The 144179-nt window shown below is 42.4% G+C and overlaps 1 protein-coding gene across 13 annotated transcripts; it reads left to right on the top strand.

Annotated features, from left to right (window-relative positions):
• Nucleotides 1-42198: 42198 nt before the first annotated feature.
• LOC119652845 (ankycorbin) lies at nucleotides 42199-143823 on the top strand. Of its 13 annotated transcripts, none has more exons than XM_038057190.1 (8): nucleotides 63936-64085; nucleotides 65318-65624; nucleotides 90004-90262; nucleotides 99934-100246; nucleotides 100307-103066; nucleotides 104125-104404; nucleotides 104488-104608; nucleotides 142409-143823. In XM_038057190.1, exons 2-8 carry the CDS (start codon nucleotides 65439-65441, stop codon nucleotides 142705-142707), a joined length of 4218 nt encoding a protein of 1405 aa, XP_037913118.1. In that variant the 5' UTR covers nucleotides 63936-64085; nucleotides 65318-65438; the 3' UTR covers nucleotides 142708-143823. The 13 variants fall into 13 exon arrangements, with proteins under 13 accessions (XP_037913123.1, XP_037913118.1, XP_037913119.1 ...); XM_038057191.1 differs by having other exon boundaries at nucleotides 65277-65624; XM_038057189.1 differs by having other exon boundaries at nucleotides 65250-65624.
• Nucleotides 143824-144179: the final 356 nt, after the last annotated feature.

The raw sequence follows: 144179 nt of genomic DNA, 5'->3' as shown, positions 1-144179 counted from the left end.
ATCCAACTCAGTCAACAGTATTCCATTAAGAAGGAACTCTCAGGGTGTACCACGTTGAAGTGGAGATTGTATTCGGTAGTAGAACTGTAGGTGTTGGCTAAGCAGTCTTTTCCGAGGTTTTATGCCCGCTCGAACATACCAATCTACATTTTTGCTCTGGGATCTGTATTGGCTTTTGACCGCCCTCTGTAGGAATATGTTACTTTTATACGCTAGCAACAATAGAGCAGGTATGATATTTTTCCAACTCTGCCCTTACGAGTGTGGCGCGAGCTGTTCCAGTAGATAATAAGTAGATATGCTATTACGTAATTGAATCACATTTCTTGCTTACTACTCACGAACCCTGTACTTACTTATATGTACATATTACTTACTTACGATCACCCAACTCTTTGATAGATAGACACCGGGTAGTCAATATTCTCTGCTATTGGTAGAAAGCCATGCAAACTCTCACGTGCACCCTAATTGCATACATGTGCTCATGTTTGATGCCACATGGCGTCCTGCTACGCTTTTAAATACAATTAATTTAATTAGCATACTTCATTAAGCTAGTGTTTGATGCAAACTTGCTCAGCTTCGAGAGCTGCAGCATAGTTTATAATCCATTAAAACGTAAATGCGCAAGCATTGATGAAGGGGGTTTTGGACATTTATTTGCTTTCCTGAAATCTGTTCAGGGGAGATTAGTTCACAGATAGAAACTCCATTAGCTGACAAAATCCAATGCTAAAGGCGTGGATTAACTCGCTTTCGATGATGTTTGCCACTTGTGTAGCGTAAACATGTTACTCGGGAAAAGTACCTAATTAGGGGCGTAATAACATTTTGCTTAGTTACATGTTGGAGAGTTCGAGGTGCACCAATGAAACTGTAGAAAATGGGAACTCGAATAAATTGCTCCCAAACGGTATTTTATGAAAAAGGTGCTCCACTGCAAGTAGAATGGATAAAACACATTCTTATGTGGAATAACCCGACAAGCAACAGGACGCTAAGAGGTGCTCACGTTCATAATTTCCACTTTCTATGGAGTATTAGATGTTGTTTGCACAACTTCCACGCGAGGATGATTTCCCAAAAATTTATCCAAAATGAGGAATATTCTAGAGGCTAATCTGCCTTAATGCTTCCAGCTCTGCGAATGATCCCTTTGAAAATTTCCACTTCGTCTCTGAGTATTTAACGGTAGTGGCTTATAGGGGGTAATCCCACATAATTCTGGATAATACATGCTCTATAATATTACCTAACGCCAATATCCATTGACCAGAATATTGTTCATAAATTGTGATGCTGTGTCGAATTGAGGTTTACGTACGGATAAGGCTAAGCTAGTTAGCATGCCTTATTGTGTCTTATATTTGAGCGTGATCCACAGCTGCCTATTGGATATTTAACACTAAGTCCATTCAGATATTAATTGAGGAAGTGCTGTCGATTTGAAAAAAAGTTAAAAAATGTTTCAGTTCAAAATCTTCTACCTCAAAAGAAGTCAAACAGTCCAGCTCCTGGCCAACTTTAGATAAATTGTTGTCTGAATTCGAAATTAACCTTTATAATTAGTTCAATGATCAACAAAACGGAAGATAACACGATTTTAAAAACGATTTCCCCCAGCGACAAATTCACATGAACCGGCGTACAAAGTATTCTGATATGTATTCCTCCATTGTCTGCTTGCATATCCGTGCAGGAAGTTGTGAAATGAAATTTTCCGTGTTGGAAAATTGCGTATCATCCTCAGAATCTCAGTTGAACGAGAAAATGCAGTGATGCAGTCTCTGTAGCTTTAATTTGGGGATTGGAGATATAACCAGGAGGGCTCCAGTGCTAATAAACAATCGAACGGATATATATCCTTCCGCTTTTTGGTAGCCACAAAACCTGATTTATTAGGGTGAAACTTGAAATCAGTATTCCCCGTAGAATGTTAATTTTTGTTGTTGTTTTATCAATGATGATACTAAAAGGTTCTGTGGAAATGCAAATATTAAGGCTTACTGCTTTTAGATTGAATTATTTTCCGCCTTTTTCATTTTTTCATTTTTACTATTTGAAGGAAATTTTACAAGTTTTATTTTTTGTTGATTTAAATTAATTAATTTAAAATTAAAATTAATTTTTGAGTATTCTATTTGTTGGTTCATTGTCAAAATTAAGAACCACATATGCTCAAAACAAAAATATATGGAAAATGCTTAGAAATACCAACTATATAATAAATATACTTAAGGCAAATTTGGGATATGAGTATGTTTATAAGAACAGCGGGTTCTTAGTAAGCTAATTAGGGTTTTCTAAATGAAATTGGAAAGCTTCAAAAATTACCGTTTCCTCCTAACAGATGGTCTTACTCTCTAAAACCACCTCCTGCTCCTTCCAGTCTTTAGACAGAACTGCTATATGCTATGATATTATGTCGCGGAGCTGGCTCAGAATTTATCCTGCACAGACATCTACGTTCATATTTCTCCTCCTCGATCCTTCCCTTTGTGGTGTTTCGTTATCGATTCATCTCGGAATATCCATTCCGTATATCGCAGGACCCTCTTTTGACCCGTTTGACCTTTCCCACAGCTCACCAATAGTTAGTCCCTCGTCAGAATATCAATTAGAATTGTCCCTGCTGTCACGCAGACGTCAACTACTGTTCAGAAAGCAACTAACTCGGAGTCCACTTATTTGATATGTCTACTCATCTTCTTTTCCAGTGCTTCTTCCAACGTTGCGGCTGCATATTGCAGGATCAAGCTGAGCGCCCTTGAAACTAGGAGGTGAGGGCTTGGCTTTGGGCCACCAGTTTGGTATCACTTTCGAGATCACTACTCCGGCGTTATATGCCTTGGTTCCAGTCGATCATTACGATATCATCCTTTAGTCGAAAAATGCATGATTTATGTTCCAGCTTTATTCTTGATAAGTTTGCATCCGTTTAGGGATAAGTACTAAGCAAAAGATGAAAGATTTATTCGACATTGAAAAGAAGCCAAAGTGGACGCAGCGTGAATTGATACTCACGGTGACTCGGATCATATCTCGTTCGCATGGTATTATGCGCTCGAATTACAAAACCGCCTGCAATCCCCTCTGGTAATCAGGTGATAGTTAACAATGAAGCCATCCATATTAAATGCCTCCGTAACGCCAATAAGGGGAAAATTATGCGGCAGCAACCACGGTCAACAGAAGTCTTGGAGATGAAGCATCAACAAATGATCATCACAACCACCTGAAGAATGCTATCATTAATACGGCTAGAGCATATTCGGCGCCAGCCGCAAAACAAGTCCCAACGGATGGTTGGATGATGGATAAGCAGCAACGGAACGGGAAAATACCGCATACCGAGCAATGTTGCATTCTCAAAGAACGCGGGCACGCCCGGAGGTTTATCACGAATTCCGTCGAACGCTAGGCGCGAGTTAGTTATTGGAAGGAGAAACTCCAAAAAAATATAGTTATTAATTTATTTGGACAACGTTCCACGGCTACAATATAATTACAACTCCGCTCTTACGTGCTAAAGTTACAATTTTATATTTTCTAAATCTGCTTACACAGGTGGGTCAGGTAAAATGCATATCCGGCATGTGTCGTTGGAATTAGCTCGAATCGTTGGTTCGATGATCTGCACATTTTGCTGAGTGGGTGGTTATAATGTTTGGCTGATTCGATGGCATGTGTTGCATTGTCGGAAGGTTTTAGATGTTAAGGGGTGATCCCGTAACTTCTCCCCCCTTAAGAGATGACGACGGCCAGGGGAACTGGATCTTTGGAGGTTCACTGGCAGGAGATACAATGCGTGAATTTTGCAGAAAATATTCTTTGTTTCCGGTAAAGGGTTAATGCACAGATAGCCAAGATGATATGCCCGATATAATGGTAAGTGTTGTAAGGAACTGGTCCTGGCTGATGTAAGTTTCGCGGGTGGCGTAATTCCTTCTGGTGAATTGGTAGTTTCTTAATTCGTCTAGATGGATGTTGTCGGTGTTGACAGTTGTGAAGTTGACTTCGGAAAACAGGGTAGGAATGATATGGATTTCGTCCCAATAAACCGTTTGTTGGGCTCGATATGTAACGCCATTTGTGGTGATTTCACAGTTGTTATATCTCATGAGGATAGTTCCTTCGATTTTAAATTCGTCTTGTCACAGGTTGTAGTGATGGTGGTGGCAGGTACGTTTATAAATAGAAGATGATTAGGTTCCGGCTCGTAGATATCCATTTCGAATTCTCGGTCGTGTAGTTCGCAGTGTGTTGGTATGTTTTTGATGATGTTTGCGGCGCAATTTGATTGATTTGTTTCTCTCAGCGTTATTTTAGAGCAGTAGAATGTATTTTCAATGCTTTGACATTTTTCGTCGAGATTTTGTGTGTTATTAGGGCTTAAAAGGAGATAGGGTTTAGCTAGGATGATTTTGGTTTTGCCTATAGGGAGAGGGATTATATGATATAGGGAGAAATTTTCTTTCAGAGTGATAGGGACCTGAATGTTAAAGATTATGTTAGAGTTATTGTAGTAGGCTTGCAGGCTTAACAATTCATAGATATTTTCGTTAGATTTTATTTGTATTTGCTGATTTTCTAAAATAGAATAAATTTCGGATAGTTCCAGTGGACTCAGGATAGTTTTTGATCATCATCATCAACGGCGCAACAACCGGTATCCGGTCTAGGCCTGCCTTAATAAGGAACTCCAGACATCCCGGTTTTGTGCCGAGGTCCACCAATTCGATATCCCTAAAAGCTGTCTGGCGTCCTGGCCTACGCCGTCGCTCCATCTTAGGCAGGGTCTGCCTCGTCTTCTTTTCCTACCATAGATATTGCCCTTATAGACTTTCCGGGTGGGATCATCTTCATCCATACGGATTAAGTGACCCGCCCACCGTAACCTATTGAGCCGGATTTTATCCACAACCGGACGGTCATGGTATCGCTCATAGATTTCGTCATTGTGTAGGCTACGGAATCGTCCATCCTCATGTAGGGGGCCAAAAATTCTTCGGAGGATTCTTCTCTCGAACGCGGCCAAGAGTTCGCAATTTTTCTTGCTAAGAACCCAAGTTTCCGAGGAATACATGAGGACTGGCAAGATCATAGTCTTATACAGTAAGAGCTTTGACCCTATGGTGAGACGTTTCGAGCGGAACAGTCTTTGTAAGCTGAAGTAGGCTCTGTTGGCTGACAACAACCGTGCGGGGATTTCATCATCGTAGTTGTTATCGGTTGTGATTTTCGACCCTAGATAGGAGAAATTGTCAACGGTCTCAAAGTTGTATTCCCCTATCCTTATTCTTGTTCGTGTTTGTGTTTGACCAGTGCGGTTTGATGTTGTTGGTTGATTCGTCTTCGGTGCTGACGTTGCCACCATGTATTTTGTCTTGCCTTCATTGATGTGCAGCCCAAGATCTCGCGCCAATTGCCGTCTGCTCGATCTGGATGAAGGCAGTTTGAACGTCTCGGGTGGTTCTTCCCATGATGTCGATATCGTCAGCATAGGCCAGTAGTTGGGTGGACTTGAAGAGGATCGTACCTCTTGCGTTCACCTCAGCATCACGGATCACCTTCTCGAGGGCCAGGTTAAAGAGGACGCATGATAGCGCATTCCCTTGTCGTAGACCGTTGTTGATGTCGAATGGTCTTGAGAGTGATCCTGCTGCTTTTATCTGGCCTCGCACATTGGTCAGGGTCAGCCTAGTCAGTCTTATTAATTTCTTCGGGATACCGAATTCCCTCATGGCCGTGTACAGTTTTACCCTGGCTATGCTATCATAGGCGGCTTTAAAGTCGATGAACAGATGGTGCAACTGTTGTCCATATTCCAACAGTTTTTCCATCGCCTGCCGCACAGAGAAAATCTGATCTGTTGCTGATTTGCCTGGAGTGAAGCCTCTTTGGTATGGGCCAATGATGTTCTGGGCGTATGGGGCTATCCGGCCTAGCAAGATAGTGGAGAATATCTTATAGATGGTACTCAGCAACGTGATACCTCTATAATTGCTGCACTGTGTGATATCTCCCTTTTTATGTATGAGACAGATTATGCCTCGTTGCCAATCGTCAGGCATTGATTCGCTGTCCCATACCTTGAGCACAAGTTGATGAACCATTTGGTGTAACTGGTCGCCTCCATATTTAACCAATTCGGCTGTAATTCCATCGGCTCCTGGCGACTTATAATTTTTTAGCCGATGAATTGCACGGACTGTTTCTCCTAAACTTGGTGGTGGCAGTATTTGTCCGTCGTCTTCAGTTGGCGGGACCTCCAACTCGCCGATGTTCTGCTTGTTCTGTAGCTCATCAAAGTACTCAACCCATCGCTCTAATATGCCCATTCTGTCGGAAATCAGATTTCCCTCTTTGTCTCGGCAGGATGAGCATCGAGGTGTATAAGGCTTCATCCTGCTGACTTGTTGGTAAAACTTCCGCGCCTGGTGCGGTTGCTCCCTGTACTTTTCTAGTTCACAGACTTGTTGGTTCTCCCAGGCCTCCTTTTTCCGTCTGTGAAGTCGCTTCTCCGCTCGACGGAGTTCGTGATAAGTCTCTGCGCGTGCCCGCGTTCTTTGAGAATGCAACATTACTCGGTATGCGGCATTCTTCCGTTCCGTTGCTAGCTTACATTCATCGTCAAACCAGCCGTTCCGACTCCTTTTGCGGCTGGGGCCAAGTATATTTGTGGCCGTATCCATGATAACGTTCTTCAGGTGGTTGTGAAGATCATTAGTTGATGCTTCATCTCCAGGTCCTCTATTGACTGCGGTTATTGCGGCATCCATTTCCCTCTTATAGGTGTCGCGGAGGGTTGTGTTGTGGATGGCTTCAGTGTTCACTCTCACCTGATTGTCAGAGGGGATTCTAGGTGGTATTGTTATTCGAGCTCGGAGCACCATGCCAACGAGATAGTGATCCGAGTCTATATTGGCCCCCCTATATGTTCTGACATTCATCAAGGCTGAGAGGTGGCGGCGTTCGATCAACACGTGGTCAATTTGGTTGAAAGTGGTCCCATCTGGAGAGGCCCACGTATGTTTGTGGACCGCTTTCCGCGCAAACCAGGTACTTCCAACAACCATTTCGTGTGACCCTGCTAATTGAATAGTCCGCAGTCCGTTATCATTTGTTTTTTCGTGTAAGCTATGGGAGCCAACATATCGCCTGAATACAAGCTCCTTCCCTACTTGGCTGTTAAAATCCCCAAGTATGATTTTGATATCATATCTGGGACAGGCTTCGAGGGTTCTTTCTACTGCCTCGTAGAAGGTATCCTTCTCCGACTCTGCAGTCTCCTCTGTAGGGGCGTGAACGTTTATGAGGCTTATATTTCTAAACTTGCCTCGCAAGCGCAGAGTGCATAGCCGTTCGCTTATACTTTCAAAGCCGATAACAGCAGGTTTCATTTTTTGGCTGACTAAGAAACCTACTCCGAGCACATGGTTTACTGGATGGCCGCTATAATATATGGTGTAGTGGCTCTTCTCCAGGAAACCGGTCCCTGTCCATCGCATCTCTTGCAACGCTGTTACATCAGCCCTATATTGGGACAGGGTATCGGCTAGCTGCTTATCAGCTTCATCTCTGTACAGGGAGCGCACGTTCCATGAGAAAATGCGCAAATCGTTGTTCCTTTGTCGTTGCCGGGTCCGTCGTTTTAATATCCGTCCTATCCGAGGCTCCTGTTGTGGCTTCGTAACGGTTGTTTTCCGTGTAGGGTTGTCAGCCCTACCCAACCCCCAACCTGGAGGACCAGTTGGTACAATTTGTCCCGTTTTTAGGCGCGGGAGACTCGCCTTCATCCTTCTCCGTCTGCAGCTTTTCGTCAAGAAAGAGCTCCCAGCGGTCACCACGTGGAGGTGGAGATAGGGTTTGGTAGTAGAGCTGTTGGTGTTGGTTCAGCAGGCATTTCCCAGATTTTATGCTCCATCGGGGGTACCAATCCACGTTTCGCCCCGGGACCTATACTACCCTTTGACCACCAGTTTTTGATATCAGATTCAATTTTGAAAGGATAATCGCTTCTGAAATACTACTAATATGATCGTTAAGTAGGTCGATATTGTAATTAACTTGGTTTAAGAATTGTGCGTATTTCAAGATTCGATTACCATTTAAAATTTGATTTTTAGAATTTTCATTAATGTAATTAAGGTAATCAGTAATAGATTTGTTGGTTAGTATGATTTGTGATATTATCGAATCGGTTGATCATTTGCTCGTTTAATTTGGTTTGTTGGTCAAGGTTATTGTTTATAATTTTTTCGTTAACAAGTAGTTGGTTAATTTTGTTGTTTAGGTTGATAGCGTCATTCGCATCTAGGTTCGCTGTTATGGTTTTTATAATTGTGTCGAGTCCGTTAATTAGTCCTCATTCGGTTTTTTGGCATAAGGTTTAAGAGTTCTTCTTCTTTAGTTTGCATTTATGAATTTTTTGATTTTTGTCAGAAATTATCGTTGCATGATTATCTTCTTTCACCTTATGTTTTGAAAATCTACGATTTAGTTTATTACGTCGACATTCCTTTCTATATGCTACTGATCCTACGTTATAATTTTCGGGGTCTTCCCTGGTAGAATTTAATTTTTCACATCGTTTTTTTAACCTGGTCTTCTAATAGTTGTTTGATTTCTGGATACAATTTAGATTGAAATTTTGAAAGTTTCTCAAGATATTCGTGGCTGTTACTAGATGTTATACTATTGTTGAATTTGTAAGTTCTACCATAGAACAATTCATAGGGCGTGTGTTTTGTAGTGAAATGGATGGAATTATTATAGGTGAGTATAACTTCATTTAGAATGTCCTCTAGGTCGTTGCTGCGATTCTTCTCATAAACTATCCTATAAGTTTCCGTTAGTGTCGAGTGGAGTCTTTCTCCTGGAGCATTACTACTAGTCTGTTGATATGATGTTGTTGAATGTTTAATACCGAACTGTTTGCAAAAATCATGGAATAATGTGGAAGTGAATTCCGATCCCTGGTCAGTTATTAAATTTTGAGGAATGCCATGTAAGCTGATGTAGTGTTTTAACGACTTGATTATTGATAGGCTATTTCTGGCAGGCAGTGTATATGCTGCTGCAAATTTCGAGAACTTCTCGATGATCGTTAGAATGTATTGTTTGTTTATGGTATAGATATCTGAATGAAGGATTTCCAAAGGTTTACTAGGTGTTTCGGGTGCTTGAAATATAGGTTTCGGAGGGTTCCTTTCGTATTTAAGGAGTTGACATTTTTCGCAGTTGTTTATAATCTGGGTTATCTTGCTTTTTAAATAGGGGAAATAGTAATCTCTCTTAAGGTGTGCTAAGGTCTCGTTAATCCCACGGTGGTTGCTATTTATGTGGTAACTGTTTATGAGAGCGTCCTGTTCATCACTTTCCGTAATTTCTTTAAGCCGCACAGTACATCTGACTAATTTATAGCATCCAGACTGTGAAAAGTGTTTTGTATATACATTCTGAATTGTCCTGAAGATGTCGTCAGAGGAAAAGATTGCTGTAGTTTTATTAGGGGGAATGTATTTCTTGAAAATTTCAGTTAATGTAGGTTCGGAAAAATCTTGCAAGATTGTTCGTCTTTGTTTCTTCTGAAGGGTTGTTTCGACGGATGTTGAGGGCTGTCTGTTCGTCCTTTCAATGATTATTTGAAGTGAGAACTCATTTAATGGCCTTTCTGCAATTGGGATGCCAGTATTCATGTTTTTTTCTGCTGAGTGTACTGTGGTACCTCTCGTACCTTGTGCTGAATCGTTCGAGGGAGAGGGTGCGTTCTCGTTAGCGTGAATTTCTATTTTTTCCGTCCTGGTGTAGTTTGGGTTTTTTATCCTACTCAGGGCGTTAGCGTTGCTGTTTTGGCTCCCCTTTTTATAAATAACCTCATAATCAAACTCCTCTAATTTGAGCTTCCACCGGATTAATCTGGAATTCGGGTCTTTCAGACTCATCATCCAGGTTAACGGCTTGTGGTCAGTTATGATTTTAAATTTCCTCCCAAACAGGTATGGGCGGAAATATTTGGTGGCTCAGACTGTTGCCAAGAGTTTTTTCTCTATTGTAGAGTAGTTTGTTTCTGATTCACTTAAGGTCCTGCTTGCGAAGCAAATGGGACGGTCGCTACCAATAGGGCCTTGTGATAAGACGGCTCCTATTTCAAAGTTCCTAGCATCCGTAGTTAAAACAAACGGCTTGTTAAAATCAGGATGTTGCAAAACTGGATCATTCATAAGGAGTTTTTTACAATCCTGGAATGCTCGTACATAACGGTCGTTTAAATTAATGGTACGTCCTTTCTTTAAACACTCCGTCAGTGGTTTTGTCAGTTTTGCAAAATCCATGAATAAATTTGCGATAGTATCCCAAGAGACCTAGGAAGGATTTTATTTCCTTTTGTGTCTTTGGTATGGGATAGTCAATAATCGCTTGCACCTTGTCCTGGTTTGGTTTTATTCCCTCAGTTGTCACAATGTGACCGAGAAATGCTATTTCTTTTTTCATGAATTCCGATTTATCAAGTTGTACTTTTAGGTTTGTTTCACGCAACTTCTGAATTACTTTCCTCAAATTTTCGCCGTGTTCCTGCAAGGATATGGCAAAGATGATGATATCATCTAAGTACACCAAGCAGGCTTTGCCCTGAATATCTTTTAGAACATTATCCATTACGCGTTGAAACGTAGCAGGGGCATTTTTCAAGCCGAAAGGCATTCGCACATACTCATAGTGGCCGCCTTCGACTGTAAATGCTGTTCTCGCAATGTCCCTCGGATCCATTTCGATTTGGTGGAAACCAGACGCAAGATCCAATGTCGAGAAGTACATGGATTTCCCTAATTTGTCTAATATTTCATTAATATTAGGAAGTGGATACCTATCGGAGGTGGTTTTTTCATTGAGTTTCCTGTAATCTATTACAAGTCTCCACTTTTGTTTCCCACTAGCGTCCATCTTCTTGGGAATTATCCAGAGGGGAGAGCTCCAAGGCGAGTGCTAGGGCGGATAATTTCTTGTTTGAGCATGTCCTCAATTTGCTTTTGGACTTCCTGTTTATGGATGTAGGGGTACCTATACGATTTAGTATAGATAGGTAAGTCACCGATGGTATTGATTTTATGTTTGACTTGGTTAGTAAATGTCAAATCTTGGTTGTCTTTGTGGAAAATGTCGTTGTATTGCCGGCAAATTTTGAATAGTATTGTTTTTTCCTCGTTGTTAAGGTGGGAAACTCTCAGTAAATCGAGATCATTAGAGTTAGTGAATGGTGAACTTTGTTCATAATTTACTTCGACATTATTAACTTGTTCATAATTACCGGAAAGTGGTTCAACCATTAGGGGTTGTTCTACAAAAAGGACCTGCTCGCTTCCAGATACGTTGGTTACTTCGATTGGAGCGTACCAATCGGTGGTATAGATGCCTTCAGAGACAAGCAATTCTGGTGTTAGCTTAATGGGTTTTACTAAAATGTCCCCGTGTTGTTCGTCTACTGGTAGTTTAGCGACAAATTTCGAGTGTGGTGGAATAGTGTACCTTTTAGACATGAAATTTGGCTTGAAATTGAGCGGAATGGATGCGTTATCAGTTACTAGTAAATTTCTCATTAAATCGACAATTAGGTTAGTGCATCCACACCTAAAAGGCCATCGAAATAGTCGTGAAATTTAAAGATAAGAAATCTTATGTTCCCTTGTTTGTTGAATTCAACAAAGTTAGGAAGTGTAACTTCTTCTTTCACTTCATGTTTTGTTAGAATCGTTATAATCGAAATGGGTTTTGTGGGTTTTACATCGCGAGGGTCGATGTATTCAATGTTAATAAAGGAAGAAGATGCGCCAGTGTCAATCAGGAATTTTAGCGGTCTTTCAAAAGGCGAAGATATTTCGATGTAAGGAAGTGTGTGCTTATTCACATCTAGGTATCCGATTGGTCTGTTGAGGCACTCGATTGAACATTTTCGTCATCAACTTCAACGTTTGTGATATAGGGGTTAGACTCAGGATTAGAACTGAGAGGTTCGCAAGGATACTCGATAATTTGGCTAGAGTGATCCATAGGGGAACACTCCTGTAGTGGAGCTTGATAGTATGGTTGAAATTGTAGTTGTTCTTCAGGGTAAATAACTCTGGACGAATAATCGTTTTCAGGATTTTGTTCAGTGATATTGAACAGTTCCTGTGCAGTGTATCTTGGTGTTGGTTGGGGGTTGAAGAACCTATTGATTTGCGGTGTTAGTTGGCTTTGGGTTCTCCTAGTTATTCACGAGGTTTCCATTGGTTCAGGTTTTGGCTGAGTGTTATTAAAGGACCTGCCAACTGTGGGTTGTCTAAACTGGGGATTAAATGAATTTTTAAATGTGGTTGGCCTAAAGTTGTTATTAATAGGATTCATAAATTGTCCACGGTTTGCATTTTGATTTGAGTTATTAAATCGTTGGCTGTTATTTATGAATGCGGGCTGTGCTTGAGGATTTGTCAAGAAGGGTTTTTGTGGAAAAAATGTACATGGCTGGTAAGTTGGTCTTGGGTTGCTAACACTTGGTTGTATACGAAATTGTGGTAGCATTGATCTTGCAACAATAGGTTCACTATTTTGGGGACGCGGTTTTGAGTTATTAAATGGGTTTAGATTCGAAAATTGTTTATTAGGACCAGATTTGGTATAGAATATATTTTGTTCTTGTATACAGCAAGCGTATGCTGCTGCGAGGGTTACTGGTTTCATGGCCCGAATTGTTGAACCAAGAGGTTCCTTGAGCCCTGATAGGAATGTGTTGAGACACATTTCTGCAAATAGGGACTTCTTAGCTGCTATTACGTTTGGGTCCACTTCGTGAATTTTTACGTGGGTGGTCATACTGGATAATAGTTCGATAATATTACTATAAAATTTTTGCACTGTGTCGTTATTCTGACGTAGACCGTGGAGGTCTCGGATAAGGGAAGTCTCGTTCCTTTTATCAGAATAGTGTAATATAAGATTTTGTCTTATTTGCTCCCAATCTAATGGTGTTCCGTACATATTAAGTACTTCGTTGGCTTCTCCAACGATTTTGTTCCGTATGGCTCTTAGGAGTAGTTGGCCATATGGTGTACCATCTGTGACACTTATAATTGACAAAATTTCTTTCACATTACCCAGAAAATCAAAAAGAAGACGCGGGTTCCCGTCGAACCTCGGTAGGTCTTTTATAGCATCCGGAACGCGAAGAGAATTGAATAGATCAGTGGTGGTCAATATTACATTGTTTTCGTTCGTGCCATATTATAATTACTTTCACTTTCACTTTCCGAAATTTGATTCACTCTTATGTTTTCTATTGAAGTTGTAAATTGATTTTCTTTAATATTTTCACTTTCTAATACACTAGGATTTTCTATTTCTGTGATTGGTTCTAAATCTAACTGCCTAAGTATATTTAGTTGCCTTAGCCTACGCGGGAGGATGGTATAGGGGGCGGATTTCCTTTTGGGTGGAATGGGTGGAGGTGGCATAGGAACAAAATCTCAACTTACCAGAAAATTAGTTTCCACATGCCTGGGAAGATTTTCCAATCGATGCCCTTGCTGCCACAATACACCAATAACACACTTAATAACACTTTGATACCGAACAGGATAAACCGTCGTACTGCGGGATCTGCGTTATACACCGATGAACCTTCGGAAGAATTTAGGAATCTGTCCGCCGCCTAAGTGCCGACTGCGCCAGTTAACGTCATTGGAAGGAGAAACTTCAAAAAAATATAGTTATTAATTTATTTGGACAATGTTCCACGGCTACAATATAATTACAACTCCGCTCTTACGTGATAAAGTTACAATTTTATATTTTCTAAATCTGCTTACACAGGTGGGTCAGGTAAAATGCATATCCGGCATGTGTCGTTGGAATTAGCTCGAATCGTTGGTTCGATGATCTGCACATTTTGCTGAGTGGGTGGTTATAATGTTTGGCTGATTCGATGGCATGTGTTGCATTGTCGGAAGGTTTTAGATGATAAGGGGTGATCCCGTAACTCGCGCGGGTTTTACCAACAAGTCAGCAAGATGAAGCCTTATACACCTCAATTCTCATACTGCCGAGACAAAGATGGAAATCTGATTTCCGACAGAATGGGCATATTGGAGCGAAGGGTTGAATGTTTTGGTGAACTGCTTAACAACGAGAACATCGGCCAGTTGGAGGTCCTGCCAAATGAAGACGATGGACAAATTCTGCTACCATCATTTACCCGCTTAAAAATCATAAGCTGCCAGGAGCCGATAGAATTACAGCCGAATTGGTTAAAGACGGAGGCGACCGATTGCACCAAGCGGCTTATCAACTTATGCTGAAGGTGTGGCGATGGGCGATTATTTGTCCCATACATAAAAAGGGAGATAACATGCAGTGCCGTCAGATACGTGAGATATCACGTTGCTGAGTATTCTCCGTTATCTTGTCAGGTCGAATAAGCCCATACCCCAGAATATCCATATATGGCCCATACCAAAGAGGCTTCACTCCAGATCAGATTTTTTCTCTGCGACGAGCGGTGGAAAAACTGTTGGAAAATGAACGCCAGTTGCACTATCTTTCCGTTGACTTCAAGGTCGATAACACTGACTGACTAGGCTGATCCTGGCCAATGTGCACGACCAGATAAAAGCAGTTGGATCACACAAGATAAAGGGATGCCTTATCGTGCACCCTTTTTATTCTGGCCCTGGAAAAAGTGATCCATGATGCTGAGGTAAGTGCGAGAGGGGTGTGTGTTGCCATTGGGCAGCGTCTGTCATAGGTGCCTTCGGAAATCCAAATTGATCTTTAGGGAGACTGCTTTGCTCCCAGGAAGTAATCTTAGTATGAGTAACTTGCCAGAACTGCTACTAGAAGACATGTTACAAAGCATGACGAGGGACCTCCGTGCAGGACGTTGGTCTTTGATTTTTGACATCATCGTTTCATAAACGCAGCCCTGTGGCTTAAAATTTTAGTATTTTTTATGATAGTCATGTGCGATTTATTCCGCGTTTCATTATATTGCTCATGTAACTGTTCGTTTTGAAATCGGTTTCCCTTTTCCTGACTACTTCGTCCACCTTGCGGTATTTCTCGATTTCATAGTTCCATCAAATGTGCGGAACACGTGTGTGGAAAGCAATTCTCCTCAATAGTGTCTATTTGTAAAGCGCCTTATCACTTTCGTTTCTACCTATCATTGCATTTTATGAAACAACTTTGAAATTCTCCTCATCTAACTTGCTGACAGCGCATCTTACATCTTTTGTTCTTGTGAAACTATGGCCCAGCAGTTCGTTATTTTTCCTCTGGCTCCATATCCGCATGCTTATATCACCGTTTTTCATCTCCGATCCGTAATCCACGCTCCACTGTGTAGATCTTTATGCTGCTCGCAGTCAATAGCGAAGCTAATTTTCTGTTGCACTGTCTGCAAGATAAGATCATCAGTTACTTGGCGATGGTTCAGGCTTAGTGGTGTCCTGTGCGGAGTTGCCAAATCTCCCATCAGGCGCGTCCCTTCGTGCGGATAAGGGAATGCTCGGCGAATGTGTCATGGGCATGCACATGCACGCATCCGGAGATGTGCGTGTATGGGCATGCTTATGCGCAGGCCGGGTAGGTGGGAAGTAAACGCCCACCCGTGGATAAAAATTGGCTATGGGAAGGACACCCAGAAATTAAACCAAATATGGAAGGGGAGAAAAGTAGTTTTTTTACGGTGCAGGGCTTCGGAAACCCAGTGCCGGCGGTTTTTGGGAGTGAGCAAGCGGGCTCCCGGCCGTCGATATCCAACGACCGCAGTGCCTCAGTAGTGGAAAACTTGGCTACTGTGGCATCTAATGCTACAAGAGATAATGCTGGAGTGGAAATTAGGTCCACACCGGATCCTTTTAGGAGGAGTTCGAAGCTTGGGAGATCACCACCGAGAACAATGGTTCTTTTTGGTAGTCGAGATTCGTCGCGGGACTCTGAAAGAAATACGAATAGTCCCTTAATCGAGATCATTCCTTGTGGCGCAAGGCGCGAAAGCAAACGGGAACATACCGGAATGGCGTTCGTTACACTCGGGGAACGAATAAATGAACTGTGCGAGTTCATCAAGGAGAGGCGGAATATCCACCAGAATATTCGAGCCTTGATAAGAGGCATTAAATTGTCTTATATCAAGGCACTCGAAGAAAAGAATTCCCAAGCGTCAGTTGGCAAGGTTACAAGAGAAACGCAGGACGCCGTGATAAAGCAGCGGGAAGACAGGAAAACGGGCTAGAGACCGTACCAGCGAGCCTCTTGGACCACAGCAAGTCCCGAAGAAGAAAAAAGCCTCTTCACCAAAGAAGGCGGAGCCGGCGAGAGTACCCGCGAAAGTCGGTAATCTCACGATTGCAGCCACAACACCTACAAAAGTGGAAGAAACCAACGCTCGGAGGCCCGAACAATGGACTATGGTGAGCAACAAGAGGAAAAAGGACAAAAAGAAGCTCCTCCCGGAAATAATTATATAATTATATATATATTATATATATAATTATTTCCAAGAAGGGAAATATGTCCTATGCCGACATGCTCCGAAAGGTGAAGTCAGATGCGGAATTGAAGGATTTGGGGGATAGTGTGAGCCGTATCAGGCGAACACAGAGAGGGGATCTGATGCTGGAGTTAAGTTAATCCGCCGACAAGTCGGCCGATAACTTCCGCGGGAAGGTGGAAAGTGTACTTGGAGAGGAAGCTGAGGTAAGAGCTCGGAAACAGGAGATAGTGGTTGAATGCAAGGACCTAGATGAAGTCACCTCACGGGAGGACATCTGTGCTGCGCTAAAGCAGCAGTTCAACCTTGGCGATATAGACCAGAGTGCCATAAAAAGGATGAAGAAGGCATATGGTGGCACACAGACCGCTATTATTAGTTTGCCGGCGGAATCAGCTATTAAGTTAATTACCGCGGGCAAGGTAAGAGTTGGTTGGGTCGTGTCCAGGCTCAGGGAGCAAATATCTCTAAAGAGGAGATCCACGGTGTATGTTATGTAGTGGGAAAGAGGGCGTGGACGGCCGGCATATTGCGGGAAGCAGCAGATTTCCGGTATATAGGAGGGAGCTGAACCGCACAGGCAAATGAGATTGATACAAATCAATCTCAATTACTGTGAGGCAGCTCAGGACCTGCTCTCGCAAACCATTCGAGAGTCGAATGTCGATGTCGCGATTATTTGCGAGCCGTACAGAAACTACGGCGTTGCGACTTGGGCGGTGGATGCATCTGGCAACGCCGCAATCTGGGCGTGCGGAAGACAGGCCATTCAGGAAGTCATGGCCCCCCCGGCAACCGGTTTTATAAGGACGAAGGTCAACGGTGTCCATATTTACAGCTGCTACGCCCCTCCTAGTGCAACCTTAGCACAATATGAGGAGATGTTAGACAATCTGGTGTTGGACGCTAGAGACCGCAGCCCTAAAATCATTGCGGGCGATTTCAACGCGTGGGCCCTAGAGTGGGGAAACCGATCGACGAACACCAGAGGTCAAATTCTGTTGGTGTCATTTGCGGAGCTGGACATCGTGCTGGCCAACGTTGGATGCGTGCCCACCTTTCGAGGAAGAGGGTCGGGTTCGATCGTTGACCTGACATTTGTTAGCACTTCACTGGTGAGGGAGATGGCTTGGCAAGTGAGTGAGCACTACACCCACAGTGACCACGAAGCCATCTTCCCCCGCATTGGGAACCGGGAAAGCAGTCAACAACGCTCTGGAGGTGGAAAGGCTAAGGCGGTTGGCTGGTCTATCGGAGCTTTCGACGAGGAGACATTCCTGGCTGCATTGAAGGGAGCCATGATCCGGATGGAACAGCGGTGGAAAGGGTCACACAATTGTCTCAGCGTGTAACCGAAGCATGCGACGCTACGATGCCACGACGACGTTTGCACCACGGCAAGAGGCCAAACTACTGGTGGAACACGGAGATTGCTGCCTTGAGATCCTGTTGTCTCCGAGCGAGGAGACTTTCCCACAGGACAAGGGGAAGGCCGGAGCACCAGGAGCGTGAGGAGGAATACAGGGATCTGCGAAGCAACCTTAAGAAGGCCATTCGGAGAAGCAAGCGGGAATGCTACCAGAAGCTCTGCATGGAGGCTAATACGAATCCGTGGGGTACAGCCTACCAAGTTGTAATGAAGAAGATCCGCGGGCGAAAATCACCTCAGGTGACATGCCCACGGCTCTTGTTGCAAATAATTACAACTCTTTTCCCGCAGCAGGAGCAGGACGAAAGAGAACCCCAACTGGCAGCTCAGCAGGACGTCTTCTCGATCCCTGATGTTACCGAAGAGGAACTTTGGGAAATCTGCAGACGTATTGGGGACAGCAAGGCTCCGGGATTGGACGGAATTCCGAACAGGGCTCTGAAGGTGGCGGTCAAGGCCAGACCAAGGTGGTTCGCAAGCACATTCGAATCGTGCATGGCGGAAGGAGTGTTTCCCGCCTAATGGAAGAGGCAGAAGCTGGTGTTGCTACCGAGGCCCCGAAAACCACCCGGCGTGCCCTCTTCATATCGCCCTATTTGTCTCTTAGACACCATGGGGAAGATGTTGGAGAGGGTGATATACAACAGGCTGCTCCCGTTCATCGAGCTTGCGGGCGATCTACGGTCGATGCAGTTGCAAAGGTCGTGGAATTGGCTCGAAATTCAATGGCCATGAGCAAATGCTGTGCTCTGGTGACGCTGGACGTCAAAAATGCTTTTAACTCAGCCAACTGGGGCTGGATTAAGGGCGCTTTGGCCAAACTGGGTGTTCCTAGCTACTTGGCTCGGCTCATCGAGAGTTACTTTTCGGACAGACTTCTCTGGTACGGGACGGACGACTGGCCGAAGGACTAAATTGTGACAGCAGGTGTGCCTCAAGGTTCTGTATTGGGACCGCTGCTGTGGAACATAATGTACGACGGAGTGCTTGGCCTTCGCGTGCCGGAGGAGACAACGCTGCTTGGTTTTGCGGACGACCTGGCGGTAGTCGCAATTGCAAAGCATCCCGAGGACGTGGAGCTTTATGCAAATGAAGCCATTCATACCATCAAGTCATGGTTACGAATGGCTAAGCTGGACCTGGCGGACGAAAAGACGGAGGCGGTCCTCATTACCAACCGTAGGAAGAACAGCACGGTTACCATCCGGGTTGGTAATCGTGAGGTCGTCTCAAAATCGGTTGTCAAATACCTGGGTGATGATCGATGCCAAGCTGAGTTTCAAGGGACACTTGGATTATGCGCGAGAGAAGGCAGCAAATGCCAGCTCATCCCTTGCAAGGATGATGCCTAACGTGGGAGGGCCGAAGTATAGTCGCAGGCTACTCATCGCGGGGGTGGTGAGGTCGATCCTGCTATACGCAGCCCTTGTCTGGGCGGGGGCGTTGAACCACGCTGTCACCCGGAGGAAGATAAGTTCGGCATACCGGCCAATTGCGCTAAGGGTGTGCAGCGCATTTAGGACGGCGTCGGCGGAGGCAGTGTGTGTTATCGCAGGAATGATCCCTATAGATCTTCTAGCGAGCGAGGCACACTGGCTCTACGAAAAACGGAAGGCAAATCCAGCCAAATTGACCACGTGTTGATCGAACGCCGCCACCTCTCAGCCTTGATGAATGTCAGAACATATAGGGGGGCCAATATAGACTCGGATCACTATCTCGTTGGCATGGTGCTCCGAGCTCGAATAACAATACCACCTAGAATCCCCTCTGACAATCAGGTGAGAGTGAACACTGAAACCATCCACAACACAACCCTCCGCGACACCTATAAGAGGGAAATGGATGCCGCAATAACCGCAGTCAACAGAGGACCTGGAGATGAAGCATCAACAAATGATCTTCACAATCACCTGAAGAACGTTATCATGGATACGGCCACAAATATACTTGGCCCGAGCCGCAAAAGGAGTCGGAACGGCTGGTTTGACGATGAATGTAAGCTAGCAACGAAACGGAAGAATGCCGCATACCAAGTAATGTTGCATTCTCAAAGAACTCGGGCACGCGCACGAACACGGTCGAGCGGAGAAGCGACTTCACAGACGGAAAAAGGAAGCCTGGGAGAACCAACAGTCTGTGAAGTAGAAAAGTACAGGGAGCAACCGCACCAGGCGCGGAGGTTTTACCAACAAGTCAGCAGGATGAAGCCTTATACACCTCGATGCTCATCCTGCCGAGACAAAGAGGGAAATCTGATTTCCGACAGAATGGGCATATTAGAGCGATCGGTTGAGTATTTTGATGAGCTACTGAACAACCAGAACATCGGCGAGTTGGAGGTCCCGCCAACTGGAGAGGACGGACAAATACTGCCACCACCAAGTTTAGTAGAAACAGTCCGTGCAATTCATCGGCTAAAAAATCATAAGTCGCCAGGAGCCGATGGAATTACAGCCGAATTGGTTACACCAAGTGGTTCATCAACTTGTGCTCAAGGTATGGGACAGCGAATCAATGCCTGACGATTGGCAACGAGACATTATCTGTCTCATACATAAAAAGGGAGATATAACACAGTGTAGCAATTATAGAGGTATCACGTTGCTGAGTACCATCTATAAGATATTCTCCACTATCTTGCTAGCCCGGATAGCCCCATACGCCCAGAACATCATTGGCCCATACCAAAGAGGCTTCACTCCAGGCAAATCAGCAACAGATCAGATTTTCTCTGTGCGACAAGCGATGGAAAAACTGTTGGAATATGGAATAGCCAGGGTAAAACTGTACACGGCCATGAGAGAATTCGGTATCCCGACGAAATTAATAAGACTGACTAGGCTGACCCTGACCAATGTGCGAGGCCAGATAAAAGCAGCAGGATCGCTCTCAAGACCATTCGACATCAACAATGGTCTACGACAAGGGGATGCCCTATCATGGGTCCTCTTTAACCTGGCCTTTCGAGAAAGTGATCCGTGATGCTGAGGTGAATGCAAGAGGTACGATCCTCTTCAAGTCCACCCACCTACTGGCCTATGCTGACGATATCGACATCATGGGAAGAACCACCTGAGACGTACAAACTGCCTTCATCCAGATCGAGGAGTCGGAAATTGGCGCGAGATCTTGGGCTGCACATCAATGAAGGCAAGACAAAATATATGGTGGCAACGTCAGCACCGAAGACGAATCAATCAACAACATCAAACCGCACTGGTCAAACACAAAGAAGAATAAGGATAGGAGAATACAACTTTGAGACCGTTGACAATTTCTCCTATCTATGGTCGAAAATCACAACCGATCACAACTACGATGATGAAATCCGCGCACGGTTGTTGTCAGCCAACAGAGCCCATTTCAGCTTACAAAAACTGTTCCGCTCGAAATGTCTCACCATAGGGTTAAAGCTCTTACTGTACAAGACTATGATCTTGCGAGTCCTCATGTATTCCTCGGAAACTTGGGTTCTTAGCAAGAAAAATTGCGAACTCTCCGGCTCAATAGGTTACGGTGGGCAGGTCACTTAATCCGTATGGATGAGGATGATCCCACCCAGAAAGTCTATAAGGGCAATATCTATATTAGAAAAGGAAGACGAAGCAGACCCTGCCTAAGATGGAGCGATGGCGTGGGCCAGGACGCCAGACAGCTTTTAGGGATATCGAATTGGGGGACCTCCGCGCAAAAGCGGGATGTCTGGAGTTCCTTATTATGGCAGGCCTAGACCGGATACCGGTTATTGCGCCGTTGATGATAATGATGAAATCCAGCGGAGGTGAATGCGGATTTCCGAAAAGCCATCAGGAGAGAGTTGTGTGGCAAGTGGCAACAACGATAGGAGAAGTCCGACAAGGGCAGGTGGACCCACACATTGATCCCGTGTATCGAGAAATGGGTCAACCGAAAGCACGGAGAATTGAATTACCACCTGACACAGTTCCTTACGGAACACGGTGGCTATAGGAAGTACTTGCATCGCTTCGAGTTGGACGAGTCTCCCAACTGTCCTGAATGCGGTGCTACACTCGAGGACCCGGAGCACGTTATGTTCCATTGTCCCACATTTCTGCAGCAGAAAAGGAGGTTGAACAGCATCTTAGGGGCGGACATCGAGCCCTCCAACCTAGTGGAAGAGATGTTGAAGTTGGAGGAAAACTGGATGGCGGTAAATGAGGCAGTAGCCGTGGTGCAGACAAAACTCCTGGAGTTGGATCGAGCTCGGAAGGCGGCGCGACGGAGACGTGACATGGACGAGCTGGTATAGCGAACCAGAGCCTCCCCCGCGAAGTAATACTTCACGGAGGTCCCGCGGGGAGGGGCGGAAGAGTGGGGGTGGTTTTAGTGGGTGTGAATCCCACACCCTGCTGCAACCTGGCGCAGCAGGGTCTTTCTAAGGTTTCCACCTCCATCCATAAAAAAAAAGGCTGATTGGTGTGAACCTCATTTCTATATAATGTTGATCTCTTTGGCAAACGCCTGTTATGTGGGTACAATAACTGTCAGTGGTTTTCCTGCAGAACAGATAATTGAATTCACGACAGGAGGTGCATGCTGTTTATACTGATTTCTCCAAAGCCTTTGACACCGTTGACCTTAAAATTCTCCTCTCTAAATTTTCTTCGCTAGACTCCCCTCCTTCGGTCATCTCCTGGCTTTCCTCCTATCTCTCATACCGTTCCTGCAAAGTTTCTTTTCATGGTCACTCATCTTGTTCCCTCTCTCCTTCCTCTGGTGATCCCCAAGGCTCTATACTTGGCCCCCTACTCTTCCTGTTTTTTATCAATGACCTCGCCTCCATCCTCACCTGTCCGTATTTGCTTTACGCAGACGACCTTAAATTGTTTGCCTCCGTTTCGTCTCTATTGGGCTGTGCTCTCTTACAATCCAACCTTGATAATTTAGCCCGTTGGTGTTCGGTCAACAGGCTAACACTGAATGTCAACAAATGCCACTGGATGCGCTATTCCCTGAAACCCTCCCCATCATCCTTTTCCTATTCTCTCAGTGGTCAACCCCTTTCACTAATGACCTCCTTCAAAGACCTGGGTGTAATATTCGACGATAAACTTCGTTTCAATTCCAACTTCGTTGACATCATCAATAGAGCTTCCAAAATGTCTGGTTTTATCCTACGTTCCTCGTCCGACTTTACCTCAATCCAGCCCTCCTTAACACTCTTCAATTCCCTTGTCAAAAACATCCTTGAATATTGCTGTGTCTGGTCCCCCTACCGCATCCGTGACAGCCTCGCTCTTGAAGCTGTACAACGCAAATTCACCCGGACCCTCTTTTACAAAAAGAACCTTCCACGGGTTGATTATCCGTCACGACCCGTTAATCTCCCCACCCTACAGCAACGCCGTATCTTCCTTGATATGTGTACTCTTTTCAAACTCTGCAATGGTCTGATGGACTGCTCCGCCAACTCGGATATTGCTCTCCGTATCGCCTCGTCTCATAACACACGTAATGCAGACATTTTTGATGTACCCTTCGCCTAGCTCGAGATTTATTTTCACTCTCCGATCCCGAGGTTTTGCCGGTCCTACAATGCCCTACAGCTTGGTTCCTTTGACTCTATGTCGCTCTCTAGCTTTAAGCGCAAAATATGCCATTTACTTGCTCCTCCCTCTGAGGACAATATGTAATAAGAAATTTGCTTTCTGTGTATTGTCCTCATTAAATAAATAAATAAATAAATAAATTGGGTCCTTCATCACAACCCTTAGAAAGTGGTTTTTCTTCTGAAGTTGTACCTAAAGTGTTTTCCTTGAGAGATTTGCTATGGCAGGCGGCAGTAAAGCTAATCGATCCAGACTTTGCAAACACCTCTTTTCGCGGTTCAACCAGTAGACTTATTGACATGGCTTATATGCCGCCTTAGCAGTAAGCTTGTTCTGCATTGACTGGGCTGAATTCAAGCAATAGGTCGCCGTTATGACTTCACCTTATACGGCTCAAATTTTCACCTAGACGAATATCTCTGCCTTTACCTTCCAGTTGCCCTGGTCGTTTTTCAAGTGGCTGCTTCCTTGCTTCCCTGTGGGATTTTTTGCCTTTTCGTTTCTGGCTTTGTAATGAAAATTCTTCCTTCTCGTTAGACTCTCTCAGTCTTTTATACGATAGACTTTACGCTGCTGAATCTGTAAGAGTGCCTGATCTTCTTTAAATGAGAACGGTCTTGCCATTGATTTTACTACTGCAGTCTCTACCTATTATCGTTTATTATCCGGTTTTGGCGTTTCTCATGAATCAATATAAAACTTTAAGGACACATACTTGACCCTTGATTCCATTATGCATATTATGCTGAGTGGTGACATCATTCAATTATTGTGACTAGCCCCTAACCGTCTAGAGTTGAATTTTCACGTCCTTCGCCGACCGGCATCGGCGGATTTGGTGTTGTAGGCGATCACACTACTTTTGTATTCTTCCTAAATTAATCACTGACAAAATTCCCCCTGGCAGCTTCTTACTGACAGTCTCGTTAGCTGGAAGCCCGCTGAAGGTCGCACAGATTGTCAGTATCAAAGAAACTGAACAGTGTGGCCAACTTAATTGCTAATAATACACCAAAGGATCAACAAATACTGCACCACTGATAATATCCAACATCAAATCGGTGGAAATTAGTGGTATCCTAGATAAAAGGGTCATTTGATTTAAAACACACAGCCTGGCATAATAATCTGTCGGGATGAAAAGCTTGCCAACAATGCTGTCGTATCTAAACAGTGGGTGTACAAATGTGTAATACCTAATTTTTTGTGAAATTAATTTGTTTATTAGCCGTAAATAAGACTCTATCGTATTGCCTATCAGAGCACATTCTACTATCCAAACTTAGTGGTAGGATCAATTCTATTCAGCTCCACATTATCCGCATTATAGGAATATATGGTTGCTATTCACCCCTTGGTAGGGTATGGCGCGTCAACCATAACTACGTGTCATCATTCACGGTTACCTGAAATGTACATCTGCTGTTCATACGAGTTTGTGCGACGCCCGTACTTCCAACAACATAGGAAGGACACTTGCACAAAAGATTCACTCGCTTGATCTTGCGATAACTGCATTTCCAGATTTGAGACAAGGCAGCGAAAGCAAATCGAGCGCTGTTAATGCGTCAGGCAACACTAGTTTGGTTCCATGATAGGCAGTTGGAACAAATGGTAGTTAGATTGCTCCATGAGAAACCTTTTAGTTTTTTGGAATCATTTTTATTTTTAAGAAATAGGTAACAATAGTATATAGACTGGAAAAATGAACAATAAAAAAACAATCTTTTAAAATAACAAAAATAACTTAAATCTAATGGCCACTGTGGGCTCTCAAAGTCTTCGAATAACAATTTACAGGCAGAAAAGAGAAACAGTAAGGAATGAAGCCTGTCGTGAGAGTTTTCTCAAAATACCCATCATTTGGGTAGAACGGCTGCGAAACCCAAGGGTTCTCACTATGCGAAGCAGATCGCAATATATGATTCCGAATCAATCTGACGATAACTGTGTCGATTCTTGGCACAGCAGCAGTTGCATACATTACTTCATTAGTTACATAGTGCTCATAGTTTGACGAAGCAGTCCTATTAAGCCCGTGCAAGCACGCAGAGATTTCCTTTCAAAGATCCTTATTTTCTCCATTTGGCTAGCACTCAAATTAAACCACGCAACCGTAGGTGAGCACCGGTCTAACCAAAGTAAGATAGCAAATAATCTTATCCTTCGGGCTAAGTTGTGGAGCATAAAAGAGTCTTCGAAGAGAGCACTTTCTAGCGCTACTTTAACGTGCTCGTTAAATTGGAGACGCTAGTCAAGACGCACACTCAGATATCTACGCACTTCTTATGATGAATGCGCTCAGAACTATCCTCGTTCGCGACAATGTGGAAATCTCTCTTATTCCTTTTTAAGTTCCTACTGGCGTACGTCAAAGAATTTCGAAACAGAATCGTTTAACACTTTTGCGCATCGATTTTCATCCGCCAACTGTTCGTGAAGAACTTAATATCATTGAACATCTTCCGAAGTTCAACTTGCACCTCAGTTACAAGAAGGTAACTGTGTAGGCTAGCAGATCGTCAGCAAAAGCAAACAACGACCTTTTAGGAGATTTATTAAAATCGAAAGAGTTGAGTAATTCGCCGGCAAATACCGCAGAAAGTGTAGGCGTAGTCACTGTCCCTTGCTGTAATCTATTCAGAACATGAAATTCTCTGCTAGTAGTGAGATTTCCGTCCATAATGGGAAAGTACTTGCCATACAGCATACTACACATCATCGCTACGAGGTGGCTGGGAAACTCATTCTTCAGGAGCTTGAAAATCAGTCCATCCAACCAGACGGTATCAAAGGCTTTCTCCATGTCTATAAGGCAAGCGCCTACGCACTCACCATTGTCAATCCGCCAGCAAATATCATACGCTACTTTCGTTATTGCATGTATTGTCAAATGTCCAGATCGAAATCCGAATTGCGCGTTCGTCTTTTTAAGCTCCGCGCTCCCATTAAGTAGACTGGCAAAATGTCTACCACCTGATTCATAAACATTAATGGGGGGCACCCTTTCCCCCTTTTTTTATTTCGGGTGCTAATTGCATCCCCAGTCGGACCGTTTTTTTAATTTTCACTTGTACTTGCATTATTTTTTACATTAATTAACATTTTTTCTTCTCTAATTTTTTAGAAACATAAAGCAAGAACTCACCCCATTTTTCCTCTTCACTACTAAAACTTGCCTGGTGAGCACCCTCTTCTGGGACATTTCCATCGCCACCGTTGTCGCTGTCTCTCGTATCGTCAGCTTTATTGTTTTCTATGTCCTCCATACGGACAGATTCGCTACCGAAAACTTGTTCGCCCTCAAGGCAGCCCGGTTCCTCCATGGCTGCAGAAGTAGTCGAAGAAAGCTTCACTTTTTTCCTGGCTACCTTTGGAGACGGCGGGCCCGCCTCCCCAGCCATTAGCTGCTCCGTAAGCTTTCCATTTTTCTGGATAAATATTGTCATTTGATTTTTCAAATCTGGGAGTGTCTTCGCCAGCTCGCCATTTCTTCTTTCAAGATTGGCTATCCTTACTTTGGCTCTTTTCAAGTCTGGATTCTCCTCGTTGCGGACACCACGACCGATCCGAGTGCCCCTAGGCCTTATGGTGGGGGGGCCGGTCTGATCCGTTACCCGTCGCGACGGGTGACGCGTCGGTGGCGGTGGTCATTTCCGCCAAGCCAAAAAACGAATTTTTTCTCAAAATTTTTTAGATAAAAAATCAAAAGTAAATTAGTTTCAATTAAGTTCTAAATTATATATTATTAATTAAGTAATATAAATATATTTTTATATTCTTGATAAAAGTTAATTTAATTTCAACTTTAAATTCCTTTTATTAATAATATTAATTTGTGGACACGTCCGTTCTCTACAAATGTCAGCCTACTTTTCATGAGAAACCAAGTTGCAAGTTGAACGTTCAAAAGATTACAGATAGGACTGAATTGGTCTAAATCTGACTGAAGGGAATGAAAATGAAAAACGTGACGTGGTAAATCACAAATGAAAATTTTAAATAAGAGAGGGCCAACACTAAATTATCTTGGAAGGGGGAATCACATCTTCATGCACTCAGGTCTTTTATTATACCCATTGTACTGTCGATGAAGAAATCTTTTCGGGGGTATCTCATCTAAGTTTGAGGGTTCTGTATAGCTGCATGATGCTATCTCCTTCCATTGCTTATGTTAATGCCGAGACCATTGCTTGGAGCTAATGAAACCCCAAATTGAACCCCGATCAACCATTCCTAAGGTCTCCAGAGAAGTTCGGCATCGTGTAGGGCGATTACTTGGTATAGAAGAGATCTTACCCCCTCGCTCCATGTTCCGTATTTGGTTTGTATTTCCCCGTTTATATTATTTTATATTTTGTTACTGTTCAGTTTAAACTAGGTGTAAGTTTATTACTTAACATAAAAAACACACATCGAAATAAATCAAGAGTTTAGTTTTATATTGAACATTTTGAATTTGCAACCTTTTTCAAGAACCTGCATTAAACAATACACATTACTCGCTTTATTTTTCTATCGTGAAAGATTGGTGAAACATATATCTAAATATATTTTAGGTGCATAAAACAATGTAAATTAACATTTATTTAAAGATTACAGGGATCAAATAAGTTGGACTATCGTTGTAATCCAACGGCCTAGTGGTTAGCCCTCCCTCCCTCCACTTTTTTTCATTTCATCCCTTGGGTAAGTGACTTAGATCAATCAACAATTTTCCATGAAGCTCATGCGCGATAAAAAGAATAATAAGTCGGAGCCTGGACGCTTCGGGTATGAAGGTTTTGTTTTCTTGTGTCTGTGTGCGAAATTTCCTATTCATGTTTCCCCATTTGCAAATACCTCCGCCATTCATATGAGTTCACTTTATATGATGATGGCGTCATACACATGTGATAAAGGTTGATAGTTGGAATTTCCAAATTATGCATTATGTTATCACTTATCTATTATAGGATAAACTTCAGGATGTTTTTCGGGTAAATTTCTAAAATCTGGTATTATAATATTATCAACTTGATTTAAGCAGGTGCCGGAATGGCATGTATTTTGAGACCTAGACCTCGTATGGATGCATCATTGTGATATTTTTCAGATTTTTCGGTTAGTTATGTGGTCAGCATTTTATTTGCATTGCGTTAGATGTAGTAAATTCGCGGGAAATTGATAAGTTTGAACTGCTATAACTTTGACATTAATGGCCGGATTTCCATGGATGAACCTAAGGGTTCCTTTAGTAAATTCTTAAAAGTTGATAATATACTATTAGTAAGTGTATTTGAACAGATATCAGAATGGGACATACTTTGAGGTCTAGATTTCATATATGGAAGGTATGTGGTTTTTATCAAATTTTTGGGTTGGGAAGTTTTCGAAGTCCTGTTGCTCTCCAAGTATGCACATTTCGACACCTCACTCGCGCACTTCACAATTCCCGTCAAGATACAAATACGAATTCACCATAGATTTATTAATATCTTGAACGTGCATAATAATTTTTTCAGCCTGATCACATAGTTCGTTATTGAAATACAGAGCAATTTATGCACCTATCTCCAAAAAAAAGGTGTTTCTGCTGCCACGCTAGAGGGCGCTGCGATCATCTTACAGAAAAAAAGTAAACGGCATTTAAACGTGCAGACTTAACTACAGTCCGGAAACTAAGATTATTAAAAAATATTAAAAACTAAATTTTTGGTGCCTTGTTAGAGTTTTTTTGAATTTTGGTGTTTTTTTACGGCTTCTTCAATGAATAAAAAAAAACTACTGAATCAATCTGGGATGTGACTTATCACGTGTTTAACACTATAATTTCCGAACGAGTCCGAACATCAAAAAATCACTTTGCCCATATATTCTACACTATATCTAGACACCAAAAAAACTTCGATTCCGCGGATCCGACGCACGAGGTGACCCCCTTAAACTCCACGTAAGTTTAAGTTACTCACCGTATGCGTGGGATTTCATAGTTCCCATATGTCCACCAGATTTCGTTCATATAACAAACAGACAAACAGTGGTTTTTTTCTACACAAAACACAATGTATTTGCGCGTATACCTCCACCAAACTTCCTACAGAGGTATTTTGAAGCATCATTCGCTCAATGATTCCATAAAACTCAATTGCCATTAATCCTCCAGAAAGCTTTGGTTTCAACTGGATTGCAATCGTGTTGAGCCGCGTTAATACTAGCTACAGAGAGATTACGCGTTTGCCGCGAGTTGCGGTTGCAGCGAGATTGCACATTTGTGGATTGGTCGATCAGGTTGAGGCAACTGCAACTTACCCGCATAGTGCAATTCCGTGCCACCCGCAACTTGCTCGACGGTTGCACGTCTCTGGCTAGTGCAACGCACTTGCACACTACGACTATATTGATACGCAAAATCACGATAAGTATTTGTTGAAAGTTTGGAATTTGCGGCAAGTGGCGAGTATGTAATTGTAGCATCATAATTTTCCTTCCCCACTTGCGATGTTCTCCTCTTAGTATTGCAGGTTCTGGTGGGGTCCCAACACAATTGATTAAGGAACACATTTCCCAGCTTGGCTACGAGGGAAGGATATGCATGTCGACAAAACTTCAGTAGATCTGCGTTGGGAAGCTGGGGGTTTGCACGGCCTACTTCGCTACCTTTCCTCTAGGATATCTCTGTCCTCTTGGTTGACCCTGCAAAAAATTGCATATAACATGTTTCTTTGTTTTAACAAAAAACCATATGTTGTCTACTAGTTATGTTTTTTTATTTTATCATCACCACTTCGAAACATTTAAGGGGGTCATCCCGTGTGTCGGATCCGCGGAATTGTACTTTTTTTTTACTATCAATTGTATCTACATAAAGTGTAGAATATATGTGGTGGCAGTATTTGTCTGCCACCACCAAGTTTAGGAGAAACAGTCCGTACAATTCATCGGCTAAAAAATCATAAGTCCCCAGGAGCCGATGGAATTACAGCCGAATTGGTTAAATATGGAGGCAACCAGTTACACCAAGTGGTTCATCAACTTGTGCTCAAGGTATGGGACAGCGAATCAATACCTGACGATTGGGAACGAGACATTATCTGTCTCATACATAAAAAGGGAGATATCAGACAGTACAGCAATTATAGAGGTATCACGCTGTTGAGTACCATCTATAAGATATTCTCCGCTATCTTGCTAGCCCGGATAGTCCCATACGCCCAGAACATCATTGGCCCATACCGAAGAGGCTTCACTCCAGGCAAATCAACAACAGATCAGGTTTTCTCTCTAGGGAAAGCGATGGCAAAAATGTTGGAATATGGACAACAGTTGTACCATCTATTCATCGACTTTAGAGCCGCCTATGATAGCATAGCCAGGGTAAAACTGCACACGGCCATGAGAGAAGTCGGTATCCCGACGAAACTAATAAGACTGACTAGGCTGACCCTGACCAATGTGCGACGCCAAATAAAAGTAGCAGGATCACTCTCAAGACCATTCGACATCAACAACGGTCTTCGACAAGGGGATGCCCTATCATGGGTCCTCTTTAACCTGGCCCTCGAGAAAGTGATCCGTGATGCTGAGGTAAATGCAAGAGGTACGATCCTCTTTAAGTCCACCCAACTACTGGCCTATGCTGACGATATCGACATCATGGGAAGAACCACCCGAGACGTACAAACTACCTTCATCCAGATCGAGCAGGCGGCGCGAGATCTTGGTCTGCACATCAATGAAGGCAAGACAAAATATGTGGTGGCAACGTCAGCACCGAAGACGAACCAACCAATAACATCAAATTGCACTGATCAAACAGGAAGAATAAGGATAGGAGAATACAACTTTGAGACTGTTGACAATTTCTCCTATCTAGGGTCGAAAATCACAACAGATAACAACTACGATGATGAAATCCGCGCACGGTTGTTGTCAGCCAACTGTTCCGCTCGAAACGTCTCACCATAGAGTCAAAGCTCTTACTGTACAAGACTATGATCTAGCCACTTCCCATGTATTCCTCGGAAACTTGGATTCTTAGCAGGAAAACTTGCGAACTCTTGGCCGCATTCGAGAGAAGAATCCTTCGAAGAATTTTTGGCCCCCTACATGAGGATGGACAATTCCGTAGCCTACACAATGACGAAATCTATGAGGGATACCATTATCGTCCGGTTGTGGATAAAATCCGGCTGAATAGGTTACGGTGGGCGGGTCACTTAATCCGTATGGATGAGGATGATCTCACCCGGAAAGTCAATAAGGGCAATATCTATGGTAGAAAAAGAAGACGAGGCAGACCCTGCCTAAGATGGAGCGATGGCGTAGGCCAGGACACCAGACAGCTTTTAGGGATATCGAATTGGTGGACCTCGGCGCAAAACCGGGATGTCTTGAGTTCCTGATTAAGGCAGGCCTAGACCGGATACCGGTTGTTGCGCCGTTGATGATTACGATGATATGGGCAGAGTGATTTTTTGATATTCGGAGTCGTTCAGAAATTACAGTGTTAAACAGGTAATATACCACATGCCAGATTTATGTCGATCGCCGTAATAAAGCGCGTATTTATCTATCCGAATGATGTTCGAATAACTTGGCTAAAATGTCAATAATTGAAGCCTAGGCTGTACATGTGTTTCTTGAAGAAACTTAAGGTTTATGGATTAGGTATAGCAGGTTAATGGTCAGGTAAGATTTTATGACTAAAAATCGCATTCTACTTTTTAAATGCGTTTTTCTCGAAACCGCATGCTGAAAATCGCCACCGTAGCCCAAAATCGATTCAACGAAATTCGTTGAAATTTTCGCGACTTATTCAGAACATATTTCTACGATCCGCAAACTAGGATAATTGCGATCCATTCAGTTGTTTTTAAGGTTTTGTGTAAAACAAAACCTTATTAAAATCGATTCAATGTCTGTCTATCTGTCACACGCATTTTTCTCTAAAACGACTAAACCGATCCGAACGAAATTTGGTGGACAGATGGGAGCTACGAAATCCCACGCATACAGCGAATGGCATAAATTTAGGTGGAGTTTAAAGGGGGGCTCCCGATACATGCAAAGGAGGATTCAAAATTTTTGTTCACCGGATAAAGTTGCGTAGGATATCAAATGAAAGGTCTCGATTTGTACTTTCCGAAACTGGCATTAGTTTTGGCATAAATTGCAAAGTGCGTGAGTAAGGAGTCAAAACGTACGCACTTGAAGTGAGACAGGACTCATTCTCGGAAACTACCCAACCTAAAAATCCGAAGAAAATCAGATGAAATCTAGGCCTCACAATATGTCCCATTCCGATATCTGCTCAAATAAACTTACTAATAGTATATTACTACTTTTCAGAAATTTACTAAAAAAACCCCCTTAGATTCAGCCTAGGACTTGCGGACTTTGTACCAGCATAGAGGACAATATTTTGTATATACGTGGTAAATTTCGTGGAAATCTTGCAATTAACACCAAAGTTATAGCAGTTCAAACTTAGCAATTTCGCGGGAATTTATTGCTTCCAAAGCCATGCAAATCAGATGCTGACGTCATAATTAACCGGAATAAGATTTGTGTAAAACAATAATGTGAAATCTAATCTTTGAGAGATGCCCCCTTCCGGTATCTTCTCAAATAAATTTTTCGAATAGTATATTATAAACTTTTAGAAATTGACTAAAAAACTCCCCTTAAGTTCATCCTAGGTGTACGAAATAGAGGACCGTCTCGTGCATATACAAGCCAACTTCCATGAAAATCCAACTGTTAGTGTCAAAGTTATAGAAGTTCAAACTTATCAATTTCGTGCTAATTAACAGCATCCTAAGCCATACAAATAAGATGCTGACGTCATAATTAACGAGAATAATTGAAATTCCAGTGAAATATTAAAATTCCATTTTTAAGGTTTTGTGTGAAACAAAACCTTATTAGAATCGATTCGATGTCTGTCTGTCCGTCTGTCTGTCTGTCTGTCTGTCTGTCTGTCTGTCTGTCACACCCGATTTATTCAGAAACGGCTGAACCGATTGTCACGAAAATTGGTAGGAGTATGTAATCTGCCGTTCCCTTTACATGCAGCAACTGACGCCATTTTGTGTTAAGTTTAAGGGGGGGCTCCCCATACATGTGAAAGGAGGGTGCAAAAATTTTTTTCATAAAATGTGGCCATGTGGGGTATCAAATGAAAGGTCCCAATTAGTACTTTTCGAAACTGGTTCAATATTTGATATTGGGTGAAACATAGGGGAGTGAGGGCTCAAAATATGACCCCTAAAAAGTGTAACAGGTCTCGTTCTCAGAACTTATCCAACCGAAAAATCTGAAAAAAATCTCAATAGTGCATCTCTACGAAATCTAGGCCTCAAAATATATCCGGTTCCGATATCTGCACAAATAAAGTTAATAATAGTATATTTCCACATTTTAGAAATTTACCCAGCAACCCCCCTTATATTCATCCCAGAAGTACAAAATTTGGCATGCATATAATAAAGAACATAGTGCACAAGCTAGTCAAGTTTGAAGAAAATCCAACTATTATTGACAAAGTTATAGGGGGTAAAACTTTACCATTTTTTTGTGAATTTCGGGCACTCTTCATGGATGACTGCATGACGTCATCATCACATATCAATTCGTCAATACCACAACCAAATGAGTTCTTAAGAATGGGGTCCCAAAGAATTATTTAGTTTTAGTTTTTTAGTCATTTGTATATGAATATCAATTGTATATGTAGGTATATAGTATATGCCTGCTAATGAACTTTGCTGGTCGTGACTATTCAGATAGATATAAGAAGTAAATCGGAAATATGGGTACGATCAATTTATATATGTGTACGGTATTCGGAAATAGGCAGTTTGTTTGTTTAAGGTGAGCGTAATATCTATGGCTGTAATATGTACGTATGTCTCATAGTTTGGAAAAATATGAGGCAATATGTTGGGTTTGTAGCTATATACGGATAGAAAAATGTGCGTTGAAATTTCTTACATATGATGAACACAAAACCTTTATACCCGAAGCGCGAGCTTCCGGTATTCCGACTTGTTTATATTTGATGTTGGTTAAATTGTTGGCATTTTCTAATAATATCAAACTCAGAGTGTGAAGCGTATGAGGTTGACCATTACCAACACAGGGCTTTCCATCAAACGATTTATTTAAATCGCTAGAATCGCTAGAAAATAGAGGGCACTGGAATTTTTAGCTATATTACACGGAGCTGTCGTGCACTCGTCGCTCCTCGCATCTTTTTCTTTTTCTTCAGCCTTCAGTTCACAAGCGGGGTCGGCTAGTGGTGATCGGTTTCGTCATTTCATTTTATCAAATGCCTGATCAGGATGTAATCTTGAGACCTTTAAATCCCTATCCAGGGTATTCAAGCCATCATTGTTTCGGCCGGCTTTTTGGTTGCTTACCATTAGTTTCGATGTTCTGACCAATACTGGTTGTTGAATTCTTAGCGTGAATTACGCGACCACACCATCGAAAACACCTCTCTTGCAGTTTTTCCTCGATCGGTGCAAACCCATATGGATCGGAGATATTCTCATTTCAGACGTAAGCAAAACGTGTCACGCCACCAGTGCAATGCAACATCTTCGTCCGCATTATCGCAAGACGCCGTTCATTGTCCTTTATAGTCGGCCAACACTCAGAAGTATAGAGAGCGGCAGACGGACAACATTGCAGTAAATTTTAGAAGTGGGACGTGCGCTGATACGTCTATCACAAAGAACACCAGTTGGGGAATGCCACTTCATCCAGGTTGCATTAATGCGTGAAATAATTTCATTACGCAGTTCTCCATTGGCTGATAGCATTGACTCGAGATATTTAAATCGCTGAGTTCTGGCAATGGCAGTAACTTGCCCAGAACTGAGCGATTTCAATATCTCGGGTCAATGCTTTAAGCCAATGGAGAACTACGTTATGCTCCTCACATAGGGAAACACAAAACCTTTTATACCTGAAGCGTTAAGCTTCCGGTTTCCCGACTTGTTTATTCATTGAAGAAGCCGTAAAAAAACACCAAAATTCAAAAAAAAAGTTTAACAAGGCACCAAAAATTTAGTTTTTAATATTTGTCAATAATCCTAGTTTGCGGACTGTAGTTAAGCCTGTACGTTAAAATGTTACTTTTCTTTCCTAGATCGTAGCGCCCTCTATCGTGGCAGCAGATAAACACCTTTTTTGGAGAAGGTGTATAAATTGCTCTGGATTTCAATAACGAACTATGCAATTGGGCTGAAAAAATTACTAGGCACCCTCAAGATATTAGTCAATCATGGTGACAAATTCATTTTTGTATCTTGCTCCAGTTCTTCACAAAAAATTTCAGAAAAAAAAACGGCCTTCACACGAGATGACCCCCTTAAAATGGAAGCTTTCTAAATATTTAATTAAAATTTTCCAAAAAGCTGGTTAAATAACATTTAGGCTTTTAAAGGAAGAATGAGTAGAGTCGACAAAATCACTATAAAATCATCAGCTAAATGCATGGGTATATAAGGTAACAAAACATGCGGTCCTAAATTCAAACAAGGAAAAGAAAATAAGATGCAAAAATTATGTATTTCAATATCAGTCGATGAGATAGGAAAAACCTATATTAGCCTTACACTCTGCCTGCACAGAAAGGCCAATCTGTAAAGTTATCATTTTTGCTTTTTGTGGTGGGGGTGCAATCAACTCGAACCGCATATTGCTGGCATCATTGCTAGCATCTAACGCCTGTTTTCCTCAAGTAAAGGCAAACAATTTTTATAGCAGTCGAAACAGGGAAACGAGCCCCTCGCATAAAGGACGCAGCCTATATGCACTCAATTTCGTCATGGCCAAATCAAAATGTTATCGCCATATGGAGGCAACACAAACAGGATACTTTGTACATTGTCCATAGACCACACGACCTTATTGCAATTTTGTTTAACAACTCGCACAACGACGCCGGCCGCCGCCATTCTTGTCGCGAATACCAGAACACCAGTTTAATCGCAATTTTCAAGAGTCGTTTTGACTGTCCGCACCTCTATGCAGGCAGAACTAGGACATTGTCTTGATTTATGACCTTTTAAATGACCCCGCGGTATTCTAAAATATTGTTGAATAGGACAAAGTTTGCTGGCTGCTTCCCGCGATGCTTGCGGATTAGAAGGATTATTGCTTTCGGCGTGTAATTTACCAGCCATATTTTAAGGAAATATTTATTTAAGAACTTTAGTTATGCGATTGTGGTTTTAATCTTGCATAATTTAGTCCGCGGGATTTGAGCGATAAATGTGATAAATACACACGACCGCAATTAAATGCTGGTCATTCTAAGTTTGGTTTTGAGTCAGATAACAGTATTCCTACTAAATTTCTCTAGATAGAAATAAATAGATTAGTTTGCCAAATTTATGAGGCAGCTGAATTGGGTATTGAAAAGTAACCAATTGCAAACACAATAGGGATCATCGAATTTTAGAAGTCCTGAAAAGAATCTCTGGGTCCACCATTGCTCCATTGTACACAGTTCATAACATATTTACATTGATAAGGTTTCCAAAATGTTATGCCTGAGGGATCAGTAATCTCACGCTAAATGTACAAAGCTGACTCTGATCCACGAAGTCTGGTCAGTAATGTCTTTACTAAATAATAAACGCTCATTCTGCCTGTCACTTGTCCTAAGTTGTTACAAAACAGAGTGAACACACTGAACAATGGAAGCTACAAAAGCTATTGTTCATTCCGAAGTCAGGTAAACCATTAGATAACCCTTCCTCATATATACTTATATGTCTGATCAATGCTAGACTGCTCTCTATTGCGGAAAAGGGAAAAGACCCTTTGGCAGGCAATGCCGATCTCATAAAGCCAAATCCTGGTGACGCGATCAATGAAGTAACTGGCTGGTGCAGTGATAACCCTAAATGTAAAGCGTGCGTTCAATTCTGCAAAATGGAAAAAAATAATCAAGGCCCTAGTCGACCTACAGGTTCCGATATACCTTGTACGAATTGTTGTCGAATTTCTCCTGGGGAGAAGACTGAAAACGCATGGGAAATTATCCAGTCAGCTAATGGTGTGTCACAGGGTTCAGTCCTAGGTGATTAATTATGGATGATGGAAGCTAGCAGTACGCAGTACGATTTCAAGAATACGACCAGGACAACCCCGACGTCTTCTTGTTTCAAGGGTAGTTGATTTTGTGCCCATCTCCAGTATGGGGAACTGCGTTGGAAAGTAAGTTAAACTGCAGACAACTACGAATTGCATTTTGGCTGAGTGTACGAATACATATAAGGGATATAAATAATTTAAAAATCAGAAGGTCGTAACCAACTCTGTCGTGAAAATGAATTGAGAATAACTGGCGGTAACATATAACGGATGAAGCCACATAACGTGGTTCACCTGAAGCCTACACGGGTTTTGCAATAGATCGGCAATAGACTGATGAATGCTATCTTTTCTTCGTAATATAAACTACTATGCATAAAAACTCGTAGTTTGTAAAAGAGCCAGATACCTACCATGTAAGGATATCCTCACCGCCCTCTTCAGACGGGGATTAATTTGTGACAACAATCATAGCCCCGCCATGCCTATCACAGCGCTACTGGTTTATAACGATTGCAGGCTGAGTATTCATACCAGTGGATGCAAGGCCCATACTACACATACTGCAACTAAGCGGTACGGCGCTCGAATTGTACAGCATAACTTTAGCCCACAAGAAACTCTGGCTGCGATATGGACACATTCAAACCACACTCAAACTCCCTCAAGGGGGCCCAACGCAAATATCCGGCCAAAAGCATATTAACTAGAAGAACTCTTCGTTCAGAGGTCTATTTTGTAATTTACCTGTATCTAATGGGAACAACAATTGACGAACTAATGGACAAATATGGTAGTTTAGGGAAAACATTATCATCACATTGGTGAAAAATGGAATTAAGGGAAAACCAAATGATAGGCAGGGAACAGAGACTCACACTTTAAGATCATCAGATTTCGGATATAATAGAATAACAGTATACTCCTTGCCACAGGGACCGAAAGACCGAAAGGTTATCAAAAATTCTTCCGACCATTTTTTTCTTGAACGCCGCTTAGAGTTCCTAATTTCCCTTGCTATGAACCCAAATGTCCGAAGAACACATGAAGACTGGAAGTTACGGCGTAAGCCGGAGCTAGTATAGAGGGCGTGCATTAAATAACAGCTTTCAAACGCGTTTTTCCAAAACCCCATTTTTTTAATGAAACAAAACCTTATTAAAATACATGAACTTGATTTACTCGGAAATGGTTGAACCGATTGTCACGAAATTTGGTGAGAAAGTTTGATCGGCCCATGTATATTGGCATGGTATAGAGCGGAAAAGTGCGCCCCAAAAAGTGAAGCAGGTCTCATTTTAAAAACCTATCCAACCGAAAAATCTGATAAAAAATCAATATCTGGACAAATAGTTAATAACAGTATCTTACCATATTTTAGAAATTTCCCCGGAGACTTCCTTAACTTCATGCTGAAAGTACAAAATTTGGCCCCAGTATAAGTACATATAATATAGGACATAATTCTGAAAAAATTAAATTACAATCCAGCTATTACTAGCCAAGTTAAATAAGGTCATAGTTTTCATTTGACGTAATTTCATTGCACTCTAAGCGCTTGCCGAAAACAGGGCATTTTCCCAGCTTGTTGGAAGCTAGGGAGGCTTGCACTAATCAGCAAACGGAAAGGCGACCCCAATTTGCCATCTTCATACCGTCCACTTCTTACGTTTGACACTGCTGGAAAAGTGCTCGAAAAGCTCATCTGAAGTAGATTCACTGAAGCGATACGCGCTGCCGGAGATTTATCTCTACCGCAGTTTGGTTTTAGAGCAGGGATGCTGTCATGCAATTCGTGCGTGCCATAATCGCCGAACTCGTCGGGTGGTGCTCCTCGTAACGCTTGATCCCTGCAATTCCGTAAGATGGAAAGGCATTCTAGGCACACTAGACAATAATTTCCATATGCCCAACTATCTCTTACGGATATTGAGCGACCATCTAAGGAACCGCTCCCTGTTCTACGAAGCGCTAGAGGATCAGAGGAGAATGGAAGTCACTTCGGGGATAGCGCATGGATCCAGTCTAGAACCGGACCTCTGGAAGGCTACCTATGATAGTCTACTTAAACTATGATAGTCACAAGAGTCGCGTCTGATCGGATTTGCAGATGGTGCCGCGACGCTTGTTGCTGGACGAATTGTCGAACAGGCGCAAGGCAGATTTGATGACCACTTGATGCAAAGGGTAAGCGGATGGATGACTACTCATGGTTTGAACTTTGCACTGGAGAAAACCGAAGTAGTCATCCTGACTAAAAAGAGAATTCCAACCCTGCATCCCATATCGTTCGGTGGAGTCAAAACCAGCGGTAAAGTACCTCGGGCTGACTTTTGACTGAAAGATGAGCTTTTTTGAGCAAATCAAAGGAACAGCGACAAGCGTAATATTGACCACATTGCCTCCTACAGTGTACTGTAGAATACCGTTACGGTCTGGAATAAATTCCTCTAACACACTTCTAGCCCTGATCCAATATAGATTGTTGCGTCAACGATTGTTATTATTATTAAAGCAATAGCAAACGAGACTGCAGCTAGAGTTTCGGCGTTAAATTAATATTGGGAGTCCTACGTCTAGCAGGCTCAGGCTCAGGATCACCCTGATCTACGGTGCAGAGGTATGGGCTGACGCTCTTGGCAAGGAGGTATATTGTAAGCGTCTCGCGCAAGTATAGAGACAGGAGCTTTGCGGGTGTCGTCTGCGTACCGCACTGCCTCTGAACCCGCCGTGATGGTGTCCGCGGGAGTGGCCCCGGTTACCCTTCTTGCTAAGGGGCGTCAAGCCGTGTACAAACGCAAGGGAGGAGAGCCAAGGGAGGTGGTTGCTCGTAAAGAACTGCAATATACCTTAGGTGAGTGGCAACTCTCTTGGCAAAATGAAACTAGGGGAAAACGGACTGCGCCGCTCACTATCAACTTAGATGCGTGGCTGAATCACTACTACTTATACTGTACTTATTATTTCCTGTACTGTTTTTAAATTAAATGGTATTATTTTCATTCTGAGACACAATTTTATTCGACATTTGTCAAACTTCATAACAGCGACTTTAGCAGAAACAGAAGCCCCATCAATATCTTTCGAATCACAGGGCAGCAATGCCCAGACTTCTGTCTCTTCCGTTTGTTGTTAGAAAGCTTATGGTCCGTATCGTGTTCTTCATTGAGGCTAAACTGCCCTTGACGAAGGGATCTACTGTCACCGATACTATTTCTTCTGTTTTTCTGTTAACCCCTTCACGCGGCCCTCCATGAAGGGCAAAAGTTCAATATACTAAATATAACGTCGGTCCACAAATCCCCTTTTTCAATAAATATTTCTACCTATTAAGCTGACATTTTTATGCGCCTTGTGAAACTAAAGATTGCAATCATTTATATTGTTTACACGTGTTACCCAAGAAATTTGTTTTTACGCAAAAAGGATTTTTCATTATAATTTCTGTAATAATAAATTACACAATAATCAGTTTTGGTATTATATAGAAGCACCCGTATTTAAGTGTGGACGTAACTTAGTAAGAAAAATATAATTTTCGCAAATCCTTGAATATTTCTGTGGCTCCATTAATATCCGTCATTCATATAATCACTTAATAAGAGAGCTTCAATCACCCCATTCCTTCCATCCAAGGTGAATGCGAATTTCCAGCAGACTTTACTTTAGCGAGGGCTTGGAAAGATTAACGTGAAGGATATACTATCTTCTGAAGGCCATCGAATTAATTCGCGCAAAATAAATTGGGCAATGAAAAAGCCACTACTCAAAATCATGCCCTCGGCGTTATGAATCAGAATTGCTAAAGATTATTAGTTAACAGCGAATAAGGCCAAATGTTTAGATGCAAACAGTGCAAACAGTAAGCGATGGTACTCGTTGAAACGGTTGGCAGCTAAAGGTCAGTAAGAAGGTACTAAGCATGTAAGGATGTCATGCACTATACTATACTGCTAAATTGCACCAAAAATAAGGGAATTCGGTTTTAGATTTTCAGACCCAATTTCAGATCTGAACTTTGAAAATATAGAACATGTGCTCCAATCCCAGGTGTGTGAACCAATGAATCCAGTGGATACGAAGTTTTCCGGTGCAGTTTCATTCTTAAATTCTTTGAATGGTAAATTTGCTGAAGGGCAGGGAGATTAGGTCACAAGAACCAAAGTATGGACATTTTCTCGTGTGCCTGTGCGCTTGCTAGCTTACTCAAGAAATATTTGCGTGTGCCCCGATTCCGTGGAGCCGATTTTGGGGTGAGCGTTGAGTATAAGACTCCCTCGTGTACTTGAGTAGTTAGCACTTTCTTGAGGGTATATATGTGTATGCAAATCCTGACACCGAAACATGCCCCAGAATGACCATATGACTGACCATAGCGGCCAATAGGGTGTAAAACCGCGCAAGCTCTACTAACCCACTTAAGGAACAGCCCCGTTTTAATTTGTTGAATAATAAAGACCGAAATACGACTCAAAGTCAGTCCGACTCGATTGCTGGATACTATTGCAACCGATTTTTGAAATTCTTTTTTCAATCAGTTAACGTGCCGCCCGTCCAACGAAGCGTATCGAATTCAGGACGTTCTTAAAATGTGTGTTTCGGACGTTTGTTGCTGAAGTTTCGAAGAAGAAAAGTGTTAACTGAAGTTTTTAAAAGTAAAGTTCTCTGCAGTCAGGATAGCCGCATAGATCACCCTTTGAGATTTATCACGAAAAGTTTCCGTGAATGATTTGTGACTTGCTTCATACTTGTCGAAGTTTCCGCTGAATTCTTCATTGTCCTTGTGAGCTGAGCTGAACAAGTAGGTGAGAAAGGAATAAGTTTGTCTAGCCATTCCTCCAGTTGCTTTTCTACCATGCCAACTATAGGTGAAGTATTTTAAAGTCTGCTGATTCTACCTGGATACTTCAGAATGTTGGGGAAAAACCTGGATTTGGACCATGTTTTGTCCATATGGACAAACATACGTATCCAAGTTCATATTTTTCTATTAGGTCCTGAATGGCGTGATATATGCGTGCGACTTCCATTGAGTTGGACTAAACTTTTCGCATTTTTCATCCCATTCCTCTTGCTGAATAATAACGTTTCACAAATTTCATCCCTTCATGATTGCGTAGCCTGCATACTTGTATTGTTAGTGTGACCTATTTATGCCAATCAGCAGCGGACGGTTGTTGCTGACTAATGAATAGCAATGTGTCCGATGGGCATTGTTGGCTGAAAGCAAGAACTGCATCCGTAAAGACCTGACCTTTGGATGAGGAAGTATAAGAGCTCCGATTAATTATAATTGGACTAGAACTGACTTGTTGTCAATTACAGCTTTTATACAATGGTTTAGCCTCTGCCTTTATGCAGTTTGGAAGTCGAATAAATTTTGCTTCATTATATTTCTCAATTTCGGGACAATCAAATGTTAACCATTTTGAAAAGAAAACATAACAAAGATATTGTGTTTCAAATATTATTATTTCAGTTAAATTTATATTGGTTGTGGTGAAATTTGAAGAAACACTGCATTTTCAGGTAGGATATGGATGCATGTTTCCAAAAATTTGCAAGATAGTAATGCTGCCATGTTTAAATTCATTAAACCATTGAACTTAAAAACCGAAGTTATTTTCACAACTTCATTTGCTAAATCATTGAATTTCCATGGAATATATCAATCAACATCATAGAAACACGTATCTGACGGCCTATTGAAAAACCTGAGGCGAAAGTTTCACGACCTTTTTAAGGTTTTGTTTGCAAAACAAATTAAAATTGGTTCAATGTCTGTCTGTGTGTCCGTCTGTCTGTCTGTCTGTCACAAGCACTTTTCTCAGAAACAGATGTACCGATTGACACGAAATTTGGTGAGAAGGTGGGAACTGTGGATGCTCAGACATGCAGTGAGTGATATCCTTCTACGTTCAGATTTACGGGGAGTCCCCATACATGTAAACCGGGGGTGTAAAAATGTTTTTCGCCGAATGTAGTCTTGTGATGATATCAAACGGAAGGCCTCGATTAGTATTTTTCGAAGCCGGTATTAGTTTTGAGATTTGTTAGAAAGATGGGGAGTGGGAGGGGTGGAAAGTGCTGATTTCTTTAACGGACCCATTCTCGAAAACTACCCAACCGAAAAATCTGAAAAAAAAATCACGAGGGATCTATATTGTGCCCAGGCCTCAAAATACTCTCCATAGCAATATCTGTTCAAATTAAGTTAATAATAGTATATAACCATATTTTTGGGGAAATTGAGTAAAATCCCCCTTAAATCTATCCCAGAGTTATAAAAGGTGGTAGTGGTATAAAATATGATATGAAACATATTATCTCCAAGTCAAAATCATGCTATTAGTAACAAAGTTACAGTAACTCAAAGTTGACTTTACCGTGTAAATTTACTGCAACTAAATATCAATATCACACTAAAGTGGGTAGTCAGACGTGCTAAATGCATATACATAACGGGCTACATACAAATGGAATAGTTCTACATTCAAATATACACACACGCCCAGCTTACGGTTTTTGTATAAAATTTAAAAGAAAAGAAAATAGTTGATTTTCACAGTTTCAATATAAAGGACAAGTATTGGGTTACATAAAATGGAAATTATAAAGATTCCAATTTTTGTGGAGTGCAACATTTGCTTTCCGAAACTTTTCATAAATCCTCCGCCGAAATTGCGTACCACTCATTTTGTAGTTATTCAATCAAATACTGCCCTTTTTTGGGTTTGGGCTTCGTAAGTACACTCTTTTTCAACCTACATTACACGTTTTCTGTTGCCAGGCCAATATGTCCAACCATCACTTCCTAGGTTATCAAAGCTGAATACGGTCGAATTCCATTCTGCGTTCAAATCGGCCCCTCTCTGCCCAAGAATTCATGGACATTATTGAGGCATTGTGAAAGGACATTCTGCCTTAACTAACACTCTTTCCTCGACAAAGTCTAGTTGGTTTATTCCACGACTACTATCAATCATGTATCTAGATTGCTCAAGAGGTTAGAGCGCTGGGACTGTTGTTGAGGAAGATGGTGGTTCCAATTTCACTGGCGCAAAGGGATTTGTTATCGTGACTGGATGTGGGATAGTAATGGACCCAGCTGCGGATGACCTGAGACCTGAGTTAAATAAGGGTAATGATCTCGGGTGAGCGCAATGCTGACCACATTGCCTCATACGCTGTAGTGTACCGTTACGTCCTTGAATTAAGTACTCTAGCACACTTCAAGGCCCTGATACAATATAGATTGTTGCGCCAATGACTTTTAATTTTATTACTCTGTATCATGATTTTATGTCGAATATGGGGAACTATATTCGTTTTGTGGGAATACTCCCTGAATCGCTTATTCTCAGTGTTCTCTTTAGTTGATTAGGAGTGGGTATAATTGTTGTTTTTAAGGTTTTGTGGGGAAGAAACCCTATTAAAATCAGTTAATTTTATGTCTGTCCATCTGTCTTCGAGACTTAATTCGAAATGCTGAATCTATCTTCACGAAATTTTATGAGAACATATGGTCTATGAACCGTAACATGAGCACCGAGTTTCATCATTTTCGATCTAGTCCCCATATATGCGAATGGGGGGGAAGCAACATGTCTTTTTGTAAAATATGTTAATGTAGGATATCAAATTAAAGGACTCAAATAACACATTTCAAAAATGCTCACTTCTGATATCGGGTTAAATGCAGGGAAGTAAGGTCTCAAAATATCTCCCCAAAAGGAGAATCAGGTCTCATTCTCAAAAACTATCCAACCGAAAAATCTGAAAAAAATCACGATGGTGTATTTATACACAATTTAGGTCCCAAAATAAACCCCAACGATATCTGCTCAAATGAAGTGAATAGTTACATATTAATCCTTAAGTTCATCCTAGAAGAACAAAATTTTTCATTGGTAGAAAGGACATAATTCTGGAAACTGAAACTGATGGATTTTTTTTTTTTTGGTTTTAGCCAGGTGTATTGAAATTACACATAAGATTCCGGACTCTTGTTTCTTCTATCCATCTCCCTCTTTTTCGCTCTAAGAATGCCACTCAGCTGCACGTGTCCTCACCCTGCAGCATGGCCTCAATTATGGTATTAGGGAGGAAATATGCCCTTCCATCGAAAGGTAATAGCGATGGCGCTCTACCTTTTGCAGAAGAAAAAGATATGGCAGGCATCATCCACCGCATCCTTACAATAAATGCAATCGGACGACAGTGATTTCCCGATTGTGTCCTGGTAAGGTTGAAAATACCCATGTCCGTGGAGCAGTTGGTTTACGAAATAGTCAATCTCAACGTGCTTTCGATCGGGTCACGGCCACACCTCACTTATGAGATGCGCGGTACATCGATTCTGTTTCCCAATATTGTTGCCATGTGCAGAGGGTACTGACTCTCCCTCCAAAAGCTACAGCTTCTTCAGGATAGCAGCTATGACGATGAAATCCGCGCAAGGTCGTTGGCTGCCAACACAGCCTATTTCAGCTTAAAAAAACTGTTTCGCTCGAAACGTCTCACCATAGGGTCAAAGCTCTTACTGTACAAGACTATGACCTTGCCAGTCCTTATTTATTCCTCGGAAGCCTTGAATTGTGAACTGTTGGCCGCGTTCGAGAGAAGAATAATCCGAAGAATTTTTGGCCCCCTACATGAGGATGGACGATTTCGTAATCTACATAAAGACGAAATCTATGAGCGAGCGCACAGTTGTTGGCAGCCAACACAGCCTATTTTAGCTTACAGAACCTGTTTCGTTCGAAACGTCTCACCATAGGGTGAAAGCTCTTGCTGTACAAGACTATGTGTGACCTTGCCAATCTTTTTCTCGGAGACTTGGGTTCTTAACAAAAAAGATCGCAAACTCTTGGCTCCGTTTCAGAGAAGAATCCTCCGGAGAAATTTTGGCCCCCTACATAAGGATGGACGATTCCATAGCCGATGGCGTAGGTCAGGACGCCAGATAGCTTTTAGGGATATTGAATTGGTGGACCTCGGCCCAAAACCGGGAAGTATGGAGTTCCTTACTAAGGTAGGCCTACACTGGATACCGGTTGTTGCGCCGTTGATGATGATTTTGTAAGGTATATAAGCCGGAATAACTCCCGCTATTACCATGGGTGCAGTGTATAGAAAGTTTTTTGCACTGATTAACACAAAACCTTTATATCCGAAACGTCTAGCTTCTGCTATTTCGACCTGTTCCAATGTTCATGTGCCTACTCTTGCATTATTGTCGGACACCGTCCGGTAAACTCTTTTCGATCCTAAGGAAAGTGTCGGTGGCCATACACTTTTTTTTCTATCCTCCTTTTTCCTTCTCAGAAAATCCATTTTTAAGGTTTTGTTCAAAACGGGTCGATTTGTGGGTGGGGTTGTGCCGTTACTTCAACCACCCCTTTGCCTCTGATGCCACATGGAGGACTTTGGACGTATCCCCCAACCCCGCAAAAAACTTAGTTTCGAACAATGTTAGAGGTATAGATAGCATTGATTAGCCAGGTTTGTGGACCGGGTGTTCAACATGCTAAGGTTCATCCCAATATTTCATTGCTTCCGTTACCACAAACTGCACTGTCAGGAAGCCCTTTAGGGATTCGTTGAGCGATCTCAAAAAACGCGTGGTTCCTCGCGTACGTTGCATTCTGGACACTTCTGAATTCGCAACCGCCTGCATACGATAAAAAGTTTCTGCTTTAGTGTGTCGAGAATTTCAACTATGCGTGGCTCACTGTCTGTTGGCATTGTAATGGGATTTGTTTTAGTTACACCTGGATAAGCACGATTTACTGCTTAGAGCCGCATGGAGCGCTTAGCTTTCGCCACGTGTCGTGATAAAGGCTAGATCGGGGGCGAGCAACTAAATAGCTTTGGCTCGGCTTCCAGTGCAGCGTGGACTCTACAACACTGTGGTCACTTTCGATGTGCTACTCCCTTTTAGCAATACAGAAAATAGACTAACACAGAACAGTCTCAACTTGTTTTTGGTGATAACTGCATTTTCAGAATTTAGAAAAGGTGGCAAAAACGGATCTAACGCGGTTAAGGGGGTCATCCCGTGTGTCGGATCCGTGGAATCGGTTTTTTTTGGCATCAATTGTATCCAGATATTGTGTAGAATATATTAGCGAAGCGATTTTTTGATATTCGGAGTCGTTCGGAAATTATAATGTTAAACACGCAATAAGTCACAAACCAGGTTTATGTCAATCGCCGTAATAAAGCGCGTATTTATCGATCCGAATGACGTTCGAATGACTTGGCTAAAAGGACAAGAATTGAAGCCAAGACTGTACCCGTGTTTCTTAGCGAAACCTAAAGTTTATGAACTAGATATAGCAGATTAATGATCAGTTTAAATTGTATGGCTAAAAACCGTATCCTACTTTTTAAATGCGTTTTTCTCGAAATTGTATATTGAAATCTGCTGCCACCATAGCCCACAATCTATCCAATGGAATTCTTTGAAATTTTCACAACTTATTCAGAATATATTTCTACGGTCCGCAAACTAGGATAATTGCGATTGATATTCAGAAGATTTTTGTTTTTTTCATGAAAGAAACCTGGAAAAAACATCAAAATTCACAAAAAAAAGTTTAAGACGGCATCAAAAATTTAGTTTTTAATATTTTTTAATCATCCTAGTTTACGGACTGTAGTTAAGTCTGCACGTTAACTTTTTTCTTCAAGATGATCGCGGCGCCCTCTTGCGTGGCAGCACGAAAACACCTTTTTTTGAGATGGGTGTATAAATTGCTCTGTATTTCAATAATGAACTATGCTATCGGGCTGGAAAAATTACTGCGCATGCCCAAGATATTAGATAGTTAATAAATATGTGGTGATTCGTATTTGTATCTTTATTCAGCCAGCTTTATCGAAACCGATGACGAGAAGGTGAAACGGAGAAATATTTTGGCTATTATATTTGGCACCGCAGGGAGCATGCAGATACCCATCCAATTGTCATGGATGCGCTTTTAGAACTTTGGCGATCATCTACTTCTTCCACTCCTTTGGAGAGTCTCAGATTCCCGAGATTTCCGTACGGGTGGAAGTAACAGATTTGTACTAGCTGCAGGTTCAGCCATGAATACGTTAAGCCCAGCGGCTTTATTCCATTTGGCCGAAATGACTTCGCTGGTTTGCCATTTCTTCCACAAGAGAAGGAACCTCACCGGATGTGATACGATGAAGAACGGTGGTGAAGTGTTGTTTCCACATCGTTAGTTGCTCTTCATTGTAGAGGAGAAGTCGACCGTTAACGTCCTTCACAGGTCCATCAAATGCTTTGCGAACGCATGCAGACTCTTTCGTCACGCGGTATAGACTTCTGAAATCACTGCGTTCTTGCGGCATCTTCCACTTTTTTGGCCAGGGCAATAGCAAACTTCTTTTTGTCACGGCGCACAAACGCTAAACTTTCCGGCATTTGCCCGCCATCACTCTCAAAGGTCCCTTCCGTTCATCGATTCGCTTTCAGGATTCCGCAACCAGTGAGATTTTATGACGCGCCATCGGAACGTGTCCGACCACCTGTGTAGCACCCGAAGAAGGAGAAGTCTCCTGCCGCCCGATCAGTAAGACAGCTCTCCCATTGTCTTGCGACAGCTGGGTCATACAAGCGGTTGACATTGAATTTAGTGGATCGCGACTCCCCAACCCTTCGAGAAGTGGCGGATGAGACCAATGTAAGTACCGCTCTTATTACGTGCATATAGGAGACAGCTCCCAAATCTATTGCTGATCGCAAAGTGGTCGATTTGATTGTCCGCAGAGCGTTGGTCAGTTGAAACCCAACTGACCTTAAGGAAACTTCTGCGCTCGAACAATGTGCCACCAATGACGAGGCGGTGGAAGCTGCAGAATTACACATTATCGTTACGGTCGGTGAGATCGTGTTGCCTCATCACATGTTCGAAAAAGGTGTTGTCACAACCCACATTGGCAGTCAGATCACCCATCACGATCAAAGTGTAACATATAGAAAGCCTCCCCTGAACTGCATATAATCGTTCGTAGAAGGTATCTTTTTCCATTAAATCGAAAGTCTCGATTGCATGGTACTGTGGAATTGTGATGCTCCGTAACGTGGAGTGAAATTTCGCAGTCAGGTATCTCAAAGGAACTGACACCTAAGCCAAAAGAGCACGTTTTGCGGTAGTCGTCAGAAACAACCAGACACTGGATTCGCGTCTGGTCAGAATATCTAGGTTATGTGATTAGAATTCCGGCATGAGTTAGAGAAAGCGAGCATTCTGAGGATCCTCGATACTGTTGTCCAGGAGCGTGGGCATATTCCAGAAACCAATCTTAGTTTCTTCTTGGGAGCAAAAGGTCTTCGTCGTGAAGGCAGTCCCTTTTTGGGGCATTGTTGAACTCCGATAGCAAGTAAGCTCAGTTAAATATCCGAAAGTTAATCTAAAGAGGATACCCACATGGAACATCTTTATCTGACGAACCAGAACCTGTATTATGTATATACTAGAAACTTTGTCTACTTTTATGTAGAAACTTGAAATTAAGTCTGGAAAGGGAGCTACTGCTCTATGAACCATAATTAAACCAACCTGACAACGTGCATTACGACTGTGGGTTCCAGTGAAAAAGTCCAATTTAGCAATCATCTAAAGGGGCGAAAAAAAGGTACTATAATCAATGCTAGATGCTTCGAAATGTGTCAACAATAAAATTATATATACAGAAAGACACTAATTAGACTAGGGTTGTGAAAAAAGCCGCATAGCTCAGCAAAAATTACGATAAACCATTAAGCCACCACCAGCTAATCTACTAAACAGGAAAGCAAGACAAATTTTGCTTACAAAATCTTTTGCCAGGTTAAAAAGAACTGACCTACTTCGGTTGCGTGCCCAATAGTACTTAAACTGAAAACTGATAAGTTACGAAGCGGTTCAATTCTTAACCATTACCAACCTAATAATTATACCTACAAAATGGGGAGGCTCTCAATCTCCACTGCCAGACATGACCCCAAGTGTAACTAACCCTGCATTAGCTATCCTGAAATTCAAAACAGTTCTCATTCAAGAGGATGAGGATGCCGACGAATGGCTTAATACATGTAGAGAGGTACCAAGAAACAGATAATTATATGCTATCAGCAGAATAACTACAAATAACATAAACAATGTAGGGAACATATCGAAAGAATTGTGCACCCATTTATGTAACAACCTGCCGTATATCCATATGAATGGATGAATTATGAACTATTTTTTTAATACCATTCAATTTCATGTAACTTGCTGGAAATTAGGTTAAACCGGAAAACCCTTAATTTAATGTTTGTAATAACAAATGTAGTTTCGGATGTAAGAATTGAGAAAAGTTAGGCCTTGGCTCAAAACCGGCATTCAAATTTACAGGCTAGGGCATTTCTGGAGATGATTTCCTTAATTTAAGTGGGGAAACCACATCAGTATAGCAAAAAGTAATAAGCTGATTATTACGAAATTTATAAAAATTATATTTTATAAAATTACTAAGATTATAACATCCATTTGGTATGATATCATATTTTCAAGGATCATCATCATCAACGGTGCAACAACCGGTATCCGGTCTAGGCCTGCCTTAATAAGGAAGTCCAAACACGCCAGTTTCGCGCCGAGGTCCACCAATTCGATATCCCTAAAACGGTCTGGCGTCCTGACCTACGCCATCGCTCCATCTTAGGCAGGGTGTACCTTGTTTTCTTTTTCTACCATAGCCCTTATAGACTTTCCGGGCTGGATCATCCTCATCCATACGGATTAAGTAACCCGCCCAGCGTAACCTGTTGAGCCAGATTTTATCCACAACCAGACGGTGGTATCGCTCATAGATTTCGTCGTTATGTCGGCTACTGAATCGTCCATCCTCATGTAGGGGGGACAAAAATTCTTCGGAAGATTCTTCTCTCGAACGAGGCCAAGAGTTCACAGTTTTTTTGCTAAAAACCCAGGTCTCCGCGTAATACATAAGGACTGGCACGATCATGGTCTTGTGCAGCTTTGGCTTTGCGCAGATTTTATCGTCATAGCTGTTATCGGTTGTGATTTTCGACCGTAGATAGGAAAAATTTTCAAAGGTCTATAGTCTCGTATCTTCATTGTTTTCGTTTGACTAGTGTGATTTGATGTTGTTCGTTCTTTCGTTTTGGTTATGGCGCTGACGTCGTCACCATACAATTGGTCTTGCCTTCATTAATGTGCAGCCCAAGATCTCGCGCCGCCTGCTCGATCTGGATGAAGGTAGACTGTATATCTCGGGTTGTTCTTTCCATGATGTCAATATCGTCAGCGTAGGCCAGTAGTTGGGTGGACTTGAAGAGGATGGTGCTTTTCGCATTTGCATCGGCATCGCGAGTCACTTTCTCCAGGGCCAGGCTAAAGACGATGCACCGAAAGAGAAGAATGGTCGACAAACGTCTTTCCAGATTAGAAGCAATCTTCACCGACGGGTCAGTCATGCAGGGTGGATCGGGCGCAGGGGTGTTCTCGGAGAATCCGATTATAGAACTGGTTCGACCCCTCGGCAGAATGACGACCATACTCAAGGCGGAGATATATGCCAGTTCATTGGTAGCAGAAGAATGTCTGCGACAAAAATGGAGGGGTTCCACCATTTGAATCGATTCCGACAGTCCGGCGGCATTATCACCACTAACTAGCAAAGACATATCAAGCCAGTTGGTGTGGAGTTGTCATCAGGTGCTGCTGAAACTTGGCCGACTGAACGAAACATTCCTGATGTGGGTGCCGGGGCACTCTTTTTTCTTTTTTTTTGGGAGTACACAGTGGTGGAAAATCTTAGAAAAACACGTACGCCGCAACTCCGCCGCCCGAACGCCGGAACTACAGCGGACGCGTGTGGGATTCACACCCACTAAAAACCACCCCCGGTCTCTCCAGCCCCAGCCCCGCGGGACCACCATTGAGGAATTACGTCGCGGGGTAGGTTTGCTCTTAGGCACTCATCCTTCCCCTATTTGCAGCTTTCCTCCTTCTTTATTCCTTCAGCAACTCCTCCTGCATTTAGATGATTGCGGAGCCAACCGCAAGCCACTTCTCCTCGGACTCCAGCATCTCAGTAACCAAGCTCTCCGGGGTCCCGCTCCTGCCCAGCACCTGGTTTAAGCTCCTTCTCTCCATCACAAATCGTGGCCAGTGAAACATCACGTGCTCTGGATCCTCCGGTATGCCATCGCATCTGGGACAGTTCGGAGAATCATCCAACCCAAAGCGGTGCAGATACTACCTGTAGCAACCACCGTGTCCCGTGAGGAACTGGGTAATGTGATAGTTGGTCTTCCCATATTTTCGCTCAAGCCACACCCTAATGTTGGGAATGAGCCTGCGCGTCCACCGACCTTTCGCAGACTCGTCCCATCTGTGTTGCCAAAGATCAAGCGACTCTGACCTTGCCGCATTTCTACGCTGTGCATGCCCCTCCATACGTCTTGCATTGTACAGGACACTCATTTCATTGGCCAGAATGTCAACCGGGATCATGCCTGCCACCACCAATATTGCCTCATCTGATGTGGTTCTAAAAGCACTTCAAACCCTCAAAGCCATCCGCCGGTAAACCGAGTTCACCTGCTTCCGTCTCTGAGAGTTTGGAGGCGCCTCTGCCCACACAGGCGACGAGTAGAGCAGGATGGAGCGCACCACTCCGGCTAGCACCAACCTCCGGCAATGTTCGGTGGTGGCACTGGCTGCCTTTTGGTATGCATACTCTAGGTGTTCCCTAAAACTCAATTTGGTGTCAATTATTACCCCCAGGTATTTGATAGCCGGCTTTGATACGACCGTTTGTCCACCGACCTCCACTTTTACAGTGTTATTTTTCCTACGGTTCGTTATTAAGACCGCTTCCGTTTTCGTGTCCGCCAAGGTCAACCCCGCCTTTTCTAGCCAGGACTTTACCGCTCTCACTGTTTCTGTTGCGTAAACCTCCACATCTTCTGGGTGTTTTGCTGCAATAACCACAGCTAGGTCATCAGCAAAACCGACAATCATAGTCCCCTCTGGGACAGGAAGAGCAAGCACCCCATTATACATGATATTCCACAACAGGGGACCAAGCACCGATCCTTGTGGTACCCCGGTTGTGACAATGTAGTGTTTGGGGCCCTCATCCGTCCCGTACCAGAGAGTCCTCTCTGAGAGGTAGTTTTCCACCAAATTCGCTAAGTATCCGGGGACACCTATGTCAGCCAACGCCCATTTAATTCTATTCCAGTTGGCCGAGTTGAATGCGTTTTTCACATCCAATGCCACCACGACACAGCAGCCGCCAGAAATCAGTGCACCTTTTGCCAGGTTTACCACCATGCCAATTGCGTCCACCGTAGAGTGGGCGCGTCGGAAACCAAACTGGCGTTCCGACAAACCATTGCTGGCTTCGACGATGGCCAGGAGTTTGTTGTAGATGACTCTCTCCATTGTATCCAACAGGCAGATAGGACGATACGACGCTGGGTTTCCAGGTGGCTTGCCAGGCTTCGGAAGCAACACCAACTTTTGCTTTTTCCACTGGGCAGGGAATATTACTTTCTTTAGGCAGGCCTCGTCTTCACTGCCAGTTTCAAAGCTCGGTTGGGGATCCCATCCAAACCTGGAGCCTTGTTTTCACCGAACCTACCACATATTTCCCGCAGCTCCTCCACAGTTACAGGCGGTATTATGCCGTCATTTAGCTGGACAAAAATTTGCCTTCCCCTATTTTCGTGGTGAGGGAACAGAGTGATAACAATCTGTTTCAGGAGGCGCGGACAGGTCACCTGGTGTGATTTCCGCAGCCTTTTCATCACCACTCTGTAAGCCTTGCCCCAAGGGTTTATGTCGGCATGATCACACAGCTGTTTGAAGCAATTCTTTTTGCTCCTCCGAATGGTTTCCTTTAGGCGGCCACGCAATTGTTTGTGTGCCTCCTCTCAACCATCGCCACCGGGTTTTCCCCTGAGCCTCTGGCAAAGCCTCCTTACCCGAAAACATGCGGCTCGCAAACTTGCGATTTCGTTGTTCCACCAGTAGTTGGGTTGCCTACTGGGGAGCAATCGCCTTCTGGGCATAGTAGCATCGCATACTTCCGTCACCCATCGAGTGATCTGGGTGGCTTTCTCTCCACCCGTACCACTCAGGGATATGTCGGATTTGAACACCGCGGAAAACGTGTCCCCCTCGAAAGCTTTCACTGTCCAGCCAAGCATACCACCCGGCATTTTGCGAAAACTCTTTTTCGAGCTCGATCCGCCTTTGATTTCTATGCAGATTGCCTGGTGGTCGCTGTGAGTATAGTCCTCACTGACATGCCAAGCGATTCTACTGGCTAAAGTGGCACTCACGTATGTCAGGTCCACTGTAGACCCCAGGCCCCTTCTCCGGAAAGTGTACGAAGACCCAACATTCGCCAGTACCACGTCCAGCTCCGCGAATGCTTCGAGGAGAACACGTCCCCTCACATTAGTTATCCGGCTGCCCCATTCAAGAGCCCATGCATTGAAATCGCCTCCTATTATGATAGGCCAACGTCCTCTTGCATCCAAAACAAGAGCAGCAAGCATCCGCTCATACTCGACAAGTGTAGCGCTGGGTGGAGCATAGCAGCTGTAGATGTGGATGCCCTTCACCTTCGCTCTGATGAAGCCCTCCTCCGGGTGCTCCATTATTTCCTGGAAGGCTTGTTCTCCACAAGTCCACAGCGCTGCTTGGCCCATTTGGTCTTTGAACCAAACGCTACCACCGCGGTTTCAGTATGGTTCACTTAGTAACATCGATGTTTTTCTCGCGGATGGTTTGCGCGAGTAGATCCTGCGCCGCCTCGCAGTGGTTGAGGTTGATTTGTATCAACCTCATCTGCGATTTGTGCTAAGGGCTCTCCTGTATTCTGGGCACCTGCTGCTGCCCGCAATGTGCCGATGGTCCACACCCTCCTTTTCTTTGCACAGTAGACAATTTGGGTCAGCTCCGCAGTCCTTGCTGATATGGCCTTCCACTCCGCATCTCCTGCATTGCTTTGACCTGTCATTTGGGTTAGTGCATGACTTCGCAATGTGACCAAAGCCAAGACATCTAAAGCACCGTTTTAACGCCACCTGTTCCCTAAGGCGACACATAACCCAGCCTATTCTCACTCTCCCTGCTGCTAACAGTTTGAGTGCGTTCTCCACTGGTAGGCTGATGATGGCGGTTTGTGTTCCCCCATAGGCTTTCCTTAGCGTTTTCACCACTGACTCTTGTAGTCCGGCAAGATCGAACTGTTTCTCCAACGCTTCGCGAACCTCCTCCTTCGTCGTGATGTCATCTATATCTTTGCAGATTATAGTGATCTCCGGCCTGCTAGCTCTTATGTCGGCTTCCTGCCCTAAAGTCTTGCCGATTTGGCTTAAGAATTTGTCCGCGGTTACATCCTTGGATTTCTTAAGTTCTAACATACGATCTCCCTTCTGGGATCGTCTAATGCGGCTGACGCTGTCTCCCAAATTGGTGAGTTCGGGGTCTGCCTTCACTTTCCTGAGAATGTCGGCCCGTTTGGAAATGAAAATCACCTCCGGTCTAATCTTCCTCCGATAATTTCTTTTCCGCGGTTCTACCTTCCTCCAAGCTTCCACATCCGCCTTTGAAGGTTCGATCCCTTTTCTCGAGGTAGCCACTGCACTGTTTATAAACTCACACAACTCCATGATCTTTTTACCGAGGGCAGTAAAGGCAGCTTCAGCCTGATCATTGCCCAAAACATCGCTCGGGTGAATCGGCGTCAGTGATTCTTCCTCATCCAAGACTTCCGCTATACGCTTCCCACTGGGGGTAGTGATCGTGGGGGCTTGTGCCCGTGTGGGAGGGGATCTGCGAAAAATCGAGCTCCTGCTGAACGGGTCCATCACTGGAGCCAGTTCAAGTTCCTCCCGTACGCTTGTAACATTAGATGCCACAGTAGCCAAGGTTCCCACGACTGGGGCACTGCGGTCGTTGGATGTCGACGGCCGGGAGTCCGCTTGCTCACTCCCAAAAACCGCCGGTACTGGGTTTCCGGAGGCCTGCACCGTAACTTCATTCTTCTTCTGCTCCTCCATGTTTGGTTTTATTTCTGGGTATCCTTCCCATAGCCAATTTTTATCCACGGGTGGGCGTTTACTTCCCACCTACCCGGCCTGCGCATAAACATGCCCATACACGCACATCTCCGGATGCATGAATGTGCATGGCCATGACACATTCGCCGAGCATTCCCTTATCCGCACGAAGGGACGCGCCTGATGGGAGATTTGGCTCCTATTCTATAATATCTATCCTATTCTATAACACCTTTTAATGCTCCCTCTATATACAGGAAGGTAGCTAGAATATAATGCTTATACTGTAGTGACCACTTCATCATCATCAACGACGCAATAACAGGTATCCGCTCTAGGCCTGCCTTAATAAGGAACTCCAGACATTTTGTACAACTGACTTTCGTACCATACCATATCAAATACCTGTGCTACGTCCAGGAACACTGCAGACCAATACTTCCTTTCCTCTAATGCTCGGCTATTTTCTGGCATTCTATAACTTGTGCCGTCGTGCTACCCTTTTTACAGAGGCCGAATTGATGTTGGGGAATTACTTTTTTGTCGGCAAAGAAAAGGGGAGGCTTTCGAAAAGCTTTGATCCTTCGGATAGCAAACTTATTGGCCGATATGAGCCTGATAGCGTTAAATCCTTGCCGATCTTGGGGGACGGCGTAACCTGGCTGAATAATTATATTATATTACTGGGTGAGATACTTTTTGACCATTTGTCAACAGAAGCCTTCTCCGGATTGACATTATGCAGTACGCAATTGAGAATGTCCTTCGTTCTTATGTAAAACCCACTTTCTGGCCTAGCAGGGGGTAATTTAGATAAAAGTGGATCACTTTACGAGAAAATTTATTGAAAAACTTCCTACAGATAAGTAGCAGACACTGCTCCTTTATCGGCATTGCTCCACCCCCAGTTTCCATTGGCAAGCCTTAATGATGGCTCAGTCTCCACCGGTCACTTCCGCTTTTTGTTTGCCCTGAATAGAGTGTAGTCTTCATCGGGCTTACTTAAATTAATTATTTCGCTGAAGATAGGTCAAAGTTGCCTGTGGGGCAAATCAGGGTTGAGCGTAGGCTGTCCTGAAGAAATAATATCAAGCCCTTTGGACTTGCTTGTGATTTCGAACAATTGCCTGCCTTTTGAAAAGATTATTCTCGATCCCAGTCAGTTAGTATGGCATTAAGAAAAATTTCCAAGAGTGCTGAAAAATCAGTAAACTGTTATGCCGTAATTTTAAAGGTTGGAAGGCAATATACGACTGAAAAGGTGATTTCGCCGCTAGATTCGGTTAGGCGGATGGGTGTAGCATGGAGGTATTCCTTCCTGTAATTGTTCAGAGCGAAGTGTCGGGATTTGATTAGAATACCAGCTCCACCACAAGTCTGGGTACTTGGCGTCGTAGAAAGTGTATTCTTGCATTTGGTTCTTTCGTAAGACGCGCTGCGGGGATCTGCAAAATGTCTTTAGAAATGTCGATTACAAAACTCTACAGCTACAGTTTGTGTTGGCTGATGCCATTTGGATTTCGAAGATGGATTTCAGCTCGATCATTTGTTACCGATTAGGATTTGCAGAATTGATGATTGGTTACGCATAATCTCCTGAAACATGGTCTTCATCGATGTCATGAATTGAGTCAAATGCGTCAACGTGACGAGAAGTCCCTCTAAACTTTGTGAAGCGGAGTTCAATGGTGCCTGACCTTGGAAAGTGGGCTGCATGGACTACCATAATTTTTATCAGAATTTTGGATCGAATGGTTTCTTAGAACGGGTACATAAATAGTTCTGACCCCCGCCCTCGAGTCCCTTACAACCAATGGAAAAACTAATATTGCGTTAAAAAGTACTAACCGGAACCTCTCACTTGGTATCGCACATGACCATGCGGCGGAGCGATACTGGATGCACTGAGAGAGAGCACAACCACAAGTCTGGTTAGATTAATCGTCTGAAGTAGGCCTTGCCGGTTCATTTTGGCATGTAAAAATTTTAGAAAAATAATTGAATTGCTTCTCAATCACGGAAGGAAGACGTACTTCTAACTTTAAATTTTTAATATGTTTTGCTGTAAATAAATAAAATCAAAAGTTGAAATATGATAACCAAGTTATAAGTTAAATATATTAATTTTGAACAACTGAAATTAATAAAAAAATGTATCGACATAATTGGTGACTCCAAATACTTCCCCGCGCAATTCCAATTTTTTCAATTGAACAAAAAGGAAGGAGTCGCAGAACGAAAACCGCAGGATGTACAACGGGTTTTAGAAAGAAAAGTGGATACAATTTGTTAAGGAATGAGAAATAAAGCTGACCTGAAAAGCATTCCAGTTTTTTTACGAGTTCAATGAAGGCCTAACGGTTGATCTGGTGAGGCGGCTGGAATTAGCGGGAAAGGGACCAGCTGATAGATGCACAGCAGAACAGCTGGACCGAGAGTTGAGTTTAACGTGGTGCTACATGTCTTGAGTGCGCTGCAGTTCCGAAGTAAAGCTAACTTATCCTGTGCCCCCAACACGCCCGACTCAATCCTGACTTCATTCTCCGTTTCATTATTTTGTCGCAGCGTATGAAAAAGTTGGGAATTTGCCATAAGTAGAAATTGTATTCTATGGCTGATAGCTAATTATCAACCAATGTAATTGAGGGAACAGCAACAATGACGATATATTTTTGTTATTGCCCGTGAATGTGTTCTACTGCGAAAGAATAAAGGGCTTCCATTTTGCTAAAGTGAACATACTTTACTGGAAACCGATCGTGATGCTTTCGAGAAAAAGAAAGTAAGCCCCTGGAGAACTCTCAAAGCAAGGGAGTCTGCATCCCATATTTCATTGTGTTTAATTAATATTTGTTTGTTCAGCGGAAACTACAGCTGCACGGTGGAGAAGAGTTCCTCGGCGAGTACTAAAACTGTTGCCTGCAGGCACTTCATCCGCTGCCTACGCGAACCTGATTAAGTGGGCACTACAAATTGTGGCGAAACAGCTGAAGCAGGTCCCGCCGTGCTGCTGGTCGTCGTGGCGCATAAACGTCGAACCGCCCCACGATTAGCCGTTTCGACGCCGTGCTGCCCGACCCAGTCACCAAGTTAGACGACTCCCGTCAGTTATCCGTGACGGATCTTAAAGTCTGCTTTCTCCTCAATTTGTTAGTGCATTTTATACTTAACTGTGTGGTGATAGCTTCTTCAGTAAGTAATCTGCAAAACTGCAAAGTTCTTTCACTTCCCTTACTTACCCCCTGCGACCCTGCGGTGGTGTACATTCATTCAGACTGATGATTGCCATCCCACCTCCTTTCACAACCGGACTTGGTTGGTCATTTTTGCTTTTAGATGCTAGGAAAACATAATCTGCATAAAGCAGTGTATAGGGTGCTGGACGTTGCTTCTCTCGTGTGTTGGTGACCATAACAAGAACAAAGAGCGGTGATGAATGAACGCTTCCTTGGTGACCACCAGCAGAGACACAAAGCGTTTTGATACACCCGTCACACTTCCAACTTTACTTTTCGGATCGTGGTAGAGCAACGCACGAGTTCTTCTGGCACTAAGTGTTTTCTTAGAGAATACCAGATGAGTTGTGTGGCACACGGTCAAACGCTTTGTCCAGATCTTGAAGTGCAATGTAAAGAGCGCGATGCTTGTCACGGTGTTTCCTCATTAGTAACGGCTCAGTGTATGTTGCGTCAGTAGTTCCACAGTTTAAGAATTTAGCGAATATTGTTGGCAAGAATGCGTTTCAAAATTTTCATGGTATGAGAATGTAACCGGATTAGACGGTAATTTGAACATTCTGCTGGATTACCTTTCTTTTACCATATTGGAACTGTGGTACTTTTTCGTCAGTCAGATGGTGTTCTACATTCCTGAATAACCCGAGTAAAGAATTCACTGAGCGATAGTGTTGGGTTTCGGCTCTTCGCTTTCCAGAGCTCAGGTGCGATGACGTTTCCCCGATTTCATTCGTTTTATTGCCTCCTCGGCTTTAGTTGCGCTGACAGGTGGAACTGCTTCAAATGTCGGCAATAATTGCGTAAGTAGATTCTTCAGTTGCTCGAAGTATTCTCGCCATCTATCCGTCACGGATCGACAGTTGGTAAGCAAAGTACCGTTCTTGTCATCAACGCAACAGAATTGTTCGATATTCTGTGCATATTCCTTTCGGCTTTTGACAAGTCGATACAGATCTCCCTCGCCATCCCGAGTGTCCTGTTTATCGTAAAGATTTTTGTGATGGTCCGCTCGAATGATAGCGATCGCTTCCTTTGCTTCCCGGTTGGCATTCTTATGAATTTGTTAACTGGTCAGCGTTTTATCGCCCAGAAATTTGTGGTGAAGGCGTTTATTTTCACGGACCTTCATTTCAATATCATCATTCTAAAGCCAAGTATCTCAGTTTATGTACCGTTTGATGACGCTAAGTGTCTTTCATTTGATCCCACGATTCTTTTACATTCGTAATGGTTAGTAATGGCGTAACTGAGGTCATTTCTCCTTTCTTCTCACGAAGTCGCCATCATTTAATACGCAACGGGCCAGTACGGTCCTCACGCTGTTTTATTGGTGGCTTAAATCGCAGGGCGGCAATCAGTGGCCGAGGTTCAGGTGCGATGGTCTTATAGGAAACAGCTTTGCATTTAGTGACAGTGGTAAAATGTCGGCGTCTTATGAGAATATAGTCGATTTGCGTTTTACTGTTTTCACTATGAAATATAGAAAGATGAGACAATAGTTTGATGAACCATGTGTTCATAAGTACAAGGTCATGGGTGTCCGCAAAAACGATTATACGCTCGCCCTCGCCTTTCCCCCATAGCACCTGTTACGGTCTGCTTTTTCACCCACATTACCATTAAGGTCGCCGGCAAGGATGATATAGTCGTCGTAGGCATGTGACAAGTCGAAGCTTTTGGCACCAGACCATCGGGTTTCTTGCGGAGCACAGATATCAAAGCGCCTTTTCCGAAGAGCTCGACAGAAACGGGGCCCTTTCTGCTGCGTCGACTGAACTGGACGCCCTAGCGTTTTTCCGAGGCTTATTACTCGATCCCATGATCCTATTTTTTAACGACATTAGGGGCACTTTTCGGTCGGCCACCAAGAGAGACCAGGCAGGATTTATCACAGGGGAATAACTCCAACTTTACTTTGTTTTACTGAGGAAAGTGCAAAGTACACTGCCTCAAACCCTTCTCGTTTACCAGGGCTTAAAACTGAATTTACATTTTTCTCTCTTTTTATGAGGTACAAATAGATATAAATTCGAATTGATTTCCTTTTAATTCTCTCTCCTCCTCCTCTCTTTAACTCCGTAAAGCTTTTACAAAAAAGGGCGTCCTCCAAAATCATGGCCTCAGAATGTCAAAGTTCGGTGGGAACCTCAAAGGCTGCGCCTCATCTGAGGCAGGGGAAACATTGATCGAGGATATTGTCTGTCATGGATCTTCCTCTGGAGTTTTACGGTTCCACGTTCAGCTCGTGGCATTTCGATAAGTGCGCGCGAATCCCCATGTTTGGTTTGTACTTCAGCGCCTGGTGCGGACCCATTTACCAGAAAGGACCTGTGAATTATGGTGTAACGACTCATGAGAGATTGAGGAGCTCAAAGGACCCCTCCACAGCACGAAGCATGCAAGCACGTATCAACGGAGTGCTTCCATGGTTGCAGGCGGACCTTCACGGTCAAGTTTGCTGTCTTTGGTTTTTGGGATAGCTCTCTCCTGCCTCTCAGGGAGGTTGTTTCGTGATCAACAAATCTAATTTTCTGACTACAATTTGCATTGAAACAGATTTAATGTCGAGTTTCGATCAATTTGATCCTTATAACATAATAGAAGTGCAGAATTCTGCGAGAAAGGAAATCAGAACCGCAAATCCAAGAAGTCGGCCATTTATAATCAGAAAAGGCGTTTCAAGAGCAAACACGGGAGAACATTTTTTTTCTCATCGTCACGTTCAATATAATGGAGCAGCTTTTTATGTCAAGCTCGGAAAGATCACGAAGGAACTGAAGAAGCAACCCGTCGTTGACATCAACCTATCGTTAGTTGAGAAGAAAATAAGCAACAAAGAAGAACTTGATTTCAACCATTACTACTAAAACCGTACTTTTTACTAACAATATTTACTCCGCATTTGTATTAAATACATATTTTTGTATATAAATTTTTGAAAGTAAAATAACACAATGAAAGTGCATGTTCCGCTCGCTGAAGTCCCTGTGGCTTCAGCGGCTGCTCGGGGCACGCAGGCCATCCTAACGTGCGCCGATGGCGGTTTTCCTGAGGTGTTAGTCTCCACTGCGGACAATATACACTGGGTGTATAATGTCCGCCCCTCCCCCCCTTATGTTCCACGTGTAACAATATCTTCCGCATATGCGGAGGTTGACAATTCCTATATTTACTTTCGTGTGAATCGGCACAGTTGTTTCTGAGAAAAGGGCGTGTGACCATAGTCGGATAAGCAGAGAGTGAACCGATTTTAATTAGATTTTTTTTGCAACAAAACAGGTTAGACTCTCAAAAGGAGGCGAGCTGTAGTCTAGCCTTTGGCTTTCCATCTACGGAAGTATTCGACTCTGTAACTTTGTGCGTATGTTTATTTGTTTAGATTGCTCGAAAACAAATCATTTTTTACCTCAAAAAGTAGGCATTAAGGGGAGGACCCATTGGATGGAACAGAACAAACAGTTGCATTTCCTATATCAAATCAATCCAAGCATTTTCATGGCGACGGTTATAAACTGTCTGTCTGAGAAAAATGCCGGCTCCTTATCCTTGAAGTGCATATATAAAACTGATTTGAGCCGTATGTCTTCTGAATTGGAAGTTAGTTGCTTAGTTGATAATGGGAAGATGTTTTGTTTTTTTGAATACAGAGTAAATTGCCACATAAAGGAATTAGTTTCCCCTAACAATTGGTAAGTGGAAGAATCTCAGATCGTGTATATGTGATATAGATCCTTACTTTCGATTTCCTCCCACGAGAGGGTAAGCGCTTCCTTGAAACGCTAGAACAATTAAATAGCATTCATTAAGTTCGAAGAACTACTTAATTCAAGGACGTTTGAGCAAGTTTTGTGTTAGGCACAAACGTATAGCCAACACCTTGCAGCTCCTTTCCTATCCCTAAGCGTTGTTTGGGCATTTGAATCCATGGAAACCACTCGCTGCTGGGTTTTCCCTCCCCGGCAAGACCACATTCCGTCGAAAGGTTGAGAGTGCGATGGAATTACACTTCAAATGAATGTGTGATAACTTCGATGGCGTTAATACAAAAGAAATGCGGTTGCGACGTGCTGAATCAAAGTCCGTGGTTGTCAAAATTTGCAAACATTTCGCGTAGCTTTGCGTGTCATTCGCACTAACAGTAACCGAAATAAACAAATTTGTGCCGTAATTGTGTGATTGGCTCTGTGTGATGTGGTGTCATCGTGTGGGAAAGCATGGTGGCGGGTGCTCTTAGCGCAAGGACACGTATGGGGGTGGGGGCCAGTACAGGCTTCGAGTTGACAACTGTTTGCAAACCAATTGTGTCGATTGTATGTTGTTTTTATTTGCCTAGCCCCACTTATAGGCGCTAATAGAATGTACATAACCCAAGGATCGCGTGACATCCGTGCACAAATGTTGGCAGAGTTGAAAACGATTTTATGCTGTGCCAAATTGAAGTTAAGGGTTAAAATTAGAACTTGATTGTTGCTTAACACCGCCAACTTAATGTTGAGCTGCTTCTTTGCGAAATAACGTGCAAAACATTATTTTTGGAGAAACATTTCGTGAGAAAGTTCTGCCATAATTAAGTTTTCAAAAGAACCCGGCGTTGCTTGTGCAGGGCCTTGTATTGATTTATTGGCTGTGCGTATCCTCCACTATTGCTACCCCGTGTTGAAATTAGTTCTCTTCCTCCCCAAAAATTTAACAAATTCGAGCCAAACGCTATGTTTTCTTATGAATGACTCGTCAACAGGAATATTTTTCTCCTTTGCTTTCACTTAGAAAAAAATCTGTCTGAAAATAGAGCACAAAAGCCAAACTTTTTTTGCTTCGAAGCTGCAGAACTTGGCGGTTTTAATTATCGACGTCGTCAGAATGGGGAATAGGCTTGGGAAAGCTTACGTTTTTCACTGTAATTAGTTTCAGATGAAACCAGGTAATTCAAGGTCCACCTTTTGATGTTGTGTATTCCAGTCAAGTCCGATCATTGAGCCAAGTACACTAGCTCCTTTTCACTCGCTGTATTCAATTCCTTCAATATAATTTCCAAGTCAGGGCTTGAATGCTGCTATGTGTGAGTTTCTCTTAAGGTGGTCGCCTTTTCGTTAAAATCAATGTGCCGTACCCCAGAGCCTTTAATTGCGGGGGCGATTCATGTCAGGGGTTCAGGCCATAATTCATGTAAACTAATTGGATCAGCAAAAGTGGCTCAACGGTAGGGAGCACTTACGTTGTAGCCCATTCAGGAGCATTGTGAAAGCTTTCATGTGTCAGTAAATGGCGCAATTTTTCGGGCATTTCTTCCTACTTTGTTCAGGTGAAATATATAATCCCATTTTTAAAGCTAAGCGGACCTAAGGGTGTAATGAACTATTTTGTGTCCAGGGTCCCTTCGGTGCAGAGCACATGTGTTAGAGATGTTGTGGTGTGACTGTGTTGTCGGTGTCAATAGTGTATCGCATTGTGGCGCAAGTACGAGGGCGTCGGGCCGGAAGAATGTTTATTAATGGAGTGTAATAAACACAACATGAAAACGGTGTCATCGCCTCGCAAAGAGTCGCATTCGAAAAGAAAGGATCGCACGCGAACTGTGCACAGCGCTGTCAAACGCTTAATGCGGGGCTGCACAACTTTAATGCATGCATGCCAACAAGGACACACAGGGACAATCGTGAAGGAACTAAGGACTAAGGTACGAAATATCACATGCCACATGAAATACTATCTTTCGAATCCGTGTATCTGAATAGGCGACCAAAGCTCATTCGAATGGAATTGAATGTGCCCTAGTTTGACTGTACGTTTTGTGTCTCTATCTTAGTGGAGTTTCGTACTCTTGAACTTAATGCAAATTACTTTCAGTCCGCCGGGAGTGACTTTCTTGCTTGTGGATATGAAGGAGTGATTTTGTAGATTTTAATGCACTTGGGTTTAGGATTTAATTAAAAGATGTGTATCGGAATGGCATGTTGGCGTAACTTGCTTTTCCATTAAATTTCAGTTGATCAAATGACGGAGGAACAGTGGTGTTCAATGAGAATACGTCTGCTTCAGGCGAACATACGGTTAGTATATTAGCTGCGAAGGATTAGTATTTCATATGAACATATTATCAATTAACGTGACATCACTTCCTTATGGTTCCTCTAGCCATAATTAATTCAATACCATCAATGGAAAGTCTTGGTTTTAAAGCTCCTTAACGTATGTGACTTCGAGAAAGTCGGAAACGATGAGCATAACATTCTCATTTTCCATATAATATCGTTCATTATTATGCCACATGTGAATCACGAAGGACGTAATTTGTAGGAGTCAGGCAGCAAATGAGGTGCTACCCTAAACCGGCTTAAACCTTTGTGTACTTAGAGTGCACACGTCTCGTAAGATGTCCCATCATTTCAGGTGAACGAGCAGCTTCGTACTTTCGCTCTTGCAATTTCAAGTGCTCTATACACATACCTCCGTCTGTAAACTAGATATGCTTCTCTCTTCGGATAATTTGAAACGAACATTCCGCTTCCAGAATATTTTCTTTGATATGTGGTGGTTATGTGTACAGCTTGGTATTTCATGTGTAATTTCTCTGAACGGGATTTCAGGAAGCCAATGTCTCCTAGGTGTAGGTTTTTCTCATCAAAATATCCTTTATCCGTAATCTGACTATCTGCTTGGCTTCTCTGGTATTTTCGGAACGATACCTCATTATCTCGGAATAAATGCTTATCTCCTACAAACATACATAGCTACAAAAGGTGAACATATCAAATCGCCAACTCATCTATTCATAATACGTATTAGAGTATAATATCTAACAACGATAAATATCCATCAACTTCCACCCTATTCCATTGCGAACCCTCTCCAATTTGGGAGTCGTAACCATTTCTTGCGTAATTGCAATTCGTCAAAGTGATGAGGTAACATTCCGAAGTTAATTGAAACCATAATTGAGCATGGAGAGAATTTTATGAGGCGCGCAATGTTTTGCATGAGAGCCAACCTTGTAGCAACGGGAAAGCGAGTGGTCAATCGCCGGAACTTGGTCTATCAAGATAATGCCGAATCATCACTTTCTCAATCGTCTTTTCAGAGAAAATCTTTCAGGTTGGGCGCAACGATATAGCGGAAGTTGGGGTTAATAGAATGTTTTCGTATTCTGAATGGGAGATTAAAATCTCTTTTAGTGCGAGCAGAGGGCTACGCAGGCTATGGCAGGAAAAGTTGTACATAACTGTACTCAAGTGGAAAAAGAAAAGGCAAAAGTTGATTGTTCGCATGCTTTTCGGAACTTGATCTGCGTGTGCTGCTATCTACCAACCCAAAATTCAACCCTAAGGGTAAACAATTTATGACAATGTCTGTTCTTGGAAAAATATGTTCCTTTTCAACCTTGTAACTTCCGAGAATTTCGATATTCCCATAATATTTTTCTAATAATTTTCATATTCGTTTTCATGGAGAAATGAGACAAGAGCTATCCTTGTCAATTCCCAATACAATGGAGAAGGTTCGTACTTCCTTAGAATGTGGATAATAAGAAGTCACAGTAGAAAGAGCATGTAATTAGATGGAATTGGCGGGGGCACACTTTTCAAAGGTAGACAAAAAAATATTTATTATAGGAAGGAAGTTGTTTTAGAGCTCATTCATCTTCGTACCCAAAGATTTGATAAAAATGTATTTAATAAAGTCGGCAGTTTCGCTGCGAATTTTATAAACAGCCTAATCTCACTTTATAAGACAGGCGGGAAGCAGAAAGTCGTTCTTCTTAAGGTTTCGTGTAAAACAAGACCTTATTAATGTCGGTTTACTGTCTGTCTGTCTGTCCACCCGTTTGTCTGTCTGTCAGTCTCTCACACTGGCATGCAATGAATACCATCGCTTTTCGTTGAATTTAAGGGGGGGGGGGTTAAATCCCGATGCAGACAAAAGGGGGGCGGGGTGTAACCGAATATATCACATGAAGCTCTCGATTAGTACTACTACTAGTATTTAGTATAATAATATCATCTGGGCATGTCACACTACGTCCTAGAAGAACTGTTGCGCTCCTTTATTGGTTATGGCATACTTATAAACTATAGTCTGTCATTTAAACCTATGACCGATAGAAATGTTATTATGTCCCCTACTTCCAAGTGTTCCAACTTGACATGTGGTATTAGGAATTCTCCCAGGTGGCCGAACCTGCACAAGTGCCGGACACTGTCCCAGAACATGTGTACAGATTTCATCACTCTCCTCACAGAATCAGACAGTGTCCGTAGATATGTTCAGCCTGACCAGTGACTACTCCCACCATGAGGAGGCTCTTCTTCTAATAATAATAAACGTTGGAGCAGCAATCCAAACGGATTAAGGCCTTGAAGTGTATTAGAGCCCTTCATTCAAGACCGTAACGGTACATTACAGGCATACAGTATCCTTCATAGTCGAGTCGATTGGTATGCGACGTCAATATACAATACCCATTGCCACAAGTGAGATTTCAACCGCGTCTGGTCTAGTGCTCTAACTACTGAGCTATCCGGGCAAATTGATTATAATCAGCTCAAATTCACATGTGGTGTAGAATACATTGCCTGCGAAATTATTCGCAAACGGGACAATGACCCTGTGCTAACATAACGGTTTTCTTTGCACTTCACTTTTCTTTTGTACTTTGTTAATTTTATTTTACTAAAGATTTTAATCCGCAAGCAAAAAGTGTCCAGTACAACAAAAATTCAATATTATTCAAGTATCCAAGCCTTTTCTTTTCTGAATTTGAGAGTAGTCGACATCCAACGTTGCATGGAACCCACAGTATCCAGGCCTTATTGAGCCAGCTGAGCGTGTTCAGTCTGTTAAGGTATTTCCATACTAGTTTGGAACTTACCTGATAAGACCTAAGTGCCTTAATAACTACTTGGCAATAAGTTAGAATAGCAGTGTTCTGCCCCCTAGGAGGAGATCTGTCTGTCTATGACGTATCTTATCGCCTGAATTATGCCCGGTTCTAAGCATCCATTTGTTCAAAGTGCGTTTTCCTTAGATCAACCCGTAAGGGTTTAAGCCGTATGTCAATGCTCCGCTCTTCCAGTTTGCACTGTTATTCCAACTTGTTTCAAACTTTTTATCGAAGTGAAACCTCGTTATATTATCCTTGGTATCTGTAATTCAGAATAATAATAATAATAATAATCGTTGGCGCAACAATCCATATTGGATCAGGGCCTTGAAGTGTGTTAGAGCACTTCATTCAAGACCGTAACGGTACACTACAGAACACTGTAGGAGGCAATGTGGTCAGCATTGCGCTTGCCCGAGATTATTACCCTGATTTGACTCAGGTACTCATTCACAGCTGAGTCGACTGGCATCCGACGTCAAGTCACGATACAAATCCCACTGCCACCAGTCAGATTTGAACCGCGGCCTTCCGTATGACAACCCAGTGCTCTAACCACTGAGCTATCCGGACACTTTTCTTTGCCTTACTGATATAGTTTATATATCCAGTGCAGTATTTTCGGGGTACACACCCATTTTTATGGTTTTGTGTAAAACAAAATCTTGTTAAAATCGGTTTACTCTGTCCGCCACGCGCATTTTTCTCGAAGACGGTTTTACCGATTCACACCAAATTTGGTAGAAAGGTAGAAACTGTGAACGCTCATGCATATAGTCAATTACATAATTCGATGTCGAATTTAAGGGGGTCCCCATATATGCAAATGGGGGTGTAAATTATCTTTTCATCAAATATAGTCATGTGGAGTATCAAATGAAAGGTCTCGGTTAATATCGTACCGAAGCTAGTGTTAATTTTGATATTTGTTTGAAAGGTGGGGAGTGCGTGGGGTCGAAAATGATCACCCATTCACCCATTCTCTCAAATCAAGAGGCTGCGATTTTATGGTGCCTAGACTCCGAAATATCCTCTATACTAATATATTTCCAAATAAAGTTAATAATAATATATTACTATCTTTTTTAGTAGTTAGCTGCAAAACCCCCTTAAGTTCATCCTAACACCACGAAATTGCAATAATATAGGGTATAGCATAGAGCATATATTACGTGCTAGGTACTAATGGGACAAATGCACACTCAAATGTTTTTGCAAAAGAAATACACAAAGCCAAATACCTGAAGCGTCCAGCTTCCGCTACTATGGACCTGCAAATCGTCAGAACGGTTGTGGCATTCCGACATATGTTTTCAACATGTGTTTTTCACAGTAGTTTACATATTAAAACAATATCATTCGCGTAACCCTGAACCGGTATTCCAGTGCTTGTTACTTCTCCTAGTAGCTCGTCAACTACAATGCTCCATATTAATGGTGATTGTGAACAACCTTGAGTAGTGTTTATGACAATAGAATTTGTCGGTATATATATTGGCCTACTCTCTAACATTTGCCTATTCAGAAGGTAAAGTTGCTTCTCACTCCCTTGTGGATTAAAGTATCTTGTATCTCAGTAGCGATGTGCTATCGAACGACCCTTCGATATCTAAAAACACGCACAGTGCTATTTCTTTCGTTTCTATGGAATCCCGTAGTACATCCGTCAGCTGCTACAGATGCTACAGTTGACCGTCCTATCCAGTAAGCATATTGGCATTGGTGTAGAGGATTGCATAATAGATCGTTAGCTCTAACATAGTTGTCTAGGACTTTCTCCTCCGTCTTAAGTAAGAGTGATGTCAAGCAGATTAGTCTGAAAGATTTAGGGTAAAAATCCAAGCCCATATACCATATATCCCAAAACTATGCTACCCTTAGTAGTGCTAGGAAAATGTCATCTACTCTGGGTGATCTAAGTGGTTTAAAGGTTCCCAGTGCGCATCTTATTCTGGCTTTCAAGTATACCCCTTTCGGTTTCCAACTCATTTTTCCCCCTTCTGTCTGCTGTGAGAGTGTCAGGCAGAATGTTGTCGCATTCGGCCATGCGGTAGGACGCAGGGAAATGACCTCTGAGAAGCATATGTACCCTGTCCTTATTCTCGGCAAATGTCCCGTCTTCCTTCTTCAGAGAGAGAAGATATTGCCCTATGTTTGCCTATACCTTTATATAGCCTAGTTACTTGTGTGGTTTGTTTGATTCCTTCACATAATTTGAGGCTGTTCCGTTTTGTTTCTTTCATAGCATTCCTGTAGGCAGTCCGCGCATTTTTGTAGCTCAGCCAGTCTCCGGTTTGTTTTATCGGGTTAAAGAGCTCTGATACCCCTATTCTTATTCTGGCTAGGTTCCTGTTCCACCAGCGTACATCCCTCATATGCGTTAATGAGGATTTTGCTGAGGTCTTCCACCACTGCTTTCAGTACCATTTCGCTATTGATATCACGGCCCTTTTGTAGGGGGGACATGTTGTTGCTCAGGTGCGTTGCATAGCAACATCAATCTCGGTTTTGAGCCGAGGTCCACCAATTCGATATCCCTAAAAGCTGTCTGGCGTCCTGACTTACGCCATCGCTCCATCTTAGGCAGGGTCTGCCTCGTCTTCTTTTCCTACCATAGATATTGCCCTTATAGACTTTCTGGGCTGGATCATCCTCATCCATACACATCCATACACTGTAATCTATTGAGCCGGATTTTATCCACAACCGGACGGTCATAATATCGCTCATAGATTTCGTCATTGTGTAGGCTACGGAATCGTCCATCCTCATGTAGGGGGCCAAAAATTCTTCGGAGGATTCTTCTCTCGAACGCGGCCAAGAGTTCGCAATTTTTCTTGCTAAGAACCCAAGTTTCCGAGGAATACATGAGGACTGGCAAGATCATAGTCTTGTACAGTAAGAGCTTTGACAATATGGTGAGAGGTTTCGAGCGGACCAGTTTTTGTAAGCTGAAATAGGCTCTGTTGGCTGACAACAACCGTGCACGGATTTCATCATCGTAGCTGTTATCGGTTGTGATTTTCGACACTAGATAGAAGAAATTATCAACGGTCTCAAAGTTGTATTCTCCTATCTTTATTCTTCCCGTTTGACCAGTGCGGTTTGATGTTGTCGGTTGGTTGTTTTTCAGTGCTGACGTTGTCACCATTTATTTTGTCTTGCCTTCATTGATGTTCAGCCCAAGATCTCGCGCCAATTGCCGCCTGCTCAATCTGGATGAAGGCAGTTTATACGTCTCGGGTGGTTTTTCCCTTGATGTCGATATCGTCAGCATAGGCCAGTAGTTGGGTGGACTTAAAGAGGATCGTACCTGTTGCGTTTATCTCAGCATCACGGACCACTCTCTCGAGGGCCAGGTTAAAGAGGACGCACTATAGGGCATCCTCTTGTGGTTGACCGTTGTTGATGTCGAATGGTCTTGAAAGTGATCCTGCTGCTTTTATATGGTCTCGCACATTAGTCAGCGTCAGCCTAGTCAATCTTATCAATTTCGTCGGGATATCGAATTCTCTCTCTCTTTTCCCATCGCTTGCCGCAGAGAGAAAATCCGATCTGTTGCTGATTTGCCTGGAGTGAAGCCTGTTTGGTATGGGCCAATGATGTTCTGGGCGTATGGGGCTATCCGGCCTAGCAAGATAGCAGAGAATATCTGATAGATGGTACTCAGCAATGTGATACCTCTATAATTGCTGCACTGCGTGATATCTCCTTCTTTATGTATGAGACAGATAATGCCTGGTTGCCAACCGTCAGGCATTAGGGTAGTCAGGGATTGCTTAATACTCTTTTTATTTCGGAGTTACCCTCAACGTCGAATTTGATTATTCTGTGATCTGACAGAGGATTCATCCGACATTTTCTAATTACTGACCAGCCCGTTCATCAGAGTATTCCCTAGTGTTATGTCTAGTACTTCTTATCTTGTGCTGATGACAAATGTCGGAGTTATATATCTCTAAGTAATTGCTAAGAATAAATTCAAGAAGGTACTCACCTCCTCGCTACTTCCCCAGACTTCGTCACGGGCACTGGCAGCACCCTTCTCTTACAGTACTCCACCAATCTAGCTTCGGTGGCATCTGGATGCCGTCTCCTGGGAAGTGGCCCGAGGTCACGACCTCGTATCACACTCAAAGTTTTAGTCTCTTATCTTTATTCTTCCTGTTTGTGCAGTGCAATTTGATGTTGTTGGTTGGTTGGTTTTTGGTGCTGATGTTGCCATCATACATTTTGTCTAGCCTTCATTGATGTGCATCCCAAAATTTCGCACTAATCATCGCCTACTCAATCTGGATGAAGGCAGTTTGCACGTCTCGGGTCGTTCTTCCCATGACGTCGATATCGTCAGTATAGGCCAGTAGTTGGGTGGACCTAAAGAGGATTGTACCCCTCGCATTTACCTCACCATCACGGATCAATTTCTCGAGGGCTAGGTTAAAGAGGACGCATGACAGGGCGTCGCTTTCTCGTAGACGCTTGTTGATGTGGAATGATCTTGAAAGTGATCCTGCTGCTTTTATCTGGCCTCGCACATTGGTCAGGGTCAGCCTAGCCAGTCTTATCGTCGTCGGGATACCGAATTCTCTCATGTCCGTGTACATTTTTACCCTGGCTATCCTATCATAGGCGGCTTTAAAGTCGATTAAAAGATGGTGCAACTAATGTCCATATTCCAACAGTTTTCCATCGCTTGCCGCAGAGAGAAAATCTGATCTGTGGCTGATTTGCCTGGAGGGAAGCTTCTTTGGTATGGGCCAATGATGTTCTGGGCGTATAAGGCTATCCGAGCAAGCAAGATAGCGGAGAATATCTTATAGATGGTACTCAGCAACGTGATACCACTATTATTGCTGCGCTGCGCGATATTCCCCTTTTTATATATGAAACAGATAATGCGTCTTTGCGAGTCGTCAGGCATTGATTCGCTGTCCCACACCTTGAGCACAAGTTGATGAACAACTTGGTGTAATTGGTTGCCCCCATAGTTAACCAATTCGGCTGTAATTCCATCGGCTCCGGGCGACTTATGATATTTTAGCCGATTAATTGCGCGGACTCTTTCTTCTACACTTGGTGGTGGCAGTATTTGTCCGTCGTCTCGAGTTGGCGGTACCTCCAACTCGCCGATATTTTGGTTGTCAAGCAGTTCATCAAAGTAATCAACGCATCGCTCCAATATTCTATTAATATCCTATTCTTTCGGAAATCAGATTTCCTTCTTTGTCTCGGTAGGATGAAAATCGAGATGTGTAAGGCTTCATCTTCTTGACTTGTTGGTAAAACTTCCGCGCCTGGTGCTGTTGCTCCCTGTACTTTTCGAGTTCAGAGACCTGCTGGCTCTCTCAGGCTTCCTTTTTCCGTCTGTGAAGTCCCTTCTCCGCTCGCCGGTTTAGGTATGAAAGGGTTTGGTTATTTCTTATGTAAAAAAATTGGAATAGACAAAATTTGCAATAACGCGGCAATTTTGACCTATAATACTTTTTTTTGTAATAGTGGGATTTCTACCAAACTTCGTAGGATCATGATTTTTTAATGAACTTAAAGGGATTTTACAGTCAATTACTAAAAATTATAGTAATATATTATTATTAACTTTATTTAAATAGGTATCGGTATGAAAGGTACTTCGGAGCCCAGGTACCATACAGCGGCAGCTTTGTGATTATTTTGAGATTGAGATATTAGAGATGGATAAGCCGTGAAAATTGGTGCTAATCGCTACGGTTTCTGAACAAAGTGGGTGTGATAAGCAAGCAGACAGACAGTAAATCTATTAAAATCTATCGGTGTTTTGTTTTTTTTTTGGCCGCGCGAAATTTGCTATGGATACACTTCTGAAAACGAATACACGGATACTAGAGCGGCTAAGATTTTCCCTATTGCCTCCACACTCTCTTCGCGGGATCACCGTTCTGGTATTGGTTCGCGGAACTGTTAAATGCCGATTCTGATAGCTCTCGTATACTTTAGGGTTACTTTTAGCACTTTCTCCTTGAATGGCCTTAGCGACTGTGGGACATTAATATTACACCCAGTTACGTCGGAGATCTTATTCTTTTTGCAATCGGTCGGTTCGTGTAAGGATTGGGTTTTTGTAGGTAGGTTCGCAGCATTATAATTGTGGACGAAGTTAAAGGCGTCACCTTCTTCTTCCTGGATGACGATTTTCTGGCATGCCTTACGTTGTCTGATGTTGCTGCTATGGTCGCCACTAATCCTGTTATTGATATTGCTGTCGTTGGGCTTATTGATGAAGTTGGTTGTGCTTCAGTTCTGATTCATGGTCTCTCCTTAAGTGCTAGTAACTAATGTTACAGCTCGTAGTTGTGCTATAGCTGGCTTCTGATGCTTTATAGCCTCGTCCAGTCCACCTTGGAATTTTGAGAAAGATGCGATATGCCCAACGACTAGTTTGTGACTCGTCTCATCTTATACACCATTCTCCAATAGATTCTTAACTTGTCAGGTGCCGTCAAAATGTGCGTGTGCTCCTGCTAGTACGTATGCTGCTTCTCCTGATGTTGTCTTCCAACAGTAGAATTTATTTTTCACTACAATTGCCAAACTAGACCTACAAATAGTAGCACGCCAATAACCACCACTGAAATAAGAGGACGTTGGCTTTGCCTTAGCCCCCAATTTCCGGTAGTATTCTCGAGGTCATTATTGATTTAGCTGCGGCAAACTCAGTGTGTTTTACTACTGAACTTCAGCCTTCTTCTTCTTTTTCTTCAGCCTTTGTCCCGTTCACAAGCGGGGTCGGCTCGTCGTGATCGGCTTCGCCATTTGGCTCTATCGAATGCCTGATCTGGGTGCAATCTCGAGGCTTTTAAATCCCCATCCAGCGTATCAAGCCACCGTTGCTTAGGTCTGCCTTTTGGTCGTTTACCATCGACTTCGATGTTCAGACCAATCTTTGCAAGTGAATTCTCGTTTGCACGAATTGCGTGACCATACCATCGAAGACGCCTCTCCCGCAACTTTTCCACGATCGGTGCAACCCCATAAGGATCGCGGATATCCTCATTTCGGATGTGATCTAAACGTGTGACGCCACTAGTCCAACGTAGCATCCTCATCTCCATTACCGCGAGACGCCGTTCATTGTCTTTTATGGTCGGCCAACACTCAGAACCATAGAGAGCGACTGGACGGACGACATTGCGGTAAATTTTAGATTTGAGACGTTCGTTGATACGTCGATCACAAAGGACACCAGTTGTGGAACGCCACTTCATCCAGGTTGCGTTAATGCGTGAAGCAATTTCATAACACAGCTCTCCATTGGCTGATAGCGTTGACCCGAGGTATTTAAATCGCTCAGTTCTGGGCAGATCACTGCCGCTGACAGTGATTGTGCCTGTTTCATGGGGATCGGTCGTCAAAAATTCAGTTTTGTTTAAATTCAATCTGAGACCGTGTTGCATGAGGCGATCATTCCATTTCTGAACAAGTTGCTCGAGATCATTTTTGCTATCAGATGCTAGGAAAACATCATCTGCATAAAGCAGTGCGTAGGGCGCTGGACGTTGGATATCCCGTGTGACGGTGTCCATAACAAGGACAAAGAGGAGTGGTGAGAGGGCACTTCCTTGATGAACTCCAACAGAGACACGAAGCGATTTTGATACACCCGCCATACTTCGAACTTTACTTTTCGGATCGTGGTAGAGCAATTGAACCCAGCGCACGAGTTCTTCTGGCACGAAGTGTTGTCGTAAAGCATACCAGATGAGTTCGTGTGGTACACGGTCAAACGGTTTCTCTAGATCCAGAAAGGCAATGTAAAGAGGGCGATGCTTCTCACGGTGTTTCTCCATGAGTAACCGCGCAGCGTGTATTGCGTCAGTAGTTCCGCAGTTCTTGACAAATCCGGCTTGATTCACGGTTGTTTCAACGATTTCGCGAATACGGTTGTCAAGAATGCGTTCAAAAATCTTCATGGTATGGGAAAGTAACCGGATCGGACGGTAATTTGAACATTCTGCTGGACTACCTTTCTTTTTCCATATTGGAACAGTGGTACTTTTTTGCCAGTCAGATGGTGTTCTTCCTTCTTGAATAACCCGGTTAAAGAATTCACTCAGCCACGGTGTTGAGTCCCAGCTCTTTGCTTTCCAGAGCTCAGATGCGATGTCGTGAGGTCCTGTTGCTTTCCCCGATTTCATTTGTTTTATTGCCTCCTCGACTTCAGTTGCGCTGACTGGTGGAACTGCTCCAAATGTCGGCAATGATTGTGGAAGTGGAGGATGAGCAAATTCTTCAGTTGAAATCTGCTCGAAGTATTCTCGCCATCTATCCGTCGCGGCTCGACGATCAGTAAGCAAAGTACCGTTCTTGTCATTAACACAACAGAAGTGTTCGATATCCTGTGTGCGTTCATCACGGCTTTTAGCAAGTCGGTACAGATCTCTCTCGCCATCCCGAGTGTCCAGTTTATCGTAAAGATTTTTGAAATGGTTCGCTCGGGTGACAGCGACCGCTTTCTTTGCTTTCCGGTTGGCATTCTTATAAATTTGCCAGTTAGCAGGCGTTTTATTGTCGAGAAATTTGTGGTAGAGGCGTTTCTTTTCACGGACCTTCATTTCAACATCATCATTCCAAAGCCAAGTATCTCGGTTGATGTACCGCTTACCCGGCTTGGTGACCCCGAGGGTTGCAGAGGCCGCTTTGTGGATCGTGTCTTTCATTTGGTTCCATGATTCTTCCACATTCGTAATGGTTGGCAATCGTATGAGTGAGACCGTTTCTTCGTTCTTCTCACCAAATCGCCACCATTTAATGCGCGGCGGGCCAGTGCGTTCCTCACGCCGTTTTATCGGTGGCTTAATTCGCAGGACAGCAATCAACGGCCGATGTTGAGGTGCGATGGTCTCATAGGGAACGACTTTGCAATCAGTGACAGTGGTAAAATGTTGACGTCTTATGAGAATATAGTCGATTTGCGTTTTATTGTTCCCACTATAAAATGTGGGAAGATGAGACAATCGTTTGATGAACCATGTATTCATAAGTACCAGGTCATGGGTGTCCGCAAAATCGATTATACGCTCGCCACCTTCATTGCGCGCTCCGAACCCCTTTCCCCCATGGCACCTGTTACCGTCTGCCTTTTCACCCACATGACCATTAAGGTCGCCGGCAATGATTATGTAATCGTCAGCAGGCACGTGACAAGTCTTTTCATCGAGAAGTTGCCAGAAGGCATCTTTCTCGGCATCAGGTCGGCCTGTCTGTGGTGCATACGCGGTGAAGAAGTGAATAGTGCGATCAGCTAATATAATGGTGAGCTTCATCAGCCGATCATCAAATCGTTCGATTTCTTTAATGGCATCACGGAAACCCTCTGAGATGGCAATGCCAACACCATATTGAGTGTGTGGGTTACCAAAATAGAGAAGTTTGTAGCCATTTTTACCGCGTTCGCGTTCAATGTCGCAGCTTTTGGAACCAGACCATCGGGTTTCTTGCAGAGCGCAGATGTCAATGCACCTTTTCCGAAGGGCTCTTGCGAGTTCCTCGGTCTTTCCAGTTAGGGTACCAACATTTAGCGTGCAGACACGTATTTGTTTTGTTCGTTGTGTGCGGACTAACTTGCTTACGTCCTGACGCCGTCCATGCGTCAAGAACCCTTGCCCATTTCGCGACAGGACCGGGGCCCGTCCTGCCGCGTCGACTGAGGTGGACGCCTTAGCATTTCTCCGAGGCCTGTGACTTAATCCGATCATCATGTTTGTAACGACATTGTATGCATTTTCTTGGTCGACCTGTCGCGGGGCCTGTCACCAAGAGAGATCAGGTAGGATTTAGCATAGTAGAATAACTCCAACTATACTCTATTATCTCTTTCCCTGATCTCAGCATTTTATTTTTGTTTTACTGAGGATAGTACAGAGTACGTTGCCTCAAACCCTCCTCCTTTGCCTGGGCTTGGAACCAGCATACTATGTTAATAGCATGGCGGAGTTCTGAACTTCAGCCTTCTGTTCATCATTATTGCTCAGTATTTAAACGCTGGTTGCGAGTAAGTTTTATAATCGTTAACTATCGTTTCGCTATGATTTTCTTTCCTCTCTTTTTTATTACAGCCATTTTGTTTTTTGTTCAGGAAGTGAAAGGCCTTAATTTTCGACCAGGAATTGATCTCCCACATCGCTTTGTTTGCAAAGATGCTGGTGTCGTCTAGGTGCTGAATGCATCCTTGGCATTTGCCTTCTTCTATAGCGCTGCTGTAAATCCTTGATTATGGTACCGATACCCTAATTGTAATTCTCGTTTCAGAAAAGTGTTGACCCTTGCTGAGTTCGCTAGCATCACATTCTAGCGCAAAATATCCAGCCTTTCTTCTGTCCGATTTTGGTGGCTTTCAGCGCAGCATAGTTTCTCCAGCAATGATGTAAATTAATCTAATGTGAGGATCGGCGCTGTGTAACAGCTATAGTGTATACCTCTGTGTGAACGCGCTCTCTGAGTGTTGTTTTACATACTATATTCTATAGCTGGCCTTCCGCAGCTCCATGTCGATGTTCTCCTGTTTTTGTCTTATCCTGGCCATACATCACGCTTTAGGCTGCTTGGCCAAATGGCCTTTTTCTCAACAGTTAGGGCACATATTGCATCTGTTTTGCTAGACCATCCATCGAACACGCGTATTGCCTCCTGAAATCGCCTCTACCTCGATAGGAAGATTGACCAATGCTATCTGGGACGATAATTGAGACTGCTAAGGTTAACAGATTTTCACGGTCGTGGTGTCTTTATCCCCATTAAAGACTTTTTTGCCAAAGTGCTTCTTGAGAAAAGATGTCTTCAGTATTGCTTGCGTTATTACTTTCCATTGGGTGATCGGCATTATTCCTTCTTCGCGTCATCTTTAGCTAGCTTTGAAGTACGTAGCCTTTAGAGAGTGCACGTGGTCTTTATCCGCGTGATCTAGGTTATTCCGCTTGTTAACGTACTCCATTAACGGGCGGCCTCAGTTTCAGAAGTAACTCCGCTGCTGCTACTTTCTTATCTGCTGGCGGCGATCGCATCAATTTCGCGCTCTATCTGAAGAAATCTTTTACGTTAGAAGATAGCAATGACGACTCCAATCGTGGGAGGTTTGGCTTCCTCCACTGCTTTCAACGAGGTAATTCAAAAGCAAACTCATAGTAATTTGTAATTTTTTTCTATGACTGATGAAACCGTCTGATTAAATGGGGTTTGTGTAAAATACGCGAACAATATCACTTCACTTTTAGTCACTCGCGCATTTTACACATTATGTCAGAATTTTCAGGTATAGTACAAAATCACTTTATTTAACTCTTCAAAATACTCTGCATACCGATATCTGCTCAAATAAAATATTGTTATATTTTGGAAATTCACTGAACAACAAAATTCCGACAATATATGTAGGGGGCTCGTGCCATTATTAACAGAGTAATGGTAGGTCAAATTTGTCTCGACATTAAAGTCAATAATCTGACCTTTTAAGTACATATTGATTCTAAGATTTAACCAAATGAAATCTTCGAACAAGCTGGGAAAAGAGAAGCTGGACGCTTCAAATATGAATCGAGGTTGCGCGTGTTTCCTATGTTAGAATATTTCAGTGGATATTTGCCCCATTTCTATTTGTATTTGTAGCTCGCAATGTTTATGCATTTGGTATGCCAGACTATTCACTCTAGTGTGATACTGACATTCAAAGTTAAACTTGGAGGTGTGATGTTGAATAAGTCAATATAACTTGATGTTTTTAGGATAAACGTAAGGAGGGTTTCCAGTTAATTTCTGAAAATATATTAATAATCAATATAGTAATATTACTAACTTTATTTGAGTAGCTATCGTAACGTACGGTATCTTGGAGCCTAGGTACTATGTGCCTTCACCACCATATTTTTTTTAAATTTTTATTTGAGTAGTTTTTGAGAACATGTCGTTGAATTAACTGATCGTTTTCGAAGCTCCACACTCCTTCCCTTTGTAACCAATGTCAAAGCTAATATCTGCTTCGAAGAGTACTAATCGAAACTTCAATTTAATACAACCGTTTCTGAGGCAATGGGAGCACTTTTTCTCTTAATTTTATTTTTTTTTTTAATTTTTAAAATCATTTTTATTTTTAAGAAATAGGTAACAATAGTATATAGATTGGAAAAATGAACAATAAAAAACAATGCTTTAAAATAACAAAAATAACTTAAAACTAATGGCCACTGTGGGCTCTCAAAGTTTTCGAATAACAATTTACGGATAGAGAGAACAGTAAGAAATAAAAATCTAATTTTACAATAAGTTGTCGGGAAATGGTCAAAAACCCGACAGAATTCACTTGGCCTTAGTGGCAAATAAAGAAATATAAAAGTAATAATAAATATTTGATCGCTTCAAAAAATACTTTTAACTTAAATTATTGTTCTTAAAACTATCATAATTATATTACACATTTTTTCTTTTTTTTTACAATAACATCCATACAAAAAAAACAAAGAATAATAACATATGTATTTATAAGTTACAGCTGGAGACAAAATCAGCACCCGTTCAATATGTACATATTTACAAAGCCCCACCAAGAAACAAATGGCAGAACTGAGCACGGCCACCGCTAACCGGCATCCCGCAGCCACCAGTACCAAGATTTCTCTTTTTCATCCCGCTTAATATCAATTGCTCTCGCTCTGGAGTATCTCCAGTCGAATCCCGGAGCCCCCACTGTCAAATTCGGGGGGTATTCTATCCTTTTGTCCGTGGCCCGTCTATGTATATGATACATAACCGGATCACCGGCAGAATCAAGAATTAGACCATTCCTGTCAAGATACACGAACGCTTCGGGAGGAATGAAGCCTGTCGTGAGAGTTTTCTCGAAATACCCATCATTTGGGTAGAACGGCTGCGAAACCCAAGGGTTCTCACCATGCGAAGCACTATATGATTCCGAATCAATCTGACGATAACTGTGTCGATTCTTGGCACAGCAGCAGCTGCATACATCACTTCATTAGTTATATAGTGCTCATAGTTTGACGAAGCAGTCCTATTAAGCCCCGTCCAAGCACGCAGACATTTCCTTTCAAAGATCCTTATTTTCTCCATTTGGCTAGCACTCAAATTAAACCAGATAGCACACCCGTAGGTGAGCACCGGTCTAACCAAAGTAAGATAGCAAATAATCTTAACCTTCCGGCTAAGATGTGGAGCATAAAAGAGTCTTCGAAGAGACATGAATGCCTTGCGAGCGCTCTCTAGCGCGACTTTAACGTGCTCGTTAAATTGGAGACGCTCGTCAAGACGCACACCCAGGTATCTAACGCACTTCTTATGAGGAATGCGCTCAGAACTATCCTCGTTCGCGACAATGTGGAAATCTCTCCAATTCCTTTTCAAGTTCCTACTGGCATACGCCAAGGAATTTCGAAACAGAATCGTTTCACACTTTTGCGCATTGATTTTCATCCGCCAACTGTTCGTGAATAACGTAATATCATTGAACATCTTCTGAAGTTCAACTTACACCTCAGTTACCTTCTTGTGCGCCGTGTAGGCTATCAGATCGTCAGCAAAGGCAACCAATGACCTTTTAAGAGATTTATTAAAATCGAAAGAGTTGAGTAATTCGCCGGCAAATACCGCAAAAAGTGTAGGCGTAGTCACTGTCCCTTGCTGTAATCCATTCAGAACATGATATTCTCTGTTAGTAGTGAGATTTCCGTCCATAATGGGAAAGCACTTGCCATACAGCATACTACACATCATCGCTACGAGGTGGCTGGGAAACTCATTCTTCAGGAGCTTGAAAATCAGACCATCCAACCAGACAGTATCAAAGGCTTTCTCCATGTCTATAAGGCAAGCGCCTACGCACTCACCATCGTTAATCCGCCAGCAAATATCAGATGTTACCTTCGTTATTGCATGTATTGTCGAATGTCCAGATGGAAATCCGAATTGGGCGTTCGGCAATAATTCCTTCTTCTTGATATGCCCATTCAAGGCTTTCAATACCAAAACCTCAAACACCTTGCTGATGTTAGGCAGCAAACTGATTGGGCGGTAGCTTTGAGGGCTGGATGAATCCTTCCCTCTCTTTAAAATCGGGAATACTCGGGCTTTCTTCCATTGTCCTGGAAAGAAGGAATTGTTCAATAAATTATTGAACAAAATGCAATAATTACGAATGGCAATGTCTGGTAAATACCTGAGGACCACGTTGGGAATGCTGTCCATACCGGATGATCTCTTATTGTTTACTTTTCTGAATATGGAAGTTAACTCTACACATGAGACAAAGTAATCAAGCAGATTATCACTCGGTGTGAGATCAGCCTGCAATAATAATAATAATCGCTGTTGTATCTCGCTGCCACCTTCTTTAATTCTCGGTACAGTTATTCGTGACTTCTTCCGGAATAACGTATTTATCTTAGTAAACATGGAATCTGGATCGCTTGGTGAAATACCCTTTAACTTCTCCCGCCATTGGAAGTTCACTTCATTTACGTAATGTTGACGGATAAGATCCCGCGCGATCTTTAGAAGTGATTTGAACTCAACTAATATGGGATGATGATAGTCCCCATATCTCCGATAAATTTTATTGACGCGAGTGGTAGAAGGCTTTTCACTTTTTTCAACCGTTTTATGGCTGCAGTTTCATATCCTTCCATATTATTGCGAGGTTTAATCTTAGGGACGACTTGTTCAATTGTTTCCAGCGTCAAGTTCCCCAGCTTGAGAAGATACTGAAGTATTTCCTCGCTGCTCAAGTTCCTGTCACCTGGTGCATTTGTACTATCGTTTTCCCCATCAAGAGGTGGGCATTCTTCTCGATATCCCCGAATAAACCTCTCTTGGAATTTCTTCCAATTTGTTTGTTTAAAGTTCAGTCTGTGGACGCCACTGTCCATCGGCAGAAGGCGAACTCTTCGTCCATCAAACAGAACTTCAATAAGAATAGCGTTATGATCGCTATCGTAAGGAAGAGTTTGTAGTTTCCGTTGAGGATTCCTAAAATTAAAGTTCAAGCGCGCGTCAGCAATGCACAAATCCAGATAGGAATTTGCCCTGGGCCAGGTTGGACTCTCTGACCCATATAATTCGCATATATACTCTATCTGGTATTGCTCTATCCAAGATTTGAGGAATACCCCTCTGGGATTGTTTGTGTCATGATCATTTAATTCGTGGCGGGCCAGTGTGTTCCCCACGTTGTTTTGTCAGTGGCTTACTGGGCATGGCAGCAATCAATGACCGATATTGATGCGTCTCGAAGCGTTGCAGTCACTGGCGGCGAAAAAGAGACAACGTCTTGCAATGCGAATCTTCTTTCGATTCAAAGAGCTCCCCACCTCACTGATATTGAAAGACCTCAAGAAATGCGGCTTTACTATTGAAGTGTACATCCAGCGTAGTATTGTCAGGGTGCACTACCAATTATTACATATATTTCACCTCCGTTACCTGTTTAGCTTCTTTCCTGATGTTCAGCTTGCCCCCTACACCAGCTAGTAATAATTCTTAACCCCTGGCCACCTGGTATGCCTACGTAGGGATAAATTATAGATTAATGCACTATCGCCAAAATAATCCTGGACTTTTATAGCAATATTGGTTGACTCTCCTAAAAATTCGTCAATTATTATACCCTGTAGACTTCAGTTTTGATTTCAGTTAGGTTCCTGTATCACCAGGGTATACCCTTTGAGGAAGTTATTGCATCTTTATTTTCTATCCAATTGCCATTGGTGGATTCATTTAGGAACTTACATAGATGTGAATCTGTTTACTTTTTCAGGGACAACATATATGCCTATTCCACGGGTTCCATTCTGGGGTTTCCGAGGAATACATGAGGACTGGCAAGATCATAGTCTTGTACAGTAAGAGCTTTGACCCTATGGGGAGACTTTTCGAGCGGAACAGTTTTGTAAGCTGGAATAGGCTCTGTTGGCTGACAACAACCGTGCGCGGATTTCATCGTCGTAGCTGTTGTCGGGTGTGATTTTCGACCCTAGATAGGAGAAATTGTCAACGGTCTCAAAGTTGTATTCTCCTATCCTCCAATTTCCGCCTGCTCGATCTGGATGAAGGCAGTTTGTAGGTCTCGGGTGGTTCTTCCCATGATGTTGATATAGTCAGCATGGGCCAGTAGTTTGGTGGACTTAAAGAGGATCGTACCTGTTGTATTTACCTCAGCATCACGGATCACTTTCTCAAGGGCCCGGTTAAAGAGGATGCATAATAGGGCATCCCCTTGTCGTAGACCGTTGTTGATGTCGAATGGTCTTGAGAGTGATCCTGCTGCTTTTATCTGGCCTCGCACATAGGTCAGCGTCAGCCTAGTCAGTCTTATTAATTTCGTCGGGATACTGAATTTTCTCATGGCCGTGTACAGTTTTACCCTGGCTATGCTATCATAGGCGGCTTTAAAGTCGATGAATAGATTGTGCAACTGGTGTCATATTCCAACGGTTTTTCCATCGCTTTCTGCAGAGAGAAAATCCGATCTGTTGCTGATTTGCCTGGAGTGAAGCCTCTTTGGTATGGGCCAATGATGTTCTGGGCGTATGGGGCTATCCGGCCTAGCAAGATAGCAGAGAATATCTTATAGATGGTACTCAGCAACGTGCTACCTCTATAATTGCTGCACTGTGTGATATCTCCCGTTTTATGTATGAGACAGATAATGCCTCGTTGCCAATAGTCAGGCATTGATTCGCTGTCCCATACCTTGAGCTTCATTGCTTCGTCTTAATTTTCCGTTGGAGCGTAGGAACTGATGGGCCTGAAATTAAGAAAAATGTTATATATGAGGAGCGTGCACAATCGTTCGTTAATGGGTTGCAAGGTTATAATTTAAGGATTTAGATTCTCATCAATTACAGATGCGGCTAAAACTGTCGGTTTTCTGAAAATTTACCATCTTTCACACCCACAATTTCATGATGGCCTCTACGTTTCAGGTTCAGTTTGCATGATCATAACTGTTGAGTCAATCTATTCGGGGTTGAGGGTTCTTAATAGCTGTTTTTTTTTTTGTGTCGAGTCATTGGTTCGTTGGACAACCATAACCTAGCGCGCCGTTCAATGATCTGTTAACATTCTTGGCGCAGTCGTAAAATAAGGTAGGATTTAGTATATTCAAGTTGTCCTAGCTGTGCTGATCGTCCGCATATACTTCTTTTAACACTTTCCCTGATCCTTGAGGATAGTATTTGGTTCGGTGGATCAAATCCTTTACTTTCACCTGGGCTTGGGACCAGTATGTTGTACACAAATGGAACTAACCTTGCAATAAATGAAATTAACGCTTTGACAAATGAAAATAACTATGTTTCAGAACACACCATTTTTCAATGCAAATGAAGGACCTTTCGAATGAAATTCAAGAATAACGAATTTCAAAAATGTTACTTCCCCTTAACGTTTCCAGCTGCTGCAGTCTGTAGTTGCATCATCATATCCATCTGTCGTATTAAATGGAATCTTATTACAACTCGATGGCATACTTTTTTCTGAGCTCGATAGTACGTGTGGCGTTACTTGTCTAACTCAAAGTGAGCAAGCTTCAGGTGCTGCCAAGATCCACCAATCCATTATCCACCGTCAACATACTTACATTAAACCTTTTGAAAAGGGTGATGCTTAATTTCCTCTTCTTTAACTCTGCGGACGCAAATCGGCTTCAAACACCAGATCCACTGAACTGGCTATCTGTGAGACCACATCATCCGTAGAACTGACAATTGCCTAAACCTTAGGCCTTGAAAAGGCCTGCTCTTCAAGATAATGAAAACCAATTGCCCTCCTCCCTTATTTAGTATACTTGTAAATTTCCTTTCCAATAAAATCTGTCACGTGCGCTTCGACGAACTTCTCTCCCCTGACGTCTCTGTAGAGCCACGAGTCTCACTAGGCTCCAGCTTAGGACCTATATTTTTCACCATCAACCATCGGGAAGTAGGGGAGTTCCCGAAAATTTCTCTCTTATACCAACGGTAGCCCAGGCTGCGTTAATTCCCATAAGTTTCAGGTTGTTTGCTTTAGAAGCCCCAGCAGAAAGTGCCACTGACACAGTGCTGGAAAGTAAAATAATACAGCTTCTAATTTCCAATTACACCGTCACACCAAAATCGAATAGCAAAAGTTTCTAAGCTGCCTTAGAAAACCTCTTTTCTTTAACCAATTTTAACCTATGGTTTCACGGCTTGGGCTACTGTGTTCCCCAACGTAGCTAAAACCTTACATGATTTCAAAAGGCAATTCTCACGAAGCATACGGAAAAATACAAAGGCGGAATCAAAAATTTTACAAAAAATTTTTCTTGTATGTCCCTGCTAGGGTTTTTACCATAACGATATCCACCGCACCTTTTGGAAAGCTTTTAAATCAGCCTTATATTGGGACAGGATGTCGGCCGGCTGCTTTTCTGTACAGGGAGTGTACGTTCCATGAGACAAGACGCAAATCTTTTATACGGTTCCCTTGTCGCATGCATCCTTGTAATATCCATCCAGTCCGAGGCTTCCCTTGTAGGTCGCTACAAATTGTTTTCCGGGTAAGGTTGTCAATCCTATCCAACCAATTGGTACAATGGTCCCTTCCTTAGGCGCAAGTGACTCGCATTCATCCTTTTTCCTGTAACTTTTTGTTAAGAAAGAAATCTCAGCGATCACCACATGAGTTTATTGTAGGTGTTGGCGTTTCGCAGGTAATGAAAATGTTTATATGTAAGTAACGGGGAACTTCTTAGGAAGAATAACATTCAGATAACTATCCACATCAAATGTTTTCGTCACAATATGCCCAGATATTATATAGAACAGGCGCAATTTCAATTTAAGTAAAGGAAGTATTATAAATTATCTATCTACTTCAATACTAATGGGTGCGTACCGTACCTTACAGGCAATTCTCATACGCTTTACCATTGAGATTTTCCAGAAGGTTAGATACAAACCGCCGTAGCACCGCTTTCCCTTATCGTCCACATTCGTTGGAGCCTATGTACTATGAGTTACATCCGATATTTCGCGTTGAAGTCTGGACATTTGATCAGGACATTTATATAAGTCCCCATGATGAAGAAAGACTTACTTTATATCTCTGGAGTAACTGCAGGAAATAGGAAAACGTGCCTTTCAATTCTGTCGTTTGGACCGTCCATGTGCATGGGATCCCCAGCAAACGCAAGTAAAACCTTATCAAAAGCACATTGAAACGGCCAAGGATATAGTCGTTCACATGTTTATCTAAATACTTATTTTGAGTGGTCGTGTTCTGCAATATATGAGGCGAAATATAGACTATTTCCCGCATATAAGACAATACAATTTTATCCCTTGGAAGGCAGGCTTTTAGTTTCTTTTATTACTTACCCATTTGGGAGGAACGGGGAAATTGTGCGGCACTTCCCTCCGGAAGCCTTCCGATTGCTGCTACAAATATACAGGAATTCGCCATAAAATATCTATAAAGAGAATGTCGGTTTTGAGATTGGTAGTAACTCTATGGATAACACGGCTTCCCAGCTTTAATACCGTTTCGAGGATTGTACGTAGAGATAACCGGGAGTAGACGAATTCATTGCCATTCAATTATCTATTCATTTAAAGTAAAGACAGTCTATGGTAGAATTCCGGGCACGTCTGAGGAGCAGGAGTATTATTTTGTTGAAACCTGAGTTTCTGCCGAAATATCTTACTTCCAAACATCAAAACCGCCGGGTGGTCTTTAGTAAATTAAATTAACGTCTGAGGGGATATTTGCGAAGGGGATGAAATATTTGCTTTAATTTTCTCATGTTGTTTCAACTCCACCGCAGAGACTAGCTCTGGGCGTCCGAGCAATAGGAGGGGGATGAAAATCGAGAGCATATTGGAGAACACATTACCCGAAATATTTTATTGTCATAAGTATTACAAATGGCAGTACCATCGCCATTATCTGGTCAAATGAATGCATTCATTTATTTAATCATCCATGTCTATTCATTCATGTCTATTTGGTGAGGACATTCCATTGCATGTTACTCACTTTGGTTCTATGTTGTGGACCCAGTGTACTCCGCGATTTAATGTAATGACTTTCAGCTGAATTTTTTAAGCATTTCTTAAGGGGGCTTTACACGCAACGATCCATTGCAGCAATTTATCGTAACGATCAGATTGTTACAATTTATCGTTGTGTGTAAACGGGAGATTGTAGCGATTTATTGGGATTGGAGTTGGAGTGGATGGTTGATGCCGGCCGGCATCAATTTCTGGGAATCGTAACGATTCTTCACCTTTCTCACCAAACAACCGATGTACAGCGACAGCAACACTACTTCCTCCATGGTTAAAGCTTTTATAAAGACTGGGGGGTCGATGTAGGGTGACATTTGACAAGAAATCGTTACAATTTAGCGTAGCGTGTAAACAGTGCTCTACTCTTTCGATTTGTTGGAGCGATAAATCGTTCAATGAATTGTTACGAGTTATCGTTGCGTGTAAAGCCCCCTTTATTAATGCTGCTCATGTGTACATATTTGTGGATGCTCCATATCCAATGTAAATCAATTAGGGAAATATCGCGCCTGAAGATATGGATGCAAATAATTTTGTGACTTCTGGAATTGCGACTGTTGCTTTCGTTTTGATCCAAATACATTTTCAGTAAAACAAGGGTCCTCCCCTATGACGTTCTAGTAAAAATCATACCATATGGCCTGGAGGTTTGCCATTTCCAAATGGAAACTTGGAAAACAAAAATAATTTATTCAGCACTTACCACGCAAGTTGTCTTTGGGCTAGTTTTGAATCATTCCATTCCATTTAAAAACACGGCGCGAAGTGAGGAGAGTTTGCACTCCTGGATAATATAGAAAAGCTAACAGTTGGAATTTTGTTTGCTCTGCTACATGAATTTCGCCGGGCCGACAGGAGCACTCAGCGTCCTACAGCACTGCCACTGACTGGAAGGGCAGTGTTAAAGCGGTTGCCATGGCAGGACTTCGTGTTTACTTACCACGTGTTTCTTTTAACTTTGACGATAGGCAGAAATTGGTTTCCATGGTCCTGAATTTCCCCCACGTACTAGAGAACTAATTTTATACTATGAAATTTACTTCTAATTGAGAGTTCGGTTCGAAAGCAGAAGTTAATTTGAGTGTTTTGGTCTTACTAAATTTATATTTCAGCCCGAAGCCGTGTTTTTGCGCGACCGGAGCCGTAAATCGGTATTACACTACTGCAGTGGACAACGCGATCTCGTGGCGGCCGCAAGTATTGCTGTTGCAGCTCCAGAACTCCTGGAGTCTGCGGATGAAGATGGCTTCACCCCACTGCATCTGGCCGTCATCCAAGGCAACATAGCAATGGTTAATTTACTGTTGGCGAACAAAGCAGACGTGAATGCATTGGATAATGAAGGACATTCGGTCGTGCATTGGGCTACAGGTATGTAATAGTTGAGTAAGTTTAGTTTCAGATAGAACTCATAAATACACTAGTGATTTCGAAAGATACACGATTCTTTCATGAACGAGAATATTGTGGCTCTATATCATGATAGTGAGCAAAATTTGCCCCTAACTCAAAATTACTAAAAATCCAAGGGGAGGGCCGTTGGGAGTATAAATGACATATCAACTTAGCTTAGCTAGATTTACTCAATTTAACAATAAGTCAGGAAACCGGAAGCTAGACACTTCAGGTATAAAAGGTTTAAATTTCCATATGTGAGAAACGATGAGAGTGTACACAGTTAAATACTCAACTGTGCGCTATCTTTTAAAGATCCATTTCCACACGCAAATTGATCTGGAAAGCACTGTATTAATAGCAGTCAACCTCATATGGTTTACACTAGGAGTACAATATTATTAACTAATGTGAAGAAGACAACCTACAACAGATACAAACAAGTCGGAATACCAGAAGCTGAGGCTTCGAGTATAAAGGTTTTGTGTTCGTTTTATCTGAGAACTTTCTACGCAGATTTTTCCATTTGTATATGGTATAATGCTAAAAACCCAAAATATTTGTTCACATTTTTTTTCAAACTACAGGAAATACGTACATATTACGGGCGTAGAAATTATGCTCGCCCTAAATAAAAAAACATTGCCTATTGCCGAATACTGTGTTCTATATGCACGTATAAAAATTGATCGTACACCTATTTTCGATTTATTTCGTACCTAAAAGTATACATATGCACATATAAAGTACGTATATTGAATGCCGCTTGTTCAATGTACAAATATATCTATCTCAATTAGGCATTACCTCAAAACTTTATATGTGTGTCTGGAGTAACTGATTTTGATATATGAATGATTAAAAAACTAAAACGGAATGTTTCCCTGTGACCCTCCATTCACGAGAGATTTCTTTGTTGCGGTATTGACGAATTGATATCTTGTAATGACGTCATACACGTTTGAGAATGTACGAAATTCATACAAAATGTAAAAGTTTCAGCTTGCTTAACTTTGTTAATAGTAGCTGGATTTCCTTCAAATTCCGAAAGTTATACCTTATATTATCGCTTATGCAATTATACTTCTAGCATGAACGCAAGGGGGCCTTCCGGCCAAATTTTTAAATTATTCTGATATCTGAGTGTAATTATGCGGTGTTTCCAACGATTACAATAAAAAACTTGTTTCTTTTTCGTTGGTGTAGATAGAAAATCTTGAACTCTTGCGGTATACGAACTGAACGACAACCTTCGACCTTGGGAAAGTCTAGAAATTCTGAGAGACGCGGTTATTAAACACAGATTCCGGTAATTTCCCCCTCAAAATTAATAAGAGTTGCCGCGGTAATTAATAAAAAACAGATTAATATATAGGTTTTTTTTGTTAAAAAGTAGTTTAGGTAATTAGTATTTATAGTATAAATAGAACCGTAGAATCGCAATTGCTTTCAGTAGCTTTGTACTGACGAAGGGAGTAAGTTGTTCCCGAAATATATATACATAATAAAATAAAATTGTAGTTTGGAGTAAGTTACTGGTCTATCAATTGTAGATATTTATTCTTGCAAACACCGATATTTCGGGAACCACTTGTTCCCTTCATCAGTGCTAACAAATCTGCTAATCAGTTGTATTTTTATATTAGTCTAAATATATACTATATATTATAATATTATAAATATGGCTAAATTAGACATAAGTTTTTCAAAATTCTAATTTAGCCATAATTATAATATTATAGTATATAGTATAGCTTTAGACTAGTATAAGTACAACTAATAAGCCTAGTGAGACTTATTAGCAGTGATGAAGGGAACAAGTGGTTCCCAAAATATCGGTATTTGCAAGAGTAAATATCTACACCATGGAAAAAGAAACAACAAGTTTTTTATTATTTGAGATATTCTGATATATTATTATTAATTTTTTTTGTACTGATATAGGAGTGAAGAAGAAAAAGAAGATGAGGCAGACCCTGCCTAAGATGGAGCGATGGCGTAGGTGAGGACGCCAGACAGATTTTAGGGATATCGAATTGGTGGACCTCGGCGCAACATCGAGATGTGTGGAGTTCCTTATTAAGGCAGGCCTAGACCGGATACCTGTTGTTGAATGACAGATGTAGACTCGATTATAATAAGGATTTGTTTCACACAAAAGCGCTGGGGAAAAGTGGATTCTTCATGAATGGGATTGTAATATTTCACTCGAATGTCAATTTTTCTGGTTAACTCGTCATCATCTTATTTGCATGACTTAAGATACAGTAAATTCGCACGAAATTGATAAGTTGGAACTGCTATAACTTTGCCGTTAATAGCACCCGTATGCGCGATACAGCCCTCTTTGTCGGTGCAAAATTTAATACTCCTAGCATGAATTTAAGGTGGGTTTTTAAATCAATTTCTAAAAATTGGTAACAATTATTTACGAGGGGCGGCTGATAAGTTCGCAGTCTAAGGTATTTAGCGAAGACTCATCATCTCGTTACTGAGAACGTGAATTACATGACTCATTGTTAGTATAAATACCACTCTCTTTCTTTCTTGTAATTATTCCCGGTACAAGCAAAGACACGATGTCAACCGAAGATCGGAGTTCTCGCAATTTGGAACATCGCGCTGTTATCAAATTCTTTGTTAAAAAAAAAAAATACGTCGCAACAAATTTTGTAAGAAATGGCATCAGTTCTTGGGGATTCTGCAACTTAATATACAATGGTTCACAAATGGGTTCCACTATTTCAACAAGGAAGAGAGTCTTATGAAGGTGGCCCCGCCCGGCTCGCTCAGTGACATTAGTGACTGAAGAATATGTTTGAATGTTTAGTACCGGCCGATAGAAGAATTAAATTGTGGCAGATAGTGGAAGTACTGACGATTAACAAGGAATTAGTTGGAGAGATTTTGAATAAAAATGTCACATGACAAAAATTAGTGCACGTTGGGTACCGTGAATGCTTACACCACTCGACAAGCAACGGCGATTGGAAAGTTGTAAAGATTTTTTGAAATTGTGTTAGAGTAATTTGAACGAAACTTCTAACCGTATTGCTTCTATTGATGAACTTCGGATTCGTCGTATGACCAGAAGTCCAAACAAGAGTCGATGCAAGGGCACAAGGAGGGAATTTTACTAATTGATTACTTGCCTAAACGGACTACAATGAATAGCTTAACGCGATAATTTACTGGGTCAGAAACATGTGGAAGACGAAAAGAAGAGACGTGAATAGTTGGCGCGGGGAGTGTTGTTTCTCCAAGATAACGCCCCCGCTCACACCGCTCAGGTTGCGAGGGCTCCCCCGAAATCTATAGGATTCACAGAACTTGGCCACTCACCTTAGAATCCGGACCTAGCTCCCAGCGACTTTTTTTCAATTTAAAGAAGGAGTTATGAGAACGAACCTTTTCTAACATTTTAAAGAGAAGTCTGGAAAATATTTTTTCAGTGACATAAAGTTGTGGAAGATGTGGAAAATGTATTTCGGTTGAGCGGGATTACATTGAAGAATAAAAAATGTTACACCATCCCCTTCTTCCATTAAGTACCATTAGACCGCACAAACCTCATTTTTTTCAGATTTTTAGGTTGGGTAGTTTCCGAAAATGAGTACCGTCTCACTTTAAGTGTACACATTTTGACTCCTTAATCGCGCACTTTACAATTCATGCTAATATCAGCTTTGGAAAGTACTAATCGAGACTTTTCAAAATTTGCATCCCCTTTGCACGTATGGGGGCCCCTCTTTAAGCCTCACCACTGCATGGGTGAGATATATTACTCGCAGTTTTTTAAGGATTCTAGTTGTGACGGGTAAAGCTAGTACTGAAATTGCATCTGTCGGGGAAGAATAAAATAAGCGCGCATTGAATGTATTGTATTGGCTTATGCATTTGGAATCTTGCCGTGGTCGAAAATCGATAGCATCATCCGAACTTTCCCGTGGAGCGGATGAACTTGTCTCATGGAGGTAGGGGCGTGGTTGGCGTGGTGACACAACATCACCGCCAAAGCTACTGACTACGTGCTTGTGTTTAGAGCGAGCGCAATACTGACCACATTGCCTCCTACAGGGTACTGTAATCCTGTAGTGTATCGTTACGGTCTTGAATGAAGTGCTTTAACGCACTTCAAGGCCCTGACGCAATATGGATTGTTGCGCCAACGATTATTATTGTTATGGTTTTTAGAGCAAAGAGCAGCAAGTCTCTTGATGCATTGCTGTCTGTAAGGCTGTGGGCTGACTCCGCTTAACTTAAAGGATTGATCTTTCAATTCTCTGAGTAGGGTTAAGTTACACCAAGAGAAATTGATGAATGGAAGTTGAAGGCAATGAACGGTAAACACATGAATTGCCTTTGGGAGCTATTTGTCGATTTGCATTTGTCGAAAAGGTTGCTGTGTGCTGGGGAGCCCTTTGTGAAGACGAAGGGATTCAGGTGTGTCATTCAAGAGGGCGTGGTCACCACCCAATCTTATAAAAAGCTCATAATGAAAGAGCGGGTGGAGAACGAACAGTGCAGAATGTCTTGTTCGGCGTTAGAGACGTTTGATCATCTAATTTCTAGCTGCACTTTGATGGCACCGGTGCACAACATGATGTGCTGTTAGTTGACAAGACGGGTCGCTTTGCGTATATTATTGATGTTTACAGAAACACGTGGCGAAAACGGTGGACTATGAGCCGCTAGTTCGGGAAATAAAAGAAGTTTCGCGTCTCGAGCGAGTGATTGTATTTTCCATAATATAGTCAGCGATTGGTATTGTACCTAAATCCTTTGATGTCCTGTAACTCTCACACAGTCCGATTTAAACCATGCAAAAGCACACCATTCTGTATACGTGCCCGATGCTGCGGGGAGTTCTCGACGAATTCTTCTACTAACCACTAACCTACCACCGGCAATCACCAGCGGCGCCCCTTTATGTTTTAAGTAGTTAGGAACGTCCGAGCCTCAATGCTTGGCACATAGTGTTAGAATAAGGTAAAATTTGGCATCTGCCGAGATTGTGACGATTTGAATTATTGGGATGGCACCCTGCGTCTTAAAATAACGATGAACCTTTGTTGGTTGTAGTCTTCGCAATAGGCTAACGTAGACCCTGGCTCCACTGCTAGACCTCCCAAATTGTCCCTTCTTGGGTGTGGTCACCTAGCTCTTAGTGTTACTGAGATGTGCCTCCGCCTGAGGGGAAAGTATATGTGCATTACGGGGTCCCGCTTATTTATTTTTAGTTTTCTTTCGTGTTCATTTGTGTATATGATTCCCAAAAGTATGGGAGTAGGAGGTTCATACTCGTGGGAATCATATAGCCTCTCTTCGATCGTACGGTCCAAGTTCGAATACCGTCAGTTACACCCGACTGCAAACAATCCAACGGGACGGTCCGCATAATACCCTGGATTGAGGGAGGTCTTTTTCGAATCTTCGGACTAGATCCTTAGTGTTTTGTAATAAGAAAGGTCACCTCTTAAGATCGCTGCCCACGAACGATCTGGATTTTACTTCTGGAGAACCACACATCAACCCCAAAAGTGATAGGTTGGTTACCAGAAGGTTATATTCCGTATCAGTCTATCCCGCAGTCTACTACTTGAATCAGGTTAATTAAATGTTAAGGGAAGTTCGCGTGTTTCATAAAGATTGACAAAGCTATGCCAAAAAGAGCGCAGCTGACTTATGTTAAACTTAACAAAGTGCATAACTGCATTGACTGATCAAAATATATCTACTATTTGTAAAATATCACGGGAAATCCAGTTCGAGGAAAGCTAAGTGCACCGTTTTTTCAGTATTTCTATAAAACAGAACCTTATTAAAATCAATTCAATATTTGACTGTGTGTATGCTGTCTGGTTATTTGAGTAACGAATGAAAGAGCTCAATCAGCATTTTTCAAAAGTGGCCTAGCATGCCAAATGAACGGAAATATGTATAAGAAATTACTATTCGTCCTATACATAAAAAAGCAGATATCACGTAACACAACAATTATAGGGGTATCAGGTTTTTGAGTACCATCTATAAGATATTCTCCGCGATCTTACTAGATCGAGTAGTCCCATATAATAATAATAATCGTTGGCGCAACCATCCATATTGGATCAGGGACTTGAAGTGTGTTAGAGCACTTCATACAAGACCGTGACGGTACACTACAGTATACTGTAGGAGGCAATGTGGTCAGCATTGCGCTTGCCCGAGGTTTATTACCCTGATTTGACTCAGGTACTCATTCACAGCTGAGTCGACTGGTATCCGACGTCAAATCACGATACAAATCCCACTGCCACCAGTGAGATTCGAACCGCGACCTTCCGTGCGACAGCCTTGTGCTCTAACCACTCAGCTATCCGGATACCCATATGTCCCATATGCTCAGAATATTATTGGCCCATACCAAAGAGGCTTCACTCTCAGCAAATCAACAACAGATCAGATCTCTCTGCGACAAACGATGGAAAAACTGTTGGAATATGGCCATCAGTTGCACCATGTTTGCATCGGCTTTAAGGCCGCCTGTGAAGGCATAGCCATGGTAAAACTGTACACGATCATGAAAAAATTTGGTATACCGACGACGGACCAATGTGCAAGGCGAGATAACAGCAACAGGATCACTCTCCAGACCATTCAACAACAACAAAGGTCTAAGACAAGGACATCGTGCGCTCTTTTTAACCTGGAAAAAGCGATCCGTGATGATGAGGTAAATGCGCGAAGCATCATCCTCTTTAACCCCAACCAACTACTGGCCTATGTTCACAATATCAACATTATGGGAAGCAAAGCCCGGGATTTAAAATCTACTCTCGTCCAAATCGAGGAAACGGCGCCAGTTCTGCATATTAATGTAGGCAAGACGAAATTTATGGTGGCACCGTCAGTCGCATTTGTCAAATAAGAACAATAAAGATAGAAGACTACAACTTTGAAACCGTTGTTGATTTTTTTTACCTAGGAACGAAAATCATAAGCGATAACAGCTATGACAATGAACTCTGCACACAGTTCCTGACGGCCAAGAGAGAATGTTTCTGCTTACAAAAGCTGCTCCACTCCACTCGTCTCACCATAGCGCCAAAGCACTTCTTGTACAAGACAATGATCGTGCCAGTCCTCATGTATTCCTCGGAGACTTGGGTTCTTAGCAAAAAAAATTGCGAACTCTTGGCCGCGTTCGAAAGAAGAATCCTCCAAAGAATTGTTGGTCCCCTACATGAGGATGGACGGTTCCGTAGCCTACATAACGACGAAATCTATGCGCGATACCATGACACCCTGATTGCGAGCAAAGTCAGGCTCAATAGGATGCAGTGGGCGGTAATTTAATGCGTATCAAAGAAGATGATCCCACCCGGAAAGTCTATAAGGACAATATCTATGTAAGAAAAAAAGGACTAGGCAGACTCTGCCTCAAATGGAACGATATCGTAGTTTAGGACGTTATACAGGTATTAAGGATATCCAATTGGTGAACCTCGCGCAAAACCCGGATGTCTGGAGTTCCTTATCACGATAAGGCTAGAAAGGATACGGTTGTTGCCCCGCTGATGACGCTGTTTAAGTTATGACAGAAAATATGTGCACCCTAAAGTACAAAAAATTTCGTTGTCAGAATTTTCCAAACTGAAACCTGTAAAAACTTTAACATAAATCCTACTATTGCGGTTTTTCGCGCGGCAAACACATATCACATGGGGCCCATACATACACAATAGATGGGGTATTGAATGAAAAGGCATGATTAGTACTTTTTGAAACTGGTCTTATTTCTGATATTGGGTAAAAGATCGGGTACTGAGGTCTCAAATGTATCCACCGAAAAGTGTAATAGGTGCCGTTCTCAGAACCTAAATCAAAACAAAATCTGAAAAAATTCACAATGATAAACCTACACAAAATCTAGCCTTCGAAATACATCCCATTCCGATACCTCCTCAAATAAAAATAATAACACTATAATACCGTATTTTAGAAATTTATCCAAAATACCTCTTCAGTTCATCCTAGAAGTAAATTTGGTATCATTATAAACATTAATGTAACATACAATTTGAGGGAATTCGAAGAAAATTCAACCATTATTAACAAAGTTATAGGAGGTCAAAATTTTGTATGACGTCATCACCATATAAAGCGAACTCATATGAACGGTAGAGTTGTATAGTAATAATAATCATTGGCGCAACAATCCATATTGGATCAGGGCCTCGAAATGTGTTAGAGCATTTCATTCAGGACCGTAACGATACACTACAGGATTATAGTACCCTGTAGGAGACAATGTGGACAGCATTGCGCTCGCCCGAGATTATTGCCTTGATTTGACTCAGCTCCAACATCCAATCACGATAACAAATCCCCCCAGCAGCATTAAAAGGGTTTCCCTATGTGCCATTCGATATTTCAACTGCTTTTTGTAAAATAAAATCTTATTAATTTTGGTTCAATGTGTCCTTGCCTGTTTGCATTTTTTTAAGAAGACATAAATCACTCAAAAGGCACTGTGCTGGAGAGGCCAGTGTGTGAGATTTCACCCATTAAAACCATTTCCTAGTAAGTCTTTGAATTACTAGGAAATGGTTTTAATGGGTAAAATCTCACACACTGGCCTCTCCAGCACAAGTGCATTAAATCGAAACTTTTCAGAGTGAAGCTGATTCAAAATATAAATCACCCCCCGTCTTGAATGCATCTTGGGAAACTTCGAGAACCCTAATCATGCTCACTTCTCGATTTCCTTCAATAGCTGCAAATATGCCTTCCTTCTTCTTTAAGATTTCTGGTTTCGGGAATATATAGTGATTACCTGCCGTTGTCCAATGGCCATCACATACAAATAGGATTTTTTTGCTTCGCGTTAATTTCTTCTTCTTTTTCTTCAGCCTTTGTCCCGTTCATAAGCGGGGTCGGCTCATCGTGATCGATTTCGCCATTTGCCACTATGAAATGCATGATCTGGATGTAATCGCGATCATGGATATCCTCATTTCGGATGTTATCAAAACATGTCACGCAAGGACGCCGTTCATTGTCTTTTATAGTCGGCCAACACTCAGAACCATAGAGGGCAACAGGACGAACGACATTTCGGTAAATTTTAGATTTGAGATGTTCGTTGAGACGTCGATCACAAAGAACACCAGTTGCGAAACGCCACTTCATCCAGGTTGCGGTAATACGTGGAGCAATTTCATAATGCAATTCTCCATTGGCTAATAGCATTGACCCGAGGTATTTAAATTGCTCAGTTCTGCGCAGGTCGCTGCCGCTGACAGTGATTGTGACCCGGCCAGAACTGAGCGATTTAAATATCTCGGGTCAAAGCTATCAGCGTTAATTCTTACATTCACAAAATGATTCATTCATGTGTTCTTTCACGAAACCCTTCTAAGTGCAGCAATATCACAAAAGTGGTCATGAAGATAACAATAAAGAATACAATGGACCTGACAAGCAGTGACGCACTGATAATTGGATGTGGGTTTTTGTATAGGACTAGGTGACATATGTTGCACGTTTCTAGCGTATCCTCTTAGCTCTAGATGGACTTGAATAATCAATACATTGACTTAATGGAGAATACATTGTTCTCCTCGTTCAAAATTAAAAATTAGAATTTCTTCCCCTGATTCTAGTTTGCGGCGAAGTGGAAGCTTTACGCGCTGTTCTAGCTGCCGGTGCAACAGTTACAACCCCAGATATCAACGGCGGAAGTCCACTTCATTATGCGGCTCAAATGTGCGGTGCGAACTATGAAGGAAATTTGGGGAAAGCTTCTTCGAAACTCGCTTTAGAAATTTTAGATATTTTGATTAGTCATCCGAACTCATCAGTTGATGTTGCAGACAAAGATGGACGCCAACCACTACTATGGGCTGCCTCGGCGGGATCTGCAAAAGCAATAATCAGTTTAATAAACGCTGGAGCACGTGTGGAATGTGCTGATAAGTGAGTTTATTTAAGATTACACTCTTCGATAAAAATTTGTTAACCTGAAACTTTTCGTAGGGATGGTCTTACAGCATTACACTGTGCAGCCTCTCGAGGACACACAGAATGTATTGACACACTTATAAGTTTATGTGGAGCCCCGACAGATCTTATAGATTCCAATGGTTGTACTGCACTCCATTACGCTGTAACATTAGGACATGCCGATGCAACAGCTCGTTTGTTGGAACTCGAAGCCGATCCGAATCGGCAAGACAGGAAAGGACGCACACCTGCTCATTGTGGTTGCGCCAAGGGGCAATTTGAAACAGTTAAACTGCTTAAAGAGAAGGGTGCTAACCTATGGCTCAGAAATGCAAAAGGTGATCTTCCCGTGCATGAAGCAGCTTCTTCTGGTAGACGGGAGTTGGTGGAGTGGCTTTTGGAGCAAAGGCCGAAGCATGTCAATACCACTTGTAACGATGGAAGAACTTTATTGCACATAGCAGCCACTAATGACTACACTGATATGTGTAAAATGCTACTGGACTTCGGGGCGGAGATTAATTGTATACACCGGAATTGCAAAGGCCAGGTGTTCACACCATTAGATTGTTCACTCCAGAAAGGACATCGATCAACTGCTAAATTCCTGCAGTTAAATGGAGGCCTTCCGGCTAGCAAACTGCATTTGTCTGCTCGGCGGCCAAACGCTTTCAATGATCAAGAATTGGTGAAACCTTTGAAATACGAGAAAAAAGACGTCCAGGAAATCAAAACAGGCAAGAAGTATATCATATATGTTAGGCAATCAGATTCTGAGTGTAGCTGCTCAGAATATGTTCTCCATAAGCAACGAAAGCACCAACCACATGTTTGTCAGGAACATCGCAAACGGGCACGAAGGAGAACGAGCAGTTGTGGAGAAGCTGAGGATATAACAAAAGACGACAGTTGCAGTGATATCTGTAGATCTAAAAGTAATATCGAAATCAGGAGAAAGCGTTCAAAAGATCGCAGTTGCAGTAGCAGCAGTGAAGAAGAAGACTCTTGCGAGAATTGCTGCCGTCATAAAAAAAAGCTTAAGCGAATCAAAAAGCGCGGAAAATATTCCAAAAAGTCGAAGGAGCATATATTTTCCCCAAGAGATTACAGCAGTAGAGAAGCTTTGGAGATGGCCAAATCAGATGATGCTCTATACAAGGAGCAACCAATAGCAAAGCCGGAAAAGGTGTTAACATTCACCGTGGGAAATTTACCGGTGCCCCTCCAGTCTGTTGAAACGGATATGCCTGTGCCCGACACGGAAAATGCAGCTAAACAATCAGGTCAGAATGTAGAAAATGAGGTGGTAAAAGTGACAACTATAGTCACCGAAGCCGAAATTCATGCAGTGAACGATGCTGATTTAGCCGCTGAAAAACCATCGGTAGAAAGTGAGAAACCAGTTTCTATGGAAGAAAAAGCTGCCATTCAAGTCGATTCAAAGCAAGATTTAGCCGAACAAATCGATTTGGTACTGCAAGATGCTTCCATCGCCGTTGATAAAGCAGAGACAACGATAACTAGTGAAAAAGTAAGTGCAGACCATGCTGCGGAAGCGTCTGATGCGGTTGAAAAAGTTGATGCTGGCGAAACAGCTGATACTGTCAAAAGTGCTAGTACTGATGAAGCAACTGATGTTGCGAAAGCAGCTGATGCAGTCGAACCCATACAGCCGGTAGAAAATATAGCCATTGGAGAAAGCTCCGGAAGTGGCCAAGATGTTAATGTTCAAGAGAAGAGTAACGAGCCTGATTCCGTCATCGCAACGCATTGCACTTTAGAGACAGAACAAGAAAACAAGCCACCAGTAGAAGAAAAAACTGATGAAATGGAACAACATAGTTTGGTCGAAAAAGACCAAAAGCCGCTAATTGAAGCTGAAACTACTGAAAAGGAAGTTCCTATAGATGACGAAAAAACTGTAGAAGCTGCTGAGGAGCCTGCTTTTCAAGATACTACACTGCTTCAAGCATCTGCTGCTGAGACCGTAACTGGAGGAGAAGCTACGTGCCTTGCAGCGGAAACAGTGGAAGCTCCAAGGCAATCCGTAAACGAGGATTCCATGCTGACATCTGAAAAAATTGCCGGTAAGCCACATGAAGAGGCAACTCAAGATGCATCTAAAATTGAACAGCCAGATCATTCGCAACCAGCTCAAGATAAAGAGCACCGTCGGTCTTTCACAGTGATTTCATCACCACCACAAGAAGAAAAGTCTCCACGTAAAAGTAGCTTCACTGTTTTGAAGAGTGATGAATCTATTGACGTCGAAGACGCGGTAGCCAGTTTTGATCAGGATGATCAACCTAGTTTTCAGTTTATAAGCGCAAAATCACCAAAAGCACATTCTGACGATGAATACACTTCTGACGAAGCTGAAGAAGAAGAGGATGTCGATAACATGACGGCACACATTAAGAGGGCTGCTGGGGCCACGACTCGTTTTACAAAGCATGCAGGCGCTGCCTCTTTCCAGGACTTTAATAACCGCAAACGACGACTAAAAAAGCGCATTAAGCCTTCGGAGAAGCCTAGGGCGTGGTCCAGCATTGGAGCTCCTATACATCAAGGGAGTAAGGATCAAGATTCTGGATTTGAGCCGAGCCCCCGTACCATGAAAACGAAGATTCCGTCCCCAAGAATCATTCACACAGCTGTACCGCCTCGGAGGCCCATTTACGCTACTCTTGACAACAGGTCGTGCAGTAGCCGACTGGAAAATAGAAAGCTGGGAGACAGGAATGCATGCAATATGACCGCAGTGACGAAGTCCATACAAAAGAATATGCGGAGGTAAGTTGGTTTCTTTCACCTTTAAACTAAACCTTTCCGAAAATCGTCTCCAATTTCTAAGTGTTTCTGCGGGGTGAGTATTTATCCTGATTTTGTAATGTGTTTGTTGAATTTAAGGCAACAAAAAACTATTACGCCATCATTTGTGTGTACCTTTCGTTTATTGTGTTCATACATTTCACTGAAGCTTCTCTCCGCGCTGTAAATGAAAGGCATAAATTTGAGTAAACAAGAAAAAGCCCGAGGGCCATTCCCTAGGGCTTTCACTCGTTGTTTGTCTTTCAACTAGGCCAGCTGGCTTGCAAGGACACAATATGTCTTCCGTGACACTTGGCCCCGTTTTATCAGGAGAATTTATGTCCTAAAATTAATGTAAATATGAGTTAATGCATGCCGCTCCATTTCTCACTCTCTGAACAGCAGCACAATGTGTGCGGATGATCCGTGGCGCAAGGGAGACACTATAGTGTCGAGCAACACATAATGGGATCCAGGGCTCCATTTATCCACAATACATTCACCTCTAAATAATTCAAATTACAAAAGTTAATTGTTTTTGGTACTGTTGCACTCCCAGCTTGAGGCTTGAAAATTTGAATGTGGCGTAGCGAAATGGAAACGGTCCCCAGGATATGAAGTTTTGCAAGAGTAATGGGAACATATTTTAAAATGTTGTAGGAATTAAACCCTGCTTAAAGCCATGTAGAATTTCTCTAAATCTTAATGACTTTATTTTTGGCGTTTTCATCCCAAATAACAATGAGCCGTGAAGTCATGAAATTTTCTGGCTAGAATCTGTTTGTCAAGCAGATATCTATGTGTATTGGGATTAGTTTACTTTGATATTTGGAAGTCGGTCTCAAGATACTTCTATATGAAAAAGTTAAAAGGACCAGCAGCTCTTGGCAGACATTATTCAAAAGTTTGTCGGGCTGGCGAACTTTGCGTTGCTGCTTTCCTTGCTTTGTTTTACAGCTGTAAATTTTACATATAAAATTCACAAAAAAGGAAAGAAGGCGAAATAATCTTTTAAAGTGATTTTTATCTCTTTTTAAAAGATATTACATGGAACGTAAAATCTTTCAACATCTCCTCGAGCTTAAAAGCTTGCAAATCCGGTCGAGCAAACTGAACGAGGCTGTGCTGGTGAAACGAGCGGTAGACGACTACCACAAGTCCTGCATGGCGTTGGGTGTGGAGACGGGAGGATCCTTGCGACGCTACCCTTATACCGATTACACTTTTAAAAATTTCGAAATGTTTCTTTATGAGACACTCAAGAGTCTACAGAAGAGCGGCTCCAACAATTTCCAAAACATTGAGGAAGTCTACCAGGAGGTAAGTGTTCATGCCGGGGAAGGGGAAATTATGTGTTTCAGGCGAGAAAGCTTAAGTGCCGTCCTTTCTTTTTCACTTCGCAGGCTGAGAGACGATTGAGTCCTGACTACAATACGTATGAGAAGGCGCTGCAATGTACGACAAAAACCCATAGATGCTTCCATGCAGCTCATGCCTACACTGGAATTCCTTGTGCTGCTTATAGTAAGTATACTTTATTTCTGGGGTTGTCATTTTTCAATTTTTATATTCTCACAGTGGAGATGTTATGAGGGAATTAGGCAAATACTTCTATATGTTGATGGGAACGTTTCAATTTTGCATAAGCTTTTTTATAAAGGACCTTGGAGCTATCTTTTAAGTTAAGTTTGTTGTGGCAATGAAATAACTTCAGTGCGATAATCGAGTATAAAAGTGAATATCAAAGCTTTTTGGAGAATATCTGTAAACGTGAACACGATGAATTTATATTTAAATCATATAAGCTGGTTTAGATAGAACTTGATCAACCAAAGTGTTGGATAAATTTACATTGACAGATTGCTTTAGAGCTGTAGTCTGACCATATTCTCTACCATCAGAATAGGAAAACGATTCACTCATGTCTACAAATGTTCTTGAAATCGACCCTTCTGGTGCGAAGTGGATTAAAGATTAATACTAACGGCACAATTGATAGCATTTTCAGTTAGAAGCCTTGAGGCGCGTTGGTCTCGTCTAATGTCTGTCTTCACAATATATTGAGGTCTTAAACAAAAGTCATTTTGACCCAGGTGGAATTGCTCTGTAATTTGTTTCGCCACCTTACATCGTATCATGACATAGCTTGAATGTAGTGATAAGCTTTTCAATGGTCTTGCGAAGGATGGTAACGGTGGGTTTGAGTTGAAGAAGTGGGAACAGCACTTTACCATATTTCTCAATGTTATAACATTCGATGAAGTTCCACCTTTCGTGGATGATATGACATGTCACGGGAATATCCAGATATTCTTCCAAGTAGAAACGATCTTATCTTTGCCATTAGCTTTTCTCTTCTGCTGTTTGCCATTTATTCGTAATCCCTGGGAATTCGAGATATTTCCCGATGAGTGGACGAAAAGCGGTTTCCATCTTAAGTGCGACATCCGAAGGGGTTTTTGCACGCTGTTGTTATCAAGAATAGCTAAAATCATCCTGAAACATCCTGCAGAGACAAAGCTCTGCATCCTTCTTAACATGTCATACTAACACCTTTCAGATTATTATGGTCCATTGTGCGGAATTCAGATCACCGTTTCATCGATTTCGGAAAAGTTTTGGACAGTGTGCACAAGAAGTATATTTGGAACACTCTATTTCGTATACTTTTATGGCGCTACAGTCCGATGTCGGCCCTAGACCCCAAGAAGTCTCCTTCCCAATTCTTCGAAACTGAGCAGCGTGCAGCTTAGTCACTTGACTCCTCCATCTGTTTTGAGGTATTCCTTTCTTCCTTGCCTGGGAATTCGTCTGATTGATCTTGAAAGGAAAGGCTTGTGGTTCGTCATATCATAAGTGCAACTCAGTATTGTCCTTCGTTCCCCATATGTCGTCCACCCTTAATTCACCCAAGATTTTTCAGAGCACTCGACGCTCGAAAGCACTGATTTTCTGCTCTCCGACCTGTCTCTTCGAGGACCTCTCGCGGCCGTAACTCAAGATAGGCAAATTAAAGTTTTATATATTGTGAACTTATATTTATTAGAAATAGGCTGGAAAAGTTTATTCGTGACGCGCTATACCCCGCTATATAGATAGATTTGGGGTATGATCATGAACTTTTCACGCTGGCAAGAACACCCTTGCTACGATTTGCCTGAACATCGGAGTTCGAGGGAAATGGCGCAAATCCGATCCGATAGAACCAATAGATCGATATGGTAGGCGATGGTTTGGAAGCCTCTCTATTGCGCCCGGAGTAAGAAAAACAAGCCGGTCCTAATACCGAACTGAACAAAGGGTAAAGAAAACGGAGAAGATAGTTTCATGGTCCGACCTGACTTCCAAATCGTCACAATTAGCCATTCCAAACGAAAAATCTTGTTTAAATGATACATGTCTCTAAGATAAAGAAGAAGAATGCAGCCATTGCATTACTTCCAAATCTCTTATTTTTACTTATTCTGGGGAAATAGGATTCGCTTCTTTTTAATTCATTTTCTTCAGCTGAAGGGGACAAATCCTTCAGATGTGGGGTCGGCTCGTTTTGATCGGTTGCATCATTGTGCTGGCTCAAACGTCTGATCTAGATGCAGTTGCGAATCTTCCAAATAACCATCCACCGTATCAAGCAACCATTTTTTCGGTAGCCCTTTTGGTCGTTTCTCATCTACTTCTACGTTTTGCCAAACTTCGACAGGTGAATTCTCAGTAGCGTAAATTACATCATCATCTCGTTTAAGGCACCTCGTTCGCAATTTTTCCATGATCGGAGTAATTCCATGTCGATAGCAGATCTTCTCATTTCGAATGTAATCCCGGGGTGTTACGCAGGGCGGACAACACTGCGTTAAATTTTGAGTTTGAGACGCTCGTTAGATGTCCCGTCTGACAGTGCCCAAAACAAGGACAAAAAGGAGTGGTGAGAGGGTGCCTTATCGATGTACGCCATTAAAGATATGTGCCAGTTTCGATATACCCGCCACACTTCAAACTTTATTTGTATCTTGGTAGAGCAAACTGACTAAGTTCCGTTAGTACTAGGTGTTATCGCGTTGGACATCAGATAAGTTCATGTGGCACACCGTGAAATGGCTTCTCTCGATCTAGAAATGCATAGAGGGCGATGCTTCTCAGCATGCATTACGTCAGAAGTTCCACAGTTCATGACTAAACCACCTTGATTCGCGGTTGTTTGAACGATATCGAGAATATGCTTATCACGAACACATCAGCCGGTAATTTGAATATTCTGCTGGGCTAGTTTTCTCATGAAGCCACAGTGTTGAGTTTCAGGTTCTCGTTTTTCAGGGCTCAGATGCAATATCATTGGATCCTGTTGCTTTCCTCGATTTTATTTCCCTTATTGCTTCATCAGTTTCAATGGCGTTGATAGCTACGTCCTGGTGGTTTTACGTGATTACGCACCATGTGGGTCTAACTCAACGATCCTTTTAAGGCATGATTTGATTTTGTGACGACTATTAGAGCCCAGTTGTGACAATTATAACGGTATCAGTTTATACTGGGTCCAGGCTCAGCACTCATACTGGCGGATGGTAGACCTACTTAAAGCCTGTACCGAAATAAGGAGTACGGCATTGAGGTGTACAGTGCAAATGCATGTTTGAGACCCGAAAGGTTCTGTCCCCGATGTGGTCATCACCATAAACCCCATGAAAATCTCATTAGGTGTAACCGTAAATAACCGGGCCGAGAACACATGCCCTAGGAATTCTCCTGAGAGATTTGAACTCGAAGGGGTATCCTGCTTTCCATGATATCAGATAACCTCTGGTAAGGTTTCGTTGCCGAAACTACTTCAGACGAGTCCCTGCACTGCGGTTGTTTTCTTTGCTACGCGGTTGGCAGTTTTGTAAATTTTCCGATCGGCCAGTGTTGGCGTCTTTTCATGAACCTTCGTCATCTTTTGGCATTCTCATTCTTAACGAGTTGACCAAGAGCTTACCAGGCTTTAACTTGGTTTCACGACGGTTAAAAGGTCTCGGTTAGTACTTTTCGAAGCCCATCTAAGTTTTGACATTTGTTGAAAAGGTGGGGAGTGCGGGGGCTTTAGAGTGATCATTTTTTTAGCGAACCCATTCTAAGAAACTACTCAACCGAAAAATCTGAAAAAAATCAGGGGGCTGCCACTATATGGTGCCTAGGCTCCGAAATACCCTCTATACCGATACCTGTTCAAATAAAGTTAATAATAGTACAATACCATAATTATTAGTAATTGACAGGAAACCCTCCATTAAGTTCACAAAATTGCAGCAATGTAGGCTACGGCATAGAGTATAATCCTGTCAAATTTGGTGAAAATCGTACTATTACTGACAACGTTATACTAGATCAAAACTGTTGCTTCTTTGCAAATTCAAGACTATGAATGTCAATATGACTTGAAAGTGGATATTTTCACATAATACATGCATAATGCTAATGGGATAAATGCACACTCATATCTCTTTATAAAAGAAATACATAAAACCTTTCGTATCTGAAGCGTCCAGCTTCCGGTCTTCCGACTTGTTTTATTTGTATTTACAAATTGAAAGTTCTATACAATTCGAAAACTCTACAGAATAAAAAGAAATTCATGATCAAAACCGATTCAATATCTGTCTGTGCGTGTGTCAAACCTGATTTATTCTTAAATGGCTGAACCGGTTGTCACGAAATTTGGTGAAAAGGTGTGGTCTGGAATCCCTTCACATATAGGAAGTGGCGCCATTTTGTGTTGAGTTTGAAGGGGGTTTGAAGGATACATGCAAAAGAGGGGTGTAAAATTATTTGTACAGAATATAGTCATGTGGGATATCAATTGAAAGGGCTCGACCAGTACTTTCGATGATTTTATGATCTTATTTCTAATATTGGGGTGAACCTCAAGTGAGTGAGGACTCAAAATGTGTGCCTCAAGAAAGTGAAACAAGTCGCGTTCTCAAAATTTATCCAATCGAAAAATTTGAAGAAAAATCACAGTGATGCGTCTATACGAATTCTAGGCCTCAAAATACATCCCGTTCTGATATCAAACAAAATTTGACGCCAGTGCAGGCGATGATACAGAGCATAATAATTAATAATAATAATAGATGGCGCGACAATCCATATTCCATCAGGACTTCAAGGCCTTGGTGTTAGAGCACTTCATTCAAGACCGTAACGGTACACTACACTGTAGGTGGCAATGGCATGGCCACATTTTATGAAAAAAAATGTTGCACCCTCTGTTCACTTAACACAAAATGGCGCAACTTGCTGTATGTAAAAAGAAAAACAGATCACACGGTCTTACCAATTTTCTTGGCAATCGGTCTAGCCGTTTCCGAATGGATCGGGTGTGCCAGATAGACAGACAGACGGACAGATAGACATCGACTCGATTCTAAAAAACACAAAACCTTAAAAAAGCGCAAGTGTCTCTCATCTCGGAATTCTACGTTGAATCATTGTGATTTCATGAAATCCACCAATTCAATGTTCCCTAGCCACCAAACTAATCCTCAGTGGTTTGTAAATGGTAATTAATACATTTATATGTTACTGCGATATTGTGTGTATTAAGAAAAGCTAGATAAGGAAAAATAAACAATCCAATTTGGATTGAAGCGTGTTAGAGTATTTTATTTCAAAACGGAAAAGAGGAGGTAATATGATTAGCATTGAACTCACCGGGGATTATTACCCTAATTTGACTTAGGTACTCACTCACAGCTGAGCGCCTCTGCCAGCAGTGATATTTTTCTGTAAGAAATTGGGCAATCTTAAAACTCGATGTGATCTACGCCCTGAGTGATTTAAGATTTTTGTCAAGCCACTAGGTCGAGCGGATTTAGCCAAACATTATCCATGGGAAAACCGATCCCGCAATGAAGTCTATACAGATAGACAAATATAATTGGTTCCGGAGAAATTTAGCTTCCATAAGATTACAATCCTGCTATTGAAGTTATGCTGTTCTTCCTGGCTGCAGCGAAATTTTGATATAGAACACTAAGTAACTATTTCAACATATGGTCAAACCGGTCGGTCAGTGACAGAGGAAATGACGGAAATTAATAGAGCGGATCATATACAAGCATAATACGATTACAAATGACAGAGCCAATGCAGAGAACGACGTCATGAAGTTGGGACAACCGAAATTAGTGCTAAGAGCGTTTCACCATTTTCCTAGTTGATATCAAGTGCGAAATCTTAATAAGGGTCGCTGCGGCATCTTGAACCTTTGGGAACACATCTCGCTTGTATGTGAATCTTTACACTTCCCTGAAAGAGATTTGTGGTTGTCAATTACAGGTTGTTGACATGTAAAATTAAATCTCATGGAAGACGTTTAGGGAATTCGCTTTTGTAATTAATTCATCTAACGTGTAGCTCGCTCATGCTGAAAGTTAGCGAAGGATATTGAAAGGCACAATGCACTTCAGCAGTAAATTTTCACTCGTTCCTTTGAGCTTGTCATGAAATGTGTTTTCACCAAAGTCAATCCTCAAGCTCAAAGCTGAAAGGATTCCATTCCATCCTAACAATTAGTAAGCATTGTGGGAATTGTTGACTTTTCAGAAACGTTCGTATTACAGCGCAAGCTGTGAGTCTCTTTTGCAGGTGTAGAAAGTCTAACACTGTCAGTGCATATGGAGATAATGAAGTAATGATTTACCTGCAAGTGTAATTATAAATTGCTACACCTCTTTTTGAAGGAAAACAGATCAAAACTTTTTATATATTTCCGTCCCATTCCGTCCGTTTTGTATTTAAACCTTTTTAAAATCGGCTTAATATGTACCTGTAGCTTTTATTCAAGAGATGAGAGCAAAAAATCAAGCTTTTTATGAAAATTAACTTTATTTTTATTCAAATTTTATATTCTATACTTAAATTCCAGACCCACCATGCTAATTAATTAGCGTTGCGGTACCTTACGTCGTGGGAAACCATCTAGTATACCCCGGTAGATTTCATTATTGAATTCGAAAGTTTTTGTGTAAAACACACACTTTTCTTAGAAGCGATTGACACCAAATTTCGGGAAAACATCTGAACTATGAACACCTATGCATGCAGTGAGTTGTTTAGATCGTTCTATGTGGAACGCAGAGGATTCAAACATGGAAAAGCGGGTATATAATTATTTGTTACCAATCTGGAGTATCAAATCAAATGTTGTGATTAGAATTTTCAATTCTGGTCACAGTTCTGACATTTAACGCAAAAACAGGGAGGGAGGGGGTTGGGAAGTGGTCTGGGTCTGTTCTTCAATTACTCGTCATTTATTTAGGCTGGAGCAATTAAGATTGCATATAATCCTAAAGAAGCCGTTCTATATTGTCCATAAAAAGGCCACTAGGTCAGATTGTTATGGGACAGAACTCTTCCGACTATAGCACAGGTTGCAAGGATAACCGCTTTTTGTACCTCCATGTATAGTTCCTAAGATCGAGCGTTTTCAGCGCTTTGTGTAAATTTTGCGGGACTAATCCCGTCGCTGAAATTACCACTGAGACTGATTTGATTTTTTGTAGTCTGCTTCATATCGTTCGTCAAGGGGCCGAATTTTTTCGTGCTGTTTTTCAACAGTGTTCCGATCCAACGGTATGGCTACATCGATTATAAAGCCCGCTCGGCCTTCCGATCGGATTGTGATTAACACTGTGGTTGGTTATAGGTTAGGTTATACTTCAACGCAAGGTTCTGATGGAGAATCTTGCAGACGTAGTTATGATGATTGGTGTACTCGATACTGCTCAACATCCTGCATGCAGATGATAGGTCTCCTCTTTACAGTTGTATAACTTATAGCAGGAGTTAGCGATTTAGGAGTCATCAAGGAGGTACCATTTGTAACTTTTGTTGGGAATGAAGCATTCTGCAATTTAGGAATTTAGGAATGCTTCGGTCTAATAGAAAAGTATACCATTAACCAACCATTTGTTGTAGGCTTCGATGTCAATGCCTGGCAACAACAAATTTTTGATATGACACCCGTGAATGGGTTTCTCTGGAAAGACGGTAGCCTGGTGTAATTGGAAGGAGATTGTTTCTCAAAGGAAAAAATTCGAATAGAATGCACTTGATCGTAGTGCAATGTTTTTAAATCAAGTACCCCCCTTCCTCCCTGGTGACGTGGGATACTGATCCTCAATTTTTCGGCAGCTTTATTGTGCATGTTGTTGTCTGCAAGAACTACCCATTCCCTTCTATTGACAGATTTTAAATCCGTATTACTCCACTGCTGTCATACGGAAGGTCGCGGTTCAAATCTCACTGGAAGCAGTGTATTTTCCCCGAACAATTGTTTTTATGCGACAGTTCCCCAAACCCAACTGCATGCCGATATCCTTGCTGAACTGGGTGGTGATGTTCAGAAAATAACGAAACTGTTTTTCATTTTTGGCATACAATTTGAGGTCGTCAATATACATTAAATGGCTTAATGTACATTTCGACAATCTGCCATATTTGACTTGGAACTCGTATTTTCATTCATGCAGAAGATAGGATAACGGATTCAAAGTCAAACAAAACCACAGTGGGCTTAGAGAGTTGCCTTGGAAAATGCCACGCCTGATTGGTATCTCTTCTGATGTTTGTGAGGAAACCGACAACTTCGTGCTCCAATCCTTCGTCTCTGTGCTCAGGAGAAGAAACACATTCGCGTTGATTGTGTATAAGCGTAATACTTGCAGTAACCACGAATATAATATGGAAGCAAAGGTTGATTTATAATCGATGTGGGCTGTCAAGATATTTCATCTTTGGTGGATACCCTGCTTTACAGCGACCGTATCGATTATAAGCTGTTCTTTACAGCCTCGGGAGCCTTTTGCGCATCTTTTTTAGTCCTCAGCTATCGATTTTGAAATGTTTCCGCAGAGAGCTGAAGTGAGAGCCTTACAGATGGTAGGAAGATAAGTAATTGGTCGATATTTTGAAGGGCAAGAGACACCCTGCTCTTTGGGGATGAGGAAAATTATCCCCTGGGTGAAAAATTGTGGAACTACTTTCGGATCGACAATCACCTGATTAAAGTGGCTTGTAAATACCATATCAGCGCTTAAACCGCTTTAACCAGAAATTGTGGATTATTAACTACTGGCACCTGCCTACCTTTTCAAGGGTTACTTCTACGTCGACTTCCGTTATATCAGGTATGGCTATTTCGGGGATGGCCATGCATGAACGCAGAAGGTGTTGGTTCTAAATTGCAACGGCTATGAGACGCTACAGGGTCAGTGGAGCATGGAGGTCACGCCGGGTGTAGTACAGGGATCCATTCTAGGGCAGGACCTCTGGAACGCCACCTATGAAAGTCTACTTAAACTTGACATGCCAGAAAAGTCGCACCTGGTCGGTTATGCAGATGATATCGCGGCGCTTGTTGCTGGACGAAGCAATGCAGACTCGGGACATTGATGCGACAGGTAAGCGGATGGATGAATAGTCATGGTTTCAAACTTGCACTGAAAACAACCGAAGTAGTCATCCTGCCTAAAAAAAGAATTCCTAGCGTGTGTCCCATATCGTCCGGCGAGTCGATAACCGAGTCAAAACTAGCGGTAAAGTGCCTCGGGCTGACTCTTGACTGAAAGATAAGCTTTTTGAGAAAATCAAAGCAGCAGTGTACTGTATTGTACCGCTACGGTCTTGAATGAAGTGCTCTAACACACTTCAAGGCCCTGATTCACTATTTCCTTAACCAGTTCTTAAGTGGGCATGGAGGTTTTCAGCCTTACGGTACAATCTGCGGATTGCGTTTTGCAATGATGATGCCCATTTTTTCTTGTGGAGGTTTCCCTTTCTCCTCTCAACTTCCATTGGTGAAAGGAATTCTCTGATTTCGAGACTCCGCAAGGTGGGAGAGTAAGAGTAGGCCGAAGTAATGTGACAAACGGTTCCAGGCTAGCTCTCTGACGGTGGGGAGGTGTGTGCAACACTCTGTGTGTATTTACACACTTCACTTACCCCACAAAAAAAACAAAATAGCAACGACTGGGTTCGCTTCTCCAAGAGTCTGCTGCCGGATCCAGATCAAAGTTAATTTTCCGACTTTAGTTGCTGAGACTTTTATAAAATCCCATTTGATTCTGGAAGAATAAGCTGTGTTTCGCTAAAAGCTCTTCTGATGCCAACGGATACGAGTGGAGCATACCAAAAGTTTCTGCTGCATATCATTGGACAGGTGGTAGTTTCCAATGATGCTTACAACGCATCTGTGCACTTTTGGTGATGAGTTGGGTCGGCATCCCCAGGCAATAAGCTTCTCCTGATTATTGGGCTCATGGCATGCCTTGCAGGTGGAGTAGTTGTGTTGCTGACACGATTTTTATCCACTACCACCCGGCACTGATTGACGGCGTTTTGTTCTGAAACATAACATGGTTCCAGAAATCGGGTAATTTACGCGTCATGGAGTTGGTGTCTGTACCCGGGTGGATTCCGTTCCAGACCCGTGATATGGTAATAGGCGCGGACGACGACGCTGAGTTGATTCGTCCAAACCATACAACGTCTAGGTCTTCGGTCACTGATGGTTAACGGTGTAACCACCAAAACATCCTAGAAGAGCCGATCCTAAGGTTATTCAGCGGCTTTTAATCATGCTCGGTACTGTCTTCGTGCCTCTGGGGTCCCATTAAAATACAAAAGGAAACGTTCTACTTGTCTCCGGTTATTTATTTAAAAAATTAACTTGCGATATTCGTAGCTGACCCAATGGGTCATGTTATTGTCCGCAACCTATGACACGCGCCTGGTCACATGCAGCTCTGTGTCTGCAACTCAGTTCAGGATTAACCTGGTGCACCAGGTATATATATATATATCAAAATGTTATTAATGTTCGTATATGAAGCCGTGCCAGGTGTCATGCTCAAAGCGCCGCCAATACCCAAATATACAATTGTTTCAAGTGAGGCAAACACAGCAAAAAATTTGTTTCGCCTTAACCTACCATGCATACCGCGCATATCGACCTAATTATAGGGACATATATCTACAATATCATATGAGGCAACTCCTAAACTTTCATAGGCTTTTTCATCTTTCCCTCTACATGTTTTTCTTAAGGAAGCCTCAGAGCCAACCTAGAGTAATGCATAGATATTTACTTCTTCCGAAAGTTAAACGTTATTCTCGTCTCCTTTGGAAGGCAAAAACCGTTACAGTTTCCTTCTTCTTTTAAATAATAACATCCCGTTTGATTTGGAGTGACGAAAAGTTCCATGATCTCGATCAACAGTTGGTACAATCATTTCAACCTCATAAGCCAGCGCTCGGATGATTTTGTAGTTCGCATAGTAGTTACTTGATCAATATACAACACAGACGTGGCATTAACACTTCTCGTTGAGCCAGCCATTCGTTAGCTTCTGTTATCAGGTATCGATTAACACCCACATCATTTCTGCCACCATTACATCAATGTATTTAACTAAAACATTCGCTTTGGTGGCATCACAGAGTTTTTGGAAAGGTATGTTTAAAGATTTCTTGAAATCGTTAATTCCCTACCGTTCAGTTCAATCACCCACTCCCTCGGATGTTGTCCCGCCAAGAGAATCTGCACTGACTCAACTTTGGATTTCGTCCTCTATCCGGTTCTAAGTAAGTCCAGCTCCATTCATAACGTTTGAGGAGTCTGCATGGCCGTGAAATCTTTTTTTCGCCTTATAGATTCTCGCAATATGTTCTAAAGGTACCTTGATTTGAAGGTGTAACGAATCGCTTATGTTCGCGTTGGGAGCTCCTGAAGTTTATTTAATCCATCGCGATTCTAATAGCTGTTGAGAGCGCAATTCAGTAATCGTTTGGCTGATTTCGTTGCTGTTCTCCGTTCTACCGGACAACTATTTCATCGTCATTGCTTATATGCCAATCCTCTTAAAAGCAATCTAAAAGTGAGCGATTCCGAGTTTCCAACTGAGCTTCTGTCGCGAAAGGAGTCCCTAATTGGCTAAGGAGCCGCACTTTACTGCGAAGAAGTTTATAGCACGTCAGCTAATATATTTCCTAAGATTCTGCCTCTGTATTTCTGACTAAATTTTAAACTAAAATGTTAGTAACCGTTGTTTGGCAGTAAGTCATCACCTAGCACTTTTCGATGTCTGATCAGCTCTAGCTGCGGAAAAACTCCCTCGTTCATTAGACAATGAAGAAATAGCTTCTTGTAGACTGCAACTTTCACTCCTTTACCTGGAGCTTTCTTATTTCTGATTCCTCACATACACCCACACAACTTTCTCTGCAATTAAGGGCTGATTAAATCTGAACGCAACACTCTCTTGTCGTCGAGCAAGCATTGTACCCACTATTTTCCATAACTATTAAATTCATGACTATCTTGTTCCCCAAGCCTTAGCCATAACTACCCTGTTCTGCACACTGCATCGCCGTTCGCCTTAAAACATAATTGCTGGCAGCTTTTGCTTTTTTTCTAAGGTTTTGTGTAAAACAAAACCTTATTAAAATCGATTCAATGTCTGCCTGTCTGTCTATCTGTCTGTCACACGCACTTTTCTCCAAAACGGTTAAACCGATCCGAACGAAATTTGGTGGACAGATGGAACCTATGAAATCCCACGCATACAGCGAGTGGCATAAATTTAGGTGGAGTTTAAAGGGGGGCTCCCCATGCATGTAAAAGAGGGATTCAAACATTTTTTTCACCGGATATAGTTGTGTAGGGTATCAAATGAAAGGTCTCGATTTGTACTTTCCGAAACTGGCACTAGTTTTGGCATAAATTGCAAAGTGCGTGAGTTAGGAGTCAAAATGTACGCACTTGAAGTGAGACAGGACGAAAACTACCCTGCCTTAAAAAAAAAAATCAGGGTGGTGCGCCTAGAGGAAATCTAGGCCTCAAAATATATCCCATTTCGATATCTGCTCAAATAAACTTACTGATAGTATATTACTGCTTTTTAGAAATTTACTGAAAAAGTCCCCTTAGGTTCATCCTATTCTGAATTTGGTACCCGCATAGAGGACAATATTTAGTATATACGTGCTAAATTTCGTGGAAATCTGGCAATTGGCGCCAAAGTTATAGCAGTTCAAACTTAGCAATTTCGCGCGAATTTACTGCTTCCAAAGCCATGCAAATCAGATGCTGACGTCATAATTACCCGGAATAATTGACATTCGCCGGAAATATTAAAGTCGCATTTATTAAGAATCTATTTATCTGCAGCCCTTTTTAAGGTTTTGTGTAAAACACTTATGTGAAATCTAATCTTCCAGAGATGTCCCATTCCGGTATCTGCTCAAATCAATTTACTAATAGTATATTATCAACTTTTAGAAATTGACTAAAAAACTCCCCTTAAGTTTATTCTAGGTGTACGCGGCGACATAGAGGACAGTCTCGTGCATACACATGCCAAGTTCCATGAAAATCCAACTATTAATGTCAAAGTTATAGGATTTCAAACTTGTCAATTTCGTGCTAATTAACAGCATCCTAAGCCATACAAATAAGATGCTGACGTCATAATGAACGAGAATAATTGAAATTCGAGTGAAATATTAAAATTCCATTTAAGAAGAATCTAATTCTCCCTAGCCCTTTTTAAGGTTTTGTGTAAACACAAAACCTTATTAAAATCGGTTTACTGTCTCTCTGCCTGTCCGTCTGTCTGTCTGTCTGTCCGTCACACGCATTTTTCTCGGAGATGGTTATAGCGATTGACACTAAATTTGGTAGGAAGGTGGGAACTGTGAACGCTAATGCATATAGTGAGTTACATCCTTTTACGATGAATTTAAGGGGGGTCCCCATACATGCAAAAGGAAGGTGTAAATTTTTTTTTCATTAAATATAGTAATGTGCGGTATCAAATTAAAGGTCTCGGTTAGTACTTTTCGAAGCCGGTCTTAGTTTTGAATTTTGTTGAAAAGGTTGGGAGTGCGGGGGGTGAAAGTGGTCATTTTTTTAAAGAACCCATTCCCAGGAATTGCCAAACCGAAAAATCTGAAAAAAGATCAGGGGGCTGCTACTATATGGTGCCTAGGCTCCGAAATACCCTCCATACCGATACTTGTTCAAATAAAGTTAATAATAGTATATTACTATAATGTTTAGTAATTGACAGGAAACCTCCCTTAAGTTCCCGTGTTGTTGTGTCCCGACTTGTTTATGATTTTCGCCGGTGTGCTTCCCGAGGCTTTACCTTCATCTTGTTATTCTTGAGGTGGTCCTATTGTTTCGGTTGTATATCCTTCTAACCCACAGGAATTTAGCTCTGAGTCTATGAATCCTCCGATCCCTCCTGCAGATAGGTTCCTTTTATTTTCCCACCTATTCGTAGAAGAATCATATCACCTTCGTAGGTTTTGGGATATATTTCGTCAGAGTTGTCCTGCACTCCAAGTTAGTTATTGCATTGAGCACAATTTTCTCTTTGAATGGCGTCAGTGCCTCCAGCAGCACTTGTTCCCTGAGAGTTGTTTCTTTACCATCTCACGCAGTGGACCAAAAATTGTAATCGCTGGTAACAACAGGTGCCCATTGGTTCCTCGGCTATGTAACCGACTCTTTTTGCTATCGGGTGGAGCATAACATGCTAGGAGTTCTTGGAAAGGGTATTTTCCGAATAGTCAAATGATCGTCTTTATCTATGGGCGAGACCGAGTTATCCATCCATTAATGACTGAAAAGGCAATATCCATTTTCTGCGCTAACTGCATCAACAGATCTTATACAGGATCACAAAAAGTGAGGTTCATTTGAATGAATCTCATCTTAGAAATAATTTTAGTGGCCTCCTCTAAGGTCGGCATAACTGGTTTCCTGCAATGTGCATACTGACCTTCTCACCTGCCTCTTTATAGAGTGGGCTAACACAGTCTTTCTGACAATCTTTTGGAAAATGGCCTCCTTCACTACATTTTTCGCAACAGTCCAATCTGCCTTGTTAACTTTTTCTGGCCGGGTTTCTTTCTACTGGCTTTCGGCTTTCACTTCACCGCTACGTTTTCTTTTTCTAACAAGTCCAGTAAAAAGATGTGAATGTGTACCTGAGTTACGACTAATAATTACTTCGAGTGTAATGCTGCCCACGTTACTTGAAATGAAATGCTCTAACACGCTTCAAGGTCTTACCGACAGAGGTTATCAAGCACGTCGCTTATTTCCCTTAGTTGAGTCCTGCATTTCTCATTACAGGAGTATGTTTTGTAGTAATTGGCTTCTGCAGAGTCAGGGTTTCGTTCACGTTCTCCATACTGATAGTCGCCTTTTCTGGAAGTTTTTTTCCCATCTACTGGCAGTATTGTCATAATCGCCCGTCCGGAGCTCTTTCACCAAATCCTAATAGCCCTGATTGCTCCGCAATGAGTATAACTCAGCCTGCTCAAGATTTTTGACAACGCCAACCATACTATGTCTTCGACGCAATACATCATTGGCATCTCGTTCTGGAATCGGGAGATGAAGTACATAATTGTACATGTTATTTCACAGCCATAAACCCAGTACGGAGCTCTGTTGGAGATCCGCGGAGGCAACTTACTTCTTAAGTTTATCATCATCCATACCAGAGTTTTCGCTCTTGCAAGTGGCTAGTTGTCAGGCATCGAAAATCACAGGCAGAATTGATTAAATTGATTGAATACTTATGTCCATTCTATAGGCACTCCCCTACTTGCTTATGATCACCTCGGATCCAAATTTTGAAGGCTTGCTTGTATTCGTGCTATTTTCCGGCCTAATTGATCCTGCATATCGCCCTTTGAGCCATTCGTCCGACTTTGTGGCAGGTCGACCGAAGGTTAGTGTTTCCTGTTTGCTCCTTAGTGGGGAATAGGGCATCCTCAAAGTGTAAAATAAAACCTTATTAAAATCGATTTACTGCCCGTCTGTTAGACCCATTACTCTCAAAAGCAGTTATACCAATTGACACCAAATTTGGTGGGAAGGCGGAAACTGTGACCGCACATGCACTTCTTTCTGCGTGAAATTTACATACATTGAAGGGGAGATCTCCATACATACAAAAGGGAGTTTGTGATTTTTTCCTTACCGGTATCAAATGAAAGGTCTCGATTGGTGGTTTTCGGAGCTGGTCAGCTCTGAATTTAATGCACAGGGGTGAGAGCGGGGGCGATCCCCCCAACCATTGCGCTCAACCGAACGTTGGCCAGTTTACTCTTCTATCAACAGTTAGGTCATCTACTGAGGAATGTGCATCTCCTAGACGTGGAAGCATCTTGAGGATACTTACTTTATTAAACTATTTCAGCCACATTTCTAGTATTTTGTGCACAAGCCTTTGCAAATCAACTTGACATTCTTTTCAGATTTGGCTTTGGATATGCAGCTATCCAGTCCGGGGTTTCACTTGTTCACTTTATATATACTCCTCTCTAACATGCCAGAACACGTTAAGCACCTGTGCAAGGCTGACAAAATTCAGATCTACAATTGAACCAGACTTTGTAATAAGCCTTTATATCCTTTTCGTCGGCAATAATATATAATAATAATATTTTCAAAACTACGACCCCTTGCGTTAGCTTCCCGCCTTCCCACTCAGAGGTCTACTTGTTCAAATCAACGGCAATCGCCTTCGAGCTTCATCCCCTTGCATCGAGAATAATGAAACCACTCATTTTCATTATTTAGTAAATGTCCTTTTTCTCCCACCTGCTACATCAAACACGATATCTTGTGTTTTTAACTTCACACAATGGATCTCATTTCAACTTTTCATTTCAACTGTCAAAATATTCTGCCGTATTGCGGTGATTTCAACACGGTGCGATTTCTCCAACTCGTAATGAAATCCTTTCCAAGTGCTTGAATTGTACCTTCAAGGCCGTGCAGATTTCTGGGTGTCACTTCATTGTCACCCTTGCGCTGTATATATATCTGACATTTTTGGGCACGTATTGCCATATTCTCTAAAAGTGAGTCGCGCCTGACGACCCGTGTCTAACTATTAACCACAGGCGCGGCTATATCTATTGACAACATTAGCGGGAAGGTTGAACTCACATACATGCAGTGGAGGACATTGTCCTCCGCTAAGTTTAAGGGAGATGGGCATACATTCTTTCATGGAATATAGTCATGTAGAGTGCCGTATGAAAAGTCTCAAGTCCTTTGCTGTTGAAGAAAAAGTTTCGTGGGGGAAGGGAAAGGAATAAAAAGGCGGTTATTAATCAAGGGCTTACTCTACTACACAAATCTGCAAAAATATATGATACCGCTCCTATGTGGCATGTTGGTGTCTTACAAAACCTTAAAAACGAACAAGCTAGATTCATCAGTTATGAGAGGTTTTGTGAAGTTTTTGGGTAAGAATATTTGGTTTCATTCGTACAAACGCCTTGTAATATATGTATGAATATGTTCGACTATTCACTTCAACAGAATACTCAAATTTTATATCTTAGGGTGTTGTCGTTTCATCTGCAGGGTGCAATTTAGCCTACTGTAACTTTCATAGTATAATTATACAACTTCCACCAAATTTTCTAGTATGATATTCCACATCATGCTTCATACCATAGTCAATATTGCTGCATTTTTTTTACTCTATGACAAAATTAAGGCGGGGGGGGGGGGGGGCGGTTTCTAGTCAATTCCGCAAAACCATGTTAATATCCTACTATTGACATAATTTGAGTTGTCGTCGATATGAAGAAAAATTAAAGTTGGTAGAATTTTGGGAAACCCCATCGTGAATCTGAGGTGGAGGTAAACCCTTGGAGGAGAATCTATAAAATCCTAACGGATAATTCACAAGGTGGTCATTCTGACAGATCATGCACCCTACCTTTTTTAAAAATATCCAAGGGTTAATCGCACAACAAGAGTTGGACGTTGGCAGCTACCAGCGACCTGTGAGTGTGGCGGTAATTCTGATAGTCACGAGAGTCACGATACCTTTGTAGTACGGTAAAATTTGCGAGAATAAAGCCCCGGGTCTACTGATTAAACCTTAAATTCGTCGTGAAATCTAGATTGGAGATGCGCTGAGTTACTTAAAGCTTGCATGACTCAAAGGATATTTTCTGCAGCAACATAACCATAAGTCTTCTACACACTATGGACAAAATGCAAGAGCTGATAGTCTACAATACATTGCTCCCAATTGTTGAGAGGCAAAGAGATCTTTCACACCGGCAGTACGGGTTGAGTAAAGCCGGATCAATCATTGATGCCATCGAATTAATTACTGCGTCGGCCGGAAATGCAATTCACAGAAAGGGTTGCACTAGAAAATAGTGCGCGGTGTGTCTAAAGTGGAAGTTCCTCGAAAAAACGAAGGCACTAGCATGACACCGATGATGGACCCAGCGGCAACTATGTCTCCATGGGTGTCGTACAGGCCTCCGCACTGGAACGTTATTGAACATCATGAACTACAATATATTTAATTTACCAATTCGGAAGGAGGCCTTGATTGTGGCATGTAGGAGATATTAGGTTGAACTAATGCGAAGCAATCAATGTTATTAAGTGTTGGTAAGAGACGCTGGACTAAAACTTGCAGAAAAAAATAAAACGTTTCTCATGTCCGAGTGTCGTAAGAGATTTTCCGCTAGCATTACAATTGGAAACCATTCGATTACTTCCATCCAGGCCATCTATTATCTGAGAGTGACCGTAGATGCAAAAGTCAATTTCAACAGCAGGAGTATACTTGCGAAAAAGCATCCACGGCAAATGTGACTCTAGTATATACACTGGGTGACCCATTCATGATGGTACGAATTTTAATAGTGCATAGTACCACTTGTTTGAGGAAAATTTTTCATTGTTTGCATGGTAGTTTTAACCATATTTATGCCAAGTGAATTTGCTCCATATCAAGACTGAATAATATTCCCATATTTTCAATAATTAGTCCCAGCATTTTTACATGTGATTTGTTGTGTTGTTTGTCAACTTTGCAGGTTTGTAAGTTACAATCATGCTTATTGAAATTTAGATAAAAAATAGATTTTAAATTTTCTTTAAAATTTGAACACATATCTTGGAAGTGATGATGCCCTTTGCAATTGAAATATCCATTTTTAAGAAATTTTGATTAGTTTTCGAAAATATCAAATCTGGGATTAAATGATTAAAGGATTGGGAAATTGTTTTTTTTTTTTTGAGAAGGTCAATCCTTTTGACACTATTCACAAAGAAATGTTATAATTCTTTAACGGTGAAAGATAGAAGGCCATATACCAATTTTCCTCCAACAAGTAGTACTATCCACCATTAAAATGTATACCATCATAAACGGGACACCCAGTATAAGTGGATGGCAACATGGGTGAGATCGTTCAAAAGAAGCCGTTGGGCCCTCAGTTTGATTACAGCCATCGGCGGAACAGAAATCAGAAGGGGATCAATTATAATCTCACGCAATTTGTCGAAAGAGTTTCGGAGGGCTCATTGCAATGTCCGATACTAGTGTAATAAAGGAAAAATCTAAAAGAATGGAAACCTAGGAAAAGTGAACTATTATAGATACACCCGCCTAAGTGTGGTTCCACGGAGAAAAAGAAGGGGTGTCGGGAGTGGGTTCATTACGTAAAAGTCCTACCCAAGATTTACACCTCCTTTAAAAGAACTGACAGAAAGATAGGCCAACAGACAGCCACATAATGAATCGATTTTAATGACGGTTTGGTTTCCAGAAAGGCTGAAAAACAAAGTATACTATAATAACATACTCTTACTTCAACTAGAAAATGAAGTGTGTAGTGAAATTGGGATCACCACGTGAAAAAGTGGTTCATTAGATTGATCATTGCGCAAACCATTAAATAGGTTTAAATCTTTCTAAAGCACTGACAAATAAGAAGCATGTAATTGCAGCTTTCATATAGATAGCATTGCTCCCTATTTTAATGCAAATACTTCGTGCCCCAAAAGTCATTCCGATTGGGGATCAATTTCTCTCTCGTTTACCAAATTTCCCCAGTGTATAAACGCTTTTTTAGCGATTAAATCCGATTCCAATTACGAAAAGATATCTGGCGAGGAAATTTTTCGGTGTATATGTATCTATGGATGGAATTTACAATAAGTAAAGCTGTATTTGTTATTCAGTCAACTCCAGATAAGTCATGTCAATGTCAAAGTCAAAGGAATCAACCCCGTTCCAACCAGTTTTTTTATCCGACTTTATTTGGGTTAGATAAAATCTATATCTCTCTAGAGTTTATGGCACTTCATAGTAGCGGAGTCAATTTTTTTTTTTTTTGAAATACATATGTTCTCTATTCAATGGTAAACAAAGTAAGGTTACTTGAAATTCATATCCTTTGCAATGGTACGTAAAAGGAACGCATATAGGCATGTATGCTCGTATGGAGTCTACATAGCTGGGATACAGCGTTGTGGTTTAGCAGAGCAGTATAATGCATGCTAGCATTGAAAGGAAAATTCACATGAAGCGAAATATACATAAAGATAAGTATCGGAAGCAGTGGCCTCAGAGAAAGCTGCAGCCAGCCAATGATAGAATAACACTTCCAGGAACAGATAGTAGTTTAGATAGTTTTCCTTGCAATAATCTTTGGCAACTGGGTTAAATTTAGGCCCAATTAATACAGACAATGTATGAGAAGTGTTGGGAGGGGTTTAGAGCCTGGCTATGACTGGGAGGAATTTAATTTTACAATAGGTAGTCTTCCACGCTCCTGTGGCACATATGTATGAACATACATATGCATATGTTATCTGATTGTCTCAAATTCGATCTTATTGCGTTGTACTTGAATTCCTTACTGTTGTCTTATGCGCGTTTACTACTCGTCAGACAAAGGACAAAAGTTCAAAAGGTTGCTAACCTAAAAATAGAAAATGACATACGCATATTTGCACATATGAATATGGCTCAAAAGAGCTATAAAATTCGTCTATCAAGAAAGAGAGAGTGTGTGTTTGTAGGTGCAGGGAGAAGGCCATGTATGTAACATATAAACTAAAATAAGAACCTTTACCGTTAGAAAATGATATGTGTAATAAAGGAGATAAAGAAATTTTGAATTTATAATATGTATATGCATAATAAATGTGAAATTTTGGTATAGTTTACTTACCGAAATACTGACCAATTAAATGTTTAATTCACTCAAAAATGCATCATCGGCATCAAATATGCAAAAAGACGCACAAAACCATACTTTACCTTACCTTACCGTAAGGAGCTGAACACTTAAAATGAACCAGAAGTTGATCCAACCGAATTGTACTGCAGCTCCAATAACGCATTGATTAGGGGAGGAAAGGATGCGGCACATAAGGACAATTTCGATCCCACATTAGGAAGAAACAATAGGAATCCAGGGTTGAGAGGCAGAGAAAGCATTTAATCGAAAGTGCGTCTCCAAAAGTAGGTGTGATACATAATTTACAGCAGCTATATTTCATTATATTTTTCGAAACACGTCTAAAGATGATGCCTTTATTACCAAACCACCCAAGGAATTACCCGTGTTATTTGCATAAAATGTTGTTCCGCCAGACAAAGTAGAGGGGTTTGAAGTAATGTACGGAGAATATTCATAGTAAAATAACACGTCCAAAACCACAAATTCAGCGCTTGAAATGGTTTGAAAGGTTCCGTGTCTTTCTAGCGTAAGAATATTTGAGTACAGAACTGTTATTTAGTGTTTTGGATTACAGCGAATTCGCACAGAAGAGATAACTTGAAGCTATGACAGTTTTGTTAGTAATAGTGCGATCCCACGAAACGGTAGTATCACGCTCTATATTACTGCAAAACTTGATGATTTTAGGATAACCTGAAGGGGGTTTTGCAGTCAATTTCTAAAAAATAAAGTAAAAATAACTCTAACGTTATACAATTATTAGTTTTATATAAACAGATGTCTATATGAAGATTCTTCTAAAGCCTAAATACTATATAGTGGATAGTTTCATAATTTTTTTTTCAGATTTTTCGATTAAGTAATTTCTCAGAATAACTCTGCTTCTTCAATCAAATGTCAAAAGCAAACCTTTTAAAGTACTAATCAAGGCCTTTCATTTGATACCCCACATGACTATATCCGGTGAAGAGCATGCTTTTTGCATGTATGCAACGTAGCACACTGCATATGAGGGGCTCACTATCCTGACCATTCCATCAAATTTCGTATCAATATGGGAACCGTTGTGGTCAAAGGATAGTATAGGTCCCAGGGCGAAACGTTGATTGGTACCCACGATGGCGCATAAAACCTGAGAAATGCCTGCTGAAGCAACACCAACAGCTCTACTACCAAACCCTATCTCCACCTCTATGTGGGGACCGCTGGGAGTTCTTTCTAAACGAAAAGCTACAGACGGAGAAGGATGAAGGCGAGTCTCCCGCACCTAAAAACGGGATAAATTGTACCAACTGATCCTCCAGGTTGGGGGTTGGGTAGGGCTGACAACCCTATACGGAAAAGAACTTGTTACGAAGCCACAACAGGAGCCTCGGATTGGACGGATTATGCAACGACGAACCCGGCAACGACAACGGAATAACGATTTGCCCATTTTCTCATGGAACGTGTGCTCCCTGTACAGAGATTAAGCTGATAAGCAGCTAGCTGATACCCTGTCCCAATATAGGGCTGATATAACAGCGTTACAGGAGATGCGTTGGACAGGGACCGGTTTTCTAGAGACTCGGATCACTATCTCGATGGCATGGTGCTCTGAGCTCGAATAAGAACACCATCTAGAATCCCCTCTGATCCCCTCAAATGATCTTCACAATCACCTGAAGAACGCTATCATGGCCACAAACATACTTGGCCCCAGCCGCAAAAAGAGTCGGTTTGACGATGAATATAAGCTAGCAACGGAACGGAAGAATGCCGCATACCGAGTAATGTAGCATTCTCAAAGAACGCGGGCACGCGCAGAGTCTTATCACGAACTCCGTCGAGCGGAGAAGCGACTTCACAGGCGGAAAAGGAAGGAAGAAAGACGGAAAAGGAACCAACAAATCTGTGAATTAGAAAAGTACAGGGAGCAACCGCACCAGGCGCGGAAGTCTTACCAACAAGTCAGCAGGGTGAAACTTTATACAGGTCGATGCTCACCCTGCCGTGACAAACAGGGAAATCTGATTTGCGACAGAATGGGCATATTGGAGCGATGGGTTGAGTATTTTGATGAGCTACTTAACAACCAGAACACCGGCGAGTTGGAGGTCCCGCCAACTGAATACGACAGACAAATACTGCCACCACCAAGTTTAGGAGAAACAGTCCGTACAATTGATCGCATAAGTCGCCAGGAGCCGATGGAATTCCAGTCGAGGCGATCAGTTACACCAAGTAGTTCATCAACTTGTGCTCAAGGTATGGGACATCGAATCTATGCCTGACGATTGGCAACGAGACATTATCTGTCTCATACATAAAAAGGGAGATATCACACAGTGCAGCAATTATAGAAGTATCACGTGGCTGAGTTCCATCTATAAGATATTCTTCGCTATCTTGCTAGGCCGGATAGCCGCATATGCCTAGAACATCATTGGCCCATACCAAAGAGGCTTCACTCTAGGCAAATCAGCAACAGGTCAGATTTTCTCTCCGCGGCAAGCGATGAAAAAAGCGATGGAATATGGACACCAGTTGGACCATCTATTCATCGACTTTAAAGCCAGGGCAAAACTTTACACGGCCATGAGAAAATTCAGTATCCCGACGAAATTAATAAGACTAACTAGGCTGACCCTGACCAATGTGCGAGGCCAGATAAAAGCAGTAGGATCACTCTCAAGACCATTCAACATCAACAACGGTCTACGACAAGGGGATGCCCTATCATGAGTCCTCTTTAAACTGGCCCTCGAGAAAGTGATCCGTGGTGCGGAGGTAAATGCAAGAGGTACGATCCTCTTTAAGTCCACCCAACTACTGGCCTATGCTGACGATATCGACGCCATGGGAAGAACCACTCGAGACGTACAAACTGCCTTCATCCAGATCGAGCCTGGGGCGATTGGCGCAAGATCTTGGGCTGCACATCAATGAAGGCAAGACAAAATATATGGTGGCAACGTCAGCACCGAAGACGAACCAACCAATAACATCAAACGGCACTGGTCAAACGGGAAGAATAAAGATAGGAGAATACAACTTTGAGACCGTTGATAATTTCTCCTATCTCGGGTCGAAAATCACAACACAGCTACGATGATGAAATCCGCGCACGGTTGTTGTCAGCCAACAGAGTCTATTTCAGCTTACAAAAACTGTTCCGCTCGAAACGTCTCACGATAGAGTCAAAGCTCTTACTGTACAAGATTATGATCCTGCCAGTCCTCATGTATTCCTCGGAGACTTGGGTTCTTAGCAAGAAAAATTGCGAACTTTTGGCCGCGTTCGAGAGAAGAATCCTCCAAAGAATTTTTGGTCGCCAATATGAGGATGGACGATTCCGTATCCTACATAATGACGAAATCCATGAGCGATACCATGACCGCCCGGTTGTGGATAAAATCCGGCTCAATAGGTTACGGTGGGCGGGTCACTTAATCCGTATGGAGGAGGATGATCCCACCCGGAAAGTCTATAAGGGCAATATCTATGGTAGAAAAAGAAGACGAGGCGACAGCTTTTAGGGATATCGAATTGGTGGACCTCGGCGAAAACCGGGATGTCTGGAGTTCCTTATTAAGGCAGGCCTAGATCGGATACCGGTTGTTGCGCCGTTGATGATGATGATGGCAACCGTTCTGAGGAGACGGATGTGACAGACACTAGGACGGTAGGTAGAATCGATGAGCGCGAAAAGAAACCCGCAAAACCATCAAGCTCATCGAGAGAGGCGTCTTCACATAATTTCGCGCTAACCCAAATTCACTTGCCAAAATTGGTTTGAACATCAAAGTCGATGGGAAAAAACCAAAAAGCCGAACGAAGCAATGATGACTTACTTAATACGCTGGATGGTGATTTGAACGGAACTCAACTCAACGGAACAAAGGTTGAAGGTGAAGAAGACATGTTATGCATTTTCTTGGTCAGTGAAGTAACTTAAAGCGTACTTTATTTTTCTCTTTCTCTGAGATCAACATATTTTTTTTGTTTTATTGAGGATAGTACAAAGTACTAGTTAAAGTTAAATTCTCCTCCTTTATTTGGGCTTGGGACCAGCATGATATTTACATAGCGACGTTAGGAACGGGCTGATCTGAGCAGTCAAAATTCGTAAATTTGTTAAATCATTTCATAGAGCTGTCCTTGTAGTTGACAACGGTCATCTTGATTACGTTTGATCATTCCTCACTCCCGTATTCATTACAATATCTTAAACCAGTCTGAAGCTACCTTCATTACAGTAGACCATGTTTTCCCAAATATCTTATTAGGTGGATGGCATCTCCGTAACTTTTGGGTAAAATTTAAACCTCGGCCAAATTCATATGACAATACAAGAGAGGGAAGTTAGTGGTACAGCGAAGATTGGGTGGTTTCCGTATCATCACAGCCCCATATATGAACAATATATTGACGGCGTTGAATACCTTAATATTCATCATCATCATCATCAACGGCGCAACAACCGGTATCCGGTCTAGACCTGCCTTAATAAGGAACTCCAGACATCCCGGTTTTGCGCCGAGGTCCACCAATTCGATATTCCTAAAAGCTGTCTGGCGTCCTGGCCCACGCCATCGCTCCATCTTAGGCAGGGTCTGCCTCGTCTTCTTTTCCTACCATAGATATTGCCCTTATAGACTTTCCGGGTGGGATCATCTTCATCCATACGGATTAACTGACCCGCCCACCGTAACCTATTGAGCCGGATTTTATCCACAACCGGACGATAATGGTATCGCTCATAGATTTCGTCATTGTGTAGGCTACGGAATCGTCCCTCCTCATGTAGGGGGCCAAAAATTCTTCGGAGGATTCTTCTCTCGAACGCGGCCAAGAGTTCGCAATTTTTCTTGCTAAGAACCCAAGTTTCCGAGGAATACATGAGGACTGGCAAGATCATAGTCTTGTACAGTAAGAGCTTTGACCCTATGGTGAGACGTTTCGAGCGGAACAGTCTTTGTAAACGGAAGTAGGCTCTGTTGGCTGACAACAACCGTGCGCGGATTTCATCATCGTAGTTGTTATCGGTTGTGATTTTCGACCCTAGATAGGAGAAATTGTCAACGGTCTCAAAGTTGTATTCCCCTATCCTTATTCTTGTTCGTGTTTGTGTTTGACCAGTGCGGTTTGATGTTGTTGGTTGATTCGTCTTCGGTGCTGACGTTGCCACCATGTATTTTGTCTTGCCTTCATTGATGTGCAGCCCAAGATCTCGCGCCAATTTGCGCCTGCTCGATCTGGATGAAGGCAGTTTGAACGTCTCGGGTGGTTCTTCCCATGATGTCGATATCGTCAGCATAGGCCAGTAGTTGGGTGGACTTGAAGAGGATCGTACCTCTTGCATTCACCTCAGCATCACGGATCACTTTCTCGAGGGCCAGGTTAAAGAGGACGCATGATAGCGCATCCCCTTGTCGTAGACCGTTGTTGATGTTGAATGGTCTTGAGAGTGATCCTGCTGCTTTTATCTGGCCTCGCACATTGGTCAGGGTCAGCCTAGTGAGTCTTATTAATTTCGTCGGGATACCGAATTCTCTCATGGCCGTGTACAGTTTTACCCTGGCTATGCTATCATAGGCGGCTTTAAAGTCGATGAACAGATGGTGCAACTGTTGTCCATATTCCAACAGTTTTTCCATCGCCTGCCTTAATATTGCTAGCTAAAAACAGCTGTCTAAAGACCACAAGGCGTTTGGTGTTTTTCCACACGACCGTGTTTTCTAACGAAGAAGCATATGTTTTGGTCAGACTCAATTTGGAATGGGAACTCTGCCTTAGAACCAATCGGATAGCAGCGAATAAGTTGATTAGGAATAGAAAATGACACATGAAGTTTTGTCCCCTAAACTGCATAATACTGAGCACTCACTTCATTCCGGGAAAGTCTAATGAAATTGAATTGAACCTTAAATGAAACCAAAACACTGCAAGCTTAAGTGAATTATGCTTGCGTTTTTCCATACAGTCACCAAATATTTATTTCGATTTATCATTTACGTGTTCAGTTTAAAAATTCACTAAGCAAAGCTATCTTTATTTGAGGTCCTCACTTGCAACTCATTATCTTTCAGTTCAAACCGCTATTATTGTACTATTTCAGGGAATATTACGTGCATATATTATGCACCCTTGGAACAATATTTCATAACCTATACGACAATTGCTTCCTTGATACCTCACTTTTAGTACGTAGAAATAGCTGGCAACCCTTCCTGTTTTTCCTATCGCCTATTGTAGCACACCGGGGTCGGATTTTCTAAACGATCCACTGTTGCTTCCCTAAATGATTTAAAACTCGTATGAAGCCAAGCAATTATTGTATATATTTGAAAAAAAAGGAAGAATAGACGAAGCCGACAAGCCCCTTCTCACGCCGAGTGTGAAGCGTTAATTAGACGTCGCTCAAGAAGTCGCCCCCAGAGACTACGTACGAAGCTTATTAGAATGGGGGAGGCGAAAGGAGTTTCCTTGTATAAGAACCTCGGCGTAAGGATTTTACGTAGAGAGATTAAAGGGATAATTAGGATTTATTCGCAGCTCATTCCTTAAATACTCGTTCACCGGTTAGGCCAACAGGGTAGGAATAGAAGCTAAGTCCACTTAGAGTATGTTGGGGTTGATGAATATTTATGCTCGAGCATCCTTGTTAACATAGCATAACTGGGTGTGCGTCCCAGAACAGCTGAGTTCACCACATGTGTGCTCAAATTATAGATTACGCTAAATATCCGAACATTAGCCTTATTTTAATTATGTTACGAGGGGTGGTTGATGCGAAAACAACGCGGCTAAATGGAAGGGGTAATTTGTCATTTGCGGTAACATTCGCGAAGGGATATTGATGAGAGTAATTTTTCTCCCAGCATAAATTAAGAAGCCTGGGTGAATTGCTCAATATGTTTCAAACTCTCTCCATAAATATGAAGATTCTCTGCAAAGAGCGCTCTCAAGTAAGAAATAACGCAATCTCAAAAAGCACTCGGCGGTGCTAGCAAGCGTACAAAGCAAATTGAATTTGGTTCAAATTGGGAAAGCATTTTCATCTAACATAAAAATTTACAGAACCGCTTAAAATTGATAGCGACACATTCAGATTTACTGATGCTTTGAGAACTGGCTTGTGGGCCTAATAAAATTCTTTAGTTTTACTTGGCAATATTTCGCTTGGCATGGTTAGACTTGGTAGTCCATTTGTTAAGAATTACAATAATCGGAAATATGTAGCGAAGAGCATCCATGTTGCCCACAATGTTGCCATATAATGTATAATTTCAAATGCTACCGGTATCGAAATTAATGGGCGATTCCTTGCAACGGGCTTCAAAACAGAAGCCTTTTTTCTACGAATCCACCATTATCTCTTATTTGTAAGCCTGAGATAAAATAAAATGTTGATTATCTGTTATTGCAATAATTAGCAATTCCACTCACTACTGAGATGCCCTCGACAAAGCCAATAGAGCTGAGGTGAATGGGAATTCTTCCCCATTCCGAAACCTGTGGCAATCAAGATAATGGACGAGAGCGAGCATCACTCCAGATAACTCCAAAAATTTCCTTCGCTCGTTTTAAATAGTTTTCCGCTCCCACTTTTCCCTCATCCTTGGAATGTAAAATTTTCCAGGATTACGGCACAGGCGACATCAGCCTCTCGAGGTAAAGTTTTTGTGTGGGTGAGAGGTAGGGAATTCCCAAAGGATTTCGTTTATTGTGGCTTTGAATCGTTCAGATAAAACGGAGCGAAATTTTCAAGCATTGCCGCGCAAATCTTATAACGACCAGAAAAGGAATGGCCTGAATTATAAATGAACTTTTGTGCGGGAAAACTTATGTCATTCGCGTTGTATGATTCATCGCTGGTGACACAGTTACATACGTAAGTAAATGAGGGACTTAAAAAAGTTTTTATGTCACGTTTAATTGGCGAAGTCGTGTCGTTCATTATTGAATGGATGTAATGACCTTCAAAGCAGTATGAGAATCATCTTGAATAGTAAGATTTGCCGGAGAGATTTTAAGGACTGGAGAAAGCTGCTTAGATTTTATAGCAAGTTTTATAGTGAATGCGCAGGCTACATATTTGGTAATAGTCGTGTCATAAACTTCCTTCTTGTTGTCCTCGGAATGTTTGTCGCATTCGTTGGAAAACATGAGAGATTTCCTTTTACATTAAAATAATTTTTGTTGCACTGATTGGAGGTTTTGATACCTTCTTATTAATTCTTCATAAGAACTCGTACCATAATATAAGAGCTTTACAACCAAAAATGGAAATTTGTCTAATTTTACGTTTGTTATGGCACGATGGTTAAGAAACTGCAATTTTGCATTTTTGAAAGGCAGCTTGCAATACACAGGGACATAAATGTCAGTATTACACTGAGGTGAATAGTCTGACATAATATATCCATGTATATTATGAGCTAGGTACAAATGGAATGGAAATACGCACGATCTTTCTGAAGCGCAGAACTTCTGGTTTTCGATTTATTCAATGTGGGAGCGGTTGTGTTTTCTTGCCAGTTGGATAGTTTTCTACTGTCTTCAATAACGGAAACTCAGCCTAAGTTTTAAGCTCCAGTTCTTCACTTTCTACGGTGTGATCAAGTGTGATGCCATCTAGTCTTACTTATTTCCCCGGTTTCATTCGTTTAAATGCCTCTACAGCACTCGGCGGGTTATCTAAAACCCTGATAGATGAAATAGCTCCATATGTCGACAATGGAGAATGAATAAATTCTTCCGTTGAAATATGTTCGAAGTATTTTCGTCATCTGTCTGTCGCAGCTCTTTGGCCGTTAAGTAAAGTACCGTCATTTTCATTAACGCAACAGAAGTGTTCGGTATCCTGGTACCTGGGTGTTGACTTTCACGACGCAAATTTCGCGAGGTTCCGAGTGTCCAATTTGTCATAAAGGTCTTTGTAATGGACTACTGGGGTAACCACGATAGCTCCGCAGTCATGTGAGTGAGGTCATTTCTTCTTCTCGTCCGCTCTAGGATTTGTTATCTTTTTCTGACATTAACGAGATATTTCCGAAGAGTTGTTTGGACTTCAACAACATTCTGCAGCGATTTCTGATAAAAACTCACCGCTCCCAGGAATCGTCGCAATTCCTTTATTGTCAATGGTTTCTCGAAATCTAGAATCATTTGAACTTGCCCAGGAAGAACTCTGTTGCCTTGTTCGGCCAACAAACATCTGAGGAATTCGCCAAACTAGTGGTTAAAGCGTTTTCACGAGTCACTCGAAAACGCTCCGTAAATGCTTACGCCCGATTTTGATGCTATTAGAATATCGCCATAGAGCAAAAGCAATGCAATTCTCAAAGAACGTTTTTATTGATAGATCAAACATCACCATTTAAAATATGACCTTAGGCGCAAACTTAATCTAGGATTATATAATACTATATAAATAGAAATTAAATATTTAATTAAAATTTGTTGGTTTGCCTGGAGTGAAGCCTCTTTGGTATTAACCAATGATGTTCTAGGCATATGAGGCTATCCGGGCCAGCAATATGGGTAGGTAGGTATCAGTGGCCGCTCCGAGGAGCCCAATTAGCGTTTTGGTGCGCCGTTTTGATGCCACAAACTCCTAAGACCGTGACTGTTGTTATAGGAGCAGGGAGGCAGAGTCCAGTCGGCTCGGATCTTCAGAGCCAGCCCGTAGCATTCACGAAGGAAAGCAGCTCTCCAACTCTGTTGCTAGAAATCTCTCTGATGTCCCCAAAGAATGGTTTACCCAGTATCCGCAACCTGACTCTAGCCAGAGCTGCGCAATCGTAGAGAAAGTGCATGAGGGTTTCCCTTCCTTCTCCGCAGCTTCGGCAATGCGAGTTGTACGGTATGCCGAACCTACCGGAATGGTCCCCTATGGGCCAGTGCCAAGTGCAGACCGCCGTAATCTTGAATGCATTTGCACGCGTCTGGCACAGGAGCTCTCGTGATCGGGCTATATTATAAGCGGGCCAAGTTCTCTTCGACTGGGCACAGCTTATAAACCTTGGCCATCTCAGGCCTGCGGCTGCTAGGTAGTGCGAGTAGACTCGGCCCCCGACAGCCGCCAGCGGAACACCGACTGTATTCGCCGAGGGACTGCCAAGAGCGGAGCCTTGCCTGGCCAATCCGCGAGCCCGCTCATTCCCCTCTATGTTGCTATTCCCGGAAACCCAGAGGAGAGTGATCTTGAGCGTGCCGCCCAAATGGCTGAGCGCGTCTCTGCACTGCCCCACCAGCCGGGAAGATGTCGTTGTTGAGTACAAAGCCTTGGTGGCCGCTTGGCTGTCGGTCACAATGGCTATGTTACGCTTGGGGAATCACGCTCCACGCTTGACAGAGTTCCGATATCGCCAGTACTTCCGCCTGGAATCCACTGGCGAAACCTGGGAGACCATACGACTTGCATACACCGTGTGTATTCGGGAAAACCCCCGCGCCGACTCCATAGGCCATCTTTGATCCGTCCGTAAAGAATACCGTGTCATAGTCTTGCAACACGCCGCCGGTCCTCCACTTTGCCCTGGTTGGAAGGTCCGCAGCAAAGTTTCTCGTGAAGTTGAGCTTGCGTGTGACATAGTCCGTGGGGGATGTCCAGATTTCTCGAGGTATTTCATCTAGGATGTTGCTGTGGCCGTAGGACTTCGGTGTCCAGCATCCGGACTCACGTAGTCTGACGGCACTGCACGCTGCAACATATTTGATGTGGAGGTCTAGGGTGAGGAGATGCAGGAGTGCATAGAGAGCATTTGACGGGCAGGACTGCAGAGCCTCCGTAGCACCTGCACACGTGGCTGTTTGAATTATATTAAGCTTCGTTCTATTGTATTTCTTCTTCAAAGCCTGCCACCATACAATAGAGCCGTACGCCAGGATCAGACGCACTACAGCGGTGTACATCCAGAGAACCATCCTCGGCCGGAGACCCCATTTCTATGCAAAGGCTTTCTTACAGTCATAGAAGGCTATACAGGTCTTCTTAACCCTCAGTTGTATGTTCAACCTCCAGTTCAGCGTAGTATCCAGGAATAGAGGAAAGAACCAATCTTTGTTCATTTAGCCGTTGTAGATGGAATTCAGGTATCCTTGTCTTGGTGGTGAATAGCATCAGTTGCGTTTTGGTTGGGTTTATGCTGAGTACCCACCTTGCGGTCCACAGGCACACCTTTCGAAACGCCCCTTCCATGATGTCGCTCATAATGGGGAGAAACATCCGTGATACTAATATCACCAAGTCGTTGGCATACGCCACCATACCAGCCCAGCCGATCCTCTCCTCGGTAATTACCGATTTGATAGTCTTGCACAGCTGAGGTTGCCACAAAACCTCCAAGCAAGGTTCTGACTCACAGTCCTCCTCGCTAGAGGGAAAGTTCGTTTGCACCAGCAGCTCCAAGGTTTCGCTAAAAGATTCCGTCCAGGAGCCTTCCGACTTTTTAAGGAAGGATGGGCTCTTATGTTCCTTGGACAGAATCTTACTGAGCCTCACCGATTCACTAGTGCTTTCGATGTTCTGACAATAGTCCAGCCAAGACCGCCTCTTGGCGGTCCTGATGTCCGACTTGTACTTCTTTAGGCAGTCCTTATATGGCTGCCAGCATTTTTGCCTGTAGCAGATGTTGAAGGTTTCTCTGGTCAGTTTCCTGAGACTAGAGAGGTCTTCGTTCCACCATGGTAGCAGGGTCTTTTTGCTGTACTTAGCAGGGCACGAGACTTTGAAGGCAGTATCAAATGCCTTCTCCAGAGCCCCGACCTTTGACTCCAGTTCGTCTGTCGTGCCAATCCTATCAACTTGCGCACCGGAGAGTTTGTTCTCAATTACCTGACCAAACTTGCTCCAGTCGATCCTCCTGGGGTCTCACAAGGGCTTGGAGACCTCTGCGGCGAGATCTAGACTGAAGAGTATCCAACTGTGGTCAGAGAAAGATCTCTGGTCAGACACTCTCCAGTCATCCACCCTAAGAATCCCGTTGTCGGTTATTAGGGTGATATCAAGGACCTTCTGCCAACCGTCACAGTTCTCCGAGCAGGGGAAAGGGAAGGTTGGTGTACTGCCCCTGTTACAGACCGATAGATTTGAAGTAATAATAAAATCAAAGAATGGCTCACCTCTTTCGTTAATTTCGGAGCTGCCCCAAAGCGTATGCCTTGCATTTGCGTCGGATAGGCTTCAGGTTGTTATGGTCATGAACCATGTAAGCCGATATACACGTTCTCTGCCCCCACCTGCTCCAGCTTGACCACAACTAGCTCACTGGAACTCAGGTCCGGGCACAGGAAAACGTGCAGACTCTTCCTCACAAGAATACATGCTCTAGGTCTATCCTGATCAGTGTCTCCTGTGGAATAAATTAAAATATTTGCTTTGGAGCCCTTTGATGGTTCGGTCGCTTCCGACCCAGGGCTCCTGTATCAATGCGATGTCGATGTCTTCCTCTAAGAGGAAGACGAGCAGATTAGCCGAGGCGCACTTCGAATGCTGCAGATTTATCTGCGTTACCCTCAGCATGATCTGCTTGCGTGGGGGGTGTGTCAGCCCCCGTCGGACCGTCGATCGTCATCTCGTCCTACAGCTCGTTGGCGGCGTCGATTGGGTCTAGGTCGTCGTCCGGTTTCGCAGAGCGGAACACTTTTACTTTGGCATTGCTGACTCCGAACCACACTTTTATCTGCCTTTTTCAGTGTCTTCAGGCACTCCTCCTTTTTGCGGAGTAGTACAGGCTGGCTGTTGGTCTGAGGTTCCTCCTCCTTGATAACAACCAAGTCGTCCATGGGAATCCCGGGGTTGGGAAGGCACAGGAAATGGACGAGCTTGTCCTTCTCCATGCGGATCTTCGGCAACCAGATGCGAGCCACCGGTCTCCTGGGAATCTCGTCGTAAGGGATAATCTTGAGCTTAACGCCCTCCCAGGCGTCGCTGATCTTAGCGACAGACGAACCGAGAAAGTCCTTAGAGAACTGGTCCATGCAAGCTATTACGTGGAACCCACGAAAAGTGGGGGGTGAGTCCCGGGTGTTTGCCTCCGGTGTCCACGAGATGCTTACAGACCATGCCCGACAGCCTAGCCTCAACACTGGTCCACACCTCCAGCGTTAGTTTGCCGCTAGCAGAATTGCTATCCGCCAGCGCCACACGTAAGTGACTCCTGGCCACGTCGCTGAAGGGCTTCGCAGTACGTGGCCCGCCGACTGACGGTTGCTGTACAATTTCCTTCGGAAGTTGCTTAGCGTCTGCGCTCTTGGCCACTCTGCTCCGCTTCTTATCTTGCTCGACCTCGTCTTGAGATCGATTGCATTTTAGGGCGACGGGCTTCATCTTCTGCTCGTCAGCAAGGCGTTTGCTATTGTATTCATCAACAATCGCCTTCATCACGTTCGTCGACAGTACCGGCCTCCTTATTCTTACCAATCTTGCTGAGAATATGCATGGCCTTCTGGTATTGGCTCTTCAGCAGGACACCCGTGGACCTTTGCTTCTTAGCCGGTTTGCGGCGACCGACATTCTTGTCAGTCTTCGCTTTCGAAGGACCCCCCGGCGCTGAAGGTTTCGGGTTAGAAGTACTATGTCTGGTACTCGCTACTCCCAGCTTGACGGCAGTGGATTCCAGGCTGGAAGCCACTAGTCCGTCTGACGCCTCGCTCCGGGAGGTCCCTGCGGTTGGTTTCAGCACAACGGTGCTACGGCTGGCACCGAGTGTACTGCTCTCGACGGCCACTGTCTCCTGGTTGGAGGCCAGCAGCTCGTCCTCCGATGATGCGCCTGGCGTCACCCCCTCTTCTTCTATCGTCGTTTTAGTTTTTTTGTTAATTGAGTCCATGTCTTGGTTCCACGAGTAGTCCGGGAAGAATGTCAAGCCTGGCTGGCCCCCCGCCAGGGTAAGGGTCTTATTTGAAACTGAAGATGCCCAAGGTATTCAAAGACCAAGCACCCCATTGGCCACGCAGCCCTCGACATATGCTGTTCCACCTTGGCTTGGGGTCCTATTAGCACCTTCTCCGGTACAGTGAGGACGATCCCCGGGCTGTTGCTTCAGTCCATCCCGCCGCCAGATGTACTTGCCCCTAACACATGACCAGCAGACAAACAGATCCTCGCCAGTTGGATGAGCCTACTCCCAGCCCGGCCCTACACACTCTTGGCCTGCCCGAAGACGGTTTCCAGTGGCCACCGCGCGGAGGTCGTGTGAGGACTTGCCCAATTATGCAACTTTAACCTGAAGCATAATCAGACCGGGCCGCCCCAATATAGAGGAGAATATCTTATATATGGTACTCAGGAACGTAATACCTCTATAATTGCTGCACTGTGTGATATCTCCCTTTTTATGTATGAGACAGATGATGCCTCTTTGCCAATCGTCAGCAATTGATTCGCTGTCCCACACCTTCAGCACAAGGTGAAGAACCACTTGGTTTAACTGGTCGCCTCCATATTTAACCAATTCGGCTATAATTCCATCGGCTCCTGCAGACTTATGATTTTTGAGCCGATGAATTGCACGGACTGTTTCTCCTAAATTTGGCAGGTGGTGGCAGTATTTGTCCGTCGTCTTGGCGGGACCTTCAACTCGCCGATGTTCTACTTGTTCAGTAGTTCATCAAAATACTCAACACATCGCTCTAATATGCCCATTCTGTCGGAAATCAGATTTCCCTCTTTGTCTCGGCAAGGTGAGCATCGAGGTATATAAGGCTTCATCCTGCTGACTTGTTGGTAAAACTTCCGCGCCTGGTGCGGTTGCTCCCTGTACTTTTCTAGTTCACAGACCTGTTGGCTTCCTTTTTCCGTCTGTGAAGTCGCTTCTCCGCTCGCCCAAGTTCGTGAAAATTCCCCCACGTGCCCGCGTCCTTTGAGAATACAGCATTGCTTGGTGTACAGCATTCTTCCGTTCCGTTGCTAGCTTACATTCATCGACAAACCAGCGGTTCCGACTCTTTTTGCGGCTGGAGCTAAGTATGTTTGACTAAGAAACGTATTCTGAGCACATGGTTTACTGGGTGGCCGCTATAATATATGGTGTAGGGGCTCTTCTCCAGGAAACCGGTCTCTGTCCAACGAATCTCCTGTAACGCTGTTACATCAGCCCTATATTGGAACAGGGTATCGGCTAGCTCAGCAGCTTCATCTCTGTATAGGGACCGTACGTTCCATGAGAACATGCGCAAATCATTATTCCTTTGTGGTTGCCGGGTTCCTCGTTGTGTTACCCGTCCAGTCCGAGGCTCCTGTTGTGGTTTCATAACTTCGGTTTTCCGTGTAGGGTTGTTAGCCTTACCCAACCCCCAACCTGGAGGATCAGTTGGTACAATTTATCCCGTTTTTAGGTGCGGGAGACTCGCCTTCATTCTTTTCCGTCTGCAGCCTTTCGTTAAGAAAGAGCTGCCAGCGGTCACCACATAGAGGATGAGACAGGGTTTGGTAGAAGAGCTGTTGGTGTTGGTTCAGCAGGCGTTTCCCAAGTTTTATGCATCGCGGGTACCGATCCACATTTCGCCCTGGGACCTATACTACCCTTTTACCACGATCTCCTTCTCATGAAGACTCTCAAAACTAATACAATTTGTAGAAAAAACTTTGGAGTTGTTTGCAGGTTAATCGCACTTATTCTAGTTGAAGCTGTGAAGTATCAATCAACAGCATCCCCTATAGCGCTAGGAAGATTTTACTTCATGTTTTGAAGCTCTCAGGCAAATACACACCATTCAGTAACTATATAAATAAAAATTCACCATAAGACGCCCGTTGATTACTTAGAACTTCCAATCCAGCAGAAATATCTATATAAAGGACTTGATGGCAATGAACACCGCTCTCTCTTTTGTTCCTTCTCAGAAAGATACAAAGATACTCCATTTTCAAACTTACCTTAATAATTTTCCGGAAAGCGACGGTTTCCCTGGCCACTGTTTCTAACTAAGAGAGGGAGACTTAGTTTAGAAGAAGTTCCCAGAAGCTATCCTAAAACCCAGGCCGAAGTTCTCCAGACAGACGCCCTCGCCCACATTAAACGCTAACATTGTCGCGGTCGAATTCAGATTTATATTGTAACCCGATAAATATTTCCAAACTCTGTATTAAGTGCTTCTGGCACGTGTTGCTTAATTTGTAATCTACATTAATGAAAATTTATTTAATGTCGTAATTCAGTCATAGTTTATTGTAAGACACATTCACGGAATTTGTGTAAGCTCAAACTCTATTTTTCTGCAAATTTCCATCTAGTCGAAGCGAAAACTACTTACATTGACGTGAGTATTCAATTATGCAACACATTATCCACTTTCCGCTGTAAAAATTTAACACTTTTCATACAAAATACATCAAATGGGTAAGACACGTACTAAATTACGGCGCAGTGTGCCATGTCATCACTTCGGTGTCCCTGTTCATGAAAACGGCTTTCATTAAAAAAGTGCAAGATGTGAGACGCTTAATTAAGGAAATTTGATTTCGTGTCATTTCAACCATAAAAAGGGTTCAAAAGTTTTTTGCAAATTGAAAATCTACAATATTTCGCCATTCAACCGCCGCAACTTAGAACGGCATTCACTTTAATATTTTCCGAATGTAATGGAGTTTTGGTTGAATCTTTCCAAGTGGAAAACTACTTTTCAAATCAACTGCTGTAGAAAATTAATTCATATAGCACTTTGTGTTCCTTCAGGCATCACATGGAAACAGTCAAATTCTGCGTACTTTGAAAAGTTCACAAAGGGTACATATACGTGAGTATTCCACGTACGTACTACGCCACCCTCTTTCGAAAGCTGTATACGCATTTTATGAAGAGTTAGATGAAGCAAATTTTCTTTGCTTTCCCTTTGCGTTTCGCGAACTATTCGCCAAAGCAGCTTACAGTCATTTAGTTTTTTTGCCTCTGCCTCTCATCTTTGAAAACTTCTGATTGTTAGCGTAGCGTGTAGAGCACGGTTAAACGGGTAGTAGAGAACGTTTGAAAAGATGCAGTTGCACTGGTTTTAAAATGAACTCCAAACATTGTGGAAATATTTAAATTGAGCCTGCAAGAGGTACCTTCTAAAACAAGAGCAAATATGTTCGATTTGGGAATATTTCGGGAACGCAGTCAATCACTACGTGATTGTTGGCTCGTGGGGATCACTCAATTGTTCAAAGCAAACGGAATTAGAGTGACTGCCAGGAAGTATACTCTTTATGTCAACTCACCCCCACTTTGTGACAGAACCATTACAATCAATCAATTTATTCTTTCCCATTCTCTTTCTTTGCAGTTCCATTTATCAATCATCATACAATACCGAAATTCGGATTCGGTCCATACAAGAAAACCGGAATTGGAAGTTTCTATTTGCCAAAAATCTTGACAGGACATGCGAAAGGTGGAAGCAAAGTATCTCTAGAGCTGTCCCACGGGCGGAGCAAACAGCTCATACCACTGCCATCTGAAAAACTAGATAGTAATAAGCGATATTACGTGACATTTACGGTTAAGGGCTCGGAAGCGGGCGAGAAAGGACTCCGACAGACTACTGAGAACGTCGCTGCTGCTGATGGTGGTGCGAAGGAATAGATGATTTTGTTTAGCGTGTACGGAGACTAAGGAGCGTATCTTCGTCGACCCGGAAGTGTTTTTCTTGTGAAAACGAGGAATTGTCGAATGTGTTCAATTCTACAATTGTAGTTGAAATAATTTACCGAGAAAAATCTCCTTCTCGGTTATTCTAAGTCTTTCAATGTAGCGTGAGATTTATGCACTTAACAAGCTGTTACTATTTTAATGCAAACCCCATCTGTTTCCATTGCATTCTTAATTATCTTTTGAGTGTGTATCGATTCAAAGCAACAAATATGCAGAAAACTCCATGACCCGGAACCTCCAAGATTCAACAAATATTCTACAACGATATTTATTCCATAGTCTTCCATTGATGTTTGCAAAGTATAGTCCTGGTACATATGTGCAACCTTTTGAACGCGGAATAAATAGCTGTGCGAGGTCATCAGTAAAAGGGAGTCAGCAATTTTTATTCATTGCGGTTTCACGTATTTATATAAATTCTGTAATGGATACTGTAATTAATTGCGTAAATATTTACCCTGTTGGCTGCCGCAGGCTCGTTCACTTGTTTCGTTTAATATTCGGTTGAAACTTTATTTAAAATTTAAATCTTTTGGAATCGATTACAATGAAGGCATGGCCTCTGCAAATATGTTTTCATCAAACCAAGGTTTTGATTTCTACCTAGTTGGATTAAGAGGTTTAATTTTCCTTTTGGAAAAAACCAAAATGAACAGACGTGAAAGAAGGATTAAAGTAAAATGTCCTGCAAAACACTTTAGGCATTTGTGTACCTCTCAACACGCGAATAACAAATTACATTTTAATGAGCCGAGTTTCGATCGATGCATATTTTTTAGTTTTTATATTATTTTGTAATTAACAAAAAAATGGTTTTTAATTTTCATTAATTTTTGTTGAAAAGAAAAGCATATTTGGGTGCTTTTTTGTAGGAAGGTTTATTTTTGTGTCATATTTCAATTTCTGACCTTTTTTAACTAAACAGTAGAGTTACTAAATGCAAGGCACCTTCAAGTCATGGAAAGAAACACATCTACAACTAGTAGTTAGTTAAACAAAAATAAGTTACTCAAAATTGAACCAAGGACAAAATAAAAATGTACACAGTTAATAAATATGCATGTTATTAAATCTGTTTTTAGTATATTTCTCCAAAACATACAGATTATTCCTTTTAGCGCTGATTACAAACGAAGGATTGCCATACCAATGGCAACTGGAAAATTTGCTTGCAAGTGGAAATGCGAAGTGTGAGTCTAAGTGAATGAAGAGTATTAGATTTCGTATAATGTTTTTTTGGACATAACATAACCTTATTAGAATCGATGCGGCATTACTAATTTTCAGGAGCTTAACCTATTTTCCACATACTTTAACTACCCACGAATGTCCGTTAGTATTCTCGAAATTATTACAGCCGAGAAAGATGCTTAAATCTCTCTTACTGATTATAACTTTTCCTG

Source organism: Hermetia illucens, chromosome 3 (genome assembly GCF_905115235.1).
Source record: "Hermetia illucens chromosome 3, iHerIll2.2.curated.20191125, whole genome shotgun sequence".
In the NCBI taxonomy this organism is placed as follows: Eukaryota; Metazoa; Arthropoda; class Insecta; order Diptera; family Stratiomyidae; genus Hermetia; species Hermetia illucens.
Note: the sequence above shows the minus strand (reverse complement) of the source record. Positions and strands in the feature narration are given on the sequence as shown.

What these genes read in the sequence shown, in the direction of transcription:
- LOC119652845 (XM_038057190.1), top strand. Translation starts at nt 65,439, where the DNA reads ATGGAGTGTAATAAACACAACATGAAAACGGTGTCATCGCCTCGCAAA. An exon ending in GGTCGTGCATTGGGCTACAG is followed by an intron (nt 90,263 to 99,933) that starts GTATGTAATAGT and finishes CCCTGATTCTAG; the next exon opens with TTTGCGGCGAAGTGGAAGCT. An exon ending in CGTGTGGAATGTGCTGATAA is followed by an intron (nt 100,247 to 100,306) that starts GTGAGTTTATTT and finishes AACTTTTCGTAG; the next exon opens with GGATGGTCTTACAGCATTAC.